General features: G+C 46.2%; 1 protein-coding gene and 1 long non-coding RNA gene across 2 annotated transcripts; both read right to left on the bottom strand.

The window, feature by feature from the left end:
* Positions 1-72,979: 72,979 nt before the first annotated feature.
* On the bottom strand, positions 72,980-126,459 carry LOC307181188. Its single transcript, XR_013826089.1, has 3 exons — positions 126,282-126,459; positions 76,739-76,825; positions 72,980-73,638 (listed from the first exon to the last, which is right to left on the bottom strand). It is a non-coding gene; the product is annotated as an uncharacterized lncRNA (long non-coding RNA).
* LOC307181190 (NOP protein chaperone 1-like) lies at positions 103,000-103,916 on the bottom strand (the record flags this gene model as incomplete). The annotated part of the gene is made up of 2 exons (XM_079946606.1): positions 103,000-103,727; positions 103,911-103,916. The coding sequence occupies 2 exons, from the start codon at positions 103,914-103,916 to the stop codon at positions 103,149-103,151; spliced, it is 585 nt and encodes a 194-aa protein (XP_079802732.1). The 3' UTR covers positions 103,000-103,148.
* Positions 126,460-144,179: the final 17,720 nt, after the last annotated feature.

Raw genomic sequence — 144,179 nt, 5'->3', positions numbered from 1 at the left:
CTAACCCTAGCCCGAACACTAACCCTGACACTTCCCTGAAGCCTGACCCTCACCCGTCCCCTAATCCTAAACCGTAGGCTAACACTAACCCACGCCCTCACACGTACGCTCCCCCTAAAGCGTTGCCGTACCGTCACCTGGACCCTAACAATCCCCGTCCCCTAACCCTAACCCTAGCCCGAACCCTAACCCTAACCCTTCCCCGAAGCCTGACACTCACCCGTCCCCTAATCCTAACCCGTACGCTAACACTAACCCGCGCCCTCACACGTACGCTCCCCCTAAAACGTTGCCGTACCCTCAACTGGACCCTAAACCGTCCCCGTCCCCTAACCCTAACCCTAGCCCGAACCCTAACCCTAACCCCTCCCCGAAGCCTGACCCTCACCCGTCCCCTAATCCTAACCCTTAGGCTAACACTAACCCGCGCCCTCACACGTACGCTCCCCCTAAAGTGTTGCCGTACCCTCACCTGGACACTAAACCGTCCCCATCCCCTAACCCTAACCCTAGCCCGAAACCTAACTCTAACCCTTCGCCGAAACCTGACCCTCACCCGTCCCCTAATCCTAACCCGTACGCTAACACTAACCCGCGCCCTCACACGTACGCTCCCCCTAAAGCATTGCCGTACCCTCACCTGGAACCTAAACCGTCCCCGTCCCCTAACCCTAACCCTAGCCCGAACCCTAACCCTAACCCTTCCCCGAAGCCTGACCCTCACCCGTCCCCTAATCCTAAACCATAGGCTAACACTAACCCGCGCCCTCACACGTACGCTCCCCCTAAAGCGTTGCTGTACCCTCACCTGGACCCTAAACCGTCCCCGTCCCCTAACCCTAAACCTAGCCCGAACCCTAACCTTAACACTTCCCCGAAGCCTGACCCTCACCCGTCCCCTAATCCTAACCCGAAGGCTAACACTAACCCGCGTCCTCACGGTACGCTCCCCCTAAAGCGTTGCCGTTCCCTCACCTGGACCCTAAACCGTCCCCGTCCCCTAACACTAACCCTACCCGAACCCTAACCCTAAACCTTCCCCGATCCTGACCCTCAGCCGTCCCCTAATCCTAAACCGTACGCTAACACTAACCCGCGCCCTCACACTTACGCTCCCACTAAAGCGTTGCCGTACCCTCACCTGGATCCTAAACCATCCCCGTCCCCTAACTCTAACCCTAGCACGAACCCTAACCCTAACACTTCCCCGAAGCCTCAACCTCACCCGTCCCCTAATCCTAACCCGTAGGCTAACACTAACCCGCGCCCTCACACGTACGCTCCCCCTAAAGCGTTGCCGTATCCTCACCTGGACCATAAACCGTCCCCGTCCCCTAACCCTAACCCTAGCCCGAACCCTAACCCTAACCCTTCCCCGAAGCCTGACCCTCACCCGTCCCCTAATCCTAACCCGTACGCTAACACTAACCCGCGCCCTCACACGTATGCTCCCCCTAAAGCGTTGCCGTACCCTCACCTGGACCCTAAACCGTCCCCGTCCCCTAACCCTAACCCTAGCCCGAACCCTAACCCTTCCCCGAAGCCTGACCCTCACCCGTCCCCTAATCCTAACCCGTACGGTAACACTAACCCGCGCCCTCAAACGTACGCTTCCCCTAAAGCGTTGCCGTACCCTCACCTGGACCCTAAACCGTCCCCGTCTCCTAACCCTAACCCTAGCCCGAACCCTAACCCTAACCCTTTCCTGAAGCCTGACCCTCACCCGTCCCCTAATCCTAACCCGTACGGTAACACTAACCCGTGCCCTCACACGTACGCTCCCCCTAAAGCGTTCCCATACCCTCACCTGGACCCTAAACCGTCCCCGTCCCCTAACCCTAACCCTAGCCCGAACCCTAACCCTAACCCTTCCCCGAAGCCTGACCCTCACCCGTCCCCTAATCCTAACCCGTAGGCTAACACTAACCCGCGCCCTCACACGTACGCTCCCCTTAAAGCGTTGCTGTACCCTCACCTGGACCCTAAACCGTCCCCGTCCCCTAACCCTAACCCTAGCCCGAACCCTAACCCTAACCCTTCCCCGAAGCGTGACCCTCACCCGTCCCCTAATCCTAACCCGTACGCTAACTCTAACCCGCGCCCTCACACGTACGCTCCCCTTAAAGGGTTGCCGTACCCTCACCTGGACCCTAAACCGTCCCCGTCCCCTAACCCTAACCCTAGCCCGAACCCTAACCCTAACCCTTCCCCGAAGCCTGACCCTCACCCGTCCCCTAATCCTATCCCGTAGGCTAACACTAACCCGCGCCCTCACACGTACGCTCGCCCTAAAGCATTGCCGTACCCTCACCTGGACCCTAAACAGTCCCCGTCCCCTAACCCTAACCCTAGCCCTAACCCTAACCCTAACCCTTCCCCGAAGCCTGACACTCACCCGTCCCCTAATCCTAACCCGTACGCTAACACTAACCCGCGCCCTCACACGTACGCTCACCCTAAAGCGTTGCCGTACCCTCACCTGGACCCTAAACCGTCCCCGTCCCCTAACCCTAACCCTAGCCCGAACCCTAACCCTAACCCTTCCCCGAAGCCTGACCCTCACCCGTCCCCTAATCCTAACCCGTACGCTAACAGTAACCCGCACCCTCACACGTACGCTCCCCCTAAAGCGTTGCCGTACCCTCACCTGGACCCTAAACCGTCCCCGTCCCCTAACCCTAACCATAGCCCGAACCCTAACCCTAACCCTTCCCCGAAGCCTGACCCTCACCCGTCCCCTAATCCTAACCCGTACGCTAACACTAAACCGCGCCCTCACACGTACGCTCCCCCTAAAGCGTTGCCGTACCCTCACCTGGACCCTAAACCGTCCCCGTCCCCTAACCCTAACCCTAGCCCGAACCCTAACCCTAACCCTTCCCCGAAGCCTGACCCTCACCCGTCCCCTAATCCTAACCCGTACGCTAACAGTAACCCGCACCCTCACACGTACGCTCCCCCTAAAGCGTTGCCGTACCCTCACCTGGACCCTAAACCGTCCCCGTCCCCTAACCCTAACCATAGCCCGAACCCTAACCCTAACCCTTCCCCGAAGCCTGACCCTCACCCGTCCCCTAATCCTAACCCGTACGCTAACACTAAACCGCGCCCTCACACGTACGCTCCCCCTAAAGCGTTGCCGTACCCTCACCTGGACCCTAAACCGTCCCCGTCCCCTAACCCTAACCCTAGCCCGAACCCTAACCCTAACCCTTCCCCGAAGCCTGACCCTCACCCGTCCCCTAATCCTAACCCGTACGCTAACAGTAACCCGCACCCTCACATGTACGCTCCCCCTAAAGCGTTGCCGTACCCTCACCTGGACCCTAAACCGTCCCCGTCCCCTAACCCTAACCATAGCCCGAACCCTAACCCTAACCCTTCCCCGAAGCCTGACCCTCACCCGTCCCCTAATCCTAACCCGTACGCTAACACTAAACCGCGCCCTCACACGTACGCTCCCCCTAAAGCGTTCCCATACCCTCACCTGGACCCTAAACCGTCCCCGTCCCCTAACCCTAACCCCAGCCCGAACCCTAACCCTAACCCTTCCCCGAAGCCTGACCCTCACCCGTCCCCTAATCCTAACCCGTAGGCTAACACTAACCCGCGCCCTCACACGTACGCTCCCCTTAAAGCGTTGCTGTACCCTCACCTGGACCCTAAACCGTCCCCGTCCCCTAACCCTAACCCTAGCCCGAACCCTAACCCTAACCCTTCCCCGAAGCCTGACCCTCACCCGTCCCCTAATCCTCTCCCGTAGGCTAACACTAACCCGCGCCCTCACACGTACGCTCGCCCTAAAGCTTTGCCGTACCCTCACCTGGACCCTAAACAGTCCCCGTCCCCTAACCCTAACCCTAGCCCTAACCCTAACCCTAACCCTTCCCCGAAGCCTGACCCTCACCCGTCCCCTAATCCTAACCCGTACGCTAACACTAACCCGCGCCCTCACACGTACGCTCTCACTAAAGCGTTGCCCTACCCTCACCTGGACCGTAAACTGTCCCCGTCCCCTAACCCTAGCCCGAACCCTAACCCTAAACCTTCCCCGAAGCCTGACCCTCACCCGTCCCCTAATCCTAACCCGTACGCTAACACTAACCCGCGCCCTCACACGTACGCTCCCACTAAAGCTTTGCCGTACCCTCACCTGGACCCTAAACCGTCCCCGTCCCCTAACCCTAACCCTAGCCCGAACCCTAACCCTAACCCTTCCCCGAAGCCTGACCCTCACCCGTCCCCAAATCCTAACCCGTACGCTAACACTAACCCGCGCCCTCACACGTACGCTCCCCCTAAAGCGTTGCCGTACCCTCACCTGGACCCTAAACCGTCCCCGTCCCCTAACCCTAACCCTAGCCCGAACCCTAACCCTAACCCTTCCCCGAAGCCTGACCCTCACCCGTCCCCTAATCCTAACCCGTACGCTAACACTAACCCGCGCCCTCACACGTATGTTCCCCCTAAATCGTTGCCATACACTCACCTGGACCCTAAACCGTCCCCGTCCCCTAACCCTAACCCTAGCCCAAACCCTAACCCTAACCCTTCCCCAAAGCCTGACCCTCACCCGTCCCCTAATCCTAACCCGTACGCTAACACTAACCCGCGCCCTCACACGTACGCTCCCCCTAAAGCATTGCCGTACTCTCACCTGGACCCTAAACCGTCCCCATCCCCTAACCCTAACCCTAGCCCGAACCATAACCCTAACCCTTCCCCGAAGCCTGACCCCCACGCGTCCCCTAATCCTAACCCGTAGGCTAACACTAACCCGCGCCCTCACACGTACGCTCCCCCTAAAGCGTTGCCGTACCCTCACCTGGACCCTAAACCGTCCCGTCCCCTAACCCTAACCCTAGCCCGAACCCTAACCCTAACCCTTCCCACAAGCCTGACCCTCACCCGTCCCCTAATCCTAACCCGTACGCTAACACTAACCCGCGCCCTCACACGCATGTTCCCCCTAAATCGTTGCCATACACTCACCTGGACCCTAAACCGTCCCCGTCCCCTAAACCTAACACTAGCCCGAACCCTAACCCTACCCTTCCCCGAAACCTGACACTCACCCGTCCCCTAATCCTAACCCGTACGCTAACACTAACCCGCGCCCTCACACGTACGCTCCCCCTAAAGCGTTGCCGTACCCTCACCTGGACCCTAAACCGTCCCCGTCCCCTTACCCTAACCCTAGCCCGAACCCTAACCCTACCCCTTCCCCGAAGCCTGACCCTCACCCGTCCCCTAATCCTAACCCGTAGGCTAACACTAACCCGCGCCCTCACACGTACGCTCCCCCTAAAGAGTAGCCGTACCCTCACCTGGACCCTAAACCGTCCCCGTCCCCTAACCCTAACCCTAGCCCGAACCCTAACCCTAAACCTTCCCCGAAGCCTGACCCTCACCCGTCCCCTAATCCTAACCCGTACACTAACACTACGCCGCGCCCTCACACGTACGCTCCCCCTAAAGCGTTGCCGTACCCTCACCTGGACCCTAAACTTTCCCCGTCCCCTAACCCTAACCCTAGCCCGAACCCTAACCCTAACACTTCCCCGAAGCCTGACCCTCACCCGTCCCCTAATCCTAACCCGTACGCTAACACTAACCCTCGCCCTCACACGTACGCTCCCCCTAAAGCGTTGCCGTACCCTCACCTGGACCCTAAACCGTCCCCGTCCCCTAACCCTAACCCTAGCCCGAACCCTAACCCTAAACCTTCCCCGAAGCCTGACCCTCACCCGTCTCCTAATCCTAACCCGTACGCTAACACTAACCCGCGCCCTCACACGTACGCTCCCCCTAAAGCGTTGCCGTACCCTCACCTGGACCCTAAACCGTCCCCGTCCCCTAACCCTAACCCTAGCCCGAACCCTAACCCTAAACCTTCCCCAAAGCCTGACCCTCACCCGTCCCCGAATCCTATCCCGTAGGCTAACACTAACCCGCGCCCTCACACGTACGCTCCCCCTAAAGCGTTGCCGTACCCGCACCTGGACCCTAAACCGTCCCCGTCCCCTAACCCTAACCCTAGCCCGAACCCTAACCCTAACCCTTCCTCGAAGCCTGACACTCACACGTCCCCTAATCCTAACCCGTACGCTAACACTAACCCGCGCCCTCACAAGTACGCTCCCCCTAAAGCATTGCCGTACCCGCACCTGGACCCTAAACCATCCCCGTCCCCTAACCCTAACCCTAGCCCGAACCCTAACCCTAACCCTTCCCCGAAGCCTGACCCTCACCCGTCCCCTAAACCTAACCCGTACGCTAACACTAACCCGCGCCCTCACACGTATGCTCATCCTAAAGCGTTGCCGTACCCTCACCTGGACCCTAAACCGTCCCCGTCCCCTAACCCTAACCCTAGCCCGAACCCTAACCCTAACCCTTCCCCGAAGCCTGACCCTCACCCGTCCCCTAATCCTAACCCGTACGCTAACACTAACCCGTGCCCTCACACGTATGCTCCCCCTAAATCGTTGCCATACACTCACCTGGACCCTAAACCGTCCCCGTCCCCTAACCCTAACCCTAGCCCAAACCCTAACCCTAACCCTTCCCCAAAGCCTGACCCTCACCCGTCCCCTAATCCTAACCCGTACGCTAACACTAAACCGCGCCCTCACACGTACGCTCCCCCTAAAGCGTTGCCGTACACTCACCTGGACCCTAAACCGTCCCCATCCCCTAACCCTAACCCTAGCCCGAACCCTAACCCTAAACCTTCCTCGAAGCCTGACACTCACCCGTCCCCTAATCCTAACCCGTACGCTAACACTAACCCGCGCCCTCACACATACGCTCCCCCTAAAGCATTGCCGTACCCTCACCTGGACCCTAAACCATCCCCGTCCCCTAACCCTAACCCTAGCCCGAACCCTAACCCTAACCCTTCCCCGAAGCCTGACCCTCACCCGTCCCCTAAACCTAACCCGTACGCTAACACTAACCCGCGCCCTCACACGTACGCTCATCCTAAAGCGTTGCCGTACCCTCACCTGGACCCTAAACCGTCCCCGTCCCCTAACCCTAACCCTAGCCCGAACCCTAACCCTAACCCTTCCCCGAAGCCTGACCCTCACCCGTCCCCTAATCCTAACCCGTACGCTAACACTAACCCGTGCCCTCACACGTATGCTCCCCCTAAATCGTTGCCATACACTCACCTGGACCCTAAACCGTCCCCGTCCCCTAACCCTAACCCTAGCCCAAACCCTAACCCTAACCCTTCCCCAAAGCCTGACCCACACCCGTCCCCTAATCCTAACCCGTACGCTAACACTAAACCGCGCCCTCACACGTACACTCCCCCTAAAGCGTTGCCGTACTCTCACCTGGACCCTAAACCGTCCCCATCCCCTAACCCTAACCCTAGCCCGAACCCTAACCCTAAACCTTCCCCGAAGCCTGACCCTCACCCGTCCCCTAATCCTAACCCGTACGCTAACACTAACCCGCGCCCTCACACGTACGCTCCCCCTAAAGCATTGCCGTACCCTCACCTGGACCCTAAACCGTCCCCGTCCCCTAACCCTAACCCTAGCCCGAACCCTAACCCTAACCCTTCCCCGAAGCCTGACCCTCACACGTCCCCTAATCCTAATCCGTACGCTAACACTAACCCGCGCCCTCACACGTACGCTCCCCCTAAAGCGTTGCCGTACCCTCACCTGGACCCTAAACCGTCCCCGTCCCCTAACCCTAACCCTAGCCCGAACCCTAACCCTAACCCTTCCCCGAAGCCTGACCCTCACCCGTCCCCTAATCCTAACCCATACCCTAACACTAACCCGCGCCCTCACACGCACGCTCCCCCTAAAGCGTTGCCGTACCCTCACCTGGAACCTAAACCGTCCCCGTCCCCTAACCCTAACCCTAGCCCGAACCCTAACCCTAACACTTCCCCGAAGCCTGACCCTCACCCGTCCCCTAATCCTAACCCGTAGCCTAACACTAACCCGCGCCCTCACACGTACGCTCCCCCTAAAGCGTTGCCGTACCCTCACCTGGACCCTAAACCGTCCCCGTCCCCTAACCCTAACCCTAGCCCGAACCCTAACCCTAACCCTTCCCCGAAGCCTGACCCTCACCCGTCCCCTAATCCTAACCCGTACGCTAACACTAACCCACGCCCTCACACGTACGCTCCCCCTAAAGCGTTGCCGTACCCTCACCTGGACCCTAAACCGATCCCGTCCCCTAACCCTAACCCTAGCCCGAACCCTAACCCTAACCCTTCCCCGAAGCCTGACCCTCACCCGTCCCCTAATCCTAACCCGTACGCTAACACTAACCCGCGCCCTCACACGTATGTTCCCCCTAAATCGTTGCCATACACTCACCTGGACCCTAAACCGTCCCCGTCCCCTAACCCTAACCCTAGCCCAAACCCTAACCCTAACCCTTCCCCGAAGCCTGACCCTCACCCGTCCCCTAATCCTAACCCGTACGCTAACACTAAACTGCGCACTCACACGTACGCTCCCCCTAAAGCGTTGCCGTACTCTCACCTGGACCCTAAGCCGTCCCCATCCCCTAACCCTAACCCTAGCCCGAACCCTAACCCTAACCCTTCCCCGAAGCCTGATCCTCACCCGTCCCCTAATCCTAACCCGTACGCTAACACTAACCCGCGCCCTCACACGTACGCTCGCCCTAAAGCATTGCCGTACCCTCACCTGGACCCTAAACCGTCCCCGTCCCCTAACCCTAACCCTAGCCCGAACCCTAACCCTAACCCTTCCCCGAAGCCTGACCCTCACCCGTCCCCTAATCCTAACCCGTACGCTAACACTAACCCGCGCCCTCACACGTACGCTCCCCCTAAAGCGTTGCCGTACCCTCACCTGGACCCTAAACCGTCCCCGTCCCCTAAACCTAACACTAGCCCGAACCCTAACCCTACCCTTCCCCGAAACCTGACACTCACCCGTCCCCTAATCCTAACCCGTACGGTAACACTAACCCGCGCCCTCACACGTACGCTCCCCCTAAAGCGTTGCCGTACCCTCACCTGGACCCTAAACCGTCCCCGTCCCCTTACCCTAACCCTAGCCCGAACCCTAACCCTAACCCTTCCCCGAAGCCTGACCCTCACCCGTCCCCTAATCCTAACCCGTAGGCTAACACTAACCCGCGCCCTCACACGTACGCTCCCCCTAAAGCGTTGCCGTACCCTCACCTGGACCCTAAACCGTCCCCGTCCCCTAACCCTAACCCTAGCCCGAACCCTAACCCTAACCCTTCCCCGAAGCCTGACCCTCACCCGTCCCCTAATCCTAACCCGTACGCTAACACTAACCCGCGCCCTCACACGTACGCTCCCCCTAAAGCGTTCCCGTACCCTCACCTGGACCCTAAACCGTCCCCGTCCCCTAACCCTAACCCTAGTCCGAACCCTAACCCTAACCCTTCCCCGAAGCCTGACCCTCCCCCGTCCCCTAATCCTAACCCGTACGCTAACACTAACCCGCGCCCTCACACGTACGCTCCCCCTAAAGTGTTGCCCTACCCTCACCTGGACCCTAAACCGTCCCCGTCCCCAACCCTAACCCTAGCCCGAACCCTAACCCTAACCCTTCCCCGAAGCCTGACCCTCACCCGTCCCCTAATCCTAACGCGTACGCTAACACTAACCTGCGCCCTCACACGTACGCTCCCCCTAAAGCGTTGCCGTACCCTCACCTGGACCCTAAACAGTCCCCGTCCCCTAACCCTAACCCTAGCCCGAACCCTAACCCTAACCCTTCCCCGAAGCCTGACCCTCACCCGTCCCCTAATCCTAACCCGTACGCTAACACTAACACGCGCCCTCACACGTACGCTCCCCCTAAAGCGTTGCCGTACCCTCACCTGGACCCTAAACCGTCCCTGTCCCCTAACCCTAGCCCAAACCCTAAGCCTAACCCTTCCCCGAAGCCTGACCCTCACCCGTCCCCTAATCCTAACCCGTACGCTAACACTAACCCGCGCCCTCACACGTACGCTCCCCCTAAAGCGTTGCCGTACCCTCACCTGGACTCTAAACCGTCCCCGTCCCCAAACCCTAACCCTAGCCCGAACCCTAACCCTATCCCTTCCACGAAGCCTGACCCTCACCCGTCCCCTAATCCTAACCTGTACGCAAACAATAAACCACGCCCTCACACGTACGTTCCCCCTAAAGCTTTGCCGTACGCTCACCTGGACCCTAAACCGTCCCCGTCCCCTAACCCTAACCCTAGCCCAAACCCTAACCCTAACCCTTCTCCACAGCCTGACCCTCACCCGTCCCCTAATCCTAACCCGTACTCTAACACTAAACCGCGCCCTCACACGTACGCTCCCCCTAAAGCGTTGCCGTACTCTCACCTGGACCCTAAGCCGTCCCCATCCCCTAAACCTAACCCTAGCCCGAACCCTAACCCTAACCCTTCCCCGAAGCCTGACCCTCACCCGTCCCCTAATCCTAACCCGTACGCTAACACTAACCCGCGCCCTCACACGTACGCTCGCCCTAAAGCGTTGCCGTACCCTCACCTGGACCCTAAACCGTCCCCGTCCCCTAAACCTAACACTAGCCCGAACCCTAACCCTACACTTCCCCGAAACCTGACACTCACCCGTCCCCTAATCCTAACCCGTACGCTAACACTAACCCGCACCCTCACACGTACGCTCCCCCTAAAGCGTTGCCGTACCCTCACCTGGACCCTAAACCGTCCCCGTCCGCTAACCCTAACCCTAGCCCGAACCCTAACCCTAACCCTTCCCCGAAGCCTGACCCTCACCCGTCCCCTAATCCTAACCCGTACGCTAACACTAACCCGCGCCCTCACACGTACGCTCCCCCTAAAGCGTTGCCGTACCCTCACCTGGACCCTAAACCGTCCCCGTCCCCTAACCCTAACCCTAGTCTGAACCCTAACCCTAACCCTTCCCCGAAGCCTGACCCTCCCCCGTCCCCTAATCCTAACCCGTACGCTAACACTAACCCGCGCCCTCACACGTACGCTCCCCCTAAAATGTTGCCCTACCCTCACCTGGACCCTAAACCGTCCCCGTCCCCAACCCTAACCCTAGCCCGAACCCTAACCCTAACCCTTCCCCGAAGCCTGACCCTCACCCGTCCCCTAATCCTAACCCGTACGCTAACACTAACCTGCGCCCTCACACGTACGCTCCCCCTAAAGCGTTGCCGTACCCTCACCTGGACCCTAAACCGTCCCCGTCCCCTAACCCTAACCCTAGCCCGAACCCTAACCCTAACCCTTCCCCGAAGCCTGACCCTCACCCGTCCCCTAATCCTAACCCGTACGCTAACACTAACACGCGCCCTCACACGTACGCTCCCCCTAAAGCGTTGCCGTACCCTCACCTGGACCCTAAACCGTCCCCGTCCCCTAACCCTAGCCCAAACCCTAAGCCTAACCGTTCCCCGAAGCCTGACCCTCACCCGTCCCCTAATCCTAACCCGTACGCTAACACTAACCCGCGCCCTCACACGTACGCTCCCCCTAAAGCGTTGCCGTACCCTCACCTGGACTCTAAACCGTCCCCGTCCCCAAACCCTAACCCTAGCCCGAACCCTAACCCTATCCCTTCCACGAAGCCTGACCCTCACCCGTCCCCTAATCCTAACCTGTACGCAAACAATAACCCACGCCCTCACACGTACGTTCCCCCTAAAGCTTTGCCGTACGCTCACCTGGACCCTAAACCGTCCCCGTCCCCTAACCCTAACCCTAGCCCAAACCCTAACCCTAACCCTTCTCCAAAGCCTGACCCTCACCCGTCCCCTAATCCTAACCCGTACTCTAACACTAAACCGCGCCCTCACACGTACGCTCCCCCTAAAGCGTTGCCGTACTCTCACATGGACCCTAAGCCGTCCCCATCCCCTAACCCTAACCCTAGCCCGAACCCTAACCCTAACCCTTCCCCGAAGCCTGACCCTCCCCCGTCCCCTAATCCTAACCCGTAGCTAACACTAACCCGCGCCCTCACACGTACGCTCCCCCTAAAGTGTTGCCCTACCCTCACCTGGACCCTAAACCGTCCCCGTCCCCAACCCTAACCCTAGCCCGAACCCTAACCCTAACCCTTCCCCGAAGCCTGACCCTCACCCGTCCCCTAATCCTAACCCGTACGCTAACACTAACCTGCGCCCTCACACGTACGCTCCCCCTAAAGCGTTGCCGTACCCTCACCTGGACCCTAAACAGTCCCCGTCCCCTAACCCTAACCCTAGCCCGAACCCTAACCCTAACCCTTCCCCGAAGCCTGACCCTCACCCGTCCCCTAATCCTAACCCGTACGCTAACACTAACACGCGCCCTCACACGTACGCTCCCCCTAAAGCGTTGCCGTACCCTCACCTGGACACTAAACCGTCCCCGTCCCCTAACCCTAGCCCAAACCCTAAGCCTAACCCTTCCCCGAAGCCTGACCCTCACCCGTCCCCTAATCCTAACCCGTACGCTAACACTAACCCGCGCCCTCACACGTACGCTCCCCCTAAAGCGTTGCCGTACCCTCACCTGGACTCTAAACCGTCCCCGTCCCCAAACCCTAACCCTAGCCCGAACCCTAACCCTATCCCTTCCCCGAAGCCTGACCCTCACCCGCCCCCTAATCCTAACCTGTACGCAAACAATAACCCACGCCCTCACACGTACGTTCCCCCTAAAGCTTTGCCGTACGCTCACCTGGACCCTAAACCGTCCCCGTCCCCTAACCCTAACCCTAGCCCAAACCCTAACCCTAACCCTTCTCCAAAGCCTGACCCTCACCCGTCCCCTAATCCTAACCCGTACTCTAACACTAAACCGCGCCCTCACACGTACGCTCCCCCTAAAGCGTTGCCGTACTCTCACCTGGACCCTAAGCCGTCCCCATCCCCTAACCCTAACCCTAGCCCGAACCCTAACCCTAAACCTTCCCCGAAGCCTGACCCTCACCCGTCCCCTAATCCTAACCCGTACGCTAACACTAACCCGCGCCCTCACACGTACGCTCGCCCTAAAGCATTGCCGTACCCTCACCTGGTCCCTTAACCGTCCCCGTCCACTAACCCTAACCCTAGCCCGAACCCTAACCCTAACCCTTCCCCGAAGCCTGACCCTCACCCGTCCCCTAATCCTAACCCGTACGCTAACACTAACCCGCGCCCTCACACGTACGCTCCCCCTAAAGCGTTGCCGTACCCTCACCTGGACCATAAACCGTCCCCGTCCCCTAACCCTAACCCTAGCCCGAACCCTAACCCTAACCCTTCCCCGAAGCCTGACCCTCACCCGTCCCCTAATCCTAACCCGTACGCTAACACTAACCCGCGCCCTCACACGTACGCTCCCCCTAAAGCGTTGCCGTACCCTCACCTGGACCCTAAACCGTCCCCGTCCCCTAACCCTAACCCTAGCCCGAACCCTAACCCTAACCCTTCCCCGAAGCCTGACCCTCACCCGTCCCCTAATCCTAACCCGTACGCTAACACTAACCCGCGCCCTCACACGTACGCTCCCCCTAAAGCGTTGCCGTACCCTCACCTGGACCCTAAACCGTCCCCGTCCCCTAACCCTAACCCTGGCCCGAACCCTCACCCTAACCCTTCCCCGAAGCCTGACCCTCACCCGTCCCCTAATCCTATCCCGTACGCTAACACAAACCCGCGCCCTCACACGTACGCTCCCCCTAAAACGTTGCCATACCCTCACCTGGACCCTAAACCGTCCCCGTCCCCTAACCCTAACCCTAGCCCGAACCCTAACCCTAACCCTTCCTCGAAGCCTGACACTCACCCGTCCCCTAATCCTAACCCGTACGCTAACACTAACCCGCGCCCTCACACGTACGCTCCCCCTAAAGCATTGCCGTACCCTCACCTGGACCCTAAACCATCCCTGTCCCCTAACCCTAACCCTAGCCCGAACCCTAACCCTAACCCTTCCCCGAAGCCTGACCCTCACCCGTCCCCTAAACCTAACCCGTACGCTAACACTAACCCGCGCCCTCACACGCACGCTCCCCCTAAAGCGTTGCCGTACCCTCACCTGGACCCTAAACCTTCCCCGTCCCCTAACCCTAACCCTAGCCCGAACCCTAACCCTAACCCTTCCCCGAAGCCTGACCCTCACCCGTCCCCTAATCCTAACCCGTACGCTAACACTAACCTGCGCCCTCACACGCACGCTCCCCCTAAAGCGTTGCCGTACCCTCACCTGGACCCTAAACCGTCCCCGTCCCCTAACCCTAGCCCAAACCCTAACCCTAACACTTCCCCGAAGCCTGACCCTCACCCTTCCCCTAATCCTAACCCGTACTCTAACACTAACCCGTGCCCTCACACGTATGCTCCCCCTAAAGCGTTGCCGTACCCTCACCTGGACCCTAAACCGTCCCCGTCCCCTAACCCTAACCCTAGCCCGAACCCTAAACCTAGCCCTTCCCCGAAGCCTGACCCTCACCCGACCCCTAATCCTAAACCGTAGACTAACACTAACCCGCGCCCTCACACGTACGCTCCCCCTAAAGCGTTGCCGTACACTCACCTGGACCCTAAACCGTCCCCGTTCCCTAACCCTAACCCTAGCCCGAACCCTAACCCTAACCCTTCCCCGAAGCCTGACACTCACCCGTCCCCTAATCCTAACCCGTACGCTACCACTAACCCGCGCCCTCACACGTACGCTCTCCCTAAAGCGTTGCCGTACCGTCACCTGGACCCTAAACCGTCCCTGTCCCCTAACCCTAACCCTAGCCCGAACCCTTAACCCTAACCCTTCCCCGAAGCCTGACCCTCACACGTCCCCTAATCCTAACCCGTACGCTAACACTAACCCGCGCCCTCACACGTACGCTCCCCCTAAAGCGTTGCTGTACCCTCACCTGGACCCTATACCGTCCCCGTCCCCTAACCCTAGCCCAAACCCTAAGCCTAACCCTTCCCCGAAGCCTGACCCTCACCCGCCCCCTAATCCTAACCCGTACGCTAACACTAACCCGCGCCCTCACACGTACGCTCCCCCTAAAGCGTTGCCGTACCCTCACCTGGACCCTAAACCGTCCCCGTCCCCAAACCCTAACCCTAGCCCGAACCCTAACCCTATCCCTTCCACGAAGCCTGACCCTCACCCGTCCCCTAATCCTAACCTGTACGCAAACAATAACCCACGCCCTCACACGTACGTTCCCCCTAAAGCTTTGCCGTACGCTCACCTGGACCCTAAACCGTCCCCGTCCCCTAACCCTAACCCTAGCCCAAACCCTAACCCTAACTCTTCTCCAAAGCCTGACCCTCACCCGTCCCCTAATCCTAACCCGTACGCTAACACTAACCCGCGCCCTCACACGTACGCTCCCCCTAAAGCGTTGCCGTACTCTCACCTGGACCCTAAGCCGTCCCCATCCCCTAACCCTAACCCTAGCCCGAACCCTAACCCTAACCCTTCCCCGAAGCCTGACCCTCACCCGTCCCCTAATCCTAACCCGTACGCTAACACTAACCCGCGCCCTCACACGTACGCTCGCCCTAAAGCATTGCCGTACCCTCACCTGGTCCCTAAACCGTCCCCGTCCGCTAACCCTAACCGTAGCCCGAACCCTAACCCTAACCCTTCCCCGAAGCCTGACCCTCACCCGTCCCCTAATCCTAACCCGTACGCTAACACTAACCCGCACCCTCACACGTACGCTCCCCCTAAAGCGTTGCCGTACCCTCACCTAGACCCTAAACCGACCCCGTCCCCTAAACCTAACACTAGCCCGAACCCTAACCCTACCCTTCCCCGAAACCTGACACTCACCCGTCCCCTAATCCTAACCCGTACGCTAACACTAACCCGCACCCTCACACGTACGCTCCCCCTAAAGCGTTGCCGTACCCTCACCTGGACCCTAAACCGTCCCCGTCCCCTAACCCTAACCCTAGCCCGAACCCTAACCCTAACCCTTCCCCGAAGCCTGACCCTCACCCGTCCCCTAATCCTAACCCGTAGGCTAACACTAACCCGCGCCCTAACACGTACGCTCCCCCTAAAGAGTTGCCGTACCCTCACCTGGATCCTAAACCGTCCCCGTCCCCTAACCCTAACCCTAGCCCGAACCCTAACCCTAAACCTTCCCCGAAGCCTGACCCTCACCAGTCCCCTAATCCTAACCCGTACGCTAACACTAACCCGCGCCCTCACACGTACGCTCCCCCTAAAGCGTTGCCGTACCCTCACCTGGACCCTAAACCGTCCCCGTCCCCTAACCCTAACCCTAGCCCGAACCCTAACCCTAACCCTTCCCCGAAGCCTGACCCTCACCCGTCCCCTAATCCTAACCCGTACGCTAACACTAACCCGCGCCCTCACACGTACGCTCCCCCTAAAGCGTTGCCGTACCCTCACCTGGACCCTAAACCGTCCCCGTCCCCTAACCCTAACCCTAGCCCGAACCCTAACCCTAAACCTTCCCCGAAGCCTGACCCTCACCCGTCCCCTAATCCTAACCCGTACGCTAACACTAACCCGCGCCCTCACACGTACGCTCCCCCTAAAGCGTTGCCGTACCCTCACCTGGACCCTAAACCGTCCCCGTCCCCTAACCCTAACCCTGGCCCGAACCCTAACCCTAACCCTTCCCCGAAGCCTGACCCTCACCCGTCCCCTAATCCTATCCCGTAGGCTAACACTAACCCGCGCCCTCACACGTACGCTCCCCCTAAAACGTTGCCATACCCTCACCTGGACCCTAAACCGTCCCCTTCCCCTAACCCTAACCCTAGCCCGAACCCTAACCCTAACCCTTCCTCGAAGCCTGACACTCACCCGTCCCCTAATCCTAACCCGTACGCTAACACTAACCCGCGCCCTCACACGTACGCTCCCCCTAAAGCATTGCCGTACCCTCACCTGGACCCTAAACCATCCCTGTCCCCTAACCCTAACCCTAGCCCGAACCCTAACCCTAACCCTTCCCCGAAGCCTGACCCTCACCCGTCCCCTAAACCTAACCCGTACGCTAACACTAACCCGCGCCCTCACACGTACGCTCATCCTAAAGCGTTGCCGTACCCTCACCTGGACCCTAAACCGTCCCCGTCCCCTAACCCTAACCCTAGCCCGAACCCTAACCCTAACACTTCCCCGAAGCCTGACCCTCACCCGTCCCCTAATCCTAACCCGTACGCTAACACTAACCCGCGCCCTCACACGTACGCTCCCCCTAAAGCGTTGCGGTACCCTCACCTGGACCCTAAACCGTCCCCGTCCCTTAACCCTTACCCTAGCCCGAACCCTAACCCTAACCCTTCCCCGAAGCCTGACCCTCACCCGTCCCCTAATCGTAACCCGTACGCTACCACTAACCCGCGCCCTCACACGTACGCTCTCCCTAAAGCGTTGCCGTACCCTCACCTGGACCCTAAACCGTCCCCGTCCCCTAACCCTAACCCTAGGCCGAACCCTAACCCTAACCCTTCCCCGAAGCCTGACCCTCACACGTCCCCTAATCCTAACCCGTACGCTAACACTAACCAGCGCCCTCACACGTACGCTCCCCCTAAAGCGTTGCCCTACCCTCACCTGGACCCTAAACCGTCCCCGTCCCCTAACCCTAACCCTAGCCCGAACCCTAACCCTAACCCTTCCCCGAAGCCTGACTCTCACCCGTCCCCTAATCCTAACCCGTACGCTAACACTAACCTGCGCCCTCACACGTACGCTCCCCCTAAAGCGTTGCCGTACCCTCACCTGGACCCTAAACCGTCCCCGTCCCCTAACCCTAGCCCAAACCCTAACCCTAACACTTCCCCGAAGCCTGACCCTCACCCGTCCCCTAATCCTAACCCGTACGCTAACACTAACCCGTGCCCTCACACGTATGCTCCCCCTAAAGCGTTGCCGTACCCTCACCTGGACCCTAAACCGTCCCCGTCCCCTAACCCTAACCCTAGCCCGAACCCTAAACCTAACCCTTCCCCGAAGCCTGACCCTCACCCGTCCCCTAATCCTAAACCGTAGACTAACACTAACCCGCGCCCTCACACGTACGTTCCCCCTAAAGCGTTGCCGTACACTCACCTGGACCCTAAACCGTCCCCGTTCCCTAACCCTAACCCTAGCCCGAACCCTAACCCTAACCCTTCCCCGAAGCCTGACACTCACCCGTCCCCTAATCCTAACCCGTACGCTACCACTAACCCGCGCCCTCACACGTACGCTCTCCCTAAAGCGTTGCCGTACCGTCACCTGGACCCTAAACCGTCCCTGTCCCCTAACCCTAACCCTAGCCCGAACCCTTAACCCTAACCCTTCCCCGAAGCCTGACCCTCACACGTCCCCTAATCCTAACCCGTACGCTAACACTAACCCGCGCCCTCACACGTACGCTCCCCCTAAAGCGTTGCCGTACCCTCACCTGGACCCTAAACCGTCCCCGTCCCCTAACCCTAACCCTAGCCCGAACCCTAACCCTAACCCTTCCCCGAAACCTGACCCTCACCCGTCCCCTAATCCTAACACGTTCGCTAACAGTAACCCACGCACTCACACGTTCGCTCCCCCTAAAGCGTTGCCTTACCATCACCTGGACCCTAAACCATCCCCGTCCCCTAACCCTAACCCTAGCCCGAAACCTAAACATAACCCTTCCCCGTAGCCTGACCCTCACCCGTCCCCTAATCCTAACCCGTAGGCTAACACTAACCCGCGCCCTCACACGTACGCTCCCCCTAAAGCGTTGCCGTACCCTCACCTGGAACCTAAACCTTCCCCGTCCCCTAACCCTAACCCTAGCCCGAACCCTAACCCTAACCCTTCCCCGAAGCCTGACCCTCACCCGTCCCCTAATCCTAACCCGTACGCTAACACTAACCCGCGCCCTCACACGTACGCTCCCCCTAAAGCGTTGCCGTACCCTCACCTGGACCCTAAACCGTCCCCGTCCCCTAACCCTAACCCTAGCCCGAACCCTAACCCTAACCCTTCCCCGAAGCCTGACATTCACCAGTCCACTAATCCTAACCCGTACGCTAACAGTAACCTGCGCCCTCACACGTAAGCTTCCCCTAAAGCGTTGCCATACCCTCACCTGGACCCTAAACCGTCCCCGTCCCCTAACCCTAACCCTAGCCCGAACCCTAACCCTAACCCTTCCCCGAAGCCTGACCCTCACCCGTCCCCTAATCCTAACCCGTACGCTAACACTAACCCACGCCCTCACACGTACGTTCCCCCTAAAGCATTGCCGTACCCTCACCTGGACCCTAAACCGTCTCCGTCCCCTAACCCTAACCCTAGCCCGAACCCTAACCCTAACCCTTCCCCGAAGCCTGACCCTCACCCGTCCCCTAATCCTAACCCGTTCGCTAACACTAACACACGCCCTCACACGTACACTCCCCCTAAAGCGTTGCTGTACCCTCACCTGGACCCTAAACCGGCCCCGTCCCCTAACCCTAACCGTAGCCCGAACCCTAACCCTAACCCTTCCCCGAAGCCTGACCCTCACCCGTCCCCTAATCCTAACCCGTACGCTAACACTAACCCATGCCCTCGCACGTACGCTCCCCCTAAAGCGTTGCGGTACCCTCACCTGGAACCTAAACCGTCCCCGTCCCCTAACCCTACCCCGAACCCTAACCCTAAATCTTCCCAGAGACCTGACCCTCACCCGTCCCCTAATCCTAACCCGTACGCTAACACTAACCCGCGCCCTCGCACGTACGCTCCCCCTAAAGCGTTGTTGTACCCTCACCTGGACCCTAAACCCTCCCCGTCCCCTAACTCTAACCCTAGCCCGAACCCTAACCCTAACCCTTCCCCGAAGCCTGACCCTCACCCGTCCCCTAATCCTAACCGGTCCGCTAACTCTAACCCGCGCCCTCACACGTTCGCTCCCCCTAAAGCGTTGTCGTACCCTCACCTGTACCCTAAACTGTCCCCGTCCCCTAACCCTAACCCTAGCCCGAGCCCTAACCCTAACCCTTCCCCGAAGCCTGACCCTCACCCGTCCCCTAATCCTAACCCGTACGCTAACACTAACCCGCGCCCTCACACGTACGCTCCCCCTAAAGCGTTGTCGTACCCTCACCTGGACCCTAAACCGTCCCCGTCCCCTAACCCTAACCCTAGCCCGAACCCTAACCCTAACCCTTACCCGAAGCCTGACCCTCACCAGTCCCCTAATCCTAACCCGTACGCTAACACTAACCCGCGTCCTCGCACGTACGCTCCCCCTAAAGCGTTGCCGTACCCTCACCTGGACCCTAAACCGTCCCCGTCCCCTAACCCTAACCCTAGACCGAACCCTAACCCTAACCCTTTCCCGAAGCCTGACCCTCACCCGTCCCCTCATTCTAACCCGTATGCTAACACTAACCTGCGCCCTCACACGTACGCTCCCCCTAAAGCGTTGTCGTACCCTCACCTGGACCCTAAATTGTCCCCATCCCCTAACCCTAACCCTAGCCCGAACCCTAACCCTAACCCTTCCCCAAAGCCTGACCCTCACCCGTCCCCTAATCCTAACCCGTACGCTAACACTAACCCATGCCCTCGCACGTACGCTCCCCCTAAAGCGTTGCCGTACCCTCACCTGGAACCTAAACCGTCCCCGTCCCCTAACCCTACCCCGAACCCTAACCCTAAATCTTCCCAGAGGCCTGACACTCACCCGTCCCCTAATCCTAACCCGTACGCTAACACTAACCCGCGCCCTCCCACGTACGCTCCCCCTAAAACGTTGTTGTACCCTCACCTGGACCCTAAACCTTCCCCGTCCCCTAACCCTAACCGTAGCCCGAACCCTAACCCTAACCCTTCCCCGAAGCCTGACCCTCACCCGTCCACTAATCCTAACCCGTACGCTAACACTAACCCGCGCCCTCGCACGTTCGCTCCCCCTAAAGCGTTGTCGTACCCTCACCTGGACCCTAAACTGTCCCCATCCCCTAACCCTAACCCTAGCCCGAGCCCTAACCCTAACCCTTCCCCGAAGCCTGACCCTCACCCGTCCCCTAATCCTAACCCGTTCGCTAACACTAACCCGCGCCCTCGCACGTACGCTCCCCCTAAAGCGTTGTCGTACCCTCACCTGGACCCTAAACCATCCCCGTCCCCTAACCCTGACCCTAGCTCGAACCCTAACCCAACCCTTCCCCGAAGCCTGACCCTCACCCGTCCCCTAATCCTAACCCGAACGCTAACACTAACCCGTTCCCTCAGACGTACGCTCCCCCTAAAGCGTTGCCGTACCCTCACCTGGACCCTAAACCGTCCCCGTCCGCTAACCCTAACCCTAGCCCGAACCCTAACCCTAACCCTTCCCCGAAGCCTGACCCTCACCCGTCCCCAATCCTAAACCGTACGCTAACACTAACCCGCGCCCTCACACGTATGCTCCCCCTAAAGCGTTGTCGTACCCTCACCTGGACCCTAAACCGTCCCCGTCCCCTAACCCTAACCCTAGCCCGAACCCTAACCCTAACCCTTCCCCGAAGCCTGACCCTCAACCGTCCCCTAATCCTAACCCGTACGCTAACACTAACCCGCTCTCTCAGACGTACGCTCCCCCTGAAGCTTTACCGTACCCTCACCTGGACCCTAAACCGTCCCCGTCCCCTAACCCTAACCCTAGCCCGAACCCTAACCCTAACCCTTCCCCGAAGCCTGACCCTCACCCGTCCCCTAATCCTAACCCGTACGCTAACACTAACCCACGCCCTCACACGTACGCTCCCCTAAAGCGTTGCCGTACCCTCACCTGGACCCTAAACGGTCCCCGTCCCCTAACCCTTACCCTAGCCCGAACCCTAACCCTAACCCTTCCCCGAAGCCTGACACTCACCCGTCCCATAATCCTAACCCGTACGCTTACACTAACCCACGCCCTCACACGTACGCTCCCCCTAAAGCATTGTCGTACCCTCACCTGGACCCTAAACCGTCCCCGTCCCCTAACCCTAACCCTAGCCCGAACCCTAACCCTAACCCTTCCCCGAAGCCTGACCCTCACCCGTACCCTAATCCTACCCCGTACGCTAACACTAACCCGCGCCCTCACACGTACGCTCCCCCTAAAGCGTTGCCGTACCCTCACCTGGACCCTAAACCGTCCCCGTCCCCTAACCCTAACCCTAGCCCGAACCCTAACCCTAACCCTTCCCCAAAGCCTGACCCTACACGTCCCCTAATCCTACCACGTACGCTAACACTAACCCACGCCCTCACACGTACGCTCCCCCTAAAGCGTTGCCGTACCCTAACCTGTCCCCTAAACCGTCCCCGTCCTCTAACCCTAACCCTTATCCTTACACGAAGCCTTACCCTAACCCGTCCCCTAATCCTAACCCGTACGCTAACACTAACCCATGTCCTCACACGTACGCTCACCCTAAACCATTGTCGTACCCTAACCTGTCCCCTAAACCGTCCCTGTCCCCTAACCCTAACCCTAACCTGTCCCCTGAACCGTCCCCGTCCCCTAACCCTAACCCTTCCCCTAACCCGTCCCCTAACCCGTCCCCTAATCCTAACCCGTATGCTAACACTAACCCGTGCCCTCACACGTACGCTCACCCTAAACCGTTGTCTTACCCTAACCTGTACCCTAAACCGTCCCTGTCCCCTAACCCTATCCCTAACCCTATTGCTTACCTGAAGCCTTACCCTAACCCGTCCCCTAATCCTTACCTGTACGCTGACACTAACCCGTTCCCTCACAGGTACGCTCACACTATACTATTGTCGTACCCTAACCTGTACCCTAAATCGTCCCCTAACCCTAACCCTAACCCTTACCCAAAGCCTTACCCTAACCCCTCTCCTAATCCTAACCCGTACGCTAACACTAACCCATGCCCTCACATGTATGCTCACCCTAAACCGTTGTCGTACCCTAACCTGTACCCGAAACCGTCCCCGTCCCTTAACCCTAACCCTAACCCTTACCCGAAGCCTTACTCTAACCCGTCACCTAATCCTAGCCCATATGCTAACACTAACCCGTACCCTAACATGTACGCTCATCCTAAACCATTGTCGCACCCTAACCTGTACCCTAAACTGTCCCTCTCCCCTAACCCTAACCCTAACCCTTACCTGAAGCCTTACCCTCACCCGTCCCCTAATCCTAACCCGTACGCTAACACTAAACCTTACTCTTACATGTACGCTATCCCTAAACCGTTGTCGTACCCTAACCTGTACCCTAAACCGTCCCCGTTCCCTAACCGTAACCCTAACCTGAAGCATTACCCTAACACTTACCCTAATCCTAAACGGTACACTAACACTGACCTGTACCCTAACACTTTTGCTCACCCTAAACCATTGTCGCATCCTAAACCATACCCGTTCCCTAACCCTAACCTTAACCCTAACCCTAACCCTAACCCTAAACCCACTTATAGCACTATAGCTCAGGAAAATTAAAATAACAAGAAACAACCACCGCAAAGTTTAGAGCTGCCCTGTTTACAAGAGCCTCGACTACGGTACAAATTAAATATCCTTGAAAGAGAGAAATGGATAAAGAAGTTTTCGTACTTACGTACAATGGAATATCACTCAACAATGAAATCAATGTCGTCAGGCCCGTACAAGCATAATGAATGGATTTAGGTATGATGATTCAAAGGAAATAAGTCACACAGAAAAAGAAACTTATCATAAGATATCACTTATAGAGGGAACGTAAACTTGGCTACACATGAACTGAATTACAAAACAGAACAGAGTCTCACATTTAGAAAACAAACTTATGCTTTCTTAAGGGGAATGGTGAGTTGGGGTGCTGCATAAAACCAGTGATTGAAATTGGCACAGATAGTATTCCATAAGCCAAATATATAATAGACAAGATATACTCCTTGCTCAACGAATTAGACTCAACACCACCTATTCACAGCAGAGGAATATATCTGACAATAAGAATATTAAAACATATGTATCTATATGTCTCCGTAAGAGAATCAAGTGTGTGTAGAGCAGTATACACAGCCGTGAAAATCAACTAAACCCCATTATTAAAATAAATTTCAAAAACAAAGACAGTGAAGGAGAGAAAGTTCTTAAATAATTCGTTCAGGGCTTGTGATGAAACTTGGATTTACCACATCTACACCCACAGCTGGGTGAGACATAAGGCAGGACATTTGGGGCTGAGAGGATTGGTGAGGTTCGGTGAGCAAATGCAGACCCTTTGAAGTAACACTGTATGCTACCCATTCCCTGGGTCCCAACTCTCCTGGTTTAAGGGATTCTTCCTACAGCTAAAACATGCATGGGAAACCCAGAGGATTGTACACCATGTGATCGGGCAACGTTTCTAAAACCCATCTCATTTTTTGTCCCCTGGTACACGGGTTCGCCATTCCAGACGCTTTACTAAAAATCTCCCCACGTGGAGAGTCAGTGCCTTAAAACTCCTGTTTGGCACAGTTAGCAATTTCTGCGGAGGTTGAACGGGAATAGGGAGAACCAATGAGAGACTAGCTTAGCTTAGGTGTTTGGACGGTCACATTTCACTCTAATTTCCCACCAGGAAGAGGAATTAACAAAAGGCTCAGCGTGCCGTGATGAAACAAGATTAGGGCCTGAAGCAATCCTGCAGTTCTGCGGCCAGCCCACAAGAAAGCGAGTTGAAGAAAGGACCTCAGGGGCACTGTAATTCATAAACCTGCAGAGTTATAAATGACAGCTATCGTCCAAAAATATATTGAGGTAAGGCTGCGAAGAGGACTTGAAAGCATGGCACAATTGCAGGAAATATATTTCAGGAGGTAGATGGAAACTGCATTTAAAGCATATGAAAAGCGGCAGAACTTTGACAATGATGCACTTGGCCAAAAAGGGCGTATGCGTTTTTTTCCTGAATACATGCAGGAAAAAACGCATACGCTCTTTTTGTCCAAATAAGCAAGCCTGCAACGGAGATCTGCACTACAATGAAGTCTCACTTCCCACCGGTCAAAAGGGCCATCTGAAAAAAGTGTAAAAACCAGAAAGGCAGGACAGGCCATGGAGAACTGGGAGCCTTGTTATGCTGATGGGCGGGATGTAAATGGCCAACAGCCACTCTGGAGAAGTGTATGGTGTTTCCTGAAACATCTAAAAAACAAAGCTACAGAGCCTAGGTTGCTTCCACTTATGGCCCTATAGCTTAGGAAAATTAAAATCAACAAGACACAGCCACCCCAAAGTTTAGGGCTGCTGTGTTTACAAGAACCTCGACTACGGTACAATTTAAATATCCCAGAAAGAGGAAAATGGATAAAGAAGTTGTGGTACTTATGTACAATGGAATATCACTCAGCAATGAAATCAACATCATCAGGCCCGTAGGAGCATAATGAGTGGATTTAGGTACGATGATTCTAAGGAAATAAGTCACACAGATAAAGAAACTTATCATAAGATATCACTTATAGAGGGAATGTAAACTTGGCTACACATGAACTGAATTACAAAACAGAACAGAGTCTCACATTTAGAAAACAAACATGTTTGCTTAAGGGGAAAGGTGAGTTGGGGTGCTGCATAAATCCAGAGATTGAAATGAGCACAGATACCGTTCCATAAGCCAAATATGTAATAGACAAGACCTACTCCTTGCTCAGCAAAGTGGACTCAACACCCCCTATTCACCGCAGAGGAATATATCTGACTAGTAAGAATCTTAAAATCTATGTATTTATATGTCTCCGTAAGAGAATCAAGTGTGTGTACAGACGCATAAACACAGCAGTGAAAATTAGCTCAACCCCATTATAAAAATAAACTTCAAAAACAAAACAGAAAGACAGTGAAAGAGAGAGAAATTCTTAAATAATTTGTTCAGGCTTGTGATGAAACCTGGATTTACCACATCTACACCCACAGCTGGGTGAGACATAAGGCTGGACACTTGGGGCTGAGAGAATTGGTGAGGTTCGGTGAGCAAATGCAGACCCTTTGAAGTAATCCTGCATGTTACCCATTCCATGGGTCCCAACCCTCCAGGTTTAAGGGATTCTTCCTACAGCTAAAACATGCGTGGGAAACCCAGAGGATGGTCCACAGTGTGATCGGGCAAGGTTTCTAAAACGCATCTCATTATTCGTCCTCTGGTACTCGGGTTCGCCATTCCAGACGCTTTACTAACAATCTCCCCACTTGGAGAGTCAGTGCTTGTAACCTCCTGTTTGGCACACTCTGCAATTTCTGCGGAGGATGAACGGGAATAGGGAGAACCAATGAGAGACTAGCTGTAGTTGTTTGGACGGGCACATTTCACTCTAATTTCCCACCAAGAAGAAGAATTAACCAAAGGCTCAGCGTGCCACGCCGGAACCAGATTAGGGCCTGAAGCAATCCTGCCGTTTTGCGTCCAGCTCACAAAAAAGCGAGTTGGAAAAAGGAGCTCAGGGTCACTGCAATTCACAAACCTGCAGAGTTATAAAGGACAACTATCGTCCAAAAATATATTGAGGTAAGGCTGCGAAGAGGACTTGAAAGCAAGGCACAATTGCAGGAAACAGATTTCAGGAGGTAGATTGGAATTGCATTTAAAGCATATGAAAAGCGGCAGAACTTCGACAATGATGCACTTGGCCAAAAAATGCATATGCGTTTTTTCCTGAATATATCCAGGAAAAAACGCATACGGCCTTTTTTGCCAACCAAGGAAGCGTGCAATGGAAATCCGCACTACAATGAAGTTTCACTTCCCACCGGTCAAATGGGCCATCTGAAAAAAGTGTAAAATCCAGAAAGGCAGGACAGGCCATGGAGAACTGGGAGCCTTGTTATGCTGATGGGCGGGATGTAAATGGCCAACAGCCACTCTGGAGAAGTGTATGGTGTTTCCTGAAACATCTAAAAAACAAAGCTACAGAGACTCGGGCACTTCCACTTATGGTCCTATAGCTTAGGGAAATTAAAATCAAAAAGACACAGCCACCCCAAAGTTTAGGGCTGCTGTGTTTACAAGAACCTCGACAACGGAACAACTTAAATATCCCAGAAAGAGAAAAATGGATAAAGAAGTTGTGGTACTTACATACAATGGAATATCACTCCGCAATGAAATCAATGTCATCAGGCCCGTAGCAGCATAATGAGTGGATTTAGGTTCGATGATTCTGAGTGAAATAAGTCACACAGAAAAAGAAACTGGTCATAAGATAACACTTATAGAGGGAATGTAAACTTGGCTACACATAAACTGAATTACAAAACAGAACAGAGTCTCACATTTAGAAAACCAACTTATGCTTGCTTAAGGGGAAAGGTGAGTTGGGGTGCTGCATAAATCCAGAGATTGAAATTAGCAGAGATACCGTTCCATAAGCCAGTAATAGACAAGATATACTCCTTGCTCAACGAAGTGGACTCAACACCCCCTATTCACCGCAGAGGAATATATCTGACTAGTAAGAATCTTAAAACCTATGTATTTATATGTCTCCGTAAGAGAATCAAGTGTGTGTACAGACGCATAAACACAGCAGTGATAATCAGCTAAACCCCATTATAAAAATAAATTTCAAAATCAAAACACAAAGACAGTGAAAGAGAGAGAAATTCTTAAATAACTCGTTCAGGGCTTGTGATGAAACCTGGAGTTACCACATCTACACCCACAGCTGAGTGAGGCATAAGGCTGGACACTTGGGGCTGTGAAGATTGGTGAGGTTCGGTGAGCAAATGCAGACCCTTTGAAGTAGTACTGCGTGCTACCCATTCCATGGGTCCCAACCCTCCAGGTTTAAGGGATTCTTCCTACAGCTAAAACATGCGTGGGAAACCCAGAGGATGGTCCACAGTGTGATCGGGCAAGGTTTCTAAAACGCATCTCATTATTCGTCCTCTGGTACTCGGGTTCGCCATTCCAGACGCTTTACTAACAATCTCCCCACTTGGAGAGTCAGTGCTTGTAACCTCCTGTTTGGCACATCGTTTGGCAGCGATGCACTTGGCCAAAAAGGGCGTATGCGTTTTTTCCTGAGTATATTCAGGATAAAATGCATACACACTTTTTGGCCAACCAAGCAAGCGGGAAATTCAAATCTGCACTACAAAGAAGTCTCATCCTAACACGTACCCTAACCCTATCCCACTACCATACCCTAACCTGTACCTGAGACCGTACCCGTTCCCTAACCCTAACCCTTACCCTAAGCTGTACACGAACACTAACCCGTACGCTAACATGTACCCTAACAGTAACACATAGCCATACACTAAACTTTATCCTAACCCTACCCCGTATCCTAACCCTTTCCCTAAACCGTACCATAACCCGTATCCTAATCCTAACCCATCCCCTAACACTAACCCATAACCTAACCCGTACCCTAATCCTAACCCTTACACTAACACATACCCTAACCCTAACCCGTTGTCATACCCTAACCTGCAACCTAATCCGTACCCATTCCCTAACCCTAACCCTTACACTATCCCGTACCATAATCCTAACCTGTATACTAACACTAAACCGTACCCTAACACTTACCCTACTCCTAACCCGTGGTCATACCCTAAACTGTACCCCAAACCATACCCGTCCCCTAACCCTAACCCTAAACCTTACCCTAAACCGTACCCTAATCCTAACCCGTACACTAACACTAAACTGTATCCTAACACGTACCCTAACCCTAACCCTTTGTTGTTCCCTATCCTGTACCCTAAACTGTACCCCTTCCTTAACACTAAACCTAACCCTAACCCGTATCTAACACTAACCCATACACTAAACCTAACCATAACCCTGAACGTAAACCATACCTGAATCCTAACCCATACCCTAACACTAACCCATACCTTAACCCGTACCCTAACACTAAACCATAGCCATACCCTAAACTGTACCCTAACACTAACCCGTACCATAACCATAACCCTAAACCATACTCTAAGCCGTACAATAATCCTAACCCGTACCCTAACCCTAAACCTTACCCTAAACCCTAATCCTTACCCCTAGCTTAATTTTGTTTTTTTGTATTTAAAAAAATATTTTCTTGGGTTAAAACAAACTAGCAGAACAACAAAATAGAGGGCTTCGCTGGTGGTGCGGTGGTTAGAATCTGCCTGCTAATGCAGGGGACACAGGTTCGAGCCCTGGTCTGGGAGGATCCCACATGCCATGGAGCAACTGGGCCCATAAGCCACAACCAGTGAGCCCTCGCATCTGGAGCCTGTGCTCTGCAACAAGAGAGGCCGCAATAGTGAGAGGCCCGCGCACCGAGATCAAGAGTGGCCCCCCACTTGCCACAACTAGAGAAAGCCCTCACACGGAAACTCAGACCCAACACAACAAAAATAAATAAATAAATAATAAACTCCTACCCCCCCCCAAAAAAAAAAGAACAACAAAATAAAACAGAAAGTAACCTGAGTGTCCCTCAAAAAGCTAAGTCTGAAATAGTTGGTACTTCTGTTCTATGGACTGTTATGTAGCCTATAAAAAGTGTGAGAGCTAAATCTGTTTTTCTACAGTGAGAAGCATGATATTCCAGATGTATAGAACACCTGGATAAAATGAGAAATCTACACATTATGCTGGTCGGTTCAGTAAATGGGAAAGGATGGCAAGTGGTAAAATATTATCTTTTCCTTTAATTTTTTAAATTTCACTTGTTACAAAGAACTTCAATTATAATTGTACTTTAAAAAAGTAACAATGGAAATTTAAAAGAAAAAATATATATTGTGTGTTCAGTTACGTTTCATAGAATTATGAAATGCTCCACCCTCTTGCCATTACCTGAAAAAGCAGCTTTAAAACCTATGCTAATTGTCACTTCATATGAACAAGTCCTGCAGGGCTGTAAAGGAAACCTGCCTTCATCATGTCTTGCGGGAGGTAAAGGCCAAAGTATTTCAAAATGTGGCACATATCTCAAGAAAACCATTTGAAGAACTAAGCTGTAATAACCGTTTGAAAAATAAAAGGACATGCCTGAAAGCTCAATTTCAAAGGATTATGAGACACATGCAAATCCAACCACACAGAGGTATCAGCTCATACCATTCAGAATAACCATCAGGAAAGAAACTACAAATGATCAATGCTGAAGAGGTTGTGGAGAAATGCATACCCTTAATTTGAAGTGGGACGTAACCTGGTAAGAGTCACTAATGGGAACAGGGTGGAGGTGCCTTTAAAAGGTAAACATTGAGCTACTATATGATCCAGCAGGCCCACTCCTGGGCCTATAACATAAGAAGACAGAATTGGAAAGACACAGGCAGGCAAATCTGCACTGCAGCAGTATTACAATAGCCAAGACATGGAAGCAACCAAAAGTCCATCAACAGATGAGTGGACAAAGAGGAACTGTTACATGTAGAGATGGAATATTAGCTCGGGAAAAAAATGAAACAATGCCATTTGCAGCACCATAGATGAGTCTAGAGGTAACCATGCAACTTGTAGTAAGTGAGAAAGCGAAAGACACCTAACGTATATCACTTATAGGTGTTACCTAAAAATTGATACCAATGAAGATATTTCCACAGAGAAAATCAATCACAGATTCATTAAACAAACTTATGGTTCCCCAAATCGAAAGGTGTGAGGATTGGATACATTATGATATTAGGGTTAACAGAGATATACAAACACATGTGAAATATATAATCACCAAAGACCTACGGAATACCAAGAGAAGACTACTCAACATTGTGTCACAACCTACCTGGGAAAAGGTTCCGAAGAAGAATAGATATATGTATGTGTGTGAAAGAACCACATCTTGCACACCTAGAACAAAAAAAAAAAAAACATTGTAATCAAATTTGCTGCGATAAAAAATAAAAATTAAATTAAAAATATGAACAAGAAATAATGAGACATAAACTGAAAGGAATTTTTCCTGGCACATCCCATTCTAATTTTCAACCTAGAACAGGACTTCCATTAAGGCTCTGTTGCCCTGGTAACCAGATTTGGTAAAGGAGAAATGCTGCCGCCTTGTGACTGTTTCACACAACAGCAGCTTTAAACCAAGAGGTAATGGTCACTTAATATTCGAAATATGTGCAGCACTGTAAAGGACACCGGGCCTCAAAAATGTCCTGGGGTCGTAATCGACCAGAAAATTCAAAAGACGTCAACATTTCAAGAAGACAATGTCAAGAGGCATATTTTACGCACATTTTGTCTTTTCTTTTTTTTCTCTTTAAAATAAAAGGGAATTGAAAAATGCGCAACATCAGCAATGAATAAAGCCATGCAAATCCAATTACAGAAATGTTCACCTCACAGCCGTCAGAATGTTCTTCAGCAAAAAGTCTACAAAGAATAAATGCTGAAGGGGTTTCAGAGAACTGTGTACCCTCCAGCTGCTGGGGGGGATGTCAACTGGTAACAGCCAGTAGTGAGAACATAATGGAGGTGCGTTTAAGGGTAAAAATTGAGCTACCATGTGATCTGGTAGGTCCCTTGATGTGCCTATCACCTGGGCAGAGCAGAATGGAAAAGACACAGGCTGGCAATCCTGCACTGCACGAATATTTAACATAGCCAAGACTTGGAAGAAACCAAAATGTCCATCAACAGAAAAATGCACAAAGAGGAAGTGGTCCATGTAAACAATGGAATATAAGCCATGGAAAACAATGAAACAGTGCCGTTTGCACCACCATATAAGGACCTAGAGACAATCACTCAAATTAAAGAAAGAAAGTGAAAGACAGATATCCTATGACATCACTTCTAGGTGTTACCTAAAAGTTGATACTCATGAACTTATTTCCAAGAGAAGGAAAAGCATGGATTAAGAAAAAAAATTATGTTTAACCAATGGAAAAGTGTAAGGAATGTGTGAATTAGGATATGAGGGTTAACAGACATGTACTAATACATATGAAATATATAATCACAAAATACCTATGGAATACCAAGAGAGGTCTAGGCAACACTCTGTAATAACCTACACGGTAAAGAATGCAAAGATAAATGACAGATACATTGATATAATGAACCAGATTCTGTACACCTAGGAGAAACAAAATATTTTTATCAAGTTTGCTCTGATAATAAAAATTAAATTTATAAAACAAACAAGAAGTAAGGAGATATAAGCTCTTGGGGATGTGCTCTGGCACATTCCACTCTAATTTGCAGCCTACTAACACGATTTCCAGGAAGGCTCTGCTGCCCAAAAACCCAGAGTTGGAAATGTAGAAATTCTGCTGCCTTGTGGCCGTTTTCCGCAAGAGCGGCGTTAAGCCCACAGCTAATGTTCTCTTAACATTCACAAGGACTCAGGGCTGCAAAGGACACCTGCCCTAAACAACTGTGCTGAGGTAGGGAATGGACAATAAAATTCAAAACTGGCAAATTTTTCAAGACGATAGTATGAAGAGGTAAGTTTGACTCACTCTCTTGTTTAAAAAAAGGAAAATGGGTGAAAGCTCAACCTCAGGAATTATTAGACTCATGCAAGTCTAATGTACAAAAAGGTTTCAACTCACACCAGTCGACTGACCATCAGCAAAAGGTCTACAAACAATAAATTCTGAAGGGGTTTTAGAGAACTGTGCACCCTCTAGCTGCTGGTGAGATGTAACGTGGTAAGAGCCAATAATGAGAACAGAAAGGAGCTACGATTAAAAGTAAAAGTTGAGGTACCATTCGATGCAGCAGTCACACCACTGGGCCTCTCACCTGAGAAGACCAGAATCGAGAAGACGCGGGCTGCAAACGCTGCACTGCAGCCTTATTCACAATAGCCAAGACAGTGAAGCCACCAAAATGTCCATCAACAGATGTATGGATGAAGAAGAAGTGGTCCACGTTCACAATAGAATATTAGCCATGGAAAACAATGAAACACTGCTATTTGAGGCGCCATAGATGAGCTTGGAGATAATCACAGAATATGAGGTAAGTCAGAAAGCAAAAGACCTATATCCTATGATATCACTTATAGGCGTTATCTAATAACTAACACAAATGAACATGTTTCCACAGAGAAAGACACTCACAGACTTAGAAATTAAGTATGCTTATCTAAAAGGAAAGGTGGGCAGAATGGATAAATTAAGATTAACGTTACCATACGTATACAAATACATATAATAAACATATATCAAAAAGACGGACCATATAGCAAGGGAGGTCTACGGAACACTGTAATATTTTACATGGGAAGAGGATCTGAACATGAATAGACATATATATTGTACAAATGAACCAGATTGTGTACATCTGGACAAACAATATCTAATCATTACCCCGATTAAATAAATTTTAAAAACCATGATGTAATGAGACATAAACTTATGGGCGTTCCTCCTGGCACATTCCATTCTAACTTAAAACCTAGGACCACGACTTCCAGAAAGGCTCTGCTGCCCTAGTACCCAGATTTGGGAAAGGACAAATGCTGCCTCCTTGTGGCCGTTTCCCACAACAGCAGCTTTAAACCCAGTGCTAATGGTCACTAAATATTCACCAAACTTGCAGTTCTGTAATAACATCTGCCCTCCAAAAAAATCCTGGGGTCGAATATCAACCAAAAATTCAAAAGAGGGCAACCTTCCAAGAAGACAGATTCAAGAGATATATTGTACTCACACTTGATTTTTAACAGAAAGGAAAAAGGCGTGGAAAATGATGAATTTTAGGAATTTTTAAAGTCATGCAAACCCAAATTACAAAAACCTATCAGGTCACAGCAGTCAGATTGGCCATTAGCAAAAATGCTGCAAACTATAAATGCTGAAGGGATTGTGGAGAAGTTCGTACCCTCGGTTCTAAGGGAGACATGGTAAGAGCCACTAATGAAAACACAATGGAGGTGCTTTGAAAAGGTAAACATTGAGCTACTAGTCAATCAGTCACACCCACTGCTGGGCCTATCACCTGAGAAAATGAGAATCAAAAAGTCACAGGCTGGCAATCTTGCACTCCAGCAATATTTAATATAGCCAACACTTGGAAGCAACGAAAATGTCCCTCAACAGAGCAATGCACCAAGAAGTGGTCCATATACACAATGGAATATTACTCCGATAAAAATATAAATTAAATTAAAAAAACAAACAAAAGTAAGGAGACATCAGCCTTTGGGGGTTTATCTGGGCACATTCCACTCTAATTTATAACCGAGGAAGACCACTGGCCGGAAGCTCTGTTTCCCTAGTACCAGCATGGGGAACAAAGAAAGGCTGCAGCAATCTGACCGTTACCTGCAAAAGCAGCTTTAAAGCCTGTGCTAATGGTCACTTCATGTGAACAAGTACTGCAGGGCTGTAAATGAAACCTGCCCTCAAAATGTTTTGAGGGAGGTAATGGCCAATAAATTTCAAAATGTAACACACACTTTAGAAAACACTTTGAAGAGCTAAGCTGTAATCACAGTTTGAAAAATAAAAAGAACATGCCTTAAAGCTCAATTTCAAAGGATTATGAGTCATATGCAAATTCAACCACAAAGAGGTATCAGCTCACACCAGTCAGAATATCCATCAGCAAGAAAACTACAAACAATAAATGCTGAAGCCATAAAAAGGAACGAAATTGAGCTATTTGTAATGAGGTGGATAGAACTAGAGTCTGTCATACACAGTGAAGTAAGTCAGAAAGAGAGAGACAAATACCGTATGCTAACACATATACCTGGAATTTAAGAAAAAAAAAATGTCATGAAGAACCTAGGGGTAAAACAGGAATAAAGACAGAGACCTACTAGAGAATAGACTTGAGGATATGGGGAGGGGGAAGGGTAAGCTGTGACAAAGGGAGAGAGAGGCATGGACATATATATACTACCAAACGTAAGGTAGATAGCTAGTGGGAAGCAGCAGCATGGCACAGGGAGATCAGCTCGGTGCTTTGTGACCGCCTGGAGGGGAGGGAGGGTGGGAGGGAGGGAGACGCAAGAGGGAAGTGATATGGGAACATACATATATGTATAACTGATTCATTTTGTTGTAAAGCACAAGCTAGCACACCATTGTAAAGCAATTATACTTCAATAAAGATGTTAAAAATAAATAAATAAATAAATGCTGAAGGTGTTGTGGAGAAATGCATACCCTCAACTTTAAGTGGGATGTAACCTGGAAAGAGCCACTAATGAGCACAGAATCGTGGTGCATTTAAACGGTAAACCCTGAGATACCATATGATACAGGATGCCCACTCCTGGGCCTATAACATAAGAAAACAGAATTGGAAAGACACAGGCAGGCAAATGTGCAGTGCAGCAGTATTACAATAGCCAAGACATGGAGGCAACCAAAAAGTCCATCAAGAGGTGAGTGGACAAAGAAGAACTGGTACATGTACAGATGGAATATTATCTAGGGAAAAAAATGAAACAATGCCATTTGCAGCACGGTAGATGATTCTAGAGGTAATCAGGCAAATTGTACTAAGTCAGACAGCAAAAGACACATATCCTATAATATCACTTATAGGTGTTAGCTAAAAATTGATACCAATGAAGATATTTCCACAGAGAAAGGCAATCACAGATTCATTAAACAAAGTTATGGTTCACCAAATGGAAAGGTGTGAGGACTGGATACATTAGGATATTGGGGTTAACATAGATATAGAAACACATGTGAAATATATAATCACCAAAGACCTACGGAATACCAAGAGAAGACTACTCAACATTGTGTCATAACCTACATGAGAAAACGATCTGAAGAAGTATAGATACATGTATATGTGTAAAAGAACCACATCTTACACACCTAGAACAAACAAAACATTTTAATCAAACTTGCTCTGATAAAAAATAAAAATTAAAAAAAGAACAAGAAAAAAAAGAGAAAAAAAGGAAAAAAAAGAACAAGAAGTAATGAGACATACACTTAAGGGGCTTTTTGCTGGCACATTGCATTCTAGTTTACAACCAGAAAACGACTTCCCTTAAAGCTCTGTCATCACTAATAAAGCAGCTTTATAAGCAATGTTGAAGGTAGCTTAAAAGAATTCTCACTAATTATTGACGGTAAAAAGAAAACAAACAAAAGTAAAAATCTCACGGCAAAAAGTATACATAGAGTAAGGGTAGTAGATCAAACACTTATTAAACTTCTGTAAAGAATAAAAGACAACAGTAGTTTTTTTTAAAGAGAGGGCCCAAATAAATCAGAACTGAAAGAGATGATGTTACAAGAGCCACCACAGAAATACAAAGTATCCTAAGATACACACAGGGTAACTCAGGGCTCAGACTGGACAGAGCCCACTCTCCATTCCCCTGTACATGACTTACAGGAGCCTCAGGAACTGAGGAGGGGGTCCTTGAGGAGAGGCACAAGATAGAAGACGTTAGGCATTAACATGACTGCATTCATTTTAAACGTGCCTGAACTACATTCACATGAGATGATTTTGTCCTGTTTGTACATCAGCACCTCTAGTCGGAACTGCAGATCTTTGGTTTCACCACCTCTATGACAGCATTAGCTTCACCTGCTGTGGACCGTCTCCTATAGGATTTCTAGAACCACAAAACATCGAAGCTTCACAGGACCCAGAGTCTGTGCGACTCCACTCAGAGTCTCAACTGCACTCAGAGACTCAGAGTCTCAACAGAGACTCCACTCTTGGAGGACACACACAAAGTAGTGTGCACATCAGGACCCAGGGGAAGGAGCAGTCACCCCGTAGGTGAATGATCATACCTAGCTGCTAGTTTTAGAGGGTCTCCTGCAGAGGTGGGGTGTGGCTGCGGCTCACCATGGGGACAACGACACTGACAGCAGAAGTTCTGGGAAATACTCCTTGGCGTGAACTCTCCCAGAGTCCACCATTAGCCCCACCAAGAGCAAGGTAGGCTCCAGTGCTGGGTCGCCTCAGTCCAAACAACCAACAGGGAGGGAACCCAGCCCCATGCATCAGCAGACAAGCGGATTAAACTTTTTATTAAACTTTTATTTAATCCACAGACAAGCAGATTAAAGCTCTGCCCACCAGAGCAACACTCAGCTCTACCCACCACCAGTCCCTCGCATAAGGAAGCTTGCACAAGCCTCTCAGATAGACTCAATCACTGGAGAGCAGACAGAAGAAGCAAGAAGAACTACAATTCTGCAGCCTGTGGAAGGAAAACCACATTCACAGAAAGATAGAGAAAATGAAAAGGCAGAGGACTTTATACCAGATCAAGGAACAAGATAAATCCTCAGAAAAACAACGAAATGAAGTGGGGATAGGTAACCTTCCAGTAAAAGAATTCAGAATAATGATAGTGAAGATGATCCAAGACCTTAGAAAAATAATGGAGGCAAAGATCGAGAAGATGCAAGAAATGCTTACCAAAGACCTAGAAGAATTAAGGAACAAACACCTAGAAGAATTAAAGAACAAACAAACAGAGATGAACAATACAATAACTGAAATGAAAAATACACTAGAAGGAATCAGTAGCAGAATAACTGTGACAGAAGAACGGATAAGTGACCTGGAAGACAGAAAGGTGGAAATCACTGCCATGGAACAGAATAAAGAAAAAGAATGAAAATAAATGAAGACAACCTAAGAGACTTCTGGGACAACATTAAATGCGACAACATTCGCATTATAGGGGTCCCAGATGGAGAACAGAGAGAGAAAGGACTCGAGAAAATATCTGAAGAGATTATAGTTGAAAACTTCCCTAGCATGGGAAAAGAAATAGCCACCGAAGTCCACGAAGCGCAGAGAGTCCCAGGCAGGATAAACCAAAGGAGAAAAATGCCGAGACACACAGTAATCAAATTGAAAAAATTAAAGACAAAGAAAAATTATTGAAAGCAACAAGGGAAAAATGACAACATACAACGGAACTCCCATAAGGTTAACAGCTGATTTCTCAGCAGAAAATCTACAAGCCAGAAGGGAGTGGCATGATAAATTTAACGTGATGAAAGGGAAGAACCTACCACAAAGAGTACTCCACCCAGCAAGTATCTCATTCAGATTTGATGGAGAAATCAAAAGCTTTACAGACAAGCAAAAGCTAAGAGAATTCAGCACCATGAAACCAGCTCTACAACAAATGCTAAAGGAACTTCTCTAAGTGGGAAACACAAGAGAAGAAAAGGACCCACTAAGACAAACCCATAACAATTAAGAAAATAATAATAGGAACATACATATTGATAATTACCTTAAACGTGAATGGATTAAATGCTCCAACCAAATGACACAGGCTCACTGAATGGATACAAAAACAAGATCCATATATATGCTGTCTACAAGAGACCCATTTCAGACCTAGGGACACATACAGACTGAAAGTGAGGGGATGGAAAAATATATTCCATGCAAATGAAAATCAAAAGAAAGCTGGAGTAGCAATACTCATATCAGATAAAATAGATTTTAAAATAAAGAATGTTACAAGAGACAAGGAAGGACACTACATAATGATCAAGGGATCAATCCAAGATATAACAATTATAAATATATATGTACCCAACACAGGAACACCTCAATATATAAGGCAACTGCTAACAGCTATAAAAGAAGAAATCAACAGTAACACAATAATAGCAAGGGACTTTAACACCTCACTTACACCAATGGAGATCATCCAGACAGAAAATTAATAAGGAAACACAAGCTTTAAATGACACAATAGACCAGATAGATTTAATGGATATTTATAGGACATTCCATCCAAAAACAGCAGACTACAAGTTCTTCTCAATGGCACACAGAACATTCTCCGGGATAGATCACATCTTGGGTCACAAATAAAGCCTCAGTAAATTTAAGAAAACTGAAATCATATCAAGCAGCTGTTCCGACCACAATGCTATGAGATTAGAAATCAATTACAGGGAAAATAACGTGAAAAACAAACACATGGAGGCTAAACAATACGTTTCTAAATAACCAAGAGATCACTGAAGAAATAAAAGAGGAAATCAAAAACTACCTAGAGACAAATGACAACAAAAACACGATGATCCAAAACCTATGGGATGCGCAAAAACAGTTCTAAGAGGGAAGTTTATAGCAATAAAAGCCTACCTCAAGAAACCAGAAAAATCTCAAATAAACAATCTAACCCTACACCTAAAGGAACTAGAGAACGAAGAACAAAACCCAAAGTTAATAGAAGGAAAGAAATCATAAAGATCAGAGCAGAAATAAATGAAATAAAAACAATAGCAAAGATCAATAAAACTAAAAGCTTGTTCTTTGAGAAGATAAACAAAAATGATAAACCTTTAGCCAGACTCAAGTAAAAGAGGGAGAGGACTCAAATCAATAAAATTAGAAATGAAAAAGGAGAAGTTGTAACAGACACCACAGAAATACAAAGCATCCTAAGAGACCTCTACAAGCAACTCTATGCCAATAAAATGGACAACCTGGAAGAAATGGACAAATTCTTAGAAAGGTATAACCTTCCAAGACTGAACCGGGAAGAAATAGAAAATATGAACAGACAAATCACAAGTAATGAAATTGAAAGTGTGATTAAAAATCTTCCAACAAACGAAAGTCCAGAACTAGATGGCATCAGAGGTGAATTCTATCAAACATTTAGACAAGAGCTAACACCCAATCTTCTCAAACTCTTCAGAACTTTTCAGGGGAAGGAACACTCCCAAACTCATTATATGAGGCCACCATCACCCTGATACCAAAACCAGACAAAGATACTACAGAAAAAGAAAATTAGAGACCAATATCACTGATTAATATAGATGTAAAAATCCTCAACAAAATACTAGGAAACAGAATTGAACAACACATTAAAAGGATCATGCACCATGATCAGGTGGGGTTTATCCCAGGGATGCAAGAATTCTTCAATATACACAAATCAATCAATGTGATACACCATATTAACAAATTGTAGAATAAAAATATGATCATCCCAATAGATGCAGGAAAAGCTTTCGACAAAATTCAACACCAATTTATGATTAAAAGTCTCCAAAAAGTGGGCATAGAGGGAATCTACCTCAACATAATAAAAGCAGTATATGACAAACCCACAGCAAACATCATTCTCAATAGTGAAAAACTAAAAGCATTTCCTCTAAGATCAGGAACAAGACAAGGATGTCCACTCTCACCACTATTACTCAACATAGTTTTGGAAGTCTTAGACACAGTAATCAGAGAAGAAAAAGAAATAAAAGGAATACAAATTGGAAAAGAAGAAGTAAAATTGTCACTGTTTGCAAATGACATGATACTACACATAGTGAATCCTAAAGATGCCACCAGAAAACTACTAGAGCTAATCAATGAATTTGGTAAAGTTGCAGGATACAAAATTAATGCACAGAAATCTCTTGCATTCCTATACACTAACAATGAAAGATCAGAAAAAGAAATTAAGGAAACAATCTCATTCACCATTGCAACAAAAAGAATAAAATATGGAGGAATGAACCTACATAAGGAGGTAAAAGACCTGTACTCAGAAAACTATAAGACACTGCTGAAAGAAATCAAAGATGATATAAACATATGGAGGTATAAACCATGTTCTTGGATTAGAAGAATCAATATTGTGAAAATGACTATAGTACCCAAAGCAAGCTACAGATTCAATGCAATCCCTATCAAATACCACTGGCATTTTCTACAGAACTAGAACAAAAAAATCTTAAAATTTGTATGGAGACACAAAAGACCCCGAATAGCCAAAGCAGTCTTGAGGGAAATTAAAAGAGCTGGAAGAATCAGACTTCCTGACTTCAGACTATACTACAAAGCTACATTAATCAAGACTATATGGTACTGGCACAAAAACAGAAATATAGATCAATTGAACAAGATAGAAAGCCCAGAGATAAACCTACGTACCTATGGCTAACTCATCTATGACAAAGGAGACAAAGATATACAATGAAGAAAAGACAGTCTCTTCAGTAAGTGGTGCTGGGAAAACTGGACAACTACACGTAAAAGAATGAAATTAGAACACTCCATAACACCATACACAAAAATAAACTCAAAATGGATTAGAGATCTAAATGTTAGACCAGACACTATAAAATTATTAGAGGAAAACATAGGCAGAACACTCTATGACATAAATCACAGCAAGATCCTTTTTGACCCACCTCCTAGAGAAGTGGAAATAAAAACAAAAATAAACAAATGGGACCTAATGAAACTTCAAAGCTTTTGCACAGCAAAGGAAAACATAAACAAGACGAAAAGACAACCCTCAGAATGGGAGAAAATGTTTTCAAATGAAGCAAATGACAAAAGATTAATCTCCAAAATTTACAAGCAGCTCGTGTAGCTCAATATCACAAAAACAAACAATACAATCCAAAAATGGGCAGAAGACCTAAATAGACATTTCTCCAAAGAAGATATACAGCTTGCCAACAAACACATGAAAGGATGCTGAACATCACTAATCATTAGAGAAATGCAAATCAAAACTACAGTGAGGTATCACCTCCCAGCAGTCAGAATGGCCATCATCAAAACATCTACAAACAATAAATGCTGGAGAGGCATTTACTGGAGAAAAGGGAACGTTCTTGCACTGTTGCTAGGAATGTAAATTGCTATAGCCACTAGGGATAACAGAATAGAGGTTCCTTAAAAAACTAAAAATAGAAGTACCATACGACCCAGCAATCCAACTACTTTTTCAGGGCATTTGCCCTGAGAAAACCATAATTCAAAAAGAGTTATATACAACAATGTTCATTGCAGTTCTACTTACAATAGCCAGGACATGGAAGCAACCTAAGTGTCCATCGACAGATGAATGGATAAAGAATATCTGGCACATATATACAATGGAATATTACTCAGCCATAAAAAGAAACAAAACTGAGTTATTTGTAGTGAGGGGGATGGACTTAGAGTCTGTCCTACACAGTGAAGTAAGTCAGAAAGAGAAAAATAAATACCGTGTGCTAACAGAGATATATGAATCTAAAGAAAAAAAGTTTATGAAGAACCTAGGGGCAGGACAGGATTAAGGACACAGACGTAGAGAAAGGACTTGAGGACACGGGGAGGGGGAAGGGTAAGCTGGGACGAAGTGAGAGAGTGCCATGGACATATATACATTACCAAATGTAACATCGATAGCTACTGGGAAGCAGCCACATAGCACAGGGAGATCAGCTCGGTGCTTTGCGACCACCTAAAGGGGTGGGATATGGAGGGTGGGAGGGAGATGCAAGAGGGAGGGGATATGGTGATATATGCATATGTATAATTGATTCACTTTGTTATACAGCAGAAACTAACACTCCATTGTAAAGCAATTATAGTCCAATAAAGGTGTAAAAGGAAAAAAAAAAAAAAGAAAGAAAGCCCAGAGATAAACCTATACACCTATGGTCAACTAATCTATGACAAAGTAGGCAAGACTATACAATGGAGAAAAGACAGTGTCTTCAATCAGTGGTGCTGGGAAAAATGGACAGCTACATGTAAAAGAATGAAATTAGAACACCCCCTAACACCATACACAAAAATAAATTCAAAATGGATTAGAGACCTTAATGTAAGACCGGACAGTATAAAACTCTTAGAGGAAAACATAGGAAGAATACTCTGACATAAATCACAGCAAGATTTTTTTTGATCCACCTCCTAGAGTAATGCCATAAAAAAGAAAACTAAACAAATGGGACCTAATGAAACGTAAAAGCTTTTGCAAAGCAATGGAAACTACAAACAAGACAAAAAGACAACCCTCAGAATGGGAGAATATATTTGCAAATGAATCAATGGACAAAGGATTAATCTCCAATATATATAAACAGCTCATGCAGCTCAATATTAAAAAAACAAACAACCCAATACAAAAATGGGCAGAAGATCTAAATAGACATTTCTTCCAAGAAGACGTAGAGATGGCCAAGGAGCACATGAAAAGCTGCTCTACATCACTAATTATTAGAGAAATGCAAATCAAAACTACAATGAGGTATCGCCTCACACCTGTTAGAATGGGCATCATCAGAAAGTCTACAAACAACAAATGCTGGAGAGGGTGTGGAGAAAAGGAACCCTCTTCCACGATTGGTGGGAATGTAAATTGATACAGTCACTATGGAGAACAGTATGGAGGTTCCTTAAAAAACTAAAAATAGAATTACCATATGATCCAGCAACCCACTACTGGGCATATACCCAGAGAAAACCATAAATCAAAAAGACACATTCACCACAACGTTCATTGCAGCACTATTTACAATAGCCAGGTAATGGAAGCAACCTAAATGCCCACAGACAGACGAATGGATAAAGATGTGGTACATATATAAAATGGACTATTAGCCATAAAAAGGAATGAAATTGGGTCATTTGTAGAGACGTCGATGGATCTAGACTGTCATACAGAGTGAAGTAAGTCAGAAAGAGAAAAACAAATATTGTATATTAATGCATATATGTGGAACCTAGAAAAATGGTACAGATGGACCGGTTTGAAGGGCAGAAATAGAGACACAGATGTAGAGAACAAATGTATGGACACCAAGAGGGGAAAGCTGTGGGGGGGTGGTGGTGGGAGGAGTTGGGAGATTGGGACTGACATGTATACATTTATATGTATAAAATAGATAACCAATAAGAACCTGCTGTATAAAAAATAAAATAAAATGAAAAATAAAATTTTTTAAAAAACAGAAAAAAGTTATTCCCTTCACATACATGTATTTATATGAATGAATTATTTCCATGCTTATATCTATAAGTACAAAAAAGAGGAATAAAACCTACCTTGAACCAAAAAAGAAAAAAAAAACAGAACCCACCAGTTATACAGATGAAAACCCTATCAGGGCACTTGCTCCAGTGGTAGACAATTCTGAAGTTGGTCAGAGGTGGGGAATCGTCTCGCATGCAGCCAGCAGCCCCCCCGCAAGGAGTGTCCTCATTGCAAGCCTGGGGGACCGGGCCGAGGCGTCTGTGAGTAAACGTGAGCTGAGCCCCAGGCCAGCTGCTGCTGAACTGTTCCCACTCTTCCCAGGTAAAACACCTGAATATGTACAAGGACTTGAAAGCCTACAGGAAGGGCCGTGGAGCCACACCAGCGACAGCACGCTGGCCGACTTGGTGCCTGCAGGCCAGCAGGATTGTCCTGGCCCCGGGCGCTCTTCTGGAAGCTTTCCATTTCCCTGCCTGAGATACCCCTCCTGTCCAGGCCCCCACTGCTTTTCTCCTTCCTCACCTCTGCCCAGGGAGAAATTCCAGTGGCAGTTACGCGTGACACATCCTCTTCTTTAGCAGGTAGCAGCTTGGCAACTCCTGCAGAAAGTCCAGCAGAGCCCACTCACACCAGGCCACCCACAAAGCCGTGGCCCCTCACTCCCACCCACCAGCCCAGCCCCGACACTGCTGATGGGGCAGAGAATATGGCGTCAGGCACAGCTACAGGGGCCCTTGCTGCCTGGAGCCGTGTTTATATTGACCTCAACCCAGGCACACCTGGGGAGGGCTGGCCGGCACGGTAAGGCTGCCCAGGTCAGCCAATCATCACCCCTCAGGGGCTCACAGTTGCAGAAAATGGACCTTGCTGAACTGGCCAGGTCCAAGGAACAGGTGTGGGCTCCTGAGTCAGGATAGACAAGGGGCTGCAGCTCTGGCTTGTTTTCTAATCATTTTATCTGGCCCGTGAGTGGGAGACAACTTCAAGAAGACCCTCTCCTAATGAGAGGAACCCAGGAGTCAGGGAGAGGAGGGGTGGTGGGTGGAGACAGAGGTCTGGTGCCCCGGCTGCAGTGGAAGCCTCTGGAAGAGCAGGCGGAAGGAGACCACACAGAGTGAAGCCCAGGGTCACAGACGTGTCCCGGAGCTGCTGTTTGTTAGTTCAGGTCCTGCTCTGAGGTGCTCTGTGTCAGCTCTGACCGACAGGTGGGCTGGGGGTGCTCTGCAATGAGGGCTATGTGCACGGTTCCTGTGTGTCCAGCCCTGCCAGGGTACCTGCCCAGGGGGCCTCCGTATCCTGGGAGGGGCCTGACCACGAGAGCCCCGTGGGCTGCTGGGTTCCTGCCCAGGTAAGCTCCATATCCTGGAAGGGGCCTGACCACGAGAGCCCTGTGTGCTGGGAGTAGGGCGTGTGTATGAGCATCCTCTCTGTGCAGCCGGCACAGAGTTGCTTAGCAACTTCCCTGTGGTCAGTGCTGGGATGAAATGAGAACCGGGAGATGCCACGGGCCCCCTGAACCCCTGTCCATCTAGAGTGATGAGGTCAGTAGGCGGGTGCTGGCCACTGTGCTGCGTAAGGGAGACCCCACAGGTACCTCTTGTGTCTTCCACCTGACACCACGGAGGCTTCCCCAGGACAGAGCAGACAGCCTGTCTGGGGCAGGTGGGAGCTCCTGGTGACGCTGCAGGGGACATGAGAGGGACAGACCAGGCAGGAGGGGGTGGGAGCCCAGGCAGAGCCATGGGGCTCGGGGCCGAGGGGGCCTTTCTGGGTCTGAGCTGGGAGTGGACGTGCAGGTGGTGAGTGTGATCCAGGAAAGCTGCCCTGGTGATGTGAGGCTGATCCTGCTTCAGTGACAAGCCTTCCGGGTGATCCCAGAACAGGATAGTGAGACGGATCCTGTTAGAAGAAGGTAAGTGAATCCCCCCAAGAGGAGGCTCTGTGAGCTGGCCCGGGGAGGGGGTGAAGGGAACAGGCGTGGAAGCTGCGAGGAGTGGGCAGTCCCCCTGGGCGGGCGGCGGGTGCAGACCCCACTCCATGGTCCCACAGCTGTGCTTCCGGCTGGATTACTTGGCTTCTCGGAGCCTCAGCTTCCCGGTCTGCTCATGGGGTGATGGTAGCATAGATTGACTAGTGATTTGCTCAGAACAGGGTAGCAAGGGGTCTAGTGGAAATTCCACAGAACACTGTCCATGTGGGAATCGCAGGCCCTGTTTCCCGCAGGTCTGTCTTCAGGATCGGGAGAGCAAATCCAAGCAGACTTGCAGCAGAGCCTGGGGACGGGCTCCGTTTGGTGGGTCCCCCCGTTTCCCGAATCTCGGAAGGAGCACCTCCAGTGGGAAGTGGCAGGTTCATCCCACACCTGGGAGCATCCAGACCTTAAGGCCCAGCAGCCCACGAGCCCTGTGTCTGGGCCCCCTGGAGGCAGGCGGGACAGGCCGGCATCCTTCTCGGCCCTCTTCCTGCCCAGAACATTCGGGGTCCGGGCCATCATTAGGAAGAAGCAGGGATGGGGGTGTCCCATGTGGGAACAGGACATGGAGCGGCTTGTGCACGTGGACGTCCACACCGGGAATGGGGGTCGGTGGGACGCGGGCACAGGGAGGGGCAGGCGGTGGGCCTGAGGAAGCAGGGTGGGACTGGGGGTCCGGGGGGTGGTGCGAGCTTCGCCTGTGCTGGGCCTCAGACTCCACGGGGCTTCCCTCCCCTGTTCACTGGGCAGGAGGGGCCAAGCAGCGCTGGTGGAGGGATCCCTCACGTCCCCAGGCCCTGCCAGCATCAGCCCTCCAGACTCTGGGTCGGGGAGCCTGAGGGTCGCAGGTCCAGCTGTGCCCACAGGGAGGCCTGAAGGGGTCGGGCGGGAAGCACGGGTGTGGTCTCGCCTGTGCGGAAGTTCCCGAGCCAGTGTCCAGTGGGAGCCCTCACCGCACACATGGGTTTCAAGTCCACAGCTCAGATCACCTTCTAGCCATTTGGTCTGTTTTCTAGACACAAAGTCCTAATATCTCCTATGTCCCCTGCCCGTGAAAAGGCACGTCTCACCTGGCACCAGGTGCTGCCTCTGGTCCCTCCTGACTGGAGGCCCAGCAGCCAGTGTCACCACGTCACGACTGTCAGGGGTGTCAGGCTTGGGGGGACGAGAGCACAAGGTCCAGGCCCACGAGGGGCCGTGCCGTCCACGGAGCCGGTGCTGTGGCTGTAGGTGTTCCCTCCCCCACCCTGCGGGCAGAGACCACCGTCCCCTTACAGACTGTTACCAGGTGAAGTCATGTGGACCCTGCTCGGGCCCCAGCCTGCGAGGCGCTCTGCCTCAGTGGGGGAGGTTTCCTTTTCCCACGTGGGTTCAAGTAGGCAAATAACAGAACCAAAGCCAAGACCAACACAGCACAGGCTCCATTCAGTGGCCAAAGAGTGGAGAAGCGGGAACTGAGTTCACAGATCGCCTTCTCGCCCTCCTGGAGAGAGAGGTTTAATTTTAAAGAATAAAGACAAAGAGGGCTTCCCTGGTGGCGCAGTGGTTGAGAGTCCGCCTGCCAATGCAGGGCACATGGATTCGTGCCCCGATCCAGGAAGATCCCACATGCCATGGAGCGGCTGGGCCCGTGAGCCATGGCCGCTGAGCCTGCGCGTCTGGAGCCTGTGCTCCGCAACGGAAGAGGCCACAACACTGAGAGGACCGCGTACCGCAAAAAAAAAAAAAAAAAAAAAAAGAAGAAAGACAAAGGGAGGAGGAGGGAGGCTAGTGATGGGATGAAGAGGCCTTCCGGTGAAGGGGTGGGGCTTCCTCCAAGGGGCTGAGGTACCACCTCCTTTTACCCGTTTCTGGTCCTTCATGTCCAGTCATGGCCGCCGGTGGGTGTGTCACTTAATATGCTGATATAGTAAATTCAACATGTGATGAGACTCGGTTGGGTCACTCGGTTGGGTCGGTTGGAGGTCACACTCGTTGCCATCTTGGTCCCAGCTGGTTCCATCTGTTTGTTTGTTTGTAGCTTCCTTTCTTATCTCTGGACCCCTTCACTTAAATACTTAGGTGAACTCCTGCTGAAGGTGGGGGTGCAGGACATACCTGTGAAAGCTGGGTGCACGGGGCTTGAGCAGGGCCTGGAGCAGCTCTGACAACAAGAGGCGGAGGCTGAGACGGGGGGGGCAGTCTGACGCCCGCACTGGGGCCTGTGGTCGGCATGCTGAGGTGGTCAGCCGGGGGCATATGTCAGGGAAGGCTCTCGGTGTTTACACAGAAGATGTGAACGTGGGCCCAGATGCAGAGTTGCCTGCAGACGCTGCTACAAAAACCCCTGATTCTTTCCTGAGAAAATTTCTGGGCAGTCATTCAGGCAACAGGGCAAACTGCTTGCTCTGGAGGCTCTTGTGGGGAAGTGGGTAGATAGCAACAGGGACTCAGCCTGCATAACCCCAGAAGCCCTCCCAGGACAGCCCCAGAACTGCTTCTGGAATGGCAAGGAGAAGTGGGTCTTCCACCTACAAGACATGGAGGAGAGGGCTGGGGTCTGCAGGGCCACCCTCACCTTCAGGGACTGGCTGGGAGGCTAACAGGACGCAACATATGCTTGTGGCTTGTGTCCTCACAGGTGATATGGGTCACAACACGCAGTAGGCCTTACCTCGAGGCAAGTGCTCACACTGGGTGTCCCACTAGCAACACAGCATGGTAGGATGCTGACTTTCTCCTCGAGGAGGTTGACTTCAGGTACGAGGTCTTCATGGAATTCTAAGCAGAGGGTTTTCAATGAGTCAGATTTCCCCGGCATGTTGGACGTTCTAGACCGGTGTTCGTGAACCTCTGGGAATGCTGGGGATTTCAAGCAGTCCCAAGAAGGCATGCACTGTGTTGCCCTACACTCGGCATACACAGAGTGGCTCTGAAGGGCTACGGGCCAGGAAGTTGCTTAGCAGGCCCAGGGGGACGTGGGGGTACTCAGTGTTCCTGCCGGCAATACGATGCCGACGCGAGGCTCCTAGGTGTCCTGAAAAGCATACTGCCGTTAAGAAAATGCACTGCATCGGCTATGGGTTCATGGAAACTGCTGCACGCCTCTGCTTCCGCACGGCAATTCAGGGCCTTACCTTGAGGCAAGTGCTAACGCTAAGTGTACCGTTAGCGAAACATCATGGTAGGATGTTGAATTTCTCCTCGAGAAGAGTGACTTCACGTACGAGGTCATCGAAGAATGGTAAGCAGAATGTTTTCCCATGGCAGCTCAGACGATGGCAATGACAAAGAATTCCATGGCACGTCGGACTGGCCAGAAATGTGGTCCTGAGGCCGTTCAAGGGCTCTGGAAATATAGCTCACCTTAAGGAACGTGCAGTGTGTTGCCCCTCACGTGGCATACACAGAGGGCCTCAGAGGGACCAACCTATGGGCCTCGATGTTGCTCAGCAGTCCCTCAGGGGTCTGGAGGTACTCAGTGATCCTGGAGCGAAATAATGCACACCCGAGGGGCCTAGGAGTCCTGAAAAGGGTAGTTCTTTTAAAATACAGCAGTACAGCGACTTAGACCTCATGGAAACAGCCGCATGCCTCCCTTTCTGTCCAGATACTCAGCGCCTTCCCTCGAGGCAAGTAGTCAGGTTGAGTTTCCCTTTAGTTCTAGAGCATGGCAGGCTGAACTCCACCCTGGCCATGGAAGCACCTGGTTTAGAGAGAGGAAAATCATTTTCTTCCCAGAACTAGGCCTGCAGTGGCTAGAGGGCTGTGAACAGCAATGAATTTCACGTAGCTTCAAGGCAGCATGAATGGAGCTTTCAAAATGGGAAAGCAAGTCTAGTTGCATCAGGCCCCCATTTCCATTGGCACACTCAGCATACATCCCTATGGTTTCTAACAAGTCAAAAGAGACGCAGGTTACCCAGTGATTCCTTCCCTGAATAAACTCCTTGAAGCAGGGTGTTCTGCATCTAGCGAAATGCCTCAACCAAGGTACGCCTTAGCTAGGCTTCCAGGCCTGTGGCTCTTCAAAAGCCTGCAGTGTTACACGAAGAACTGGGCTTTAGTGGCAGTCGGGACGCAAGCCAACTTTCTCCTGGAGGCAGGGTGATCAGGGAGGAGGTCCTAGATGGAATGCGAAGCCGAGGGTTTTTGTCAGTGCAGCTCAGACTAGGGCAATAAGTCAGACTTCCCCAGCATTTTGGACGTGCCACAGCGGTGTTCGTGAAACTCTGGGAGTGCTTGGGATTTCAAGCTGTCCCATGAAGGAGGGCAGTGTGTTGCCCTATATTCGGCATACACGGAGTGGCTCCGAAGGGCTACGGGCCTGGAAGTTGCTTTGCAGGGCTAGGGGGGCCTGGGGGTACTCACTGTTCCTTTCGGCAATAGGGTGCTGACACGAGGATCTTAGGTGTCCTGAAAAGCGTACTGCCATTACGATAATGCGGAGCAGTGACTACGGCCTCATGGGAACTGCTGCCCCCCTCTGATTCTGCCCGGCAATTCAGGGCCTTACCTCGAGGCAAGTGCTCACTTTGAGTGTCCCGTGAGCGACAGAGCATGGTAGGATGCTGACTTTCTCCTTGAATAGGGTGACTTCAGTTAGTAGTCTTCGAAGAATTCTAAGCTGAATGTTTTCTCATGGTCGCCTAGACAACGGCCATGACGAAGACTTCCATGGCACGTCGGATTGGCCACAAATGGGGTCCTGAGGCAGTTCGATGGCTCTGGAAATGTAGCTCTCCTTAAGGAACGTGCAGTGTGTTGCCCATCACTTGGCATACACAGAGGGCCTCCGAGGGAGCGACCTACGGGCCTCGTTTTTGCTCAGCAGGCCCACAAGATTTCTGGAGGTACTCAGTGATCCTGGAGGGAAAATGATGCACACCCGAGGGGCTTAGGAGTCCTGAAAAGGGTACTCCCTCTAAATAAAGGAGAACGCGAATAAGACCTCATGGAAAGAGATGCACGCCTCCATTTCTGCCTGGCTACTCAGGGCCTTACCTCGAGGCAAGTACTCACGTTGAGTTTCCCTTTAGCTCTAGAGCATGGCAGGCTGAGCTCCACCCCGGCCATGGAAGCAACCGGTTTAGCTAGAGAAAACTCATTTTCTTCTCAGAGCCATGCTTACCATGTCTAGAGGCCTGTAAACAGCAGTGAATTTCAGGTAGTTTCAAGGCAGCATGAATGGAGCTTTCAAAATGGGAAAGCAAGGCTAGTTCCATCAGGCCCCCATTTCATGGGCACAGGCAGCATATATCCCTGTTGTTTCTAACAAGTCGAAAGAGACACCGATTACACACTGGTTCCTTCCCTGAATCAACTTCTCCAAGCAAGGTGTTCTGCATCTAGTGAACTACATCAACCAAGGATCACCCTAGGTAGAACTTCGGGCTTGTGGCTCTTCAAAAGCCTGTACTGTTACATGAAGAGCTGTGCTTTCGTTCAGGTAGTAACACATGCCGACCGTATCCTGGAAGTAGGGTGAACTCAGGAAGGAGGTCCTAGATGGAATGGGAAACCGAGTGTTTTTCTATGTCCAGCTCAGTCTAGGGCAATAAGTCAGACTTACATGGCATGTTGGACGTGCTAGAACGGTTTACCTGAACCTGTGGGAGTACTGGGGAAATCAAGCTGTCCCAAAAAAGAGTGCAGTGTGTTGCCCTACACTCAGCATACACACAGTGACTCCGAAGGGCTACGAGCCTGGAAGTTACTTAGCAGGCCCAGGGGGGGCTGGGGGTACTCACTGTTCCTGCCGGAAGAGGGTGCCCCCGCGAGGCTCCTAGGTGTCCTGAAAAGCATACTGCCATTAAGATAATGCAGAGCAGTGGCTACGGCCTCATGGAAACTGCTGCACGCCTCCACTACTGCCTGGCAATTCAGGGCCTTACCTCGAGGCAAGTGCTCTCGTTTAATGTCCCATTAGCGACACAGCATGGTAGGATGCTGACTTCCTACCTGAGTATAGTGACTTCAGGTACGAGGTCTTCGAAAAATTCTAGGCAGAGTGTTTTCTCCTGGCAGCTCAGACGAGAGCCATGATGAAGACTTCCATGGCACCTCGGACTGGCTATAAATGTGGTCCTGATGCTGTTCGAGTGCTCTGGCAATGTAGCTCTCCTTAAGTAACGTGCAATGTGTTGCCCATCACTCGTCATACACAGAGGACCTCCAAGGGACCTATGGGCCTCGATTTTGGTCAGCAGGCCCACAGAAGGTCTGGAGGTTCTCAGTGACCTTGGAGGGAAAAGGATGCACACCCAAGGGGCATAGGAATCCTGAAAAGGGTACTTCTTTAAAATAAGGCAGAACCCCGATGAAGACCTCATGGAAACAGCCGCATGCCTCCCTTTCTGCATGTCTACTCAGGGCCTTACCTTGAGGCAAGTACTCAAGTTGAGTTTCCATTTAGCTCTAGAGCATGGCAGGCTGAGCCCCACCCCAGCCATGGAAGAACCCTGTTTAGCTAGAGGAAACTCACTTTCTTTGCAGAGCCATGCCTACAGTGGCTAGAGTTCTGTCAACAGCAGTGAATTTCAGGTAGCTTCAAGGCAACATGCATGGAGCTTTCAAAATGGGAAAGCACGGCTAGTTCCATCAGGCCCCCATTTCCACGGGCACACGCAGCATACATCCCTGTGGTTTCTAACAAGTCAAAAGAGACACAGATTACAACTGGTTCCTTCCCTGAACCAACTCCTCCAAGCAAGATGTTCTGCATCTAGTGAACTACGTCAACCAAGGAACGCCCTAGGCAGGAATTCGGGCCTGTGCCTCTTCAAAAGCCTGCAGTGTTACTCGAAGAACTGGGCTTCAGTTGCAGTAGGAACGCAAGCCGACTTATTCTTGGAGGCAGGGTGACTTCAGGTAGGAGGTCTTAGATGGAATGCGAAGCCAAGTGTTTCTCTTAGTGCAGCTCAGACTAGGGCAATGAGTCAGACTTACACGGCATGTTGGACATGCTAGAAAGGTGTTTGTGAACATGTGGGAGTATTGGGTAAATCAAGCTGTCCCCAAAACACTGCAGTGTGTTGCACTACACGTGGCCTACACAGAGTGACTCCGAAGGGCTACAAGCCTGGATGTTGCTTAGCAACTAAGACCCTACTGCTGATCCAACAAAGGCCCTGATGCTGCTGCTACATCATGCCCTTACAGTGTCCCCAGCTAAGGGCCTGACGCTAGGCCTCACTCAGGCCCTGTCACTCTCCCTAAGTCAGGCTCTGACGCTGTCCCTACCTGAATCCTTGATACTGGTTCTAATTAAGGCCCTGATACTCTCAGTGACTAAGGTCTTGACACTATCCCTAGGTCATTTCCTGACATGATCCATAAACTTTACCCTAACCCTGTCCCTAGCAACTGTCCTGCCTCTTATGCTAACTGAAGCCCTTACTCTGTGCCTAACACAGACACTGAATTTAGGCCCAAGGCCAGGACACTGTCCCTAACTAAGGCCTAGATGCTCGTCCTAAATCCAGCCCAGGACTGTCCCTCACTAATGCCCTAACACTATTCCTAACTCAGGCCCTGACACGGTACCTAACAGAGGCTCTGATGCTAGTCCTAACGCAGGCCCTGACACTGTCTCTAACTAAGGCCCTGCTGCCCTCAATATCTAATGTCCTAACACTATCCTGAGCTACTATCCTGACCCACGTCTTACCAAGGTCCTGAAACTGTCCCTAAGTAAGCCCTGACGCTGTCCCTAAGTGAGGCCCTGAGGATATCCCTAACAGAGGCCCTGAGAATGGCTTTTACGAAGACCCTAAGGCTGATCCTACAGAGGCCCTTATACTACTCCTACGTCATGCCCTGACACTGTCCCTCACTCAGGCCCTAAAGATAGGCCTCACGGGGCCCTGTCACCATATCTTAATTAGGCTCTGATGCTGTCCCTACATCAAGACCTGACACTGATCCTGATTAAGGCCCTAACACTGTTCCTAACTAAGGCCCTGATGCTCTCAATAACTAAGGTCTTCACGCTACCCCTAGCTCATTTCCTGACACTATCCCTGGCCTGGAAGCTGACTCTATCCCGAGCTAACTTCCTGCCTCTTATCCTCAATGAAGTCCTAATGCTCTCCCTAAATAAGGCCCAGAGTAGTCCTAACTAAGGCCCTGACACTGTCTCTAACTAAGGCCCGGAATCTGTCCCTAATATAGGCCCTGCTACCGGTAATAACTAAAATCCGGACACTATCCGGAGCTAATATCCTGACCCATTCCTAACCAAGGGCCTGACACTGTCCCTAAGAAAGTCCTGTCGCTGTCCCTAAGTGAAGGCCTGAGGCTGTGCCTAACTCAGGCCCTGAAGCTATGCCTACCTGAGGCCTTGTGGCTGTGACTACCTCAGGCCCTGATCATGTCTTTAACTAAGACCCTATTGCTGATGCAACAAAGGCCCTGAGTCTGCTCCTACATCATGCCCTGACAGTGTCCCCAGCTAAGGGCCTGACGCTAGGCCTCACTCAGGCCCTGTCACTCTCCCTAAGTCAGGCTCTGATGCTGTCCCTACCTGAAGCCATGATACTGGTTTTAAATAAGGCCCTGATACTCTCAGTGACTAAGGTCTTGACACTATCCCTAGGTCATTTCCTGACACGATCCATAAACTTTACGCTAACCCTGTCCCTAGCAACTGTCCTGCCTCTTACGCTAACTGAAGACCTTATGCTGTGTCTAGCTCAGACCCCGAATTTAGTCCCAAGGCCCTGACACTTTCCCTAACTAAGGCCTAGACGCTTGTCCTAAATCCGGCCCTGACACTGTCCCTGAGGCCCTAAAACTATTCCTAACTCAGTCCTTGACACTGTACCTAACAAAGGCTCTGATGCTTGTCCTAAGTCAGGCCCTGGCACTGTCTCTAAGGCCCTGCTGCCGTCAATATCTAAAGTCCTGACATTATCCTGAGCTAATATCCTGACCCATGTCTTACCAAAGTCCTGAAACTGTCCCAAAGTAAGCCCTGACCCAGCCCCTAAGTGAGGCCCTGAGAATATCTTTAACGAAGACCCTAATGCTGATCCTACAGAGGCCCTTATCCTGCTCCTAGGTCATGCCCTGACACTGTCCCTCACTCAGGCCCTAAAGATAGGCCTCACTTAGGCCCTGTTGCCATACCTTAGTTAGACTCTGACACTGCCTACATCAAGCCCTGACACTGGTCGTGATTAAGGCCCTGACACTGGCCCCAACTAAGGCCCTGATGCTCTCAATAATTAATGTCTTCACGCTATCCCTAGCTCATTTCCTGACACTATCCGTGGCCTGGAAGCTGACTCTGTCCCGAGCTAATTTCCTGCCTCTTATCCTCACTGAAGCCTTAATGCTCTCCCTAACTAAGGCCCAGAGTAGTCCTAACTAAGGCCCTGACACTGTCTCTGACTAAGGCCCGGAATCTGTCCCTAATATAGGCCCTGCTGCCGGCAATAACTAAAATCCGTACAGTATCCTGAGCTAATATCCTGACCCATTCCTAACCAAGGGCCTGACACTGTCCCTAAGAAAGTCCTGTCGCTGTCCCTAAGTGAAGGCCTGAGGCTGTGCCTAACTCAGGCCCTGAAGCTATGCCTACCTGAGGCCTTGTCGCTGTGATTACCTCAGGCCCTGATCATGTCTTTAACTAAGACCCTATTGCTGACCCAACAAAGGCCCTGAATCTGCTCCTACATCATGCCCTGACAGTGTCCCCAGCTAAGGGCCTGATGCTAGGCCTCACTCAGGCCCTGTCACTCTCCCTAAGTCAGGCTCTGATGCTGTCCCTACCTGAAGCTCTGACACTGCTCCTAAATAAGGCCCTGATACTATCAGTAACTAAGGTCTTGTCACTATCCCTAGGTCATTTCCTGACACGATCCCTAAACTTTACCCTAACCCTGTCCCTAGCAACTGTCCTGCCTCTTAAGCTAACTGAAGCCCTTATGCTGTGAATACCTCAGGCCCTGAATTTAGTCCCAAGGCCATGACACTGTCCCTAACTCAGGCCCTAAACCTAGGCCTCACTTAGGCCCTGTTGCCGTGCCTTAGTTAGACTCTGACGCTATCCCTACATCAAGCCCTGACACTGGTCCCGATTAAGGCCCTGATGCTCTCAGTAACCAATGTCTTCACGCTGTATCGCTAGCTCATTTCCTGACACTATCCATGGCCTGGAAGCTGACTCTGTCCCGAGCTAATTTCCTGCCTCTTATCCTCAGGGAAGCTCTAATGGTCTCCCTAACTAAGGCCCTGACTACTCCTAACTAAGGCCCTGACACTGTCTCTGACTAAGGCCCGGAAGCTGTCCCTAATACAGGCCCTGCTACCGGCAATAACTAAAATCCGGACACTATCCGGAGCTAATATCCTGACCCATTCCTAACCAAGGGCCTGACACTGTCCCTAAGAAAGTCCTGTCGCTGTCCCTAAGTGAAGGCCTGAGGCTGTGCCTAACTCAGGCCCTGAAGCTATGCCTACCTGAGGCCTTGTGGCTGTGACTACCTCAGGCCCTGATCATGTCTTTAACTAAGACCCTATTGCTGATTCAACAAAGGCCCTGAATCTGCTCCTACATCATGCCCTGACAGTGTCCCCAGCTAAGGGCCTGACGCTAGGCCTCACTCAGGCCCTGTCACTCTCCCTAAGTCAGGCTCTGACGCTGTCCCTACCTGAAGCCATGATACTGGTTTTAAATAAGGCCCTGATACTCTCAGTGACTAAGGTCTTGACACTATCCCTAGGTCATTTCCTGACACGATCCATAAACTTTACGCTAACCCTGTCCCTAGCAACTGTCCTGCCCCTTACGCTAACTGAAGACCTTACACTGTGCTTAACACTGACCCTGAATTTAGGCCCAAGGCCCTGACACTGTCCCTAACTAAGGCCTAGATGCTCGTCCTAAATCCGGCCCAGAACTGTCCCTCACTAAAGCCCTAACACTATTCCTAACTCAGGCCCTGACACGGTACCTAACAGAGGCTCTGATGCTAGTCCTAACGCAGGCCCTGACACTGTCTCTAACTAAGGCCCTGCTGCCCTCAATATCTAATGTCCTGACACTATCCTGAACTAATTTCCTGACCAATCTCTTACCAAGGTCCTGAAACTGTCCCTAAGTAAGCCCTGACGCTGTCCCTAAGTGAGGCCCTGAGGCTGTCCCTAACAGAGGCCCTGATAATGGCTTTAGCAAAGCTCCTGAGGCTGATCCCACCGAGGCCCTTATGCTGCTCCTAAGTCATGCCCTGATACTGTCCCTAGCTAAGGCCCTGACGCTAGGCCTCACTCAAGCCCTGTCACTCTTCCTAAGTCCGGCTGTGAGGCTGTCCCTACCTGAAGCCCTGACACTGGTCCTAAATTCGGCCCTGATGCTCTAAGTAACTAAGATCTTGGCACTAACCCTAGGTCATGTCCTGACACTATCCCTAGACCTTAACCTAACCTTGCCTTTAACTAAGGTCGAGTCTCCTATACTAACTATATCCCTGATGCTGTCCCTAACTATGGCTCCGAAATTGGTCCCGAGGCCGTGAACCTGTCCCTAACTGAGGCCTGGAGGCTGGTCCTAACTTAGGCCCTGACACAACACCTAACTCAGTACCTGACACTGTACCTTACAAAGGCTCTGATGCTCGTCCTAAGTCAGGCCCTGACACTGTCTCTAAGGCCCTGCGGCCATCAATATCTAAAGTCCTGACATTATCCTGAGCTAATATCCTGACCCATGTCTTACCAAGGTCCTGAAACTGTCCCAGAGTAAGCCCTGACCCTGTCCCTAAGTGACACCCTGAGGATGTCCCTAACAGACGCCCTGAGAATGTCTTTAACGAAGACCCCAATGCTGATCCTACAGAGGCCCTTATCCTGCTCCTAGGTCTTGCCCTGACACTGTCCCTCACTCAGGCCCTAGAGATAGGCCTCACTTAGGCCCTGTTGCCGTACCATAGTTAGGCTCTGACGCTACCCCTACATCAAGCCCTGACACTGGTCCTAACTAAGGCCCTGATGCTCTCAGTAACTAACATCCTCATGCTACCCCTAGCTCATTTCCTGACACTATCCCTGGCCTGGAAGCTGACTCTGTCCTGAGCTAATTTCCTGCCTCTTATCCTCACTGAAGCCTTAACGCTCTCCTTAACTAAGGCCCAGACTAGTCCTAACTAAGGCCCTGACACTGTCTCAAACTAAGGCCCGGAATCTGTCCCTAATATAGGCCCTGCTACCAGCAATAACTAAAATCCGGACACTATCCTGAGCTAATATCCTGACCCATTTCTAACCAAGGGCCTGACACTGTCCCTAAGAAAGCCCTGTCGCTGTCCCTAAGTGAAGGCCTGAGGCTGTGTCTAACTCAGGCCCTGAAGCTATGCCTACCTGAGGCCTTGTGGCTGTGACTACCTCAGGCCCTGATCATGTCTTTAACTAAGACCCTATTGCTGATCCAACAAAGGCCCTGAGTCTGCTCCTACATCATGCCCTGACAGTGTCTCCAGCTAAGGGCCTGACGCTAGGCCTCACTCAGGCCCTGTCGCTCTCCCTAAGTCAGGCTCTGACGCTGTCCCTACCTAAAGCCCTGACACTGGTCCTAAATTAGACAATGATGCTCTAAGTAGCTATTGCCTTGACACTATCCCTAGGTCATTTCCTGACGCTATCCCTAGACCTCAACCTAACCTTGTCTTTAGCTAATGTCGAGCCTCTTATGATAACTAAATCCCTGATGCTGTCCCTAACTAAGGCCCTGAGTTTATTCCCGAGGCTGTGAACCTGTCCCTAACTGAGGCCTGGAGGCTGTCCTTAACAAAGGCCCTCAACTTATCTTTAACTGAGGCCCTTACACTCCCCCTAATTAAGGACTGAGGCTGTCTCTAACTAAGGCCCTGAGTCTGTCTTTAACTAGTGGCCTCACTCTTTCCCTAACAAAGGTCCTGACACAGTCCCTAACCAAGACCCTGATACGGTCCCTATAACTTGAGCTGTCCCTCATTAATGCCCTGATGCGGCCCGTAAATGATGTACTGAAGACGGCACTAAGGTCCAGACAATGTCACTAATGACCCAAAATGTCTCTTACTAAGGCCCTCAAATTACCTCTAACTGAGGCCCTAATGATGTCCATAACTAAGTCCCTGACACTATCTCTAACTAAGACCCTCAAGTTATCTTTAACTGAGGCCATGACAGTGTCCCTAATGAAGAACCTGTCACTGTCTCTAACTAAGGCCCTGAGTCTGTCTTTACCTAATGGCCTCACTCTTTCCCCAACTACTCCATGACGCTGCCCCTACCCAAGGCCCTGACGGTGTGCCTAATTGCCTGAGCTGTCTTTCAGTAATACCCTGACCCTGTCCATAACTAACGCCCTGATGATGTCCCTAATGAACAGCCTGAAGTGTCTCTTACTAAGGCCCTCAAGTTTTTCTCTGAGTCCCTGACACTCTCCCTAATTAAGGCCTTGACACTGTCTTTAAGAAACGGCCTGATACAGCTCCTACCTGAGATGCTGATGCCCTAAGACCTTGAAGTCTCTATCTGAGAAGCTGACACTGTCCGTAACTAATTTCCTGACTTTTTCCTTAACTAACATCCTAATTTTGTCCCTAAATAACGCCCTGACACTGTTCCTAACTACGGCCATGACGCTGACCGTATCTGACGATGTCCTTAATAGACTTAGATGTCCCTCACTGGGGTCCTGATCCTGTCCATTACTAAGGCCCTGAATATGTGCCTGAGGACGTCTCTGACCCTGTCCTAAGGCCCTGACCCTCTTCCTAACTAAGGGCCTTGATGCTGTCTCTACAGAAGGCCCTGACACTGCCCCTAAATAATGGCCTGACACTGGTCCCAAGTATGGACCTGATCCTGTCCATAACTAAGGCCCTGAAGATGTCCCTCATTAAGTCTCTGACACTGCCCTTAATAAGCCCCTGACACTGTCCCTAGCTAATGGCCTAAGCTGTAACTTACAAAGTCTCTAACACTATCCCCAAGACGCTGACACCCTCCCTAACTTAGGCTTTGATGTTGTCCCTTAGTGCCTAAGCGGTCACAAAATAACACCCTGATTCTCTTCCTAAGGCCCTGAATATACCCCTAAGAAAGTCTCTGTAGTGTCCCTAACTAACGGCCTATGCTGTCTCTTACGATGGCCCTCAAGTGATCGCTGAGGGCCTGACAACACTGTCCCTAACTAAGGCCCTGTTGCTGGCCCTAACTAACGTCCTGATGCTGAACCTAACTGAGGCCCTGATGCTCTTCCTAACTAAGGCCTTGATGCCGATTCTACCTGAGGCCCTAAAACTGTCTGTAACTAATGACCTGACTCTTACCCTAACTAACACCCTAATTCTGTCCTTCATTAATGCCCTGACACTGGTCGACACTACAGCCCTGATGCTGGCCCAATCTAAGGCCTTGACGATGTCCCTAATAGCCTTAGATGTCCCTCACTGTTGGCCTGACCCTGTCCCTCCCCAAGGCCCTGACCCTCTTCCTAACAAAGGCTGTGATGATGTCTCTACCTGAGGCACTGTCACTGTCTATAATAACGGCCGACTCTTTCCCTAACACCCTGATGCTGTCCCTAATTGAAGCCCTGAAGATGTCCTTAATACCCTTAGGTGTTCCTCTGTATCACCCTGATCCTGTCCATAACTAAGGCCCTGAATATGTCCCTAGGTAAGTCTCTGATGCTGTCCCTAACTAAGGCCCTGATGCTGTCTCTACCTCAGAATCTGAAATTCTAATGTCCTGACTCTCCCTAACTAACATCCTGACACTGCCCCTAAGTGAGGCCTCACACCTTAACTAAGGACTTGCTGCTGTCCCTACCTAAAACCCTGACACTGTAACTAATGACCTCTTTCCCTAACTAACACCCTAGTTTTGGCCCTAACTAACGCCCTGACACTGGTTCTAATTATGGCCATGATGCTGGCTCTAAGGCCCTGAAGATATCCCTAAGTAACAGCCTGAACTGTGTCTAACTAAGGCTCTCACGTTATCTCTAAGTGAAGCACTGACACTGTCCCTAACTTAGGCCCTGATGCTGTCCCTTATAGTCTAAGCTGTCACTAAATAATGCCCTGATCCTGTCCATAACTAAGGCCCTGAATATGTCCCTAAGTGCATCTCTGACGATGTCCTTAACAGCCTGAACTCTCTTCAAGTTATCTCTGACACTGGTCCTTCCTAAGGCCTCACCCCAGGGCTGTCCCAGGCTGCTGGGCAGTTTTCTCTTGTCCGCATCTCTAGCCAGCTGCCTGCCATCAGCTACTCTAAGATTCTGCGATGCAGTGGTCCCACGTGGGATGTGCCTGTGTGGGCTCACCTGCGGGAGGAGAGTCATGGCCACTCCGCCCTCCAGGGGACTGCGGCTCACGGTAGGAGCCTCTCAGCCAGTGTCTGGACACAGGGTTCTGTGTCCTTGTTTGTTGTAAATCCCTTGGAGTTACCTCTAACATTTTTTAAATGGATATCCCCCTCAGCATATTTATAATTTAAATTATTTACCACATTAAAATCCAGGAATGACATTATTAGAATGAGCAGGAGAACACTGGATGTCCACCCCCCACAATGATCTATTACTTGGAGGATTTAAAATTCTAATGAGAAAACACTGACTCTCCTCACCCTCTTGGGCGTCAGCACAAGGCGGAAATCAGCTGCATCCTTTATTTATTCCTCTGATTTTCCAGAACCTTTCCTTCCAGGAGAAATCTCTGGGCTCTGCGGGAGCTGTGAGTGGTGGCCGTCAGATAAACCTGAGACTGAAAAGCAAGAGGAAGGGAGACAGAGGAAGAGATGAGAATAGGTGATGGGGAGAAGCAGGGGCATCCACGTTCAATCGCAGGCTGAGAGTCTGGGTTAGTCTCCAGCGAAGCTAAGGACCACCAGGGTCTGGCCCCACTGGCCTTGTCACCTGGTGTGGGGACTGGGGACAGCCAAACCACCATGGCCACTCTCAGAGAAATCGGGGAGGTGGGAGGGCACCCCTGAGAGCCAGATTGAAAATGGTCATGCTGTGAAATAATAAGATGCCCTTTCCGAAAAGTGAAGACGGTTCTCTTGGTTCTCAAAGACTTGCAAATACTGTGTCCTTCTGGAGGCATGATGAAGCCTTCAGCATTTGAGGGCAGTAATGGGAGTGCATCTGGGCTCAAAACCATCCAGCACTCACTCCCTGAGGGTGCTGAGGATGACCCGTGTCCACCCCTCGGGTGCTGTGGGGCCTGAAATCCCCTGATCACCGAGGACGGGAGGGGCCGCACAGACACTCCCATGGACCACCGGGGGCTTGGCTGCTGGGCTAGTCCTTTATCAGATACATGGTTTGCAAACATCTTGGGCCATTTTGGATGGTGGATTATCTTATTCCTTGCTCCTTTTATACACAACTGTTTTTCACTTTGAGGAAATCCAATTCATCTATTTTGTCTTTTGTTGCTTGTGCTTTTGGTAGATCTAAGAAATCATGACCAAATCCAAGGTCATGAAGATTTACTCTCATGTTTTCTTCTAAGAGTTTTATAATTTTGGTGCTTGCATCTAGGCCTTTGGTCCATTTTGCATTGATTTTGTATATGGGGTGGGGGGAGGTAAGGGTCCAACTTTATTCTTCTGCATGTGGGTATCCTGTTGTTCCAGAACTTGTGCTCACTGTTTGGGTGAAAATACCTGCAAATGACGCGACCAACAAGGGCTTAATTCTAAAATATACAAAGAGCTCATACAACTCAAAAAAGAAAAAACATTAAAAAATAGGCAGAAGGTCTAAATAGACATTTCTCCAAAGACATACAGATGGCCAAGAGGCACCTGAAAAGACGCTCCACATCGCTAATCATTAGAGAATGCAAATCAAAGCTACAGTGAGTTATCACCTCGTAGTGGTCAGAATGGCCATAATTAAAATGTCTAGAAATAAATGCTGGAAGGGGTGTGGAGAAAAGGGGACCCTCCTACACTATTGGTGGGAATGTAAATTGATGCAGCCACTATGGAAAACAGTATGGAGGTTCCTCAAAAACTAAAAACAGAACTACCATATGAACCAGCAATCCCACTCCTGGGCACATATCCAGAAAAAACTATAATTTGAAAAGATACGTGCACCCCAGCATTCACAGCAGCACTCTTCACAATAGCCAAGACATGGAAGCAACCTGAATGTCCCTCAGTAGATGAATGGATATAGAAGATGTGGTACATATATACAATGGAATATTATTCAGCCATAAACAGAATGAAATAATGCCATTTGCAGCTACATGGATGGACCTAGAGATTATCATACAAAGTGAAGTAAGTCAGACAGAGAACAACAAATACCATATGATATCACTTATATGTGGATTATAAAATGAGGCCCAAATGAACCTATCTACAGAACAAAAACAGACTCACTAATATAGAAAACAGACTTGCGGTTGTCAAGGGGAAGACAGGGGAGAGGGATGGATTGGGAGTATGGGATTAGTAGATGCAAATTATTATATATAGGATGGATAGACAAGGTCTTACTGTACAGCACAGGGAACTGTATTCAATACCCTGTAATAAACCATAATGGAAAATAATATGAAAAATATGTATATATGAATCACTTTGCTGTACAGTAGAAATTAACACAACTTTGTAGGTCAACTATACTTCAGTATCAATTAGTTTGAAGGCACTTTTATAAATTAGGCCTTATTTCTCTTGTCCTTTCATCCTGGGACAAATGTATAACAGAAACTAACCTGGATTACTCCGGGATGAACTCATATCACACAGAACTTTGTTGAACAAACCATGAATACCAGTTACACGATGGGATGTCCTGATCCAATATGAAGTTTGTAAACCTTGCATCAAGCCTGCAGAATCCACTAAATTTGGAAATTCAAACTGAAATGGAGCCACCTGTCGCATGACTTCTCCACAACTAGTTATACAACATCAATTGGAAACCATATACAATCAAATGGATGTAGACAGAAACAACTATAGCCTTTCTTTTTTTTCCTTTTAGATGAAGACGGTATTTAAGGTGATGTCTTGGGCCATTTCAGGGTGTTACTCAATTTCCTGGGTATCTGCCATGCACACAGGAGGTACACATGTTAGTTAACTTGTTTGTGCAACTATATGAAAGTAGTTAATACCACAAAACTGTATACGTAAAGTGAATTAAATGCTAAAGTCGTGTTTTGTATTTTTAATGAAAATGAAAAAAAAGTGTAGCGCTGATATTTGTTACAAAAATAAACATTAAAAACATTCTTAGTGAACAAAGCCATACAGAAAAGGCCACCTAGATCCCATATTCATCTTGTCTGCTTCAAATCCATCACGGTTGTCCAAATGAGGGGGAAACTCAGTAATGGGTCCAGAAAAAGAAAACTGGATCAGGATGGAAAAAGACATTTTCATACAGTTGGGAGAGTAGGTGAAAGTTGAAGTGGGGCTGAGTATTAAATTATAATGTGGACATCAGGATTTCTTCATTTAGCGGTTATGTGCTGGTTCCGTGGGCAAAACACACTGAGCATTTTGTGTGAAGTGGCAAATGTGAGTACTTTTTGCCATTATTGCAATTTTTCTGTACATTTTAAATTACTGGAAAGTAAATTACTTTTCTAGACAACCATGTCAGTATCATGCCAGAAAATCAGATAAGACAGACATCAAATTTTGTTATAGAGGCCAAGACTTACCCAGACCAAGTTCAACCAAAGTTGTGATACTTATTTCCCTTGTAGGAGTCTGCATGGTATTAAGAGGCACCGTGGGAAGAGTATATTAGTAGCTACCATGTCTTGGGTCCTGGGGATTACCTGGGGTACAGTAGAAACTGTGAGATTTTGGTATTGCAATTTTTCACATTACTTCAAAAAATATGTTAAAAGATAAATTCAGGGCTTCCGTGGTGGCGCAGTAGTTGAGAGTCCGCCTGCCGATGCAGGGGACACGGGTTCGTGCCCCAGTCCGGGAAGATCCCACATGCCACGGAGTGGCTGGGCCCGTGAGCCATGGCCGCTGAGCCTGCGCCTCCGGAGCCTGTGCTCCGCAATGGGAGAGGCCACAACAGTGAGAGGTCCAAGTACCGAAATAAATAAATAAAATAAATTCAGTAAAGTTGCAAAATATGGAATCAATATACACAAATCAGCTTTGTTTCTATACACTAATAATGAACCACCAGCAAGAAAAATTAAGAAAACAATTCCATTTACAATTCCATCAAAAAGAACGAACTATTTAGGAATAAATTTAACCAAGGACATGAAAGACCTATACTCAGAAAACTATAAAGCATTGATAAAGAAACTGAAGACACAATGGAAAAGAATAAACTCAAGATGCTGGTGGATGCACGTACAACCAACTTCGGAAAACAGCTTGGCAGTTTTTTCCAAATCAAAAAGTCTCACCTTAGGATCCAGGAAGTGTACCTCTTGTATTTAGGCAACTGCTTTGAAAAACTGTGTTCAAACCAAAACTAGCATCAAGTAATGCACAGCAGCTCTATTCATAATCGCTAAAAACTTAGATATCAGGATGTCCTTCTGTAGATGAATTCATAAGCAAATTAGGGCACATACATGTCAAGGGGAGCAGAATACACCACCCCAAAATATGCTGCCCATTTGAAAACAGGATTATTTTGGACTGATTAATTTGAGAAACAGCAGACCCAGGAGAATCTTTCAACACCAAGTGGAAAATGCTCTTTTAGGAGAAAAATTTACATTTATTAAGGATATCTCCATTTGTAAGGGTATGTCCCTCTCTGGACCAGGAATTGAATGATGACTAAATATCAAGAAAAGCTTGTTGGGACTTCCCTGCTGGTCCTGTGGTTAAGACTCCATGCTCCCAATGCAGGGGACCAGGGTTCAATCCCTGGTCAGGGAACTAGATCCCGCATGCTGCAATTAAGAGCCCGCATGCCGCAACTAAAGATTCCACAGGCCGCAACTAAGACCCGGCGCAGCCAAATAAATAAATGTTTAAAAAAAACAAAAAAGCTTGTCAATGAAATAGGCCTGGATGTAAATCTTTGTAACAACCAAACCCTTGTTTACTGGGCTTTGCCTAATAGTATCCCTTAAATGGCTGCCTCCATTCCCTAACATCTTTCTTTTCTTCTCAGCAGAAGATATCATTTAAGGTAGCAGCTTAGGCCATTTCAGTGACTCAGTTTTCCTGGGTATCTTTCAAGTATACAGGAGGTACACATAGTATATATTAAACTTCTGATTGTTTTCTCCAGTTCGTCTCTTTTTCATTACAAAGGAGATCTCAATAAAGAACATAGAAGTGTAGAGGGAAAATTATTTTTCCTCTCATATACATGCAGTGCAATAGTATTCAGAGATATAAAGGAATGGACCATCAACCCGTGCAAAAAAAAAAACAATAGATGCATCTAACACATTGCTAAGTGAAAGAATCCAGTCTGAAGAGCTACACACTGTATGACCTCCTTTATATGACATTCTAGAAAAGGCAAAACTGACACGGTAAACAGTTTACGGAATATGTGGTTGAAATAGTCCATATGATACTTCAGTGGTGAATACCTGTCACTGCATCTGGCTACACCCACAGATTTTTACAACCCAACAAGTAATTTACAATCTATCCAAACTTAGCTACCTAGGATATGGGAATGTCAAGGACTGGAATACGGAATGTAACAAAGGATCTAACTGATTCAGAAGTGTATGAAAAAACTCGCTGTTGGTAGTGGGACAAATGGGCTGACCTAAGTTAACTTTGGAAAGGTACAGAATCTGTAGGCCAAAGACAAAATGTGCCATACACACACAGTGGACTCTATGTTCTTTCCCGTGAGGGGCAGCAGCTAACAGTACTGAAACTACGATATCAGTCGTCAGATGGAACAAGCAGTGAATTTAATAAACGACAAATGGAGGAAGCCAGGTTTCTGACCACTGGAGTGGGAAGTCACAGACAAAGAGAGAAGGTTACAATATCCATGTCATAACAGATCCGGTTGGAGATATCAGTATAAACTCTCTTTAGCCTGCACATAGTTCCACATGGAAATCTTTATGATTATGTGTATATGCACAGGCTGGGATACATGCACATATTTCCATGCACTGTCAGCCGAGCATATTTAGCTCCCACATGTAAGTTTTTAACACCATTCTCTAATAAAAGGAACAAGGGCTCTTTGAAGAAAGGGCTGATGCTAGGACTGAGACAGTAAATATATGAAGCAGGATAATCTTAAAATATCAGAAAGTAAAGAAGTACCAAAAATTTTAAAAAACCCACAAAAGAAAAATTATGTAAAATGAAAACAAGAGCAAATGGAAAAAGCTCTCAACAGCCAAAGCAAGAATGAACTAAGCAGTCTAATAATGTAGTGCTGGATCATAACCAAAAGTTTACAATAAATATTCACGTGTCCAAACTGGTAAAAATAAATTACACAGTTTTTGGTGAATGGTGTTAAATAGAAATCTCCTATGCAGAAAGCTTCTAAACAATGTATATAGCCACTCAGCTGTCCATCAAGGATGTGAAGCTCACCCCTCTCTCGGGTGAGAGGACAGAGCGGATTGCCTGTTTCCACAGACCCCGTGGTGGAAGAGCTCAACTCATGCAGCCAGGACAGGACCATATCTGGGAAAAGGGTCTTTGTATATGTACTTAAGGATCTCGAGGTGAGGTCATCTTGGGTTAGGGTGGCCCTCAATCCAATTGAGAAAGTCCTTATGAGACACAAAAGAGGAGAAACACAGACACAGAGGAGAAGCCACGTGAAGACAGAGGCAGAGATGGGAGGGATGCAGCCACAAGCCTGGGAATGCCTGGAGCCCCCAAAAGCTGGAAAAGGCAGGAAGAACCCTATCCTGGAGCCTTTGGAGAGACTTCTGTCCTGCAACACCTTGATCTCAGATGTCTGGTCTCCAGGACTGGGGGAGGATGAATTCCTGTTGTTTTCAACCACCCAGCTCTTGGTCATTTCTTACAGAAGCCACAGAATGGTCACACAGACCCTGCTCTGTAGGATCCTGGAGTGCGGGTCTCATTAAAGGCCCACAGAGGCTGGATTACACAACCCTTAGTGTCAGCATTGGGCCTCAGAAATACTAAAGCAGTGGCTGGACACCAGAATGTTGAGGGGTCAGTCAGAAGCTCATCCCTAAGGGTGCCGGCTGCACATGGCCTCCCCTGGTTTTTACGACTGTACCTGTTGGGGATAAGTATTTCCATCCTGATTCAGGACTTCTGATGTCACCCTTCACGTTGCTAATCAAGAACCCACTAGTTATACAGATGAAAACCCTATCAGGGCACTTGCTCCAGTGATAAACAATTCTGAAGTTGGTCAGAGGTGGGGATCGTCTCCCATGCAGCCAGCAGCTCCCCCGCAAGGAGTGTCCTCATCGCAAGGCTAGGGGATGGTGCTGAGGCGTCTGTGAGTAAACGTGAGCTGAGCCCCAGGCCAGCTGCTGCTGAACTGTTCCCACCCTTCCCAGGTAAAACACCTGAATGTGTGCAAGGACTTGAAACCCTAGAGGAAAGGGCTTGGAGTCACACCAGCCACAGCACGCAGGCCGAGTTGGTGCCTGCAGGCCAGCCAGGATGGTCCTGGCCCCAGGCGCTCTTCTGGAAGCTTTCCATTTCCCTGCCTGAGGTACCCCTCCTGTCCCGGCCCCCACTGTGTTTTTCCTTCCTCACCTCTGCCCGGGGAGAAATTCCAGCAGAAGGTATGGGTGACACATTCTCTCCTTTAGCAGGTGGCAGACGGCAACTCCTGCAGAAAGTCCAGCAGAGCCCCATTCACACTGGGCCACCCACAGAGCCGTGACCCCCCACTCCCTCCCAGCAGTCCGGCCCCGAGACTACTGACAGGGCAGAGAATATGGCGTCAGGCCCAGCTGCAGGGGCTCTTGCTGTCTGGAGCGGTGTTTATACTGACCTCAACGCAGGCACACCTGGGGAGGGCTGGCCGGCAGGGTCAGGCTGCCCAGGTCAGCCAATCCTCACCCCTCAGGGTCTCACAGTTGCATTCTAGCCAAATTCTAGCTCTCACATTCCTGCCCCAGTGCACCTGGGGTCGGGGGCAGCAGACCCAGGCTCTGTTCCGGCAGAAGCTCCCTTTCTGTGAACAGGTCTTCCCCCACTCCCATTATCCTCACTGGAGACTCAGGAGGCCACAGCATCGGGGCACCTCCAGCACCAGGACCCCACCCTAGGGAATCTCTCAAGAGCAGGGACCAGGCCTGCAGGTGGAGGGGAGGAGGGAGCCGGCCTCTTCAGGATCCCCGGGGCTAGGAAGCCTCCTACGCAGGAGGGCCTTGGACTCAGCTTAACTGCCACCCAGGGTCTCCTATCCCACCCCTGGTAGGGGGGTCCTTCAGATTCCGGGGCCCCAAGATCCTCCTCACCGACTTCTGACCCCAACTGCAGAGTCGGGGACCCCCTCTGCGGCTTCTTTTTTCTAGCTCCCAGAATTCCCTGAATCTGTTATACCCAGGGTTTATTATGGCGAAGGATGCAAGTTAAAATCAGCGAGGACAGGGGGATGAGGAGGGTCCAGCTTCCTCGGCTGTGGTAGCCCAGGGAATCCCACCTGAGTCCTGTAGTGCAGGGTTTATTGGGGTCTGTCACGTCAATGTGGGGACGACCATGTGCCTGACCTTGGCCTCCAGCCCCCGGGGGACTCAGGAAGTCCCACCATGTATCACGCCGTCAGCACAGACCAGCCTGGAGCGAGGCCCATGGAACAGCTCTGAAAGGAGGAAGATGGGGCAAGGACAGCTCGCTGGCTGCAGGGAAGGTGCTTATGACTGGCTGTGGCCCCCAGCCAGGCTGATAGCAGGCCTGAGAGCCTCAACGAAGGGAAGGAAAAGAGAGAGAGGATGGAGGAGAACAGTGGGGGAGGGGTCAATTCACCTCCAGGTGGCAAAACACAAGTGTCACAGCAGAGACTGGGGAGGAGAGGGGGTCAGGTGGGAGGAGCCGGAGAAGAAATACCTGGAGGACGCTTCCTCCCCTCCCCACTCGAGACAGGGCGCACGGGGTGGGCGACAGTGTTTGCATGCACTCCCCTCACTAAGAATGTGCGCTTCAAGCTGGTCTTGAGAACACACCTCAACACACCTGACTGCAGGTTGGGTCTTCTCTGCCCACCTCCCCCTCACATTTCACTTGGCCCTGAAGTTGTCATTTTTTCAGGCAAACAGTCTGGCTCAGTGGGCAGAGCTGAGCACCTTGGAGGCAAATCCTGAGTCGCAGGTGTAATATATATTCATATTAATAGTTTATTTATATTTATTTATTTATTTTATTATAATAAAATAATACTATATAAATATATATACATATAATGTAAATAAAATGTTAAATATGATATACTAATATTATTTTAATATAATAATATTTATTAATATATCAACACTATATGTTCATATTAATCGTACATAGGCTGATTTAGTTAGTGACATCCTTGGCAAGAAGAAAAGTGAAGCCTATAGAAAGCAGAAGATCTGAGAACTTTGAAGATCTTTGAGAGAACTCCATGCCCACGATGTAAATGGAGAGAAGTATGTGAAGGGCGCCTGGCCAGGGCTGCTCACACAGCTTTTCTAGGCACCCTGTTTACTGGGTCAAGAGTGAATAAGGGAGCCCCAGATGTCTGGATAAAAGCAGGAGCCTAGGGTCCAGGGACCAGCCCCCCTGGACAATGCCTGTCCTTCTTTCACCATATTGCAGTGGCCCAGCCCGACCGCGCATCACCTCCTCACTTACACTCCTGTGAACAAACATTACCACTTCTCCTACACAATGAAGTGTGCGTGTTGCAGAAGAATTAGCACCTTCAAAATAGTGACAAACATCTTAAAACTATAGAGAGAGGGAGAAGGAGAGATAGATGGACAAATAGGTAAGCATGCCACAGTTGTAGACTATAATTTAAAATTTATGAAAGAAGAAAGAAATGTTAAAACTCTGTGGCTCTCAGGCTTCCCTGGTGGCGCAGTGGTTGAGAGTCTGCCTACCGATGCAGGGGATATGGGTTCGTGCCCCGGTCCGGGAAGATCCCACATGCCGTGGAGCGGCTAGGCCCCTGAGCCATGGTCGCTGAGACAGTGCGTCCGGAGCCTGTGCTCCACAACGGGAGAGGCCACAAGAGTGAGAGGCCCGCGTACCGCAAAAAAGAACTCTTTAGCTCTCAGCTTTTATTTTTACCAATGCCTTCATTAAACAATTTATCAGTCATCTAAGTACAGTAGATTCTAAATCATAAAATAGGATTTTAATTTTGAAGTACTGTAGTTTTCTACATTACCAGAATGTACCTTCAAATCATCCAATGTCTTCTTAACCAAAGCAGACATTTGTTGCATATTCAAAGACCCTGTCAGAATGTTCCCAGGAGGGTAGGGAGGAGTTTCCTGGAACATCGTCTGCCCTTCCCCTGTTGCCAGAAGTAAGAGTGTTTATTAGTTTTGAAAGAGTTTGGTGAACTGGTTCAGTTCCTACACATGCAGAAATTGTTTGTTGACCAACATTCTCCACTAGGTTCAGCCTCCACTTGAATGTGCCCTAAATCCCGAGCCACTAAGCAGGCCAAGAGCCTCGCTGTCCCATTAACCCCTCTGCTTCCACCCACCAGAGTCATGGGCCCACAGGATGCAGAATAGACTGGACTCTCTAGGCCGCTCGTCTCCTCCTACCCTTCCCCACTCACAGGCCCAGAGAAACCAAGCTTCTTGCCCTGATTTAAGGAGGAAGGAGATCCAGCAACAGTGCCAGAAGAGGCACATGGGAGGGGCCCTTGCACTCCCAGAGAACCGTGGACTCGTCATGTAGGTTTGGGTGGAACATGGTAGCTGGAAGAGACTCAGGACCTGACACCTATGGGACTTCACCTGCTGTACAGACTCAGAAACCGTCTGTGGGCTGTGCGAGCTGAGGAACGGTGGGGGCACTTGGATGGACTGGAGGTAGAGGGGAGGGTTTTCCCTGTTGCAAAGCACAGGCTGTGGTCTTTCTGGGCTGGAAATATTGACAGCTCAGCACCTAATAGAGGGTGTTGGTTGGAGGTGTCCTGGTAGTAGAGTTTCTTAGGGAGGTGAGAGGAGATTCTGGGAGGATGCAAAACACCTCCGAGAGCCTTGGGCCACACACCCAGCCTTCTGACACCAGAGGTGGAAGGTAGCAATTTCTTATATTTAAAGCTGTCCCAGGTCAGGACAGCCGATTTCCCAGTGCCTGAACAATGGGGAATACAGTTGGGTGTTGCTAACGATGAGCAGTGTCCCTGAGCAGAGGAAAGACAAGGGTTCCCGAGCAGCCAGAACAAAGGCTATTGAGTCAGCAAGACAGTCATGAAGGGGGTGAGGCAGACACCATGCTGGAACTCACAGCAATCTTTGCCATTGAATAAGCCCCCACAGGGGAGTGAAGTGTTGGAAGAGGGAGGGGAAGATGGGGGACTGTGCGGGGCAGACACACAGGTGAGCGTGCATGGAACACATAGAACATCTTAGTTCCTTGGAGGGTTTTTATTGAGAAAATAAGGACAGGTCCATGAGGCAGCCCTGAAATATGGATGGTCTAGAAAGTCATTTACTTTTTTCTTGTCAAGCTTTACCTCTTCCGGGTGGAAAGAGAAAAAGAGAAAGAAAGGAAGGAAGGAAGAAAAGAATGACAAGAAATGTCCCTAAGTGTTCACTGGTTCTCCTCCATAGGGGCCTGTCCTTGACCTCAGCAGAATATGCCCTCAGGAGACCAGCACTGTACCTCATGGGGCCCCAGGGTGACTGCAGGTCCCAGGGCACTGCTTCCTTGTCCCAAGCACAACAACTTGTCTGGTGGCAGCTACCCTCTTCACTAGAGTCTCTCAGTGTCCGGAGTTCTTTTTGCTACAATGAGGGACACTAATAGTGGGGTCATGATCATGATGGATGATGTTGGGGATTCCAAGGAAGGGCAGCATGGCTGGGCTTGTGTCCTCTGGGCCTACTGGCAGCTCCAGGTGAGTGAGGTAAGTTGGGGCCAGGCAGGGAAGCAGTACTCAATGTTAGTCAACTGTAGACTTTAAATGGTTAAAATGGAAAATATATGTTTTACAATTTAAAAAAACCCTCCAAAAACCCTGGTGGCATGTGAATGTACATAAAACCTTATGGCTTAAAAAGAAAAATTCTTAGGCCAAACGAAGGAGTACATTACTGATACATTCTAAAACATGAGCCTCAAAAGCATGATATTCAGTATAAGAAGCCAGACATAAAGGGCACATATTGTATGATTCCAGTCACATGAAATATTGAGAATAGGCATATCCGTGGAGACAGAAAGCACATTTGTGGTGGCCACAGCCTGAGCATAGGTGGAATAGAAGAGACTAATGGGGATGAGGTTTCTTTTTGAGGTGATTAAATGTTCTGGTATTAGTGCCGATGGTTGCACAACTTTGTGACTAGATTATCAATCACTAAATTCTACACTTTTCAAAGGGTGAATTTTATGGTATGTGAATTATGTCTCAACTTAAAAAATGGTGATTGATAAATGTGATTTTTAAAATAACATGGGGAACATTATCATGAGTTTTATTTGCTTCCTGCCATCCTAAGCTCTGTAGATATGAAAAAAGACACACACACACCCCAAATGAGAACAAGCACTATTTACTGAGAACTTGTCTATAGAGCACGGGAGTCAGCCACCACCACTCACATCAGGCTGAGACTCAGGGCACACATAAGAGTGGGGACACTTTCTGATGGCAAAAAAAGGAAGGCATGTGCTCCCCAGAGCTTGTGATGTGAGGAGGCTGGAGACAAGTTGATAGGAAGAGGGTCGTCCTAAGTGATTACTTAAGGGAACATATTTGGCTTTCCCCGCATTTGGTTCTACACGGAAAGGACTGAAAATGACGAAGCTGTGAGTCATTCACCAAATCCTGACCCTTCGGGTCTATTGCTGCAGAGGTTGGAGTCTGGTTTTCCAGATTGGTTTCTGCAGGGTGTGGGGCAGGGCCTTGTGGCTGGAGGGAGAGGTTCCCAGGCTTCCAGGTGGATTTAGAAAATTCTGCATCCCAAAACCCTCCTTCATCATCTTCAACCAATCAGAGACTCTGTGGGTAGAGAAACTTGAATCAATGTCTTTAAAATTAACTGCAAACAGAATTGAAAATGACTAATGTACAATATAATGACATACTAAAAGGCAAATATCAATAGAAGAATCAAACAGAATTTTATAAATTCCTTCCAAGCAATGAATATGCTCAATGAAAATCACACACTCATGAACTTCAGTATTTGGTAGTACATATCTGTGTGAAAAGAATTTTCAAATATGAAATGTATAAACAATGCAAAATCTCCTTATAAGTCAGCATTAACAGCTGAAATTTTGATGATAGGAACATGTAATAAGCTAAATGGCATCCCCCTTGCAAAACAATTCCATTTTTCTCATTAGCAGAATTGTATCACAAAAAAATGTACTAAATATATTTTAAATTTCATAGATAAACATTTTGTGAAAAGAACTGCAAACTATAGTAATTATTACAGTAATGTCAACTTACTGTAAATCTTAGGATTTCTTATTTCACTAATGTTCACATTGTAGTGAATCTCATGACAAAAAGAGTTCATTAAATTTTCTTCTTGACCGAATACCGAAATCTGGCCTTCTGGTCGACCTTGCCGCTGCAGACGCCAAGTGACATGCAACTGGTGTGAACCTCAACAGGAAGTATCCAGATTGCACACGGGCGAAGGCGCAACGCCACGCTCCTGACAACCGGCCTCGACTCAGGCCACCATCGGTCCCCTTTCTCGCCCTGGGGTGTCCTCCCCTGCGCCCGCACGTCTGTAGGCCGTTCACTGTCTGCAGAGCTTCTTCAGAGAAGCTACCGACAACCGCGCCCACCCAGGGCCTCGGCCAGGCTCGTGTCTCCTCCCGACCATCACGGATGCTCCGGGCGGTCCCTGTTTCCCAAAGAGAAACGACAACGACTTACGACCACCGTAGCCTAGGAGGAACTGCCGCCCCTCCAGGAGCGCCCTACACGCTTGCCCTCGAAAGTCCGAGGTGAGGGGACCTGAACAGTTTCGAAACGCAAGCGCCACGCTGACGAGGCCACCAAGGTGGGGACGAGAGCTCCCCGCATAGACGTCGGTTCAATCTGCCGGGTGGCTCCTGTCTGTTGACCCGCATCCTGTGCCCCTGCCTCAGGGCAAGATCCGCCCCCGTGACCGCCTCGAGTGGAATCCGGAGAAACTGAAGTGGAACCCGTTGAGCAGCCCCACCGCCAGGACTGCACCATGATGGACCCGGGCCCCCAGCCGGCGAGGAGGCACCGACGGATCGTGACACACGGTGTACGACGCTGGTCACGGACATCCTCTCGTGGTCGCGCGTAACAGGACGTGAGGTCTCCGCGGGCGCCAAGGGGCACAAGAGACTGCTGGTCGACAGGCGCAGACCTCCCCAGAAACCTGCGAGGGAGCTCAGCGCCAGCCCCACAACACACGTCTCTCCACATTCAATCTCTGGTGAGAGCAGGAGGCGCCCATCACTCCGCACCACCGGGATGGTCGCCGCCAGCGTCGCCGGCCTCAAGGAAATCTGGCCCGCGCCTGGGGGACGAGTCACATCCCTCGCGAAGGTCGCCAGAGCTCAGAAGGGAAGGGATAATATAAAATTGGCCGCCAGGTGGCTCCCGACAACGGGTTCGAACGTCAGCGGGCTGAATTCTGATCGCTGGTCGGCGAGGGATCAGCTCCGACCGCCCAAACGCTCGAGTTCGTCTCGGGCCGTCCACCTAGGAGCTACCGGCCGCCAGCAGCGGACGGGGCTGGGAAGATTTGTGCAGGAGGCTGCCGCGAAGGAGATGCGCTCCTCACGCTAATGTGGAGAATTCTGCAGTCAGAACCCTGACTCTGGACACTTGGGTTCCCTTAGTGCCCAGCCTATTACCTCCTTATCAGGAGACCTTAGCAATTCACTTGGTTGCTCCAATTATCTCTGCCCACCCTACACCTGTGCAGCTCTTCTCTCCATGAGCCTAGAGCTGCTTTCCCAAGGAAGACAACCCCATGCCATTGCAGGTAGGAGCCAAGGAGACAACTGAACATTTGCATCTGGACCTATGAGAGAAATTTTATGTATCCAACACAGGAAGATACAAGACTGAGAGGGTCTTATAACTTTAGCACCCCATGAGCATAGCTTTCATGCAACAGTGACGCACACTCGGCAAGTCCAGGGGTGTCAGGAAGAAGAAACACACACACACACGCACACACACAAGCACACACACACACACACACATCTCCAGGTCTAATAAGAACACTTACCAGGGCTGGCAATGGTGGGAGCAGAAAGCCCATTGTTCCCACCTCTGGGGTTCCCTGGGCTAGAATCCCAGCTCATTCAGGCAGATCCTGGTTGTTTTACTGATGGATCTGTGTGGGAGTGAGGTCTTGGAGCTCCCCAGACTGTCATTTGCTGTCCAGTGCTCTACACTTTGTTCTATGTACTATGCCCCTTCTCCTCCATACACAGTCACAATTAAGAAAATAAGAATCTGTAGACATTGCATTCAACTTTCTAATTTAAATGAAGGTTAAGAACACAAAGGAACAGAGTTATGTGAATAATTTTGCTAAGGAACTTACTTTTATTTTTTTGAAGCTATCAGAATGCTTATGAGTAGTCTGTAAAAGGTTAATCTTTTTTAAAATTAGGAAAAATAAATGATTCTTTAGTGCTATCTCTCACCAAACCCCAAATCACCCCAGCACTTATAACACAGGACTCAACTGATGAAACGTCTGCTCCCCACTGGCCTAGAGATTTCTGTTCTGAGTTATTCTCTATCCCCTGTGTTCACTGCATTCCTAAGTCCACTGCAGCCAGTAACATGATGAAGGAGGCCACTGAGCCCAAGGGATGACCTTTCAAAAAAGAGAAGGAAAAAACCTCTCCCGTCTCCTGTGAGGTCACAGCCTTAATGGAGGCTGGAGCAAGTGAAAGTAAATGTTGGGAAAGAGAGTGTTTCTACATTGGTCCCTGACCTGCCATATCCCTAAAAGGGTGGTGAACATAACTGGCGTTAATATTTCCTGGGTGCACTTAGAAGATCCAGACCCAAAGTACAAACCTAACCATTTGGCAAAAGATGGATCACTACAGGAACAAAAGTAAGCCTTTTTTCTCACCTGTTGTTTCATTATCAGGAACTCTGGCACTACCTGACCTCCTCTGCATCCTTATGCAGGGACAATCTGAAAGTCAAGCAGATAAATCTGAGGAAAGAGAAAGCAGCCATGAGAACCCAGCCTTTCAAAGTATTGTTAGATACATCAGGCATCAATCCCCAACCACTCAGCTGGGAGTGACTCCTCCCACCTTACCCACAGACATGCTCAGACAGAAGGAACTCTTTTCCTTCCCATGGTCAAGAACAAGGCTGCATTGCCTACTCGGCTTGTGTAGAGGATGTAATATCCCCATTTTGCAGAAAACAATGCAAATTATGGGGTGTTATACTTTGATTCGACTTACTGTTCAGTTATTATTTTATTAATATTCAGTTCCTAGGATTAACACTAATTCCCAGATAACCCTTACCATGGTCTTTTGGCGAGTCCTGTCTCCACAGCAAGGACACCTCTCGAAAAGTTCTCATTTAATAATTCTTGGTGAAAGGCACCTTCATTTGTTCTCCAACACCCATTCCAGGACTTTAGCACCCCACCTTCCCTGTTGCGCCCCCCGCCACATTGGATGCCCTTGCCCTCAGTCACTTGGTTCCTCTCCATGTGGAAATCAGCAACATCAGAGCCTCAACCCTAGCTCTGCCCTCCATGTCCTTGGACATGTGGCCAGGAGATTTTCTATCAATTTAATGAAGGATGGAACAATCTGAGGACCCATGTCTTTTGACATCACATGTCAAACACTAACCTGGGCTTCAATGAAAAGGTAACTGATTAAACATAGCTCATGGATATAGTGTTTGAAACATAAAGAAGACCTAAAACTTAATCAGAAAGCTATGACCAGTGAGGGTTTACCAGATAGAAAATCTGTGAATTCAGCAAAGTAACATTACCTGTGAATGTAAATAACATGGGAAGATTTTCAATGAAGACCATCACTGAGGAAGCCGTCTAGAAATCACATGAAGAGAAGTGACTGAATGAGTATTATGTGAGTAATTTTTAACAGCCTCTCTTTCCTTGTCAATAGCAGGGATTTCGTGCTGAAGAAGAGCCCACTGAATGCAATGAATATGAGGACATGTCATATACAACAACCTTAACTCCACGTGTGTTACACTTTCAGCCCGAATGGGAGAGACTTCAGCCGTTATTCATCACTGAATTAACATAAGCAAATTATACTAGAGGGAAACCATGCAGATCTCAGAATGTGGAAGGTTTTTAGTCACCCTCCAACCTTAGACAACATGAGAGAGTGCACCCTGGGGTGACTCTTGCAAATGTCCTGAACGTGGGAAATAATTCAGCTGAAGCCTCGCATTTATACACCAACAGCTCACACTGGAGAAGACGAACCTTATCAAGGTAATGTAGCGAGAGACCTGACTTTTATTCACACCAATAAACTCACACGGAAGAGAAGCCCTATATTTGGAATGACTGTGGAAGAGCTTACAGTGACCGTCCAACACTTTAATATCATGAGCACATTCACACAAGAGAGAAACCACAATTAATATCATTTATGTGAGAAAACACTTAGTCAAAGCCATAACCTTAGTCATGGGGGAGAATTCACACTGATGAGAAACCCTACAAATGCAATGAATGTGGAAAAGCATTTAAACGCAGCTCTCATGCTTATACGCACTAGAAAACTCGAAGGAAAGACACCCTATGTCTGGAATCCATGTGGTGTAGCCTTTACCCAGAGCTCCCACTTTTATCAACACCAGCGAATTCATACTGAGTAGAAACCCTGTGTCTGTAATCAAGGATATTGAGCCTTCAGCCAGAAATTATCCCTTTTAAACCACCAGGAAAGTCATGTGGAGAGAAACCCTGGCCCTGTAATAATGGTGGAAGAGCCTTCAGTTGGAGCTCCAGCCTCAGAATACACAGAGAACTCAGAGTGGGCTGCATCCCTGACACAGTAGAGAAGACATCCCAAGGTTTACTACGAGGAGAACCCTCTTGGTGTAAGCCATCTAATCACTGCTGTAGAAGAAATCTGATGAAATGAATGGAAGCGTTCCATTAGTCATGGAGTCATTAGACGTGAGAGGGTTCACACTGAAAAAATAGTCTCAGTGTAATGAAGGAAGAACATTCTTCAGTGATTCATTATTCCTGACTGAACAAGAAAATGCTCACACTGAGGAGATGCCAATTTTAAAGACAATGTGGAAAATCTTTCACTTGCTATTCACATCAGAAAACTCATACTGGGAAAATAGTCTATAAAGAATGTGTTAGCATGCAACTGAGTCAATAATTCAGTCCTTCAGCAATTGTCTTATTATTAAATATACAATATAAAGATGTAGATGGTGAAGGGGTTTGAGAAGTGCTGCAAGCAATATTCAGTATCAAGTAAGAAGAAACGAGGCAAACCTGCTTCAGTAGATCATTCAAATGTGTCATTCAAAATCATGAAATATTGTGATACGTAAGAATGGGCCCATTTTCTGTTAATACTCTGTCACTGTTGATCAGTTAGACACTTTCTGTCTTTATAAAATTATCATCCTAATTACAAAGACTGGGATCAGTCAGGAAACAACGATGAATGTTAACTGAAAATGTAAAGCATAGTATGATGTGTGTTAACTCTTACATTAGCGTCCAAATATGTGTATACACATTCAGGATGAATGGCTTCAAGGATAATTACACACATACTTTGTGATTAACCTCTGCTGCTTCAATTAATTCTATTACTTAACTTGCATTTACTATTTCCCGTATGACTTAAAAAATTATACATTAATTATATTTAAAGAAAGGTGAATAATTGTGGGTACCTGGACAGGAAGAACTCAAGAATTCAGAGTCGGACGGTGGTTTAATCCTTACTTAGCATTTTGTAGCCAAGGGTTTCTTTGTTTGTTTTGTCCAAGAAGAACAGATAAATATCTTCAGGACTGAGAAGGTAAAAGATCTTTGCAGACATAAAAAGAGTTCTACTTAAAGAATGTATTAGAACATTGAGGGGTGCATATACTAAATCACGTAAACACAATGGAGATCCCTCAGAGAGCCATTGGTAAGTCTACCTTTAAAGCTTTACTCTTTGATGTAGAAAAATGGGACTAAAAAAAGTTCCTGGAGAAAGTTCACCATAGAGACAATGTCTATTTTGTCAATTAAACCTTCAAGAAGGCTAGTTAGGGAGAGTGTACAGGCTGCATGATGAGTTCTGGCCCTTTTTCAGTTCAATTTTTTTTCTTTGTTGGCCAAAACATTCGTTATAGCCCTGAGGTCCATTGGAGTCTAATGGGTTGAGAAATGGTATTCTAGGACCTATAAAGCCCATCATGGGGACTTTCCTAGCATTCCAGAGGTTAAGACTTCAACTTCCAATGCAGGGAGTGTGGGTTCGATCCCTGGTTGGGGAGCTAAGATCTCACATGGCTCACAGGCAAAAAACCAAAACAGAAAACAGTAAATTGTAACAAATTCAATAAAAAAACTTTTAAAATGGTCCACATCAAAAAAAAAATCTTTAAAAAAATTTTTTTAAAAACCCATGATGTTACCTGCAACATTACTGTGTGTACATGCATCTGAGTGCACACACAGACACCCATTCAAGGGAGGGACAGTGTAACAACTATCTGATCATAAAGGGAAAATGCGATTCAGGAATTATTAGCATAAAGGATTCATGCAGGAGAAAAATAAGATAAATCATTGTTTATTCATTTATAAATTTTCATTCATTTGTAAACTGTTCATTTATTTATAAACTTTTCAATTATTAAATATTTAATGAGAACTTCCAATATTTCAGAACCTGGATTGTTATGATGATTAAACATAAATAGCAGAACGCCTTTCTCTTCATAGAACTCTATATTCTAACGCAGGCAATAAGAATAAATTGCAAAACAAAATTTCTGACATTAAAAAAAAGACATGTTCATACATTGTATAGTCACAAAATATCACTACTGGTCTACAATAAAAAGTTGGCACTTCATAAAATAAAATTGACATTTAAAACAGTCTCAATTCTGGAACTTTGAAAAGTTATATATTTTTAGAAAGACTGGTTAGTAAAAATAGTTTACAAAATTCTCAATTTTGGAAAAGCTTGTCTTCATGAATTGGGGAGAGCAAAGCTAGATTTCCTGTCTTAAGATCCAGGTTTGCTCTTCTCTATATTCCAAAATAAAAATTTTAAATTGTTAGAATTCAAAACTACATGTTTGAAAATCAGTAACGATTTTTATAAGGATAAAAATTCTGCTGCATGTGCCTCTTAAAATTCCTTTCATTATCCATTTTATTCAAAATTCAACCGGTTACCATTTTAAAGGATAACAGACAAGAGGATTGCTATCTTGCTCTGTATATTGGGCTCTTAATTCCTTTCTAATTTTTTTGATAGCCCAAAGCAATCCAAAATAACACATTATTATCATAAAATCCAGAATTTCCCAGTGTGTTCTGTAGTGTATATAGTCCCAATGCGATTATATACACTTGTGGTAAATTTGAAGTTATATGTATTCCTAAATGCAAAATAAAAATCTAAGAATGCATTTACCTATATGTTTCATTATGCAATAATGCCCTTTTAAGAAAGAAATGGCTTACCAGATGCAAGAATACCTGGAAGTTGCATAATATGTTTTTATATTTAATAACAGAAAATAAGGTAATAAGTGATTTTTTTGTTGTTATATATTTTTATATTCTTTTGTAAATTACATATTCATTGCTTCATCAATGTGATTTTTTTCTGGTTTATTTTACTCTAGTGTGAATTATAGTGCATTAACTCTTGATAGTTTTCTATTAGAAAATGATTCTTGATGAAATTCTCCATGATCAATTAACTTTGATAAACACTGCCACAGGCAAGACATGTCACCAAACCAAAATTTAAAGTAAATACTTTTATGGCTTACAATGTCCTATTTTGAGGCTCAGAAATATGTAGCAGTTTTTGCAGTTGATGCTAATTTGTGTGGGTGCTAGGTTTTAGTTACACTAATTTGTGATTATTTCTGAGATGAAAATAAAAATATCTGCAGGTGGATTCCCTTCCTCAGTGCAGGAATAATTGTGAATTAGTGTTTATTCTAACTGAGATTACTGAGAGTAATGTAACATAGTTACTTCTACCTAAAGTTTGTTTCCAGGGATAAAATTCGCTAAATGTTTGTTTTAAAAGTATAAATCCCAGCATATGAGTTTCAAAAAATTTTTTCCCCACTTTTCTGGAGCAAGGGTTGGCAAACTTGTGTAAAGGACCAGAGAGTAAATATTTTAGATTCGCCATATGATGTCTGTTATTTCTACTCAGCTCAGTCATTGTAGCCAAAAAGCAGCTACAGTAAAATGTAAATAAAGCAGTATAACTGTGTTTCAATAAAAACATTATTTATAGACAGGAAATTTGAATGCTATATAATTTTCGTGTGTTGCAAATAATCTTTTTATGAATTATTTTCAGCCATTTAAAAATATAAAAACCACTCTTAGCTTGCAGTTCCTACCAGCACAAGCTGGGTGTGGAATTTGGCCAATGGGATGTAGGATGCAAGGGCCTGTTCTCTCGAGTTACAGTACAAACATCCCTCATTAGAGACCAGCATTTCAAAACGAATTGATTGTACTAGCCCTGCGCCAGAAAATATGAAAACTACAATCAAAACAAAAAACAAGTTACCGAAATCTGCCCAAGATGTGAGGGGATTTACTCCTCCCCCAGGATGCCCCCCTCTGTTCATGTATGGTCCCCTCCTGTTGGCGTCCCCAGCCACCAGCAGTGAGTGAGACTGTCCTGTCCCTCTGCTCCCTGTCCGACCGCATGCAGGGGCCCAAAGAGTTCTCAGCAATAGTTATTTACGGGGCACAGATCCTCATCCATCAATTCACTACTAACTTCTGTGGCTCCCAGAGGGGCAGAAAGCCGCCTTTCCAGCCCCACGCCTGGCTTGGAGTCCAGCCGCTAAGAGTCCAGCCTCTCTGAGGGTTAATGGCCAGCGGAGTCTGGCAGCTGTTGTGGGTTCTCTGCACCCAAATGGGGTTGGGGCCATGACCTGTTCTTCAGTCTCACGGCCAACACCAGCGGATGACTCTGACAGTTCAAGTCACCAAACGTCTTATTTTGGCAGGGGCCAGAGCACCTTCTACAAAACAGTTATAAAGAACATTTCTTTCGTCCAGGATGGGAAATCTGGGCCCTTTCACACCAGAGACAAGGATCAAAGAAGTAGCACGCGGGGTGCAGTAAGTAGTTGACCCCCGCGTTGTTGTTCCAGTGCCGGCCCTGCCCGCAGCCTGCAGCCAGCGAAGCGGCCCGGCGCTGCGTCCATCGGCTCTTAGGCTACAGACCGGGAAGCACGTGGAGCCAGAAGTGGAAGCGGCCCGGTGTCGCCGGACCGGCTAGGAGAACCCCGACGGCGCCTCTGGCGTCAGTGTCTCCACGGCTCCGCCTGCAGCTCGCCCGGCAGGTCCGGAAGGAGTGACCGCGGGGCGGGCGGAGCACACGGCAGGGCTCCGGGCTGGGGCGGCGATCGCTGCTGGGCCCATCCCCGCACGAGCTCCTGCCTCCGTCGCTGACGTCGCAGGTGCTGGATGCATGGCGGGAGCCCTGGAGGCGGCGAGGAGAGGAGCGGGGCGGCCTACAGGCCCAGGAGATGGTCCCGCTCCTCCGCGCTCACGGGAAGCGGCAGTCATGGGAGCACCCCGGGCGGTACAGCGGATCCTCGGCCCGGCAGAGGGCTTCCCGCCGGCCGGGCTCAGCCCCGCGGGGCAGGAACCGCACCCCCCTTTCTCCCTCGGCGCACAGACCAGCCCGGTGTCTCTGCCGCCGCCACGGGAAATTGGGGCCGGAGGACAGAGAGAAGGGGCGCGATCCCAGCATATCCTCTGGCACCTGGAGGCTGCCTCATCCTCCGCAGACAGGGGCATGTCCCTGAACTTGGCGGCGGGGCCCAGGGCCTCAGAAGCGCCGGTGCCCTGGCCCCTCCCCAAGCAGAGGACATGGTGCTCATTTTGAAATGTATAGAAATTCCAAATTATTCTGTTGTGTAACAAGAAGTAACATAGTGTTGTAGATCAGTTATATTTCAACAGTCAACCAACAAGCAAACAAACTCATCCAATAACAGTCCGATTTGTGGTCCACAGAGGCAGGGCGTGGGAAGGGGTGGGACTGGATGAAGGTGGCCCAAACTGCAAGCATCCACTAGTAAGAGATACCAGGGATGCAAGGTAGCACATGATAAAGATAATTAACACTTGTGTCTCCTATACATAGAAGTGGTTCAGAGAATTAATTATAAAGGTTCCCATCACAAGAAAAACACATTTTTCTATTTCTCTAATTTTGTGTCTATATGAGATGATGAAAGTTCCCTAAATTTAGTGTGATAATCATTTCATAACATATGTAAGTCAAATCATTATACACTGTAAAGTTACACGGTGCTCTATGTCAGTTATACCTCAGTAAAACTGGGAGAAGATAAATGAATAAATAAAATGGTGCCCCATTGAATCTCGATTAAAATGGATGCTAAATGGAATTTTAGTGGGCATGTGCAGCAGTTTTTGTATTCTCATAAAAACCATTATGGATTTTCAAAAGTGTATTTTGTAATTGAACAGTTAATTTAAAAATACTTATTTCATAATATTTTGAACAATTATCTTGGCTGTTAGAAAGGGAAATCTATCTTTATTCTTCCCAAATCTTTCAGAATAGCTTTTCAAAGGTTCAGAATTTTGTAAAATATTTTTTAAAAACCCAGTCTTTTTGACAATTTTTGGCCTTCCAAAGTTCTATAATGATACTGTTATAAATCTCAATTTTGTTTTATAAAGTGGCAACTTTTCTTTGTAAATTAGGAGCAAACATTTTGTAGTTACACAATTTGTAAACCCTTATGTATGTTTGATTTTTAATATCAGAAATTTTATATTGCAGTGTATTTGAATTGACTGCGTTAGAATGTAGAGTTCTACGAAGATAGGAACATTGTATTATTTACATTTTAGTCCTCATAACAAGCCAAGTTCTGAAATCCTGGAAGCTTTCAGTAAATATTCATTAATAATTGAAAATTTGATAAATTAATGACTAAGGTAACTTAGATGCTCTCTCTCCTGATGACACATTTATACCATTGATTCCAGACTCACATTTTCTTTTTAGGTTCAGATGGAGGCTATATGCTCTCTCCCTTGCTTGCACGTTTGTGTGTGTGCGTGTGCATGTACACAGACAGGAGCACAGACACAAATGTTGCAGGCAACATCCCATGCTTTATAGCCCCCTACAATACCATGTTTTCACCCATTAGACATCCGTGGACTTTAGGGTTATAATGAATGTTTTTAGGCCAACAGAGGAAAAGCAATTTATCTGAAGAGGAGCAAGACCTTATCAGGCAGGCCCTACCCTCTCCAAATCTGAAAATGGAACTCTCCATGTCTGCAATGATTTTTTTTTTATCTTACCTTATTTTATTTATTGGGGCTATAGTTGTTTTACAATGTTGTGTTTCTGGAATGATCTTCCACTTTCTTCATTCTGACATATCTATCTGTTCTTTGTGGGGGAAAAAACATTTTGGCTAAGAAATTCTGTTGCAGGAATAAACCCCTGCAAAATTTCTTGGAATTTTCATGGCCGGGTCCAAAAATTCTCCAGGACTAGGAATCTTGTGAAAAAATTAAGTTTATTTGTAATTCAATTTTAAGTCTTAAGAGGCACATTGAGTGAAAATATAAAAGGAATAGAATAATTGAAGCACCAGATTTTACAGTGTTTTGAGACAGAGGGCTTCTCACCTTGTGAATTCATCAGTGTGAATAGAAGTTAAGGCTCTGCTGAAGTGTGTCCCACATTTATCACATTAAGGGTTCTCTTCAGTGTGAGTTTTTGGTGTATTTAAATATGAGGCTCCAGCTAAACTATCCTCCATTTTTATAACATATATAGGGGTTCACTTCAGGGTGAGTTTTCTCATGACATCTAAGGTTACAGCATTGTCTACAAGCCTTCCCACATTGATGAGACCTGCAGGGTTTCACTCCAGTATAAATTATCTTATGTTAATTCAATGATGAATAAAGGCTGAAGGCTCTTCCAAATTGATTGCAAGCATAGGGTTTCTGTCCTGTGAGAGGTCACTCATGTGGCGTGATAGTTGAGTTCTATGTGAAATCTCCTCATATTTGTTACATTCAGTGGGCTCTTCTCCAGTGTGAAGTCTCTGCTATTGATAAGGAAAGGAAAGACTGTTAAAAGCTTGCTCACATAAAATTCATTTCTTTAGTTCTCTACACATGAATTCTATGCTGCTCCCTCAGTGATGGTCTCCACTAACTACCCACCCCACCATGTTACTTATATTCACATAGAGTCTCACTTTGCTGAATTCATATAGATTTTTCTAACTTGTAGCCTCTCACTGCCATCGTTTTCTGATTAAGTTTTCGGCCTTCTTTATTTTTCAAACACTATATACATGAACTACATTTAAGCAACTGCCCTTTTGAAACTCAAGGTACAGTTTGTTTTTGGGGAAAAATGGTTCCAAATGAAAACTATTCAAAAGCCTCTGCCGGGCCAGCGTTTAAGTCCCCTTTCAGTCAGATGGTTGGGCTGAATTCCTCTTACCCTAAGATCATATCTCTTATGTGGACAGCGGGGTTTATTCCCGTAAACTTACTATTGACCTTCAGATAAATGGCTTCTTCCTGAAGCTACTGTCTGTGAACATGTTTAAAATTGATCTTTAACACAGGGAAAAGGTATGAAATGGAGCAATATATAAGAAATTGGAAACATATTATAGGATATTGACAATTAGAATATATCTTGAAGGGTAAAACAAACGAAAAATAAAATGGCTGGGATGTTGGTGAGATAAGGATGAGGAAAAGCACCGGAAGGGAGAGACTGAAACAATGGGTGCTGCGTTGACGTTTAGCACCAGTCGCCACAGAGCCATACTTTCCTCTAAGGCCAAGGAATATACGGAAGGTTAGATTAATAAGATTGATACGTTCACAGAATTGTGACACTATTGGAGGGATTTTTCTACATTGACTTCAACAAGATTTCAGAGACATTTCACTCAAAGAAACCTGCAATTGACATTACCCCAGGTCTGGATGAAGTTCACAATCACATGTCTTCAAAGTCACTGATTCCTAAAAACATGCAGGACATTCTGGTTCAGGCTGCCCCATTTACCCAAATGTCCAGAGGTGATGGTCGAGGGTGACAGTAATGAGAAAAGGCAGTTGTGTGTATCAAAAGCCCAAACCTGTTTGACGTCAAGTCCAATGTTCCTCTGGGCTGACTTGGCGTATGCCTTTCAGGTGCATCACAGAGATGGGCACACTCTGAATACAGAGTGACTTTCATGGTAAAGGAGCATCACATGAGGGGTGGTGTGAAATAACCTGCACAGTCCACAACAGAATGTTAATTCTGAGCTGACTGGCAATTAAAAAATGTGTACTTGGGAATTCATAAATATTCCTGCTCCCCACTACTTTCAGTTAAATCTACAGACTTAGCACAAGACAGGCAATATACATGTTCCGCCACTTATCAGCAGTGACTACAGCAAAGTATTCCCCAATACAAACCTCACTGTTCTCATGTGGGAAATACCTTAATAATCTCTCAAGAGAGTTGAGTGATTAAATGAGCTGACATGACATGTTTGAACATAACAAAACTCAATAAATAAAAGCTACAGGTGAATTAGTCATTAAAAAGTCAGAGAGCCTTGATGCCATGTCCACCATTTTGTGTGAGTGAACAGACTGTGTATACAACTTGGGGTCCGCAGTTGCTGCCTACCTAACCTCGACACAGACCATGCATTCATCACCAGATAGGAGGACAGACGGGCTCAGCTTCACAAGCCAGCGGTCCCGGGGCTGCCAAACTGTAAGATGATCCCCAACTGACCTTTCCTGTGGGTTGAGGTCCCTCTTTCCCTCCTCGTTTCCTGGGACCTCATCGCTTTGACTATCATTGTCTCTCCTGTAGCTTCCTCCTGTCTTCCCTGCTCAGAGACTAATCGGAGACTCTCGATGGTCCAGGGCTCTCCAGGGCTTCACATATCGTCACGATTTCCTAAGTGTTCCTCTACCTACTATATCCTACTCAATGCACCAATTAAAGAAAAAATGCTTTCTGTAAAGTGATTCCAGTTTCTGAACAAAGGTTACCTAAACAGGGGGAAAATGGCTGGTTTGGAACAAGAATGAATGGAAGTATTTTGTTGTGACTTTTTAGAGTTTTCAAAATAGTCAATTGTATTCTGAGAAAACAGATTAAAAATTGGAGAAACAAAGGAAAAAAAAAGCAAATTGGCCCCACCCTCCCCTCTGGGCCAGTCCTGCTGAAGGGCTTCTTCTCTTTCTCCTACCCCGTCAGCTCTGCACAGCCCTCTAGCCAACATCTCTGACCCTGGACGTATTGAACTCACCCGTCCACACACCTCCTCCCCGGCCAGACGTTGAACTTCTGTTCTTGCTCAGCCCTCCACTTGTGCCCATCACAGGACAGAGTTCACTGCACCACAGACTCGCTTATGGAGTGAGTCACACCCCCGTCAAGCCCATGGCTGAGGGGAGAGAAATACAACCTCTCATGTGTCCTCATTACCATCACAGCCTTCATGGAGTCTGGAGCACCTCGGTGTAAATGTTGGAAAAGAGACGGTTGCTGTATTAGCTCTTGCCCTACTCCACGATACTCACAGAGTTGCCAGACGACAGGACTTGTGCTCAGAGCCTTCACTTCCACCAGGATACACTTAGAGCACTCAGTCCAAGTGGTGACACCTTTCTATCCACCGGAAACAAAGTTACCATACCAGGAGAAAAAGCAAGTCCCCACTCACCTGGGGACACATTGCCAAGAACTCAGCTGCTAGTATTCTCTCTCAGAGACACTGTTTACTCTGAGCAGGCAAATCCAAGGAAAGGGAAGAAAGCCATGAGACTTGAACCCTATCTAGAGTTTTCAGACCTAAGAGTCATGAACCCATAAATCTTTACCTGGGAGTGAACAACCACCCCACCTGCAAATGTGAATTGGTCTATGAGAAAAGAGGAGTAATCTTGTTTCCCACGGTCAAACTCAGAAGGTTTTGGCTACTGTTTCTCATAAGGGAAATATTAGTTTCCTAAATTTATTTATTAGGAAATAAAAATCAAAGAGTTTTTAAAGGTAATTAACCCATGATATTCCAAGTTATTAGTCAGTTTCCTCCCTCGCTCCAAATGCTAGGAGAACCTCCAGTGCACTGACCCCACTCTCCTAACATGTGTGCCAACCGTCTTCATTTTTATTCCAAATTAATCAAATCAAGTAATTTCAACATATAGTTATGAAGACCAACAATTTCCATATTCCTCTTTCCATATTCCTTCCAAATTCATCACATTTGCTGGTCAAGATTCCAATCTTGGAGGGCTCCAAGTACCTGCTTCTTCCATGACTGAATCTAACTAGGATATTAAATCTGGTGGGGTTCGCAAATCTCCCAACATCTTTCAAATATCCCTGGACATTGTACTATATCTAGATGATTAAGTCTTATTCTATGCCTCACAAATATTTCAGACCTTCTCCATATCTTTTGATTTTTAATCATTCTCAGTACTTTCGCCACTTTCCACAAAAGGGACCACCTTCTACTAGACACATTAATCAGATAATTTGAGGAAATTCTTCAGCTCACTGTCACAAAATCTACAAATATTCCTCACGGTTTATTCCCAAGCCCATAGTAAAAATTGAAGAATCATCTCTTCCTTGGCCAAGCCCAATTTCTCCAATTGTATTCTTTTCTCTCCTGCCTCCCTGGAAACTTCATGTAATTGATTATAATTTAATTATTATTTACCTTGGTATTAAAATACAGATGCTATAAAACCCTAAAAATATCTTCCTTGAATGTTTCATAAAATCAAACAACACCAGTCCTTATATAAAGCCACACAAAACCCACAGCCTGATGGGCTGTTTGTAGGTTAAACATATTTATATAAAGACTAATCCTCCAGCTGCAATTCTCTTCCCAGAACTGGCCACAATTCACAAAACAGTGAGACCTCCGGCCAAGGCATCAAGACTGCTTTTGGAGGTTTTTAGAATATTAGCAAATTAAAGGAATCTCTTATACTTTCCTTACATATATCTAAGTGGTTAATGTGTTGAGAAGGAAAAGTTTGTGTTAGGGAAGTTTTTCCTTGATTAGATTTATCCTGATTGGCATCCAGATTAAAGGAATCCTTTCTTTATGATTATAAAATATATGAGGTTATCAGATCTATTAACAGGAGCCCACAGACAATTCTATGCCTGATTCTATAGAAAAAGACTAAAACTTTGAACTCAGGAGTGTGGTAGCTGCATACTTAAGTAAAGACACAAACACAGTTTTTCCACACATTTTGTTTCTGGTGATTACTAAATAAAATTTTCCCCAGGAGGAATCAAAGTCATTTATTATTCAAAGAATTATTAACTTAAAGATAGTTATTTAATTTGATTAAAGAACATTGGTCACAGGCCATTTGAGAGTAGATTAGGTTACTGTGTACATGGAATCTCTGTGCATTTACAATCCTTATGTAATAGTCAAGAGAAACTTACTTTATGACTCTACGGTTTACTTTTCTGCAATTTGTCCAGAGAGGAAAACAGGAAAAAAAGAAAAGAAAAAAAAATGATGAGTAGAGATATCATGAAATATTACGGGTGTTGCCTGTAGGTTCTATTCAAGACAACAGAGAGAGGAGAGTTACTCAGCTAGTAATTTAAAGAAGGAATCTCTGAGGCACTGACATTTAACCTGAAAGTGAAGCAGTATAAGTGTAGCTGGAACTATGTATGTGTATATATGGGAGGAGATGAACAGAGACGAGAGCGCTCATTGTAGAGATAAAATCGATGCTTGGTTCTGTTTGTGTGGTTCTGGGACGTTATGTCAATGACTAAGCCCCAAATAATTAGTGGAGCCGCTATCTGAAACTGTCGATGAGAGGAGTAGTAGTTTTTATTTGGGGAGGAAGTTCCTGGCTTCTGTCTGATATACATTTCATTGTAGGTGTCCGCTTCCCATGCAATTATGGATGACACCTCAGAAATGAAATCTAGCATTCGTTTTTACGCATTATTATCATAGTGGTAACAGGAGAAGACTGAATAATTATAACAGTTTTCGAAGATGGTGTATATAGTAAAAAGAGAGAAGAGGGCTACAATGGAGTCTTGAGATGTTGAAATAGTATTGTTTGAGGAGAACTGCGCACAGTACACTGGCAGGAACTGACTAGTTTAAAGGCAGTGGGGAGTTTGTGATGTCAGAGGACCTTGGAAATATAAATTTCCTGACGGAGGTCATAGTCCAATTCTGCTTGGGTCCAAGTAAAATACGAGAAACATTCATTGGATTTAATCACGGAGAGATAACTCTAATGTTATAAAGGTTTATGTATACGCAAGTCAACAGTAACAGGGAGATCACCCCTAGTAAATCAAACTGTGGGAGGGGCGCCCAGAGATTGTCACTAATCCTGCACTGCTCTTTCAGTTTACTTTGGAAAGAGGAAATTCATTGGGCAGGAACTAGAGAAAAATTGGTTCAGATATTTTGTTTCAAGAATGAAGAAACTGAAAAAGATGAAAGGGAATGGACTGGGAAGAGAGGGGTGTTCGCTGGTAGAAGAGCTTCAGTTTACAATTAATAATAAAACAACCTCCAGAGAACAGGAGGGAAGGGGATTCATTTGAGAAAAATGGGCTTATCCAGGCGTAGAAATGACTTTCAGTTTAAACAGGAGCGGCATCGCCAATGGGTGAAGATTCAGGAATAGGTGTTGACTTCATGACAGTGAGCTGACACATTTCTTCGAATATGCTACTTCATCTGCATTGTAGGAGGTGAACACACTGTTGAAAGTGAGGGAAGGTGAGAATTTCAGGGATTCAAAGAAACAAGGGGAACATTCAAAGTGTGTGCAAAGCATGGGAGAATGGTTTATGATCATGTCCTGGTAGGATGCTGATATTTATAAAACTCATTGGGAGATACGTATGATAGATGCAGCCATAGGAAGAGGAGTTTTTTGTCATCTCTCATTGGGGTCTTGATCATCAGCTGTGCTGAGAGGTCAGCGGGACCTGAGAATTGTTCCATAAAACTCAGGAGACATGGGAATGATCGGGAGGCTGGGTCAATGCACTGGAGGATTCCTGTGTTGGGAGAACCTAAGCACGGTAGTCATTGTGTGAACAGACTGGAGGGGAAGTGTTATGATAACAGGGAGGATTCCAGCCACTGATTTGATAGGCGACATATCCAGGTGAAATTTGAATCTGGGATCCACACCTCAACACCAGTATATTTAGGAATTTGAGATTCAGAAACAGCCTGAGCTACGTTTGAATTCTAGCTCTGTCATTTTCTAGCTGCATGATCTTCTCACATAAGCAAAATTTCAGAACCTAGCTTATGTTACTTGTTAAAAGGTAACTAATCTATAAGTAACAGGGTTGTACGAAAGATAAATGAGCAAACGTAGGTAAATCTCAATCACAGGGTCTCAAAAGGAATGTTTTCTCTTTTCAGAATCTCAGGATCAAAGGGCTGTGATCCACCCCTCTTCATGACACATTATCAGTATTTGTCTATGCAGTAGTTAATGATTAACATTGACTTAGGTAGCACTTGACAGTTGACACATACTTTCCTATAGAAATATTATGAAGTGAAGAATGTTTCTCCCCATGACATTTAGTAGGACAGAACTCCACCTACTCTTTCACTAATGTATCTGAAGGTGTCGACTAAATTTCACCCCAAATTAAACTTCACTCTATATTTGATGAGCGTGTCTGCTCTGTGTGGATTGTGGTACCCAACAGTGGGCTTCTGATGTGCGTACTCCTGCTGCTTTCCTGTGCAAGGGGTTTTTAGCCCTGATTTGTGTGACAAGACCTTCCAACAAGACATGAGTCCCTGGATTGTTTTCCCCACCATGAAGTAGATCCAAAGTGGCCTGGCCACATGGTCCAAGGCCATGGAGGGCAGCAATAGGGTTGAGGCCCTCATGTTGCTTGATTCCCACATGGGGAGGAACCAAGGTGACTGAGGGCAAGGGCATCCGGGGTGTGGGGAGAGGGCACAGCAGGGAGGGTGGGGCCTCTGAAGCACTGGGGCGGGTGTTGGAGAAAAAATCCTGGTGCGTTTGATCAAGAATTATTTCATGAAACATTTGAGAGTGGTGTTCTTTCTGTGGAGTCAACATTCCCCAACTGATCATTGTGCGGGTTTCCTGCAGTTTGGTGTAACTCCTAGGAACTGAACATTAATGAAATAACTCTGAAAAAGTAGCTCTAATAAAAGTACAACACCCAAGGATTTTCATGTTTTATGTGTAAATGAAAACATTACTGTCTTGCTTATGTGCAGTAGCCTACACTGCCTTATTGTTGACCCTGGAGAGAGGGAGGTTCACCATATCTACACATGCCTGGGGGTTAGGTGGTAGAGCTCATTCCCAGGTGAGTGGCTGGGGATTCATGCCTGGAATGCCTAACAATGCTTTAAATGCCAGGATTCTCTTGGTTGCTTTCCCTTTCCTCATCTTTACCTGCTCAGTTTTTCATCTGACCCTGCATAAGTATGCAGAGGCGGACAAGTGTTGGCTGAGTTCCTTACAATGAAACAACATGTGAGAAGAGACTTATTTTTATTCTTGAATTGGTCCGTCTTTTGCCAAATGGTCAGGTTTCTCCTTTTGGCTTGGATCTTCTAAGTACACCCATGAAATACTAATGCCAGTTATGTTCACCACCCTGTTAGGGAGACTGATGTGGAAATAATCTCCTTCCGTCATTCACACCCACTTGTTCCAGACTCCATTAATGCTGTGACTTCACAGAACACATGGGAGGGATTTTCACTAAAAACAATAAGTACAGCCCTTAGCCTCAGTAAAGAAAAATTCCCTAATTACAATGTGAATGACTACAACAGCCTTAGGTGTGTGGTGAACACAGGTGATAGTAATGAGAGAAACAAGTTTGCAGACCCAGGGTGGGGGTGGGGGGGTGGGGGGTGGAGCAGATGTGAAAGGTGCTGGGGTGGAGGTGGATGCTGGACAATAAAGAGTAATGAGGAATTGTTTACTATTTCTAATTTTTAAAATATTGAACTTTTTATAGACTATATTTGAACATTTTTAAGTCTACAAAAGAAGATAAATAAAATTTCCTTCCTTCACAATAACTCAATTATCCTATGTGTACTTTTCTTTTTAAAGAGTTTCCTATTTATTTATTTATTTTTGGCTGTGTTGGGTCTTTTTTGCTGAGCACGGGCTTTCTCTACTTGCTGCGAGTGGGGGCTACTCTTCGTTGAGGGGCACGGATTCCTCATTGCCGTGTCTCCTCTTATTGCTGATCACGGGCTCCAGGCGCGCATGCTCAGTAGTTGTGGCTCACGGGCTTGGCCGTTCCGCGGCACGTGGGATTCTCCCAGACCAGAGATCAAACCCATGTTTCCTGCATTGGCAGGTGGACTCTCAACAACTGCGCCACCAGGGAGGTCCCTCTCTATGTGTTCTTCACCTTTGTTCAAACTTGAAAATTGAATGTAACATATGCAGATTATTATTTTCTTAATTGTAACTGTGTATTGAGGAGAAAGTGTATGATAGACAGAATGAAATGTAGGGCACTGGACAGGAAATGACACATTAGGGAGCTCGAAGCCCTCACTCCCCGCCAGTGACATCAATACAAAAAACAGGGTTTGTCAGCACAGGGGACCCAAGAAGTGGCAACAATGATCTCTTTTCTGCTCCCACCACTCTCAGACCTGGCAGGAGTACGGGTTACCTGCTGATATGTGTGTGTGCGTGTGTGTTTCTTTTTTCTTCGTGCCACAGCTGGACTTGCTGATTGAGCCTGCGTGTTTTAAGAAAGGAATGGCCATGTTGCGCTAACAATACAGTGGACCCTCCGTCACTCTTGTGTCTTTGGGAGTTGAGTGCACACAAAATTTGTATGATGGATCCAGGCACGAACTTCCAGTTTTCCTCTTGGCTCATACCTGCTATGCCAGGGGAATATTTTTCCCTTGGGAAATCAGCTCAAAGGTTTTGGAGAGAAAGGCTGCACAGGTGTAGGTTGGGACCAGCAACACTTGGCATGGACGACTGGGCAAACCAAGTGAATTGCTAAGGGTTCCTGATATGAGGAAACAGGCTGAGGACATAGGGAGGCCAGGCCTGCAGAGTGAAAGTTCTTCTTGCCTGTAGGTAGCTCTGGGTGTGGGTGGAGGAGAGACATTGAGGGGCTGAGATGCCAGCCGCCTGTCCCAGGACTGCGGAAGGAGGGGGCAGAAAAGCAGGAAGTGTGGCTCATGTTTGTTTCTGACACACTCATCCTTCTGGTTCTTGACTCCAGGCTGTAAGGAGGAATTTACTCTTGTTTTGCAAAGTTGCTTTACCTATTCCAATCCTCTACTTTTCCATTTACTCTTTTCAAGAGATATATATAAACTTGCTATTTTCATTAAACAGCTTGTCATCAACACTTTTTTCCAAGTCAATAGCTATACATCTAGCTCATTAAAAAAATATATCAATAAACCAAACCAAAAAGTGATAATACTGTATTGTCTGAATGTACTTGAAATTTACTTACCTGGTCCCTCTCAATGGCTGTTTTCTAAATGTTCTGTTCTTAAGTAATACTGATATCAATATTCTTAGTACACATGTATTTGCACAAATGTTCCCACCTACCCACTTCTTGTCATTTGACTGTGCTTGTGGAATATGTAAAGATCAATTAGGTGGTCAAGTTATCAATCATTTCCTCTATGGCTTCTGGGCTCTGGTATTTATGTTTTAGTAACATCTCCACTCTGCAATTACAGAATAAAATGTCGTCCGTGTTTTCTATTGGTACGTTCATGGTTTCAGCTTACAGTTCACGCAGTCCATCCCCCTGCAGAATTTTCCTTGTTTACAGCGGCCGGCGGCCCAGGAATAGCGTGAAGAGCGCGTCTCCTTCGCGGCAGCCTCCCGGCACCATCCTCCCAGCTCCTCGTCTGCTGCCGGGGTCGCGCCGTGTCGTGCCGAGCCGGGCGCTAGCTCCGAGGCGGACTCCCCGAGACGAGCTCGGGCGTTTGGGCGGCCGGCACTGCACCCTCGCCGTTCGGCGATCGGGATCCGGCCCGGGGACATTCGAGCCGTGGCCGGGCTCCACCTGGCGGCCGGTTTTATATCGTCCCTTGTCTCCGGAGCTTCGGCGATCTTCGCGAGGGCTGACATTCGGACGCCGGGCGCGAGGCAGCGTTCCGGGACGCCGGCTATCCGTGTGGCGATTGTCCCGGTGGTCGCGGGGCATGGGCTCCTCCTGCGGTCGCTGGAGATTGGGTGTGTAGGTTTACGAGGCTGTGATCGTTGCCGCGCTGCTTAGTGAGTTGTGAGGGTTGCCTGGCTTGGTCGACCAGCAACCGCCCGTGCCCCTCCAGCCACGGGAACTGAGCGGACTCGACCCTACCTGGGCCGCCCGCCGCATTGTGTAGGGAGGGGTTCTTGCGAGCCCTCCGGAGCGCTTGAGGCTTGATGGTCCGTCCTTCTTAGTCACTTTAGGTGCGTTCATTTTCTACCACTTCGGTCCACCAGCGTCCCACTCCGGACGTGGGGAACGCACCAGGCACGGGCGTTGAGGCCGTTGGAGGGCCCGATGTGCTTGTTGACTGGCGCGCTTGGGTCCCTGTCTCCGGGGCATGGGCGCTTGCTGCTCTCGCGGGATTGGACGGGCAGACATGTGTAGTGTGAGGCCGGCGCTGCGCTCCCTAGAAGTCGTTGAGTGGTGGGTCTGCTCGGTTCGACCACCACTCCCTTGTGTCCCTTGCGCGTGAAACGCCCACTTTGAAGCACGTGGTCAAGAGAGGGTATCCATCCCCGGAGTCGTCCGTGTGGCCCGGTGGTCGTACTTCCGCTTTACAAGTGTCGCCTGGGAGTGGTTCAAAGTCTCCTACGGACGTGGACGCCGACAAGTTTCTCCCGGCCTTCTCTCTTGATCCCGTTTGCCCTTATTACCAAATATGTTTTTCTCCGCAGTGGGTAGGGCCCGAATGGCATAACAACGAGGCACTGGAAGTGGGACCACGGCCTTCACGTCCTCCACGTTCTCCTTCCCACGGTACCGCCACGCCCCGTCCAATAGGACGCCCGGTGCTGCTTCTTGGCCGCCTTGGGAAAACGGTGCGTCCCGGTCCTGTCGCCGTGGTGGAGCTCCTCCCCTGCGTCTACTTTCTCCGAAATCCGCGAGAAGCGGTCACAGGGCTGCGCAGACGGTATTCCCCTGCAGGCCGAGCTGCGTCTACGGGGGAGTGACCGGCGTCCCACTTCTGTTGGCCACGTCGGCGAAGCGCTTGAGTGGACCAGGTCCTCTCACCACAGGTGAGAGCAAGGAAAGTCGCGGGCGAGAGGTAGGGCGCCCCAGGCGCAGCCACGGTTCCGCCTGTGGCTTGGTGGTCGGAGAAGCCTAACAAATGGGAAATGGGGAGCTGCCTGGGGCGTCTGGTGATGGTCGTGTGGAGGCATGAGGCGCTGCGCAGTCCTGGGTGGGCGCGGTTGTCAGAAGCTCTTCGTGAGAATCTCGTACTGGAATGGCCTCTGAACGCGCGTGTGGATGAGGAGACAACCCGGAGAGAGAAATGGGACCTATGGTTGGCCAGAGGGGATGAGTTCGGAGGAGTGGAGGCGCACCTTCTCTTCCGTGCCATCCAGATCTATACCGGTGGTTTTTCCTCCATTTGGTTGTTACCTGGCGTCCGCTGCTGCAAGGAAGACTAGACCATACAGCGTTGTCCTGGCAAGAAACAATTCAGTGACGAGAATTTGTTTGGAGATCCATTAGTGTAGACACTGGTGAAGTGAGAAATTCTGAGATCTACAGAACTGAAAATTACTATTGTCGTCGTTACTCCACAGCATTGTAATTACCATTGTTTGTAATTAGTGATAAAACTGAGTAAAGTTGAGTCACACAGTAGCTGATTTATTGGAGATGATCAAAGAGGGGTTTTCAGTATTTCTAAATGCTGCTAAATGGGCAGAGGTCAAGGTGGAGACAGCAGGTATGTGCCAGGTAAGGCTGTGACGTGTGTGAGAATAAAGAGAGGTGCTGAGAAGATTATGGAGGGTTTCTGAATGGTACAAGAGGCTGGAAAGCATTCTTAAAGATATGTGGGGGGATAGATCTGATAAGTTGCAGTTTACAGAAAGAGAAAGGCTCATTGCTAGTCTCCACAGGAGGATTCAGCAGCAGAGTATCTTATCAAATGCTGTTAAAAACACTCCAGGGGGCTTCCCTGGTGGCGCAGTGGTTGAGAGTTCGCCTGCCGATGCAGGGGATACGGGTTCGTGCCCTGGTCCGGGAAGATCCCACATGCTGCGGAGCGGCTGGGCCCGTGAGCCATGGCCGCTGAGCCTGCGCGTCCGGAGCCTGTGCTCTGCAACGGGAGAGGCCACAACAGTGAGAGGCCTGCATACTGCAAAAAAAAAAAAAAAAAACTCCATGTTATAAATCCTTTAGAAACATACCCTACACATTTGCTAGCAGCAGAATTATGCATTGCTGCATTGTTTGTAATATAAACAGATTATGGAATATCAGCGTGCATCCCAACGTGGATTGGCAAAGTGCATTACAGTACATCATCCATTCAGTGCACTGTCGTGCAGGAAACGATGTCTTGATAGAGGATAATTTGCAAAATACTGTCAAATGAATAAAAGCAAGCTATAACAGCACTGTGCCTAGTGTTCTATTTGTGTTTTTAATTAGGGTGCCAAGGAGAAATGTATATTCATATTTGCCTGTATGCACATAAAGCCACTCTGGAAGTTTGCCTGGGAAACCAGATACATGGCTACCTGTGGAGGGCAGGGACTCCTGGGCAAAGAGGGGGAGGTGGTGCGGGGCACAATGTAATGCAATTTTCAGGACCTTCAACCATGTACATGGATTACAACCTCTCTAGAAAGCCAAGAAATTGAATTTTTTAAACCTCCAAGGATTAAAATGCATTTACTATTTCTACCCAGTACATGTCAAGTTTGTTTTACCAGGGAGAGCTATGCCTTCTCTAAAATGTCTACTCAAGCCTTCCATGGTGATTTTGACTATTTTCCCTTACTTTGGTAGCAGACAAAGAAAACCAGGGGAATCAATGGATGTGTAGTTCATCAGCCCCTGCAGTGGCTCCCCTGCATTTTTCTTTCAAATAGTTTATACACTTTTTTTGGTGCTATTTTCATAAGTTTTATTTGCAAGGAAGAGGATAGAGGAGAAATAAAGCTGTATTAGGGTTTTGCTAGGGTTGCCAGAAAAAGTGCAGACTGGGAGGCTTAATTAATTTTCTCACAGCTCTGGAGGCTTTGAGTTCAAGATCAAGGTGTCTACAGGTTCAGTTTCTTCTGAGGCCTCTCTCCCTTGCTCGCAGGTGGCTGCATTCCTACTGCATCCTCAGATGGACTTAACTCTGAGCTGAGTGTGCATGGCTGTGTCCTAATCTTCTCATAGGGGCACAGCTCTGGATTAGGGCTCACCCATATGACCCATTTTAACTTCATCTCTCCTAAGGCCCTATTCCCAAATACAGTCACATTCTGAGGTACAAGGGTCTGGACTTCAATATGTGAACTTATAGGGTTTCAGTTCAGACCTGAAGGGAAGCCGCTCCCTGTTGGTTGAAGCAGAAATCTCAGAGGAGAGAGGAGTCTTCCCACATGGCCTAGAACTTCTTGACACAGCCAAGTCATGACCCATAAGCCTGATTCCGTGGTTTTGCATGTCTCTGTGACAGAGTGGAGGTCAGAGAATGACTAAGGAATTATGTCCTCAGTACATTGTCACTAAATATTTCTGCCTTTTGGAGGCCAGGTGTTCACAAAAGTGAAGAAGTTATGTTTTGCTCAGCAAGTTCTCGGCCTTGGAAGGTACACAACGCACTGAGGAGTCAACCTAAGTGTCTCCCATATTCTGATCAGGCCACGGACACAGGAACAGGAGACAGCCATTAGAGGCCACAGCCTTGCTGGGAAGCAGGTGCATCACCAGTTTAGCTCAATCAGATCTGTGTTCTAGGTGCTGAGCTTGAGGAGGGCGTCAGTCCTGGGACACTGTGGACATGATGCAGAAAAATTACCTTAAACCTTGAGTCATATTTAAATAGAAAAACTCTGAGATATTAATTCTTATTGCCTCCACTGAGCTATAAACGTGGTGAAGGTGGTTATGTTATACGTTTCACGTCTTAGTCTCCTGAAAATTCCACATGCTGGATCCCTTGAGACTCTCAAAAAATATTTGTTACTTTAGTGAATGGTGGGTGAGAGAGCTACCTGATTTTTCTTGAAGACTCGTCCTATGATAATTTACAAAATCCAGAACACTTGGGAGATATGTTCTCCCTTAAGTATCTGATGGATACTGTGGACCCTCCACCTAGTAATGCACATGCACAGACACAAACACATTGCTGCAGTCGGCCTCAAGTGTTCTATTTCCCTCTTTTCAAGCTCATAGAACAACCCTTTAGCATTCTATATGTATGGGCTTTATACTCCTTTTGTGTGTGTGGCTGTGTGTGTGTGCATCAAGAAAAAGTTAATGGATTTGAAGGGAGAGAACACATCATGTAGCTCCTGCCCTCTCTCAAGCCAATCCGACAGCAGATAAACTTAGGACATAGGCATTCTCCACGGGGACCATCTCTTTTCCCCAGGTCTTTATTTTTCTTTATTTTTAACTTTATTGGAGTATAATTGCTTTACACTGGTGTGTTAATTTCTGCTTTATAACAAAGTGAATCAGCTCTATAGCCTGGTCCTTATTGATTAGCACCATTCTCATTGGAGGAAGAATGGAACTCGCGAGGGGGACCAAGTCCCTCTGACTTCCTTGGCTGAGGGTGGGAGGGGTGCCCCAGCCCCTACCCCTGCCCCCTGCCTCTGGTTACTCCCTGAAATGTAGGGGTCACAGGCTCAGCTGCAGAAGCAGAAAAGCCACTCCTCTTCTCTGTGCTTAGTGTTCTCATGCAATATCTCTTCCAATATTTTCACTTTCAGCATATGAGTGTCCTTACTTCGAAGTGAGTCTCTTGTAGACAACATATAGTTGGACCCTTTTTATGTCTATCTTGTCCATCTTTGTTTTTTTTAATGTTATTAAATACTCACCTATATTTTAGTATGAAACAATTTTCTTTCTTTATATTTAAATCTATAAGACCTACATAATTTATCTTAGTATCCAAATTGGTTTAAAAACAGCCACCCCTGACTCTGTATATTAAATAATTCAACCATTTTACACTTAACTTAAAACGACATCCCTATCACATATTAAAAATTTTTTTTCCTTTTCCTCCTATGTCATAAGAATGTCCAGAGGAACTGAATTTAGTTGACTTCTTTAACTGTATAGAATACCTAGTCGTATTATATGAGAAGGCCATGGCAGGAGAGAAATATAATTCTACACACTAGTATGTATTCTAGACTGAAGAGTCTCTTTCACTGACCATCAGACTATTTCTACTTGGCTTTGTATTTCCAGTGAAGTTACACTTTCATATCCGCATGGATAGCATGGCTTAAAATGCCCTGTACATCCTCAATATACCTGTGAATTCATTTATCGACATCATTTGGTGCCTACTGTGTACCATGCACCAAGCTAAGGAGTGAACCAGACAAATACTCTTCCCACAATGCGGCATGAATATTATCTGGTAGAAGACAATCCTTAAATATTCACACCAATAATCCATCACAGCTGTGTTTGGTGCTACAAAGTATACCCTTTGCAGCTGAGAAGTCTCGTTTCCAGATCTGTTCACTTCTGCATACTTTGAGTGCACAGCCGATTTCCAATTCCCAATGAAAAATACCAGAAGGAACTTGGAGAATTATCTTCAGAGTATTTACAAGATGTTATAAGCTAATGAGAGGAGTAGGAAAAAATAATTAAAACAAACCCCTAAAATATTAGGCAACAAAGTCTCATGAGCTCAATGCACTTGGAGACAGTACTTTAAATTCTCAGGTCTATATCCTGAGCAAAGCCAGGCCCATGACAGGTGAGGTCCCAAACAAGTTAAATAAGATCAAGAATGTGGCAGAAAGGCAACTCCAATGCAGGATCATTTTGCCTTTTGAAAGGGAAAACCTGTTACTACCTCTTTATGTACTGTGACCTATTTTCCTGGGGTGTCCCTATTCTCTACAATTAATAGGTTTCAAAACTGTGGGCAACTGGAAGGGATAATTTTAATAACTGAAACAAAAAATTCCTTTATGAGAAAAAGAAGAAAGAAAACCAAAAAAACCACAAAATTTTCCAACAAGCAAATTTTACATGCATTGAGAGGCTACAGAGTCACTGACAGTGATTAAACCACAGAGCACCAGTTTTCCAGCTCAAACTGGAAAGGATTTGGTTTCTTTTAATTAAAGTAGATATGTCTGAGGACATCTAAATATAAGTAATTATTTGTAAAAAATTTCTCCCTCGGGGTGGGATAGGGAGGGTGGAAGGGAGACGCAAGAGGGAGGGGACATGGGCACACATGTGTACATATAGCTGATTCACTCTGTTACAGACCAGAAACCAACATAACATTGTGAAGAAAATATACTCCAATAAAGATGTTAAAAAAAAAAAGTTCTCCCTCAATGAACCCATTTTGATGGTAATAAATAAATATGACTTCATAATAACCTAAAAAAAAACCCAACTTAAGTTTTTGTTTCTTTTGTTTTTGCAGTACGCGGGCCTCTCACTGCTGTGGCCTCTCCCGTTGCGGATCACAGGCTCCGGATGCGCAGGCTCAGTGGCCATGGCTCACGGGCCCAGCCGCTCCGTGCATATGGGATCCTCCTGGACCGGGGCATGAACCTGTGTCCCCTGCATTGGCAGGCGGACTCTCAACCACTGCACCACCAGGGAAGCCCCAAGAGGCCAATTTAAAACAAAAACAAATGGGTAACTTGTATTTTTACTTTAAACTAAGTTTGAGATTTCTGAAGTCTGTGCTGATGAAAGAGGATGCCAACAAATTCACTCATCACCATACATAAAGTTAAGCTTTCTAAACTAAATCTCTTTAGCATGAGATCAAAAACAGTCTGCTCTTAGAAGATTTCCCAAATGCTATCTCTTCCAATTCTTTAAAAGCTAGCTTCTGTTTCTTCAAGAAGCAAAATACATTCATTTTTTCAAACACCATAGGTATCTGAAATGCAAAATAACCAGCAAGCCACATTCTTTTCCACAGAATTAGCGGGAACTATCACCTGTTTCTCAGATTGTTTATGTCCCTGTTTTCTTTTTTTCACTGGCAGGACGGTCCAGAACCTCTATTTTGCCTTTTCCATCTTCTGAATGAGGAAGCTTAATTGTATCGATGGTGACTTCACCTTCAGAAGAGGTGCTATCATCTTCATCCTCAAATTCTGAACTGTCCTCTGAACTGTCTTGTGAATTCTCTTGTGAACTGTCATCTTCTTTTGAATCAGACTGATTCATCTCAAACAAGGTCATATCCATTTGCATAACTTTTACGAGAGTGTCAATATTTTCAATATTGAAATGACCAGGTGGTGCAGTTGATATTCCTTTCCTTAGCTTTTTGTTTGCCTGAGCCATCTGTGGGAGAAAGCTCTGTACCTGGTCCAATAGGGGACTCCTCTCTATCCGAACTGTTTGAAGAGTGGAATTCTTTCTGGAATTACGCTTGGAGTTGATGAGCAACCTGTCCCATATACCTCCGCGGCCGCCCCTGCCCTCCATCAGCAGCTCTCTAGACACCAAGACCCTGGAGCTGTCCCGGGAAAATGACGAACAGCTCGCATCGGGCTGGGATTTGCCGTGGGCCTCCCTGCTGCTCGCCTGTCTTCAGAACAGCCCCTCCAGGCCCAGATGCCAGAAAAAGGCTAGGGACATCTTTGTTTTTTAACTGATGAGTTTAAGCCATATATATATATATAAATTACTGATATGGAATGACATTTAATTGCCAATTTGTTTTCTGTAATGTCATATACCTTTTCTGTCCCACATTTTCTCACATACTGACATCCTTTGTTCTTACTTTTTGTACTCATTTTCAAAATTAATTTCTTTGGCTCTGCCAGGTCTTAGTTGTGGCATGGGGGACCTTTGATCTTCTTTGCAGCATGCGAACTCTTAGTTGTGGCATGTGGGATCTAGTTCCCTGACCAGGGATTGAGCCCAGGCCCTCTGCATTGAGAGCGTGGAGTCTTCGCCACTGGACCACCAGGGAAGTCCACTGACTTGACTTACTTTTAATTTCCTTCTGCGTATATTCTATAGATAATCAATTTGTGGATACCATGGAGGTTACATATAAAATCCTATCAAACTAGCTTAAACTGATATCAACATAATTTTAATCACACGCAAAATCTCTTTTACTTCTCCAATTACATTACACATTAATTACATGTTATTAATGTCACAAATCACATATTTACACATTAATTACATGTTAGTAATGTCACAAGTCACATATGTATACATTGTTTTCTGTTTATGTAGATGTATGAATTAGTTATTTGGGGATGCTATAACAAAATGCCACAGCTTGGGTAGCTTATAAACAGAAGTTTATTTCTCATGGTTCTGGAGGCTGAAGTGTGAGATCAAGGTGGTTAGGTAAAGGTCTTTTCTGAGTCATGGACTTTTCATTATATCATCACCTGGAGGAAGGGGCTAGAGAGCTCTCTGGGGTCTCTTTTAAAAGCACACAAGAGACTTCCCTGGTAGGCCAGTGGTTAAGAATCTGTCTTCCAATGCAGAGGACATGAGTTCAATCTTTGGTCAGAGAACTAAGATCACACATGCCAAAGGGCAACTAAGCCCATGCACCACAACTATTGAGCCTGTATGCTGGCTCTACAGCCTGTCTGCCACAACTAGAGAGCCTGTGTGCTGCAACTACCAAACCCCCATATCACAGCTAGATATGAAGCCTGTGCGTCACAACAAAGATCCCACGTGCTGCAACTAAGAGCGAACGTAGCCAAATAAGTAAATAAATACATATTTTAAAATAAATAAAAGCACACACATTATATTCATGGTGGCTCTGTCCTCATAACCTAAGCACCCCCCAAAGGCCCTACATCCTAATACCAACACATTTGGAGGTTGTATTTTTAACATATGAATTTTTGGGGAAACAATCATGCAATAGCAATAAATTTATAATTATTTTAATATTTTGGTTTAAAAAATATCCTAGAATAATAAAAAGTATAGTTACAAGTCAAAATTATAGTGTTTTCTCTATTTGTCCATTTATTTATCTTTATCAGAGACATATATATTTTCATATGGCCTCAAGTTACTGGTGTCCTTTCATTTGAACTTGAAGTACTCCCTTTAGCATTTCTTGAAGGATAGATATTATGGTACTGAACTCCTTCAGCTTTTGTCTGAGACTGTCTCTCATTTTCCTCATTTTTGAAGAATAATATTGTAAGATATAGAATTGTTGGCAGGTAGTTTCCGCCATACTTTAAGCATATCATTTCACTCTCTTCTGGCCTGCAAAATTTCTGATGAGAAAGCAACTGATAATCTTACTGACAATCACAATTAAGTGGATCATAATAATTGTCACATATAACTTTGTTTATATATATTTCTTAATGCTAACCTATTTACAAAAGTACTTGTTGTTTCAAAATTTTGTATTTATCATTCTAAGATTACTTAACAAATCTATATTTTTATTCTACTTATTTATAAAATAAGAGGTTATTAGCCAAAATTATGAATTCATAGCTGAAATGTGTGGTAAAACATTCCTGATAAGCGTTTTTCCATGTCTGAAAATTTTGATATGAACTCCAGCTTTTCAGTTTGATTTTAGCATTGATAGATCCAGTGTGAGGATTCAATGTTGACTAAGGAATTAAAAATCCCTCAGGGCTCTCCTTCATTCATTATAGTAAAAGTGTTTTTTATGCTGTGAAAACTCATGTGTATGTAAGTCTATTCAATGATATTCTCCAGTTAAAATGATCTCCATGTCAGTTACATACACATAGTATGTAAATCTTCTGCAATGGACATCCCCCCTTTGTAGCATTTCTACTAGTTATCATCAAAATTCAGTCTAATTTAGTCCATAAAGTGAACACTTTATGCTGGTCTGGTGTTTACACTGCACTGTAACTGAGTTCTATGAGTCTGCTGAATTCCTAACTTACCTCATTCCCAGGTTTCACATGTGGATGACCAGGGTTCACACCTGAAGAAATTTATTATTTTCTTACAGCTACATTGTTCCACCAGGAAAATAACTTGCCTGGATATCATTTCTTGCTTTTAATGGTCACAGTTTTTGCTTGAAATAAGACAAAAATAATAATTAAATAAAATAAATAAATAAGAAACGACACATGTGACATTTGGGGATTAAATTGTTGAAAAGTACATTACATGGGGAAAGAACATGAATTTGAGGAATACACTAGTGAATAGAAACATGGTTTAGAAAAATGTTAATAAGATGTTCAGTGTTTAGGTAAAAGAAAAGTAAAATAAATTCAGACGCTACAGGGAATATGAGAGGAAACATTATTAAAGAGAACGTGGCAAAGAGAAAAAAATGAAATTTTAACTCCCACGTGGACAGGAATTTTGCTTCTCTGAGGTGAAAAGTACAGGGGGAAACGTGAAGAGAAATTGATGTGTGATGCATAATGACAGAATCTGGATAATTTGACTCAGTGGCTTCACATACATTTCTAAAAATATCCTTTAGTCGAGCCACCTCCAGTTGACATTCCAAGTGTCCTGCTCCCTCCCCACACAGAGCACATGTGTCTGGAGCTGATTTGGACCCCAGCCTGGGGAAACCCTCCTCTTCCCTCCACACCTACTCTTCTTGCTCCAACTGGGAAATTACATCTGGTTTGCAGAGCGGATGCCCTGGTACGTGTGGGAAATGCTAGATGGATTTAAAGTTCTGTGCTGAGAACAGTGCATGCAATGCAAGCACAGGACAACATGCCAAGGCTCAAGTGTGGGGGCATCAATGGCAGCCCAGGTTCGAGCACCCTGAAGGGGGGAAGCACTGAAGGTTGTCACCCGACACTTCACTCAAAGACAGTAAAAGTCTCTGGTTGCTGCTGTTCTTGCCCAAGAAGAAAGACAGGCTGCAGGCTGCTTAGACGTCTCAGCCAGGAAGGAAGCAACGTTTTCATAATGTGGTTAACACTGTTTTCTAACAGAATCCAATAAACATAAGACCCATGAGATTATTACTTGGAGTTCATGTAGAAAGGGGGATACAAGCTGTTATGTGTTTTTTGCTGTGTTCAAACCTCATGGTAGTCCCCCGAGCAGAAGAATTACTTAGCAACATAAAGTCACTTGTCTGTTAGATAAAATAGCCCATATCTGTGTCCAGCATTATTCTGCGTGTTGGTGGCAGACTAGTAGGGAATACATGCGATTGTGGTAATGGAGACTGTATCTCCATGAAGGGGCACATGTGCTGTGATTAGTAAAGGAACACATTCGTTCCAGGTTGCTCTAAGTGCTACAGAAGCATGAGTCAGGGGCAAGAGTGCAGCAGCATATGTGGAAGCTGCAGAGCCTATCTCAATAAGACATGCATAAAGAAGTAAATAAATATTGAGAGACGCACTCAGAAGATGAGACAACGGGCGTCCTCCAGCATCACATCTGTGTACATCTTTCTCTGCAATATGTCCAGCAGGTCTTACTCTTTATGAATGAGTTCTACAAACACGTTCTCAAAGGTCAGTGATCTCTAAAGCCCCGTCAATGGCTTCTCTTGGCTGATACGGCATGTGCCTTTCATACATATTCAGAAATATATATACTGTGAACAAATGTTACTAAAGGAAACGTATGAGGTGTTGTGTAAAATAACCTATCAATTTCCCAAGATAGTGGTAATCCAACTTCCAGATAGGTTATTATAAAAATTTTACGTGCAAATTCATAAGTAATATTCTCCTCCCAATTCCAAGTAAGTCTGTAGGTTCATCAAAAGGCAATCAATAGCCCTGACCTGCCACTTTGTCAACTGACAGGCAGTGGGGATAGAGATAGAGCTGAAGCTCCATGTACATTTTACCTGTTTTTTTCACGTATTGAACGTGTATCTGGAGTCCTGCTTTTCTTTCCTGGGTTAGAGCTGCAGACACCAGTCGTCAGAACTCATGAGATTTGCTGGCTCCATGTGTCAGGAAAGCCCAGGATCATCTTTTCTCTTCTACATAGTTCTCTCCTCTGGGCTTGGAATATGAGACTTAAGTCAGCCCACGCCCTCCCATAGATTTCTTTTACCTGCTGCTGTTTAGTTTTGCTCTATTTATACCTTCACTATGCAAACCTACAACTTTGGCTGCTAACCTATGACTCTGACTCCAAAATACCCCAGGAAACTTGTCATTCAATTAGGGAAGTCTATAATCCTTCAGCCCTTAAGTTTATTAGTATTATGATTGGTAGTAGTACAACTAATATCTTTATGATTGTAATCACTATTGATATTATTATTTATCACTATTGTTGTTATTGCATTTCTTAAGTTTCTCTGTTCATGAATATATCTAATTTACTGAAGAGTATTGTGGAGGGTTTTCAACAGACTTACATACACATGGTGCTTCCTGGTTCCTGCTGTACTTATGGGTACTTGTGGGTCAGAGAGCCTCCTGACATATTCAGACATACCCAGTGGAGGAAGAGACAGCTGTTCCTGGTAAGTGAACCCCAGGGAGGACACTCTTGACTTTACTGAGCCTCTAGAACAATGTTTAAGTCCTCTTAAGTGACCAGAAAGTGGTGCCAGTGCAAGAGCCCTGGAAGACACCCTTGTCCTGCCAGACTCAGCACAGGATTTTCCACCTCAACTCTGTGCCAGGAACGACTATCATGTCTCCTGGGAAGGCTGGAGAGGGTGTCGCTCCTGGAGTCCAGTCCTCCAAATTAGAAAAGTCAGCAAAGGGGCTGACATTGTGACAAGTGAGGAGTAAGGAGAGTATCTTTGGCATGCCTGAACCTGGGGACATGTTGTAAATTCACTCAGGTGTCCAGGAAAAGCTGGTGCAGCACTGGCAGACATAGAGATGGTGACGTGCCTGCTCAAGTAACCATTTCTTTTTCTAAGTCCCCCAGGGAGCCCCTGCACTGTTTGTGCCAATATATCATCTTCCCTGCTGACCCAGGATCACCTGCCTGTTTTCTCCTCTCAGAACAAATTTCTTTGTGCAAACCTAGCATTCTGACTCTACAATGTCCCAGAGGACATCTGATATAGGTACCCTGAAATTTACTTAGAGGAGTCTGTACGCAAATCTGCCATCTTTCTAAGTTTATTTTTCTCTTTAACAGTAGTAATGGTAATATCATCATAATTCTCACTATTATTGTTTTTAGTGCATTTTCTTACCTTTATTAATATGCATTATCTTTGTGGTTGTTTCTACATAACATTGAGTAGACCTGCTCTATGCTAAAGATTGTCTGATTTACTGCAGATCATTATGGAGGGTTTCCCAACATACAAAATACATACACCTAGCTACTCCGGAGCTCCCACAACACTTAGCTGGGTGCCCTCGACTCAAGGTCTCTATGAAGCTGGGGCTGAGGTCTCAGCTGTCGCTCCACAGGGGAGGATTTGTTCCCAGACTCACTGAGATGGGTACTGGCAGGATGCAGTCTGAGCTGAGAGCCTAGTGCCTCTGCCTGGAGGCCTGGGACTTCCCTGTGTTCTCTCCTATGTGGGCCTCTCCATATGGCACCTAGTAACACCCATGCAGGCTTCCCCAGTTCCAGGGATAAAAGAGAGAGACAGACAGAAACAGAGAGAGAACACAGGATGCAGCAAGTGAGATGTAAGTGACAGAGGTTCTGTCAATGAATCTTAACACTGACCTCCCCTGATTTGCTATATTCTGTTGGTCAGAAGCCAGTCGTTAGCTACTTAGTACTTGCACAAAGAGTGGAGTTTCCTCGCTGCATGTGGATCACAGTCTGTGGCTGGGAACACCGAGGGAGGCATGTTCAGTGGTCTCCCCCAGAACTGGGAAAAGTGGCTGCATTCTGGAAATAACTGAAAGTGACAAAAGTCCAGCCTCACTCATCAGAAGAGAAGTGAAAAGGAGACAATGGGTTACGTGTCATTTCTCATCCACTAAAGCAGCAAAACAAAAGCTCCCCAAACTCCTGAAACTGGAACACTTGGTGGGAATGAGGCACAGGACCACTCATTCCCCAGTGGTAGGAGGGGCACCGACTCTTCCTGGAGGGTGTTGGCTGCCGCATCCCCAGATGCCACGCACTTGAATAAGGAGGTTACTTCTAGAAAGCAAAGGCGCAGTGGTCAGAGGTGTGTATGAAGAGTCCACGTGGGTGATGTTGTCTGTCTTATTTCTAAGAGCCCTGCATGGACACCTGCGTCCAGAGGGGAGCTGCTTCCACTGACAGTGAGAACAGGCTGCAGCTGTTTAAAATGACAGTGTCCGTACTACCCAAAGCAGTCTACAGGTTTAATATGATCACTAGCAAATTACACATGACATTTTTTTCACAGAAGTAGAAGAAATAACCCTAAAATGTATATGGAACCATAAAAGACCCAGAATTGCCAAAGCAATCCTGAGGAAAAAGAACAAAGCAGGAGGCATAACCCTCCCAGTCTTCAGACAATGCTACAATGTTAATCAAAACAGCCTGGTATTGGAACAAAAACAGACATATGGGTCAATGGAACAGAATAGAGAGCCCAGAAATAAACCCACAGACCCACGGTCAATTCATCTCTGATGAAGAATAGACAATGGGGGGAAAGACAGTCTCTTCAGCAAGAGGTGTTGGAAAAGTTGGTTCATGCAAATCAATAAAGTTAGAACACTCTCCCACCATACCAAAAAAAAAAACTCAAAATGGCTTAAAGGCTTAAATATAACACATAACACCATAAAACACGTGAAAGGGAACATAGGCAAAACATTCTCTGATATAAAGTGTACCAGTGTTTTCTTAGGTCAGTCTCCCAAGGCAATAGGAATAAAAGCAAAAATAAACAAACGGGACCCACTCAAACTTATAACTTTACTCACAGCAAAAGAAACCATAAACAAAATGAAAAGACAACATACCGACTAGGAGAAAATATTTCCAAATGATGCAACCAACAAGGGCTTAATTTCCAAAATATACAAACAGCTCATACAACTCAATAACAAAAAACCGAACAAACCAATCAAAAAATGGGCAGAAGACTGAAACAGACATTTCTCCCAAGAAGACATACAGATGGCCAATAGGCACATGAAAGGTTGCCCATCATCACTAATTATTAGAGAAATGCAAACTAAAACTACAATGAGCTACAACCTCACACCAGTCAGAATGGCCAGCATCAAAAGTCTGCAAATAACAAATGCAGGAGGGGGTGTGGAGAAAAGGGAACCCTGCTACACTCTTGGTGGGAATATAAATTGACACAGCCACTATGGAGAACAGTATGGAGGTTCCTAAAAATAGAGTTGCCATATGATCCTGCAATCCCACTCCTGGGCATATATCCAGAGAGAACCATAATTCAAATAGATACATGCACCCCAATGTTTGTAGTAGCACTATTTATAATAGCTAAGACATAAAGGCAACTTAAATGTCCATCAACAGATGAATGGATACAGAAGATGTGGTACATATATACAATGGAATATTACTCAGCCATAAAAAGAATGAAATAATGCCATTTGCAGCAACATGGATGCAACTAGAGATTAGCATACTAAGTGAAGTAAGCCATAAAGATAAATACAAATGCTATATGGTATTACTTATATGTGAAATCTAAAATATGACACAAATGAACCTATCTAAGAAACAAAACAAGACTCACAGACATAGAGAACAGACTTGTGGTTACCAAGTGGGAGGGGGTTGGGGAAGGATGCACTGAGAGTTTGGGGATAGTAGCTGCAAACTATTGCATATAGAATGGATAAAAATCAATGTCCTACTGTATAGCACAGGGAACAGGATATTCAATATCCTGAGATCAACCATAATGGAAAAGAATATAAAACAGATGTATATATGTGTATAACTGAGACACTTTGCTATACAGCAAAAATTAATACAACATTGTAACTCAACTATATTTCAATTAAACAAAAAAAAATCAATTGATGTGAACAACACTAAAGGCCAATTATAAGAGTCATATACAGAGCATTCTATCCAACATAGGCTGAATACACAGTCTTCTCAAGTGCAGAAAAAATATTTTCTAGAAAAGACCACATGATAAACCACATATCAAACCTTAGTGATGTCAGGAAGACTTAAATTATACCAAGTATATTGCCTGAGCATATTATTAAACTAGAAATCAATAACACGATGAAAACTGGAACACTAATGAATACAAAAAATTGATCAACACTCTCCTGACCAACTAATTTATCAAAGAATAAATTTAAGAAGAAATAAGACAGTATTTTGAGACAAAGTGAAATGGAAACACAGTATACTAAAGGCTATGGGATGCAGCAAAAGGAGCGTTAAGAGAGAGGTTTATTGCAACAAATGCCTACCTTACGAGTTAAGAAATATCTCGAATAAAAAACCTAACTCTTCTGTTCAAGGACCTGAAAAAAGAACAAAATGAGCCCAAAATTAGCGAAGGAAGAAAATTATAAACATTACAGCAGAAATCAATGTCATAGAGATAGAGGAAAACAACAGAAAAGATTAGTGATACTAAGAGTTGGTTCATTAAAAGAAAAAATTTCGAACCTTTTGCTAGACTAAACAAGGAAAAGGAGAGAAGACCCAAATCAACAAAATTATAAATAAAAGAGAAAACATTACAACTCTACTGCAGCGATAAGAAGGATAACATGTTACTTTGAACAACTACATGCTAACAAGCTGGGCAACCTAGATAAATGGAAAAAATTCTTAGAAACATACAACCTACCAAAAGTGAATTAGGAAGAAAGAGAAAATCTAAATGAAGCAATTAGTAGTATGGAAACTAAATCAGTAATCAAAACTCTTCAAATGAAGAAAAACTCAAGATCAAATGGCTTCATTGGTAAATTTTACCAAATATTTAATGCATTAATGCCAATCCTAAAAGTCTTCAAAAGAGAAAGAGAAAAAAATGAATGAGGAGGAATAGCTCCCAAACTCATTTTACAAGGCCAGCATTACTTTGATATAATAATCTGAAATGGACACTGCCAATTACAGGCCAATAACACTGATGAATATAGGTTTAAAAATTCTGAATAAATACTAGCATATCAAATAAATGGGATGCATCATATTAATAGAACAAAAGGAAAATATAATATCAATAGGCACAGAAAAAGCATTTAATAAGTTAGGTATAAAATGAATGTAACTCAACATAATAAAGGCTAAATATCGGGACTTCCCTGGTGGCGCAGTTGTTAAGAATCTGCCAGCCAATGCAGGGGACATGGGTTCAAGCCCTGGTCCGGGGAGATTCCACATGCCAAGGAGCAACTAAGCCCGTGCACCACAACTACTAAGCCTGCGCTCTAGAGCCCGTGAGCCACAAATACTGAGCCTGTGTGCCACAACTACTGAAGCCCACATGCCTAGAGCCCATGCTCTGCAACAAGAGAAGCCACTGCAATGAGAAGCCCACGCACCACAACGAAGAGTAGCCACCACCTACTGCAACTAGAGAAAGCCCGCATGCAGCAACAAAGACCCAATGCAGCCAAAAGTAAATAATTTTTTTAAAAGGCCAAATATGACAAGGTCACAGTTCAAAGCACACTCAAGAGTGAAAATGTGAAACTTTTTCTCTAATATCAGAAACGAGACAAGGGAGTCCACTCTCATCACTCATTCAGCATAGAAATGGAAGTCCTAGCCAGGGCAATCAGTCAAAGAAGAGAAATAAAAGGCATCAGAACTGGAAATTAAGAGGTAAAAATGTGTCTATATTAAGATAACATGATTTTATATATAGAAACTCTGAAAAACTTCACCAAAAACCTGTTAAAACTAATCAACATAATGAGTAAAGTTGCAGAATAAAAACTTAAAATGCAAAAATCAGTCATATTTCTATATACTAACAATGATCTGAAAAAAGAAAACCATTCTATTTATAAGAGCATCCAAACTAATAAAATAATAAGGAATAAATTTATCTAAGGAGATGAAAGATATCTACAATACAAGCTACAATATACTGCTGAAAAAAATTGGAAAAGACAGAAATAAACGTAAAGTTATCCCTTGTTCATGATTGGAAGAATTAATATTTTTAAAATGTCCACACCACCCAAAGCCATCTATGGATATAATGCAATTCCTATCAAAATCCAATGGCATTTTTTAAAGTAGAAAAAAACAACAGAGAAATGTATGAGGAATCACAAAAGAACTTGTATATGCAATGTGACTATGAGAAAGAACAGCAAACCTGGAGGTATCACATTCCATGATATCAAACTGTATTATAAAGCTATAGTAATGTAAGTAGTATGGTACTGTCATGTAGAAAGGCATACACAACAATGGAATAGAACTGAGAATCCAGATATAAACCCATGCATATAAGGTCAACTAATATTTGATAAGACAGTCAGGAACATTCGGTGGAGAGATAATCTCTTCATTAAACAGTGCTTGGAAAACTGCATAGTTATATGCAAAAGAATAAAGCTAGACTCCTGTCTAACACCACTCATGACAATTAAATAGAAATAAGATAAGGTAAAGAAAACTGTAAGACGGGAGGCTTTTCTTCCTGGAGGAAAACAGTAAAAATCTTTTTAACACAGGTCTTTAATATTATTTTTGATGATACCTTAAGCACAAGCAACAATTAAAAAAAACTAACACGTGGAACAATATCAAACTAAAAATCTGCTACACAACAAGATAAAATAAATAAATAACGAAAAGAGCCTATGTAATCAAAAATAATATTTGCAAACCTTACACCAAATAAGGGGTTGATATCCAAAATACATCATAGAACTCAGTAACACAAAATAAATTAAGCCAATTAAAACCTGTTGCAAAGACTCCAACGGACATTTTTTCAAAGAAGATATGTGAATGTACAACAAATACATGAAAATGTGTTCAACGTCATTACACATCAGGGAAATTAAATCTAAACCACAATGAGATATCACCTCAGGATTGTTAGAATGGAATTCATCAAAGAGACAAGATATCTGCTAACAAATGCTAGCAAAGATGTGGAGAAAAAGGATGATTTTTGTGCTTTTGCTTGTCTTACGAATTGGTTCAGCCTATATGGAAAACACTAGAGAAGGCCCTCAAAATTTAATACGACTACCATATGGTCCAGCATTTTCATCTATAGAAATATATTGAAAGAATTAAAAACACTATGTTGAAGAGATATCTGCACTTCCATGTTCATAGCAAAAGTGTTTACAATAGCCAAGACATGGAAAAAAACGTGTGTCTATCAACAGATGAGTGGATATAAACCTTGTGGTATATTTAGAAAATGGAGTAACATTCAGCCATAAGAAAGAAGGAAATCTTGCCATTGGTGACAATATGGATGGACCTTGAGGGCGTTATACTAAGTGAGAGAAGTCAGACCAAGCTTATATGTGAAAAACACACACACACACACACACAAACACAACTCATAGAAAAAGGTCAGATTTTTGGTTACCAGAGGAGGGAGGTGAGAAGAGGCAGAATTTGATGAAGTCCAAAAGTACCAACTTGCAGCTACAGGATAAATAAGTATTGAGAATATTATATACAACATGATGAATAGAGTTAACACTGCCATATGGTATATTTGAAAGCTGTTAAGCAAGTAGATCTTAAGAGTTCTCATCACAGGAAAATATATTTTCCTTATTTTTCTTTTCTTGCATCTATATAAGACGATGTATGTTAACTAATCTTACTGCAATAACAATTTCACAATATATGGAAGTCAAATCATTATAATGTGCATTTTCAACTTAAATAGTACTGTGTTCAATTATATCTCAATAAAACTGGGGGGAAAATTACAACACCTTTACAATAATGCCTTTGAAATTTAAAAACAATCTTAAAAGGAAATTGAAACACAACTTGCTAAAACTTATGGGCTGCAAGAAAAACAGTAATAAGAGAGTTTATTGAAACAAATGCCTACAATAAGAAAAAAGAAAGATCACAAGTAAACAATCTTACTTCTCACGGGACTAGCAAACAAAGGAAAAACCACTAAGCTCACAAGTAGCAGAGCAATGAAATAAGAGATAAGAGAACAGAAATAAAACAGAGACCATGCAAACAATAGAAAACATCAATGCAAGAGGTGGTTTTTGAAATGAAAACAAAATTAACCTTTCAGCTATACTAATGAAGAATAAAAGAGAATACTCAAATAAAATCAGAAATGAAAAAGGAGACATTACAACTGATGCAGCAAAAATACCACAGCTCATGAGAGGTGACCATCAACACATATATACCGTCAAGTTTGATACCTTAGAAGAAATGAATTCCTAGCAACATAAAAAATACCAAAACTGAATCATGAGGAAATAGACAAACCAAACAGACCAATGATGAGTGAAAAGATTGTATCAGTAATAAAAGATTTACAAAAAACAAACAAACAAACAAAAAACAACAGGCTAGGACCAGATGGAAATTTTCCAGTTTCCATTGGGAAATTCAACCAAATATTTAAATAGAATTAAAACAACTCCATGTCAAAGTTTTCTAAAAAAACTTTGAGGTACATTCCCAAACTCATTTGATGAGTCCAGCATTATCCTGATACCAAAGCTAGATAAGAACATTACAAGAAAAAAAAAAAACAAACAACTGTCAAGTATTACTAATATAGATGCAAAAATTCTCAGTGAAATACTAGCAAACAAAATTCAACAGTATATTGAAAGGATCATACACCATGATCAAGTGGAATTTATCCCTAGAATGCAAGGGTAATTCAACCTATGTAATTCAAACATGTGATGCACCACATTGAGAATGAAATATGAAAATCAGATGGTTATCTCAATAGATACAGAAAGAGAATGTGAAATAATTAAAGAACCTTCCATGATAAAAAATACTCAACAAATTGCTATACGTAGAATGTACCTCAACACAATAAAAGTCATATTGAACAAATTCACAGCAGACATTAAAATCAATGGTGAAAGCTTGAAAGGTTTTCTGCTAAAAATATAAACAAAATAAGTTTTGTGCACTCTCACCACTCCTTTTCAGCATAATACTGGAAGTCATAGCCAGAGCGGTTAGGCAAGAAAACTAAATAAAAGAAATACAAATTGAAAAGGATGAAGTAAAGCTATTTCTGTTTGCATTTAATATAATCTTATATGGAGAAAATCCCAAAGATTCCAAAAACATGTATTACTGATTATAGACAAATTCAGTCAAGTTGCAAGATACAAAATCAACATGTGAAGAGCAATTGTACTTCTATGTACTAACAACAATTTGAAAAAGAAATGTAAAAAGCAATCATATTTAAAATGGCATCAGAAATAAATAAAACATTTAGGAATAAATTAAACCAAGTAAGTAAAATATCCATACACTGAAAATGACAAAACACTGGTGAAAAAACTGAAGATACAAATAAATGAAGAACATTTCCATGGTTATGAAACAGAAGAATATTGTAAAAATATCTATACTACCCAAAGCTGTCTATACATTCAGTGCAATCTCTATCAATATTCCAATGATTTTTTCACAGAAAGAGAAGACAACCCTAAAATTTGTATGGAACCACAAAACACCACTAATAGCCAAATCAACATGGTCAAAGAAGCACAAATCTAATGGCATCACAATTCCTAACTTCAAACTTTATTACAAAGCTATAGTAATCAAAACAATAGATTCTGGGAAAAAATAGAGACTTAATCCAATGAAACAGAATCAAGAGCACTGAAATAAAACCAGTCATTTACTGTTAACAAATATTTGACAAGGGAGCCAAGGAGATGCAGTAGGGGAAATACAGTCTCTTCGATAAATGGTGTTGGAAATAAACTGGATAACAACCTACAGAAGAATACAATTGGACCCCTTTCTTGTACCACTCACAAAAATTAACTCAAAGTGGACTGAAGGCTTAAATATAAGACCTAAAGCTGTAAAACTACTTGAAGAAAGCATAAAGAACAAGTTCCTCAATATAGTTTTGGCAAATATTTTTCGGATATAATATCAAATGTGGGAGCCACAAAAGAAAAAAAAAAAAAGTGGAACAGCAAACAAACAAACGAAAAACTTTGCATAGCAAAATGAACAATCAGCAAACTAAAAAGCATCTACAGAACTGGAGAACATATGTGCAAACCATTTTTTTGATAAGGGGCTAATATTCAAAATATATAAGAAGTAACATAAAATAATAGCAGTCAAAAATTAAATAAAAAATGGGCTAAAGGACTTGAAAAGACATTTTTCCCCAAAAAAGACATACAGATGGCCAACAGGTACATGAACATATGCTCAACATCAATAATCATCAAAACCACAATGATACATCAGCTCACACCTGTTAGAATGGCTATTCTAAAAATGAGAAGAAAAAACAAATGTTTGTGAGAATGTGAAGAAAAGGCAACTTGTGTGTATATTTGGTGGAAATGTAAACTGGTACAGTCTAATGAATGTAAAAGAATTCAATTGGACCCCTATCTCACACTACTCACAAAAATTAACTCAAAAGAGATTAAAGACAAACATGTATGACTTGAAACCATAAAACACCTAAAAAATTCCTGGGGGAAAATCTCCTTGACCTTGGTCTTGGGAATAGTGATTTTCTGGTTATGACCCCAAAGGACAGGCAACAAAGCAAAAGCAAAAATAAAATGGGACTAAGAAAACCTAAAAAACCTTCTGTTCAGAAAAAAATAAAACCACACACAAAAGCAAAACAAAACAAAAAACAACTGGTTAAAAATGGAGAAAGGATCTGAATAGATATATTTTCCAAAGAAGACATACAAATGTCCAACAGATATATGAAAAAGTGTTCAATGTCTTTAATCATCAGGGAAATGAAAATCAAAATCACGAGATCATCTCACTCCTTTTAGAATGCCTACAGCCAAAACACAAGAGATTACAAGTGTTTGAAAGAACATGGAGAAAAGAAAATCCTTGTGCATTGTTGGTAGAGATGTAAATTAATACAGCCACTATGAAAAACAGTATGGAGGTTCCCCCCAAAATTATAAGTAGTATCCAGTTGTTCCAGTACCATTTGTTGAAGAGACTATCCTGCCCAGTGGGTGTGCTTTATTCCCATCTCAAATATTAGTAACTTATACACTGGGGTTTACTTCTGGGCTCTCTATTCTGTTCCTTTAGTCTATGTGTGTATTTTAGTGCCAATATCATAGTGTCGTGTAACTACAGGATTTTAATATTGTTTCTTTTTGTTTAAAATAAATTTACTTATTTATTCACTTATTTTTGGTTGTGCTGGGTCTTTGCTGTTGCGCGCGGGCTTTCTCTAGTTTCAGCGAGTGGGGACTACTCTTCAGTGTGGTGTATGGGCTTCTCATTGTGGTGACTTCTCTTGTTGCAGAGCATGGGGTCTAGGCACGCGGGCTTCAGTAGTTGTGGCACATGGGTTAAGTAGTTGTGGTTCATGGTGTCTAGAGCACAGTCTCAGTAATTGTGGTGCACTGGTTTAGTTGCTCCGTGGTATGTGGGATCCTCCCAGACCAGGGCTTGAAATTGTGTCCCCTGTATTGGCAGGCGGATTCCTAACCACTGCAGCACCAGGGAAGCCCCTGTAATATAATTTTAAATCAGGAAGTGTGATGACTCCCAATTTTTTCTTTCTCAGGATTGCTCTGGTTATTTGCAGTCTCCTGTGGTCGTGTACAAAATTTTAAAATTGATTTCTCTATATCTGTAAACGATGCTGTTGGAATTCTGATAGAGATTGCATTGAACCTATAGATGTCTTTGGGCAGTATGGACATTTTAACAACAATAATTCTTCTGATCACAGAACACAGTACTGTATATCTTCCCACTTGTTTTGTCTTCTTCAATTTTTTTTGATCAAAGTCTTGTAGTTTTCAAAGGACAAATTTTTCATTTCCTTCGTTAAGTTTATTTCTAAATATTTATTCGTTTTAATGCAATTTTGAATGGGGAAAGGATAGTGTCTTCACCAAATTCTGTTGGGAAAACTGGAAAACCACATACAGAAAAATGAAACTGGACACCTATCTTATACCACTCACAAATATTAATTTGAAGACTGAAACATAAGACCAGACACTATAAAAGTCCAAAAGAAAACACAAAGAAGAATCTACTTAACACTGGTTTGGGCATATGATCCCAAAAGCATAAGCCAGAAAAGTAAAAACCAACAGATGGGATTATATCAAACTAAAAAGCTTTATATATATATATATATATATATATATATATATATATATATATATATAGTCTACATACAGATTAGGAGAGAATATCTGCAAATCATACGTTGCATCAAAGAGTATAAACTTCCACTTTTAAGGTGAGTAAGTTCTGGGAACTTTAACATACATTATGGTGGCCATAGCTAACAACGCTGTATTATATATTTGAAAGTTGCTAAGGGAGTAGATCTCAAAAATTTTACCACACAAAAAAGTTAATGATGTGAGTTTATGGAAGAATCCTTATTGCGGTAATCATTTCACATTATATATATGTATCAAATCACCACAATGTACATCTTAAACTTACACAGTGCTGTATATCAATTATGTCTCAATAAGTCTAGAGGAGAAAAAAAAATAAGAATTTCAAGATGGACACAAGAGCATGAAACAAAGCACGGGCGTTTCTGAGTGAAGAACCTTGCGTCATATCCATGTGGCTGGCCCCAGTTGTACCTGCAAAATCACAACGAATATCTGACAACTGGTCTCCATCACCAGGGCTAACAACGTGCCTGAGCTCCCACCTTGGTTACTACAGCAGTCTCCTAATTGGCGCCCCAATTCTGCTTTTGCCCCTTCAGTCAGTTGGTAGGACAGCAGCCAGAGGAAGTCAGATGATAGCCCTCCTCTGTTTACAACCATTCACTGGTCCTTTATTTCACACAGAGTAAAAGCCAATGTCCTTTAAATGGCCGACAATCTGTTGACAACACCAAGGGCTCTATCCCTTGCTCACTTAACTTCAACCACCCAGCATTCCCAACTTTCCTCAAACAAGCCAGCCATGTTCCTTCTTTACAGCATTTTACCTTGCTCTCCCCTCTGCCTGGAATCTGCTTTTGCCACCTATGCACACTATGTATGCCCTCCCTCATATCTTTTAAGTCTTATTCACAGGTATTTACTGAGCAAGACTATGTGCTGGACAGTATTCAAGGCACAGATGTTTGGACCCAACATCTCTCTGATCCTTCTGAGATGGAGCATCATTTCATAAACTTACTGGCTATTATTTCTGGAAAAAACAGATACATAAATATGGGAGTGTAAGAATCGCTCAGGCAAAATCCCAAATAATAGAGATAGATGTTTAACTATCAGAAAGGTGGAGCATAACTTCCCAACTCCCTAATTGTGTCCTGCACGCAGTGACATCCTTCCAAACGGTACACACTGAATGAAGGGAGAAAAGTTTGATGTTACAGTGAGAACTTAACAAACTCCACCTCAGCCAGGTGATCAAGGGCAACATCAACAGTAGTAAGTCATCTGCAGAGCATGTGCCCTTGATACGAAGTGAAACACATAACCCCAGGCTAATCACGAGGGAAACAACAGGTAAATCCCAATTCGAGACTGTCAAGGTCATCAAAAACAAGAAATGTCTCAGAAACTATAACAACTAACAGTGTCCTAAAGAGAAATGGCAGCTAAATGGAATGAGGGTGAGATATCCTGAATGCAATCCTAGAAGAGAAAAAGGTAAGTCTACAAAAATTTGAAAAAAGTGTGGGTTATAGTTAATAATCAGGTGTCAACACTAGTTCATTAACTGTAAAAATGTACCCTAATGACATGAAACTGTAATAAGAGAGGAAACTGAGTCTGGGCTAGTTGTGAAATCCTGCACTATTCTTGCAAATTTTCTATAAATCTGAAACAATTTTAAAATGAAAATGTATTAAACAAATTTTTATTTTTTTCTAACACATATTATTTTTAAACTGTCCTACCAGTAATTACTATTAATTTCCCCTGTCACCTAGTTGTACTGTTTCATCTTGTTAAATAGAATTTATAACAGAGAGAAGTAAATTACCCATGATAGTAGAAAATTTCCAATAACACCAATTTTACATATTTTATGTTAAATTAAGAATGCACATGTGTATAATCATTTATTATATATTATGTTATTTGGGAGTTTTTGTTTTTTTTCTTTTGGCTGCAGTCATTTTACTGGTATGGCTGTATCCTGAGTCACTTTCTAAGAAGTCACTCACCAGAGATGTCTGTCAGGACTCAGAAGTGAGTCTACATGTCACTTCATGGCTGAACATATTCAAACAGCCCATTTATAAAATAAAAATAAAATAACTAATAATTCGTTGTGACTGGTTCATTTATTCCAAGAATGCTTTTAAAAAATTTTGTTTCCATGCTTACATTTCATACTAATGGAACAAAAAATCAAATTATGTGCCAACTCAAATATTACATTAGAATAATGAGAACTGAGTTGTGACCACAAAAATTCAATGTTTCATCCTGATATTTTCTAATCAGAAGTGTTTTTTAAAATATTCAGGGCTTCCCTTGTGGCACAGTGGTTGGGAGTCTGCCTGCCGATGCAGGGGACACGTGTTCGTGCCCCGGTCCGGGAGGATCCCACATGCCACGGAGCGGCTGGACCCGAGAGCCATGGCCGCTGAGCATGCTCTTCCGGAGGCTGTGCTCCGCAACGGGAGAGGCCACAGCAGTGGGAGGCCCGCGTACCGCAAAAAGAAAAAAAAAAATTCAAACTCCGTTCCTAGGGGATAGCTGAAAGTGACAATATCAGAAAGCCCAAATCGCACACAGACTTGCAAGTGATTGTAGATGTTGCCATATAATGTGCCAGAAATAAATTGCCTCTTAGAAGATTACATAAAATTACTTGAAGCTCAAACCCTGGAATGCTTCCCAATTTTGTCAGACTTACATGTTATTGTAATGTCTATATCCATTTAGCTCATGAGGTAGGTAAAGATAAAAAGTGATCTGTTCTTATGTGTTTAATACAGTTTAAAAAAGTACCTAATGCTCCTAAGAAATCAGGTTAGATCTGGAATACAGATGAAAATATGAAATGAAAGTACTTTGCTTTGTACAAGAGCAGTAGCCCACCATGTACAAATATGTCAGATGACAATGTACCTTCATGTTAAAAAAGAAAAAATGCCATCACTGCAAAAGAAAGCTTTATTGATTGTACTGAAGTAAAAGGAAAAACTAGATATGATATACCTCAGCTAATTACGAGTATATTGGGAAAAGATAATGTTGACATAAAAATGCTCATGCTCACAGATATTATACAGGTGTAACTGTGGCACATGTACGAAGACGTAGAAGCCATGTTCCTCCACTGAGCGTGACGATGCCAAAATTGTGACCTGATCATTTCTTAACCTTAATGGACAAAATTTCTGCTCCCACAATTTAAAATATGACCTTTAAAATGCTGTATAACGAGACGATGTGATATTTTAATGTCTGTTCTAAGTAGTACTTTAAACACACATAAGTCTATCCAACTGTCAGTCAGAAAGATCAGATACAATCAGCTATCATTCTATGCAAATGAATGGCATGTAGCAAATATTCATATATGTGTGTACCTATATAAAACATGTTAGCATATATGAATAAAATCAACTATGTTATATTAATATTTAATGTAAAATCATATTAACAAATGCACTGTGGTGAAATAAGAAGCATCTAGGTATAAATAGATTACAAATTTTTATGCAGTTTTCACAATGGGATAATATTGTGACCAAAGTGGAAATTGTAAAGAAAGTCGTCCAAGAAAAACATCTTGACTATAGGAAAAATCGCATGCTTATTATAAGGCCTCTCCCCTTGTTTACAACCAATGTCAGAAAGTAACCTTGAACTAGGTTAGGAGAATAAAAACTTTAACAAGACATAGGAATACTCTTTCTGTTGTAGAAAATAAACCAAAATAAAAAGTAAATGAATAAGCTACGAAGATTCTACAGATAGAAATATCAATTCTTATGGGAAAGAGGCTGAAAATAAATAATAAGGAGATTATAGATATCCTAATTTCACCTTTTGAATGGAGCTATACAACATTAAGCTAAAAACCTTCATATTCTCTATTAGCAGAAAATTTATTTGCTATGAATGTATTTAATTTACAAAAAGCAGCCCCTGTCTTAGCTTTTAAGTATTCTGTTGAAGTTTTAAGTTTTAATATATTTCATCTTAAATGGTCTCATGAAGTATGCAATGGTTGGTATTTTAAAAATCGTCACTGTGCCTGGAACTTCTAAAAGTGATTCACGATTTTTTAAATTACATTCTTATAAAAATTTGGTATTGACATGAATATTATGATTTTTAATAATACTAGTCACATTGGAATATTGCAGAAGAGTTTTCAATGAGCTTATGTGTATAAATATTTAAGACTGTCACTGTATTATGAGAAAATTTCAAACACAGCAATATTTTGACTTGAAAATGAGAAAAAAGCTAGAACTACATCTTAAATATTGCTCATTGTGGGGCTTTCCTGGTGGTGCAGTGGTTAAGAATCCACCCCCCAATGCAGAGGACATGGGTTTGAGCCCGGGTCCGGGTAGATCCCACATACAGGGGAACAACTATGCCCGTGAGCCACAACTACTGAGCCTGCGCTCTAGAGCCTGCGAGCCACAACTACTGAAGCCCACGCACCTAGAATCCGTGTCCGTGCTCTGCAACAAGAGAAGCCACCACAATGAGAAGCCGCACGCCACAACAAAGAGTAGCCCCTGCTCGCTACAATTAGAGAAAGCCCATGCAACAACGAAGACCCAATGCAGTCAAAAATAAAATAAATTAAATAAATTTTAAAAAGAATGATTTGTAAAAAAAATAAATAATAAATATTGATGACGTAGAGAAAATAGCACAACATGAAAGTTATGAGTTAAGTTTTATTTGGGGCCAAATAAAGACTATATCCTGGGAGACAGAATCTCAGATGGCTCCAAGAAACTGTTCCAAAGAGGCAGGGGGAAGGTCAGTGTATATGTAATTTTGGTGAAGGGGGAGTACACGCAATCGAGCACATATAATTTTTGCAGAAGGTTTCTGCTCATCTCATGCAGGCTCCGGCTAGTGACGTCACCATGAAGGATTTCAATGCTTCTCTAGACACGAGGAGATACAAGAACTGGGCTCATAAAATCAGCTCCTGAAAGTATCTAACTCTCTGAAGAGCTGTCCTGCCAGCTTCCCCCGAGCACAGAGCACGTTATTTCCGCTCTCCACCCTGAACTCCTTTCAGGGGGTGTTGAAGGTCAGCGGCTGCAGCAGCTGCACCAGCACCTGATTTAATCCTTGTCGAGGTAGACGGCAAGTGACGATCCATAGCGACAATACGCTCCAAATAATTTTATTCCTTTAAGACGGAAAAGTAAAATACAATAAATTCTGATTCTGACATGTTTAAACTATAAAACTTAACATAGTGTGTTTTACTACACTGTTTTTTTAACTCTTTTTTATTTTATTTATTTTTTTTGTGGTACGCCGGCCTCTCACTGTTGTGGCCTCTCCCGTTGCGGAGCACAGGCTCCGGACGCGCAGGCTCAGGGCCATGGCTCACGGGCCCAGCCGCTCTGCGGCATGTGGGATCTTCCCGGACTGGGACACGAACCCGTGTCCCCTGTATCGGTAGGTGGACTCTCAACCACTGCGACACCAGGGAAGCCCTGTTTTTTTACTCTTTCAATACGTTTTCAACTAGATCCACGTTACCTGCACATCATCCGTGTATAGTCTGTTAGTTAAGGTCTTTGAACAAAGGAATAAGTGGATAATTCCATGCGGCTGAGGACAAGGGGCGGAAACATTTCTCTTGGCAACTAAAAAAAGGGACATTTTTACAACCTTCCGGGGGCGTCTGAGGAAACTCAGCAGAGTCTGTCCGCGACGGTGAACTCTCCTGGTCGACCGCGCCCCAGCTCCTTCCCCGCGGCCCGAGGGTCCGGGGCTCAGCCGCGCCGCCCGCGAGGACACGCCTTGGGCGGAGCTCCTCGCGCCAACCGCCCCGCGTCCGGAACAGACGCCCCGCCGGGAACAGCCTCCACGCCGCCGGCCCCTCGGAGACCGGATCCGAGGGACAACAAGCGACATCGAACGTTACCTGAGAAGGTGGGGATACACCGCGCGGTGCGGCCGGAAGGGAAGACGCGGAGCGTCGAGGAACGGGCACAGCCCCTTTGCACCGGCCGGGGCGCGGGCGGGGAACGTCTTCCTCCCGCAGACCAGCCAGCCCCACGCGCGGGCCCGCAACCGCCATGGCGCCTCCACTCCGTCCTCAGGGAAGACCGCCCATCAAGTGCGTGTGCAGTTGCGCATGCGGCCCATCGCCTGTGACATAGTGGCTTCGTGCCCCCCCTGCAGGCCCTTGGGGGAAGTGTAGGATGCTCGAAATAATTGGAGAACATGGGGCCCCTCCCAGCCAGGATGCTAAGTTACTCAAAATCTCAGTGCCCCAGCCTCTCTGCTGATGGCACTGGTGATGCTCTGATCCAGCCATGCCCGCTCTCTTGCCTGGGATGTGCCCCACTCTTTGGAGCCATGTCATCTGGTTTTTAGGTCATCCCCCCAAAAATGATAATAACCTCTATTCTATGCTACAATGACAGTATTCATTTCAGGTCCCTAGAAAAGAGCCACCAATTTCCACCATCAGATTCTCCACTGGATCTTCAACCTGTTAGACACAGAGGACAGCTGCTCTGCTTGGAATAAAATTCTCTATAGTACTATACAGAGTTGATCACAAACACAAATAACTGAAACAGAAGATGAGAGCAGAAAATCTATGGACTTCTCCTCATTTGAGAATAGGAGTCCACAGTTAATTCCAAGAAACCGTTAGCTATCTGAAGCAGTGGAATACAGCTTACATACCTTGGAGCTTGTCAGGGAGGGAATCAAACTGTGTTTTCCGTCATTTAGCAAATCCTCTCAAAAAATAAGGAAACAAGAAAAAACATTCTGCTTATGACCACCTTTATTCAATTATATTTTTATGCACAAGAAAGTAATGTAAAATACGTTAAATATAAAATATCAGAAAACAAAATGATAATGTATTTAAGATACACATTTCTAACATCCAAAATTATTTACAAAATTCAAAATCAGTTTCTTAATTAAACAAACTCATGAATTACATTTTGAAACTTATCCTTTCAGAACCTCATGTGGGATTTTCTGTTTTCAGACTTTGGAATGTAATTTTTCTTGAAAAAATGTCTTCAGAACATACTTTTGTTACAGACTTTAAAGTTAGCTGCTTAACAGATATACATGAAAATATCAGTTGTTTGAACCTTTCATAAACTTACACTCACATCATATAACAGCTCAACAAAGGCTTTGAAATAACAAATGATTCTGCTTGTTGATTTTCTTCCAATAAGAGATTCAGGGACCCAGCAACCTTCGATTTGTGGATTGTCCAACAACAACATGTGCTTTCAACTACGGGTATGTTCCTTGGGTTTATTCCACTCAGTTGTAAAGGGAAAATGTATGGCAAATCAGGGAGCGTGTTTCCAGGGCCTGAGCCTCTACAAAGAAAATATCACTTCCATCCCCAATTTACTTGCTGGGAACCACTCCACTGTGAATGATCTTCGTCCTTAGGGCTCCAGAGAATGTGGACCTTTTAGACACAGCAAGTGGGGGCATCAGACAGAGCTCACCTTTGAGGAGAGCCCTTCTTCCAGTGTTCATGCTGGTGCAGGGAGATGGGGTACAGGCGCCCTCTCTCTTGCTTGTGCTAGGACATCGACAGGTATCTTGGTCACTCCTGCTACATGTCCGCCTACATCTGCCCGTGTTAGGAGGCCTGTGTACCTGTGCGTGCCTGAGCTCACTCACGTCAACACCCCATCTACTGTTGCTGGAGCCTGAGAACCTGTCTGGCTGTGCACGTGCCTATGCAACTCTGCATCGAAACCCTCTTTATATAATTTGAAAACTGAAGCCCAGAAAGAGGCAGGGACTTGTCTAGGACACCATATGTGAGCAGAGGCCGGAATAAAAATCAGGAATCCAGCTCCCTAAGCCAGTACTCAGTCCCTCCCATCATGTTTGGTTTTGAAATAAGAGCCCTTAAGATCCTGGTGAATTCCTGCCAACTCGGCTCAGTTTGGGCCATTACTCTCTCCGCATCTCCATGCAGACACATGTATGTACAAATAGAAATAGGGTTAACAGCTGGGGATGATGCGAGGGTGGTTAGGGAAGAGAAAACAATATGTAAGTGTTGAGGAGAGCAAGAAGATGTTGGAGACAGCTCTGCCATGGAGCAAGGGCGTCCACCCCTCTGGCAGTGTGTCCAGAGGTCGAAAGAATGAGGGGGATTCTCCAAGTTCCCATAGTCCTGCCTGGGCGTGGGCCATCTCCCTCGTGTTCTCCAGCGGACAGGGCCTGGGGTCTTACAGTCCACCATTCTGATCTTCTAGAAACCGGCTGAGCACACACCCCATTCCCCAGTGTAGACAGTGCTGCAGGGGAGAAGGGCTTTCTTTCTCTACAAATTGTGTGCTTGCCGTGGCGGATTGCAAGTGTTCTGCATGCTTGGAAAGACTGCTGAGAAACTTGGTTCTCCACCACTGACCACTGTGTTCTGAGAGTTTGGCAAAATGCTTTCCACTTCACGGAGGTCCTGCAGAGGAGGGATTAGCTGGGAAACGAGGCCTTGTGAGCACAAGGGGGCAGAGCCTCAGACCCAGAGCCAGGGTTCTAAGAAGAAGACCAGTCTTAGTTGGGACCTCGTGGTCCTCATTTGGGTGTGGGGATATCATTGTTTTGGCTGAGGTCATCCCTCACGAGCAAAGAGACACCACAGTGATGGACAAAACGGTGGGGGAAAGAAAGCTTCTGGGGCCACTTTCACTGCACTGCCCTGGAGCCTGTATGTTCTACTCTATGCCCCTGTGACTCTGAAGAGCTTCTGTGTTGAGGACACCCAAATAAAGGTACCAGTTTTTGAGGGGTGTGCAGGCCCAGGACCACAGTTGTAGTGCTGGTCACTTAGGAGCAGACAGGCTTTTGCATCACTGATGCCCACTGAGGGCCACGTAGAGGGCTTTGTGGTCCCCCCGTTACACATACAACTTTAAACTCTTGTCAGTAGCATTCACCTCCACAGTCCAACTGCTTAAAAGGGAGGAGGGCGCCAAGATAGTCACACATATTCCTTCAGCAACTATGCACCATGCACTCCTTCTCTGCCAGGTGCCCTTGTGTGGGGCACAAAATGACCAAGAGTTCCCTAGTTTCCAGGAGCTCACAGCCTGGAGCAGAGATGGCCAAAAGTACAGGAGCAAGACATATGAAAGAAAAGAGCAAGTGTGAGACTGGAAATAAAGACTGTGCTCTGAGGGAGGTTTGGCGAGTCCCTGGGTAGGAGGGTCTCAGAGGCCTCACTGGAGTGACAGTTACGGGGACCAGAATGACAACTGTGAACCAACCCTCACATATCTGAGAGCAGCATGTCAGGGAGAAGTCACCACTGCTGCAGACACCTGTGGGCAGAGGTGAGTGGACCAGAGATGCTAGAAAGTGATGAGTAGAACTGGAGAAAAAACTGCGGGGGTTAGGGGGAGTCAGGAAGTCAGGGCCATATCCTGGGGTCTGCTAGACTGTTAGGTATCTGTTTCTTTCTAACAACATTTACCCCAAACCTTGCATCTTAAAATTACATACATTTAATAGCTCGCAATTTTTGTGGGTAAGAAATAGGGGCACAGCATAATGGACTCCTCTGCATCAACGTGTCTCACAGGCTGGGGCTGCAGCCTCAACTGAGACTCAAGTGACAGAGGATTTGGTCCCAACTTTACTCACAGTGTTCAGGATGCAGGTTGGATTTGGAGTTTGAGTTTCTTTCTGTGTGTTGACTTGGGCAATGCCTCGATTCTCTCCTTTGTGGGGCTCTTTATATGACAGCTCAAAACATCTGTGCTTGATTCCTCAATTCAGGGATAAGAGAGAGAGAAGTGGAAAATTAGAGAGGGAATAAAAGGAAGGTGAGCGATTTTTGAAATTAAAGCGTACGCATGACATTCCATCACTTCGGCTAAAATCTACTGATTGGGGTATTTGCTAACCACTTAGTTACACAGAGGTATGTATAGGAAAGGTGGTGTCACTGGATGCCATGTGGAGGCTGCCCACCACACAGGCCAATTTGAGTCACTTGAGTCTCATTCAAATTATAACAGGAAACAACTGAACAGTTTTACTCCAAAGGGTGACAATGTGTGAATTTCCATTAATTTCAACCCCCTCATGCTGCTGACCTAAAAGTGAGGCTAAGAGGGGAAGTGACAGTTCCAATATCACCTTCCTGAAACTCAGACATCTTTTGAGTTATTTTATGCTGTGTCCCACCCCTTCTTGTAATTTTCCAGTCTCTCCTTTGTGCCTTAGACACACGTGACACTAGCTACAGCTGTTATAGATATTATCTCAATGCACATGGTGATGCTCCTAGAAAGGACATTCTAGCCCGATCTCCACTGTGCAGGTTGGAAGACTGAGGAACAGCTGAGAGGAGCAGGGTGTTTTCCAGGACACAGAACTGGTGAGAAAAGGGACTGATTTCAGTTCTATCTTCTGAAATTTAGGACCCTAGCTACATTTCCAGGCAGCTGTGGCCAGGGCTGTGTCCTCTCATCGTGTACAAAAAAAGAGGATGACATTGTGTGGGAGGGGCAGTTAACAGCCTAGAAGCGGATTTGTGTAGATTTGATGGAAGGGAGGATCCCAGATAATAAAATCTTGAATAAGTGACCTCACTTCCTTGGTGAGAGTCCCCAACAGAACTTAAACACTGGTAACGAGACACCCACATTATAGGAAGAGCCCCCAAGAACTCACTCGACTGGAGACTCTCAAGAGAACAATCTATTCTGTTGTTCCCCACTTTTCAGAGGCTCTGGGCTGAGGGACTTTTCTGTCGCTGTGGACATTGCTCACCCCTCATCACCGATACCTCTGGCCATTTGGCAGGAGGTACTGAAAGGTAAAAAGAGGGCAGCCCAGCATTGTTTGTGTGTGAAGGGGGTGGCGGGGCCAGGGAAGGAGGGGTACGGCCTTCCAGGGCAGGAGCAGGTTGTCAAGTGTCGGCAGCCTGGGGGTGGGGGCTCTCTCATGCCCAAACCCAGTTCGTGGCTGGCAGGATGAGAGGTGAGCGCTTGAGACCCAGGTCATCTGCGCACATGTTAAACCTGATCCCTAGAGCTTTCATCTGCTTTCCCCCCTGGCTGGGGGATTTGACAGGTGTCTCTCTGTTCCTGAACTGAGGAATAGAAATTCTCATTGGGACTCTCCCTGTGGCGATGTTCAGATAGGCTCCTGATCACTCCTGGCCCAGCTACCAGACAGTGTCTTTGCAGAGTTCCACCCAGAGATCTTTGAGGAGCTGGTCAATGGGTTCAACTCTTCCACGTTTCTAGGCAAGGGGCAGGCCACCAACAACATCAAATTCTGGTCTTCAGTGAGAACAGGTGCAGAGGAGTCTCAAACCCCAAGACTTACAGGTGATCAGGGTTGGCCTAGAACCCAAACATGAATCTGGTAAGTGCCTGGGGTCCTCTGAGGAATGTGGTTTTCCAGGGCCTTCTGCTCCACATGAAGAGCAGACCAAGCCTCAGGCAGCTTAGAGGGAATGTCATGCAGCCCGTGCTTTGGGCAGTTCCCTGTTTGTTGACCTGCATGATCTTGAGTACTTGTTTGTAATTCCTAACCCTCTATTTTCTCATGTCTACAGTGGTGTTTACTGATGTCTAACTGGGATGATGCACTTAAAACCGGGAGGTGCTGGTGTTCCTCAGATAAGAGAATGTCTTGAAGGCGTCAACGGTCTATTACCCCCTTCCACTTAAATTGTACTTTTAAACATAGAACGTTTTTCGGGGTGGGCACTCAGGTCCTCCTCTTGCACCAGTTCCTGCTATGCTACTGGTTTCTGGTCTGAACTCCACATCCTGATCCTACTGGTGATTTATGGTGTTGCCATTGTGTATATGTCCTTCCTTGTCTACATGGTGTGAAAAGAGACAACCCTGTCCCCAGATGATGCCTGAATAATGCTGCCCCTCAAAACAGGCACAAGGAAGAATCACGGAGAGTCCCTGGTACCAGCTTTCCCAGGTAGAAACATCACCTACACCACGCTGTTCCTCTGCTCCAATCAGGCCTTCACTACTGCCCAGCAGGTCCTGCATGATCAGTTTCATAGGCGACGGCTGCGCCAGCCACAGCATGGTGGGGAGTGCCCCACCTTTATCTGTGTGTCTTTGGAATGTCACCGCACCTCTCTGAGCTTCACTTTGCTCTTCTCACAAGTAGGTGGATAAAAGTATGAACCTCCTAGTGTTACTGTAGCAAGTCATGGTAGATGCTTGCCTGGTGGCTGGCTCTGAAGAGAAGGCTGCTGGCCATGCTGTGTGTCTTCACATATATATTTCTCTCTCCCCAGTGAAGAAACTCTCTGCTTCATCCAGCACCGGCCTGTGGTCTTTGTGAGTTTGGAAAAGCACATGAAAATCACCCTGATTTCCTATTTGCAAAGAAGCTTTGTGTTTGCATCCATCTTGTTCTGGACCTAGTCCTTGGTATGGACAGATTAGGAATTTCTGGGAGCAGGCAGAGGAACTCCAGGCCCACCCAGATACCTGGGATGGTTCTGGTTGGCATTCACTCATTCAGCAATACAGATTAAGTACCCAGTACATGCAGGCATTTTCCTAGACACTAAATTTAAAGAATAAAACAGACACAATCCCTGGGGCTAAATTATAAACTGAGTTTCAGATCATCTCTCTAGACATCTTAAGTAGTCATGTCCAGAGTGCATGAGAAGTGATGCCCCCATGGCTGCCTCTGGATACGGGTGCTCCTCCCATATTACAACACAAATATGAACCACAGGACCAACTAAAACTCTGAGTGGTCTTGGGCTCACAGGCTCCTCTGTCGACCCAAATACCACTGTGCTAGGCCTCAGCACAGAGTGGGAGTCTGGAGGCTGTGCTGGGCAAGGACAGGCAGAACACTGGAGCTCACACACCTTTCAGTTCCCATAGGAATGCTTATGTCTGGGGGCTTCCCCTGAAGAAGCAAATGAGTCAGAAAGCTGTGGATAGGGTCCCAGCCTCCCTGGAATCAGAGGGGTTGGGTTAGTCCCTGAGAGACTCATCCCCTCCATAGCCCCATCTCACTCCACCTGCCCTCCCTACATCAACCTTCTCTGGCACCCATAACTGGGGACCAGAAGAGGAGGTGAGGTGAGCAACATGTTCACAAAGCTGTCTCAAGCTCAGTTCTCATGCTCATGTGCATGGAGGATGGAGTATGCTGTGCCCATGACCTTGGAGAGAAGAGTGTCAGTAAGAAGACCAGACTCACACAATCTCTGTCGGGCTCAGGCCTTCCAGTACAAGGATAACCACAGTGGGGTTGGAAGTGGGCTGAGGCCATCATCTGGGTCCAAGAGCCAAAGGAGGGTGCTTCGGGTGCACAGCATTGAGTGAGGCCAGGCATCCGGCTCTGCTCCACACGTGACTCTCCCCACGCTCTGTCTCTCATCCTAGGCACCTGGTTGTGTTAGTACCTGCAGCTTACCTGGCAGCCCCTGCTCTGTCCCTTTTTTAGGCTAAAGTTGGCCTACATGCAGATCAGTTTGCCTGCCTCAGACATGAAACACCATGCCCCATTTTCCTGATCCAGAAGGAGATTTTAGAGTCCACTGAGGCAAAGCCAGAGGGGAAGAGGGACTGTGGGCAGGGAAGATTCTCTGCGTTAGGGTTTAGGGGCTGGGTATTCCTTTTAAAGACAGTAGATGTTTCTGTTTGGGGGAAGGCACAGGGAAAGTCAGTTACGTGGGTGAACCTTTCTCTTTATCCTGCTCTAGTGCCAGCTCCAAGGTTCTTGCTGAAGGGTCAGAAGAAGGGTCAACGCAGTGCTAGAGACAGCTGCACCAAGACCATTGGCTCCGATGGGCATGTGGAGTAGGTGGGCGCTCATGGTGGGCCTGGGGTCCCACACCTTCCTTTCCATGGCCTGGACTCCTATGATCAGGGTGCAGATCCCCAGCTCCACCACTTATCAACCACGTAACCTGGGCAAGTTCACTGTCCACCTGAGATCAGTAGAGATGGACAATGAGAGGACTTCCCACACAGTGGCTGTGCAGATTAAAAGAGGTAGAACAGAGGGAACATCAGGCAGAGCCTGGTCCATTGCCTGGGGGAGGAGAGCTCACTGTGTGCAGTCAGGTACCCGGGTCACCCCACAATCTGCCCAGAGACTCAGCAGCCTCAGCACCTATTACACATCTGAAGTGCCCTTAACCTCAAGGGACAGAAACAGACAAAGGCCCTGGTTGTAGCTGCACAGAGCAATGTGCATTTGAACAAGGAATTAGAGCAGAAGTGTGACCGTGGTGGGTTGAAGATGCTCCCTTGGGTTGAGCAGAATTGAGCTGCCTTGTGGAGCTGGCAGTTAGTGGAGATGGGCAGGCTTGGCTATATCCTCCACTTCTGAGCTCCCACTGTCAGTGATGACCCTGCCGGGCATGCAAAGACGGGGTGTGTCAGACCCATGTGACGTTCCCCCTGCTCCCCAGGACGTGTTCAAGAAGGTGGTTCCCGCTCAGTGCCTGGGCTCCATCTGGTCCCAGAAAACACATTTGGAAATGAGCACATGGCACAAACCATCCATGCCACTGTCACCCAGTTCAACAGTGTGGCCAAGTGCGTCATCACCACCTGCCTCGGAGATCTGGGCATGATGGCCCAGGAGAGGGCCTGGGTGGTGAAGCACTGTATGAAAGTGGCCAGGGTCTGCCATTGGAGGTCCAGCAGAGTAGCTCTTCAGAGTCCTGGAACTGCCACTTCCAATGTAACAGATTTCAGGATTGAAGTCTGTGGTCTAAACACCTGCACTATCCCTATGAGGCAGGGGATAGATGGGTCCCAGGGTGAACAGCTGGAGTTTCTCCCCTGTGGACAGATACTCCAAAATATCAGGAGTGAGAGAGGAGGCTGGGCCCTGCCCAGATAAGAGATAAAAGAGCACATATTCCTCATTCTCGAAGTCAAGGAAACCTTCCCAAATACATACATGCAGAAAGGCTCATTGAAGGTCAAAAAGGGAGGGTGAGGGTTAGGGTTAGGGTTAGGGTTGGTGATGTCTTCGTACATCCGTGTTGCTCCCAACCTCCAGGCGAGTTGGAAAATATGAGAATGTACAACCAACGGGACACACGGAGGAGGACGCCAGGCACGGACACACTCTCCTGGTCACACAAAACAGGCCCGTGGTCCCCGTTACCCGAGGGGAACCACGGCGTGCTGGTCGACCCATCCAGTATACCCAAACCTCCCTACAGCTCAGCGCCAGCCTCAGAAGGTATAGACCTGCTCGGTCAATCTCCGGCGACAACATGAACCGCCCACGTCCCGGCGCCACCGGAACAGTCGCCGCCAGCGTCGCCGGCCTCCCGGAACTCTGACTCGGGCACGGCGGCTGAGTCTCAGCCCTCGCAATGGGCACTGAAGCTCCGGATGGAAGGGACCGTCTCAAAGCCGCCGCCACTTGGCGCCCGACAAGCGGCGGGAAAGTCTGAGGCATGGATCCCGATTGCCGGCCGGCGAGGGTACAGCGCAGGCCTCCCAAATGCACGAGTTCGTCCCGGGGCGTCCGTCTCGGCGCTAGATCCTGTATCAGTACCGCGGGAAGCGACCCCGGCCACAGAAGAAGAGGGCGGGGGACTGGGAAGAGGTCGCCGGGAGGCTGCCGCGGAGAAGCGCTCCCCACGCGATTCCCGGCCGGGAGGGCGTACTAGCGGCCCACAGCGCTAGGGCGGGTCCCTGCTCCTGGGAGCACTTAGGGATTTTGCGGGGACTTGGGCTGCGTGGACTCTAAAACTGAGACCATGAAAGTACACGTAGAAAACATGTATGAATGATTTTTATTCTGTGGTTTCAAAATGGAGTCCTTGTAAAGCATTTTTTTTTGCATGTTTTTTAGAAGTGCAAAAATCATCCAAGAAATGAATGATAAACTTGAACACAAATTCATCTTTACATATTCCACAAGCAAAGTCCAATGATAAGAAACCGGTGTGTGAGCAACATTTGTGCAAATACATGTGTAATAAGATTACTGATATCAGAATTATTTAATATAAAAACGGAACATTCAGTAAACATAGCCATTAAGAGGGATCAGGTAAGGAAATTCTAGTATGTCTACACAATGCAATATTATTAATTTGTATTTAGTTTTTGATATTTTCACATGAAGTAAATCTATAGGTGTAAAGATGTTGACTTGGAAAGATGTTGATGATGGACTGTTCAATGGAAATAGCAAGTTGTAGGACTTCCACTGGTGCTAAAAATAAAAATTAAGGCATACACACACAAACACACAGGAGAGACTATAGCATACATGTGATCCTACGGGAAAATGTGACTCTGGAATCAACCACATAAATGTGTCATTCAGGAGAAAGATCATCTAAATCACCTTATTCATTCCTTAATCAAATTTTCATTTATTAACAACTATTTTCTGAGACCCTCCAATATTTCAGAATTTGAACTGTTATGAGGATTGAAAGGTAAATAATACTATGGCCTTACTTTCATAGACTTCTTCTTCTTAATACAGTAAATTAAATTACCCTGCAAAATAAAACTACTGATATTAAAAATTAAATGTAAATAAGGGTTTACCCATTGTATAATTCCAAAATTTTGCTACTAGTTTACAAAGAAAAGTTGGCACTTTACAAAGTAAAGTTGACATTTAAAACATTGTCAGTTCTGGATCCTTGATTAGGCTGTATATTTTCAGAAAGGCTGGGTTATTAAAAATACTGTCTAAAATTCTGGACTTCTGTAAAGTTGCACTGCAAGATTTAGAAAGAGTAAAGCTAGATTTCTTTTCCTAAGAGCCAGGTTTCCTGTTTACTCTATCATGAAATAAGTATTTTTTAAAATTAATTGTTTGGATTCGAAAATAAAGTTTTGAAAATCAATAATGGCTTTTATTAGAATAGAAAATCTGCTGCACATGTGCCTTAGAATTCCATTTATCTGCCATTTTATTTGAACATCCATGGGGCACCATTTTCAAGAATACTGTACAAGAGGATCTCTATTTAAATCATTATTTTGAGCTCCTAATTTTCTCTTAGCTTAATTTTAGAGAATCCAAAACACCCCAAATAACACAGTATTGTCATATAGACATTTCCTGAAATGTGCTATAAGCTATATACATTATTGATAAATTTGAAATGAAATGTATTGATAAATACATAATAAAAAATGTATTTTGTTTCTGTTACTATTATGCAAGAATGCACTTTTAAGAAAGAAATGTTATACGACATGCAAGAAGCTCTGGAAGTTGCATGAAAATGCTTTTGTATTTAATAACCGAAAATTATGTAGTTCTAGACTTTGGTTATTTTTCTTAAGTTTTCAGTAGCATATTAAATTATGTATTCATTATTTCATCAATGTGACCATTTTTAGAGTTTGCTTTACTCCCAAGTGTAAATTAGAACTCATTAACTCCTGATAGTTTTCTATCTATAAATTATTCTTTTCTAAAAAATATAAATAAAATACATAAATTTATTTATTAAAAAAAGGGATCCTATAATGAAAGAAATTTCTCTTCTAAAAAACAGTGATGTACAGGGTTAAAAGTTCTTGTGCAATGTGCAGATAAAATAAAAATGAAGTTGGTTGCTATTGTCATCTTTAGTGCAATTTCACCACTCTGGTTTTTTTCAGTATACCTGGAAAATTAAATCTGTGATCACTCTTAAAGTCATATCTTTTTTAAAAACATACATCTTTATTAGAGTATACTTACTTCGCAATACTGTGCTAGTTTCTGTTGCACAACAAAGCGAGTCAGACATATGCATACACATATCACCATTTCCCCTCCCTCTTGAGGCTCCCTCCCATCCTCCCTATCCCACCCCTCTAGGTCATCACAAAGCATCTAGCCGATCTCCGTGTGCTATGCTGCTGCATCCCACCAGCCAAATGTTTTACATTCGGTAGTGTAAATACGTCGATGCTACGTTCACTTTGCCCCCCACGCTGTGTCATCAAGTCCATTCTCTATATCTACCTATTTATTCCTGCCCTGGAACTATGTTCATCAGTACCTTTTTTGTTTTTCTTAGATTCCATATATATGTGTTAGCATACGGTATTTTTTTTTCCTCTCTCTGACTTACTTCAGTCTGTATGACAGACTATGTCCATCCACCTCACTACAAATAACTCAATTTCGTTTCTTTTTATGGCTGAGTAATATTCCATTGTATATATGTGCCACATCTTCCTTATCCGTTCATCTGTCGATGGACATTTAGATTGCTTCCATGTCCTGGCTATTGTAAATATCACTGCAATTAACATTGTGGTGCATGTCTCTTTTTGAATTATGGTTTTCTCAGGGTATATGTCCAGTAGTGGGATTGCTGGGTCATATGGTATTTCTCCTTTTATTTTTTTAAGGGACCTCCATACTGTTTTCCATAGTGGTTGTATCAATTTACATTCCCACCAACAGTGTGGGAGGGTTCCCTTTTCACCACACCCTTTCCAGAATTTATTGTTTCTAGCTTTTTTGATAATGGCCATTCTGATTGGCATGAGGTGATACCTCATTGTAGTTTTGATTTGCATTTCTCTAATAATTCGTGATGTTGAACATCTTTTCATTTGCCTCTTGGCCATCTGTATGTCTTCCTTGGTGAAATATCTATTTAGGTCTTCTGCCCATTTTTTAATTGCATTGTTTGCTTTTTTGATATTGAGCTCCATGAGCTGTTTGTATATTTTGGAGGCTAATCCTTTGTCTGTTGCTTCATTTGCAAATATTTTCTCCCATTCTGCGGATTGTCCTTTTGTCTTGTTTATGGTTTCGTTTGCTGTGCAAAAGTTTTAAGTTTAATTAAATCCGATTTGTTTATTTTTGTTTTTATTTCTGTAACTCTAGTAGGTGGGTCAAAAAAGATGTTGCTGTGGTTTATGTCAAAGAGTGTTTTTCCTATATTTTCCTCTAAGTGTTTTATAGTGTCTGGTCTTACATTTTTAAGTCTTTAAACCATTTGGAGTTTATTTTTGTGTATGTTGTTAGGGAGTATTCTAATTTCATTCTGTTACATTTGCCTATCTAGTTTTCCCAGCACCAATTATTGAAGAGATTGTCTTTTCCCCATTGTATGTTCTTGCCTCCTTTGTCATAAATTAGGTGCCCATAAGTTTGTGGGTATCTGTACCATCCTGTACCATGGATCTATATTTCTGTTTTTGTGCAAATACCATACTGTTTTGATTATTGTAGCTTTGTGGTACAGTTTGAGGTCAGGGAGCATGATTCCTCCAGCTCTGTTTTTCTTTCTCAAGATTGCTTTGGCTATTTGGGGTCTTTTTTCTTTCTATACGAATTGCAATTTTTTTTTCTAATTCTGTGAAGAATGCGATTGGTACTTTGATAGGGATCGCATTGAATCTGTACATTGCTTTGGGTAGTATAGTCATTTTCACATTATTGATTCTTCCAATCCAAGAATATGGTATATTTCTCCATCTGTCTACATCACCTTTGATTTCTTTCATCAGTGTTTTATAGTTTTCTGAGTACAAGTCTTTCACCTTCTTAGGCAGGTTTATTCCTAGGTATTTTATTCTTTTTGTTGTAATGGTAAATAGGAGTGTTTCCTGAATTTTTCTTTCTGATTTTTTGTTGTTGGTGTATAGGATTGCCAGAGATTTCTGTGCATTAATTTTGTATCCTGCAACCATACCAAATACAATGATTAGTTCTAGTAGTTTTCTGGTGACATCTTTAGGATTTTCTATGTGTAGTATCATGTTATAAGCAAATAGTGAAAATTTTACTTCTTCTTTTCCAATTTGGATTCATTTTATTTATTTTTCTTCTCTCATTGCCGTAGTTAGGACTCCCAAAACTATGTTGAATAAGAGTGGTGAGAGTGGACATCCTTGTCTTGTTCCTGATCCTGGTGGAAATGCTTTCAGTTTTTCACCATTGAGTATGAGGCTTGTGGTGGGTTTGTCATATATGGCCTTTATTATGGTGAGGTAGCTTCCCTGTATGCTCATTTCCTGGAGAGTTTTTATCATAAATCAGTGTTGAATTTTTTCAAAAGCTTTTCCTGCATCGATTGAGATGATTGTATGGTTTTTATTCCTTAATTTCTTAATGTGGTGTATCAGATTGTTTTATTTGCGTATATTGAAGAATCCCTGGGACCAATCCCACTTGATCATGGTGTCTGATCCTTTTAACGTGCTGTTGGATTCTGTATGCTAGTATTTTGTTGAGGATTTTTACATCTATGTTCATCAGTGATATTGCCCTGTAGTTTTCTTTCTTTGTGATATCTTTTCTGGTTTTGTTTGGTGTCGGGGTGATGGTGGCTTCATACAGTGAATTTGGGAGTCTTTCTCCCTCTGCAATTTTTTGGAAGAGTTTGAGGAAGATCGGTGTTAGCTCTCCTCTAAATAGTATTCGATAGAATTCAATAGAATAGAATAGAATAGAATTTGATAGAATTTGTCTGTGAAGCCAGCTGGTCCTTGACTTTTGCTTGTTGGAAGATTTTTTTAATATAAATTTATTTATTCATTCATTTATTTAATTTTTGGCTGCATTGGGTCTTCACTGCTGCACACGGACTTTCTCTAGTTGTGGTGAGCGGGGGCTACTCTTCGTTGAGGGGCACAGATTCCTCATTGCCGTGTCTTCTCTTATTGCTGAGCACGGGCTCCAGGCACGCATGCTCAGTAGTTGTGGCTCACGGGCTTGGCCGTTCCACGGCACGTGGGATCCTCCCAGAACAGAGATCAAACCCATGTTTCCTGCATTGGCAGGTGGACTCTCAACCACTGCGCCACCAGGGAAGTCCCTCCCTATGTGTTCTTCACCTTTGTTCAAACTTGAAAATTGAATGTAACATATGCAGATTATTATTTTCTTAATTGTAACTGTGTATTGAGGAGAAAGTGTATGATAGACAGAATGAAATGTAGGGCACTGGACAGGAAATGACACATTAGGGAGCTCGAAGCCCTCACACCCCGCCAGTAACATCAATACAGCCACCAGGGTTTGTCAGCACAGGGGACCCAAGAAGTGGCAACAATGATCTCTTTTCTGCTCCCACCATTCTCAGACCTGGCAGGAGTACAGATTACCTGCCGATATGTGTGTGTGCGTGTGCGTTTCTTTTTTCTTCGTGCCACAGCTGGACTTGCTGATTGAGCCTGCGTGTTTTAAGAAAGCAATGGCCATGTTGCGCTAACAATACAGTGGACACTCCGTCGCTCTTGTGTCTTTGGGAGTTGAGTGCACACAAAATTTGTATGATGGATCCAGGCGCGAACTTCCAGTTGTCCTCTTGACTCATACCTGCTATGTTAGGGGAATGTTCTTCCCTTGGGAAATCAGCTCAAAGGTTTTGGAGAGAAAGGCTGCACAGGTGTAGGTTGGGACCAGCAACCCTCGGCATGGACGACTGGGCAAACCAAGTGAATTGCTGAGAGTTCCTGATATGAAGAAACAGGCTGAGGACATAGGGAGGCCAGGCCTGCAGAGTGAAAGTTCTTCTTGCCTGTAGGTAGCTCTGGGTGTGGGTGGAGGAGAGACATTGAGGGGTTGAGATGCCAGCTGCCTGTCCCTGGACTGCAGAAGGAGGGGGCAGAAAAGCAGGAAGTGTGGCTCATGTTTGTTTCTGACACACTCATCTTTCTGGTTCTTGACTCCAGGCTGTAAGGAGGAATTTACTCTTGTTTTGCAAAGTTGCTTTACCTATTCCAATCCTCTACTTTTCCATTTACTCTTTTCAAAAAATATATATAAACTCGCTATTTTCATTAAACAGCTTGTCATCATTTTTTCCAAGTCAATACCTATACATCTAGCTCATTTAAAAAAAAAAATCAATAAACCAAAGCACAAAGTGATATTACTGTATTGTCTGAATGTACTTGAAATTTACTTACCTGGTCCCTCTCAAAGGCTGTTTTCTAAATGTTCTGTTCTTAAGTAATACTGATATCAATATTCTTAGTACACATGTATTTGCACAAATGTTCCCACCTACCCACTTCTTGTCATTTGACTTTGCTTGTGGAATATGTAAAGATCAATTAGGTTGTCAAGTTATCAATCGTTTTCTTTATGGCTTCTGGGCCCTGGTTTTGCTGTTTTAGTAACATCTCCACTCTGCAATTACAGAATAAAATGTCGTCCGTGTTTTCTATTGGTACGTTCATGGTTTCAGCTTACAGTTCACGCAGTCCATCCCCCTGCAGAATTTTCCTTGTTTACAGCGGCCGGCGGCCCAGGAATAGCGTGAAGAGCGCGTCTCCTTCGCGGCAGCCTCCCGGCACCATCCTCCCAGCTCCTCGTCTCCCGTCTGCTGCCGGGGTCGGCCCGTGTCGTGCCGAGCCGGGCGCTAGCTCCGAGGCGGACTCCCCGAGACGAGCTCGGGCGTTTGGGCGGCCGGCACTGCACCCTCGCCGTTCGGCGATCGGGATCCGGCCCGGGGACATTCGAGCCGTGGTCGGGCGCCACCTGGCGGCCGCTTTTATATCGTCCCTTGTCTCCGGAGCTTCAGCGATCTTCGCGAGGGCTGACATTCGGACGCCGGGCGCGAGGCAGCGTTCCGGGAGCCCGGCTATGCGTGTGGCGACTGTCCCGGTGGTCCCAGGGCATGGGCTCCTCCTGAGTTCGCTGGAGATTGGGTGTGTAGGCTTATGAGGATGTGAGCGTTGCCTCGCTCCCTAGTGAGCTGTGGGGGTTGCCTGGCTTGGTCGACCAGCAACCGCCCGTGCCCCTCCAGCCACGGGAACTGAGCGGACTCGACCCTACCTGGGCCGCCCGCCGCGTTGTGTAGGGAGATGTTCTTGCGAGCCCTCCGGAGCGCCTGAGGCTTGATGGTCCGTCCTTCTTAGTCACTTTAGGAGCGTTCATTTTCTACCACTTCTGTCCACCAGCGTCCCACTCCGGACGTGCGGAACGCACCGGGCACGGGCGTTGGAGGGCCCGATGTGCTTGTTGGCTGGCGCGCTTGTGTCCCGGTCTCCGGGGCAAGGGCGCTTGCTGCTCTCGCGGGATTTGGACGGGCAGACATGCATAATGTGAGGCCGGCGCTGCGCTCCCTAGAAGTCGTTGAATGGTGGGTCTGCTCGATTCGACTGGCACTCCCTTGTGTCTCTTGCGCGTGAAACGCCCACATTGAAGCATGTGGTCAAGAGAGAGTATCTATCCCCGGTGTCGTCCGTGTGGCCCGGTGGTCGTATTTCCGCTTTCCAAGTGTCGCCTGAGAGTGGTTCAAAGTCTCCTACGGACGTGGACGCCAAGTTTCCGCCGTCCTTGTTTCTTGATCCTGTTCGCCCTTATTCCCAAATATGTTTTTCTCCGCAGTGGGTAGGGCCCGAATGGCATAACGAGGAGGCACTGGAAGTGGGACCACGGCCTTCACGTCCTCCTTCACACGAGACCGCCACGCCCCATCCAATAGGACGCCCGGTGCTGCTTCTTGGCCGCCTTGGGAAAACAGTGCGTCCCGGTGCCGTCGCCGTGGTGGAGCTCCTCCTCTGCGGTTACTTTCTCCGAAATCCGCAAGAAGCGGTCATGGGGCTCCGCAGATGGTATTCCCCTGCAGGCCGAGGTGCGTCTACGGGGGAGCGCCCGGCGTCCCCACTTCTGTTGGCCTCGTCGGCGAAGCGCTTGTGTGGACCAGGTCCTCTCACCACAGGTGAAAACAAGGACATTCGCAGGCGAGAGGGGAGGGCGATCCAGGCGCAGCCACGGTTCCGCCTGTGGCTTTGGTGGTTGGAGAAGCCTAACAAATGGGGAAATGGGGAGGAGCTTGGGGCGTCTGGTGATGGTCGTAGGAGGCACGAGGTGATGCGTGGTCCTGGGTGGGCGCGGTTGTCAG

This window comes from Stenella coeruleoalba (genome assembly GCF_951394435.1).
Source record: "Stenella coeruleoalba genome assembly, contig: scaffold_75, whole genome shotgun sequence".
Classification (NCBI taxonomy): domain Eukaryota; kingdom Metazoa; phylum Chordata; class Mammalia; order Artiodactyla; family Delphinidae; genus Stenella; species Stenella coeruleoalba.
The sequence above is the reverse complement of the archived record's forward strand: the minus strand, read 5'-3'. Positions and strand labels throughout refer to the sequence as shown.